Source organism: Pituophis catenifer, unplaced genomic scaffold (assembly GCF_029215685.1).
Source record: "Pituophis catenifer annectens isolate HBS135680 unplaced genomic scaffold, rPitCat1.0.hap2 SCAF_1, whole genome shotgun sequence".
Classification (NCBI taxonomy): domain Eukaryota; kingdom Metazoa; phylum Chordata; class Lepidosauria; order Squamata; family Colubridae; genus Pituophis; species Pituophis catenifer.
The window spans coordinates 136,273,288-136,417,466 of NW_027256881.1; the positions used below are offsets into that span (position 1 = coordinate 136,273,288).

Genomic DNA, 144,179 nt, shown 5'->3' on the forward strand with positions numbered 1-144,179 from the left:
TCATCTGCAAATTTAGTAGTATTACTAGCATGAGTGGTAGTCATGCACATAAAGAGTATAGAGTAAGGGACTCAATACACAACCCTGTGTTGTACCAGTGTTAAGAATAATGGCTGAAGAGATATGATTACTTAATCTGACCCTCTGAGAGCAGCCAGACAGGAAATCCATAATCCAAAGGCAGATTGAACAAGAAATCCCAAAATCCATAAGTTTAGACATTAGTCTATGTGGAATTATTGTGTTAAATGCAGAGCTAAAATCTACAAAAAACATCCTCACATAGCCCCCCCCCCCCCGCCGTTCCAAATGAGTCAGAGCAGTATGAAGAGTGGTGGTTATAGCATCCTCTGTAGATCTATTTCTTCTGTATGCAAACTGGTGTTTATCAAATGTATTAAACTGCTAGATGCAAGTAATCCTCGACCTACAACCACAATTGAACCCAAAATTTCTGTTCCTAAGTGAGATAGTTGTTAGATAAGTTTTGCCCTATTTTACAACTTGTCTTGCCACAACTGTTAAGTGAATCACTGCTGTTGTTAACTTAGTAACATGATTGTTAAGTGAATCTGGTTTCCTCATTGACTTTGCTTGTCAGAAAGTCACAAAAAGATCACACGACCCCAGAACACTGCAATCATCACAAATATGAGTCAGTTGCCTTAGTTAGTGTCTGGTTTTTGATCACATGACCCGGGATGCTGCAATAGTCGTAAGTGTGAAAAATGGTCATAAATTACTTTTTTCAGTGCTGTTGTAACTTCAAATGGTCACTAAACGAACTGTCATAAGTTGTGGACTACCTGTCTATCTATCTATCTATCTATCTATCTATCTATCTATCTATCTATCTATCTATCTATCTATCTATCTATCTATCTATTATTTACTTTCTCTTCCCATGCAATCCAGTGGGATTGGGATTGTGTTTCCAGAGGTCCAGGGAGGAAATATTATCTTGCATGTAACTGGATCTCCCAAACAGACCATCTCATGGTGAGTCCTAGGAACTGCTGTGAATGTGCTGTCACATTGATTTTATGTAGCAGCATTGCCATTACTAAGTGCCTGACAGGCCTGACAACTCGATCGATAAGTGATTCTTCTCTTGCAGACCTGCAGGTGCCTTTTGTGCTTTCCCCCTCTGGAAGATGACAATCAGACTCATTAAAGGCAACACAAAACATTACCAATGACATGTTTCTTGTCAGATAGATACAGATGGGCCCTATTATGATTTTATCGGGCAAGTGACTGATTTAATCAGCTTTGCCAAGACTTAGCCTATTGTTAATAATGCAATTTAAAACCGTTTCTTCCCTGTTTTGCATTGGGCTATCTCAAATGTAAATGGAGAAAAGTGACGCAGATAAGCTCTTAACACCAGTCATATTAAGTTAAAAAAAAAGATGGCTGACTCAGGCCTGCATCTTTGACATTCTCTGTGAGGGAGCATCCCATTCTGGTTTAGAAACTCTTCCATTTAAGGCTAACTGGAAACAAACAAACAAACAAAAAAAAAGATAGATAAATCTTTTAGATAAATAATATTCTTTAAAAAAATCAGGGCCATCATAACAAATTTAGCCATTTTAATTTGTTTTCTTTTGTTTTATTTCAGCACATATCATATTTGAGTACTTTATTTTCTATAGTAAGAGAAACTGAGAACTAGAAATGTTGATTTTTTCCCCCCACCTTCTCTAAGCACTTCAGTTCTTAATGGCCCTGGGAAGACATCTGGAGGAGGATTAATTGTTTAAGGAGGAGGTTTTTATTTTTAAATCTCAGTCTACCTGAAATGACAACAAAGAGCAGAAAATCTGGCTTCCTCTTCTCCCCACAGTATAGCTCTGCAGAATATTCAGACAGAGTCTAAAAAAGTTAACTTCTTAAATAGATGTATTAAAAAGCAAAGGCAAAGAATGCAAGTGAAACAGAAGATTAAGTATCCCAATTAAACCAGATCTTATTCCCAAACTTAATAGCGTCCTGCTCTTCTCTCAATTGGGACAATATGATTGAGATGAGCCAAGCATATGCATAAGCGACTTTGAAGCTACTTTGAAAATAGTCTAGATTCTTCCTCTCAATAGCAGGAATGGGCAACCATTTTATAGCCAGAGAATACGCTTAATAGCTTTTGTGAGTAGGAGAGAGTCACAGAATAATAATGCAAAGAGGGTAAAGTTGTGTCATGCAGACAGGCAGACAGGACTTGAAATATTTTCCTGGAGTTTGAGAAGTTCACTGAGGTTTTTTAAATGCCTATTTTAGGATTTGCATCATTACTACTAGGTGTGTTTTTCAGCTTAAAATGGGATTTTGCCACACATTGCTTTGATCTTTATTGATAGCCTGGATTCTTGGGGAATGCAACAAACAAGACTTGGGTGTGGGGAGCACATATCTTTATGGTTTTAGATTATCCTCTCCTAACATACAGGATGTTTACTAGCTAACCACATATAATGGGCTAGAAGAAATAGACTGACTGGATCCATGGCTGTGTGGGACTTGATGACAGGGTACTTGGCTCTGAAAGCCATCTGCTAGCACTCTAGTGGGTTTCATTGTTCAGTTGGTTGGCCACTTTGAGAATGGACTACAGGACTTGATGGGCCAGAGCAGTGGTGGGTTTCAAATTTTTTTACTACCGGTTCTGTGGGTGTGGCTTGGTGGGCATGGCAGGGGAAGGATACTGTAAAAACTCCATTCCCACCCCGATCCAAAGGAAGGATACTGTAAAATCCCCATTTTCTCCCAATCAGCTGGGACTTGGGAGGCAGAGAATAGATGGGGGAGGAGCCAGTCAGAATTTTTACTACCCGTTCTCTGAACTACTCAAAATTTTTACTATCGATTCTCCAGAACTGGTCAGAATCTGCTGAAACCCACCTCTGGGCCAGAGGTCCCATCCAGCAGGGCATTGCTTATGTTCTTATGTTCACCCAGCTGGATTCTGTGCCTGAGAGAGAACTGGGACTTGGATCTCTGTATTTAAATCTCTACAGCAGGCCTGCACAACATACAGAGGGGAGATATTTACTAAATTAAAAATACTCTCGGGCCTCAATGGAATATCTGGTACACTGATCAGCTGTTTGGTGGCTAATGGAACAGCAGTAGTGCTGGAACTGACAACAGCAGTTAGAATCAGAGCACTTGGGGCAACAGCAAAAGTATTGCTTAAAAAAAAAAAAACACCAGTAGGCTGCACATTGTACAGGCCTTACTGGCTCCAAGAGACACCAGGCACATTGGCATTCTTCTCCTTCCCTTTTTCCTTCCTCTTCCTCCTCTAGAGGGTTCCAAATTTTTCAGTTTGGTGGCTTTCAAGATAACAGAATAACAGAGTTGAAAGAGGATCCTGGAAGACTTCTAGTCCAACCTTTTGCTCAAGTAGGAAACCCTACACGATTTCAGACAAATGGTGGTCCAGTCTCTTCTTAAAAACCTCCAGTATTTATTTATTTATTTATTTTGTCAGATTTATATGCCGCCCTTCTCCTGCAGGACTCGGGGCGGCTCACAACAATAAAACAACCCGACAATAAATAAGAGTTAAAAATACTAAAACCAATTTAAAATCCCCAATCCCCAAATTAAAATCCACAACAGATTAAGGAAGTTGGTGAAAAAGCCATGTCTTTAGGTCGGCGTGGAAGGTGCGGAGGTCAGGGGCCATACGGAGCTCAGTGGGCAACCCATTCCGGAGGGTCGGAGCGACCACAGAGAACGCCCTCACCCTGGGGACTGCCAGCTGACACTGTCTAGCCGAGGGGACCCGGAGGAGGGCAGCCCTATGTGAGCACACTGGGCAGTGGGAGGCTGGTAGGTGGTGATCCTGTAGATACCCCGGGCCCATGCCATGAGTACTGTAGCACCCACAACTTCTGGAAGCAAGTCGTTCCATTGATTAATTATTCTAACTGTCAGGAAATTTCTCCTTAGTTCTAGGTTGATTCTCTCCTTGATTAGTTTCCATCTGTTGTTTCTTGTCCTTTCTTCAGGCGCTTTGGAGAATAGGTCGATCTCCTCTTCTATCCTGTACAGCAGACCTAGGCATTTTACAGTCCCTGGGCTACATCCAGCCCTTTGGCTGCCCTGTCTGGTTCACGTGAGTTCAATTGGAAATTGGAAATCAAAAGTAAATAAGTGTATGCAATGCACACAATATAGCTGCATTGCTTTTATTTTGAAGGTGACTGCTGTATTCCCAGCCACCCCCAATGTATGTACATCCGTGTGTGCCTACGTACCTTCACAGTAATGTGTTGGTCCTATTGGTTCGGCCCTCTATAACAGGAAATTTAGTTGCCCACCACTGCTCTATAGGTATGCTATGCTAAGAGAACTGAAATCTAAATAAGTGGAGGCTGTTTGATTGAAAAATCCCAAGTTCACCCCATGGGGGGTTATGATGGGGCCAGAGTAAACTTTGTAGGGGAGAAGAGAGGAAAGAATAAATCCAGCACTTGGTATTCCTTGTATTCTTTGTGGTGAAATAATACAGTATTATTTCAGCTACAAATAATTAAGTGTCCTAAAGCTATAACACAACATAGATTGTAGGCAGAAAAGCTTCTTTTAAAATTAAATGTGTCATTTCTGCTGACAGCTCCATGATTAGTTAAAAGGTGATGAAGCTAAAGTTTTTCTGTTCCCTGCAGACACTATTTGAAATACTTCTCTCTCCCTAAGAATATTGTGATATATTTGCACGTTTTTGATTACCATGTTTCCTTCCAGGCCACAATGAAACTTGTCAGAATAATATTCAGTTCCTTTAGAAAAAAAATGTCTTAATATCATTAAGAACACTAGAAAATTCATGTTTGTGGAATTTAAACAAGCCCCCCCCTCTCTATTTTTCTTTTTTTAGAAGAAATAGTATCTGATTTCTCCTTTAAAAGTATACTAATAAAGCTTTTGTAACAGAAGTGTGCGATTGTGAATTTACTCAGCTTCTGTTTTTTGACAAAATGCAGCCTGGATCTTCTATATGCAAATGACTAAAACTGTCAGTGATAGATTGGCAATGCAAAGCTTGATTCTCTTACTGTATCAGTTATCCATTCACCCCTCTGTGCAATTGGTAGCAAGCAGAATACGGAAAAGAATGCAGAGTTCAAATCACAGATGACTTTGCTTGTGTTGTGTTATTTTGGGATGGATTAGGACAAATAGCTCTAGATGATGGAAACATCCTTGTTAAAAAAAAACGTTCGCCTTTAAACTGCTTGGAAAATTGTCTACCTGTTATCTAATGCATCTGAAGTCTTACACATATTTATCTGAAAACTTTATTTCTGAGAAGACTTGTGTTAAATTGCATGCAGCTGTTTGTGATAGAAGAAATTTACTAGATAGGAGTTGATATAGCTCTCTGGAAGACACATAATGTAATCCACAATAGACTTTCTCCAAATTCAATTAAACAGGGGATACATAGATCAGACTTGATTCACATAAAATACAACTCCTGCCTTATTTCAGCTCCTTCATCACTACATATGCTGGGATGGCATAGTGGTTTAAGTATGGAGTAGGATTGGAGAATTTCAGGGTGAAATCATGGATGGTTACAAATGATTTCTTCTTCCCATCTCTAAACAAATTGTTAAAACCCTGTCATTTCAGACCTGATCAGCAAAAGTCCAGTCTTCAACAAGCTTCTTCTGTAAATCCAATGTAGAAAATCACTCTCTTGATTTTCTATTTATATATTATATCTCTTTTAATTCTTAAGACATCAACCAGTTTCTTTTGTATGTCCAGCGTATCATCTTTTTCCATATCAGTCTTGTATCATGTCATTTTAAAATCCATTTTCAGATCTATCTCACTCTTGTCTGGTCTAACTTGCTCCTCTTCTATGGCATCTTTTAAACAGTTTATCATCTACCTATAGAGGCAGACACTCTTAAAATTAACTTGAGTCCATTGTTCAAAATATCCTTCAATATGTCCAATATTAAAACATTTTGCTCCATTCTGTATAAGGAAATCAAATTTAGGTAGTCTTCTTTAACTCCAGTCCTAAATTTCTTCTAGTTCCCCCTAATGTTCATTCAAAGTTCCATCCTATCATGTATTTTTTTAAGGATTCAAAACAATTAAAAAAACCCAAAAGTATTTCTCCCAGTAAGAATTCTTATAATTAATTCCAAAACCTTATTTTAAAGAAGGAAGACCTTTAATCCATTTGTAAATTTTCAAAATCAAAGTTCTAATCACCCTTTTGCTGTTTATTAAAAATATTTTCAACATCTTAAACATGTATTTATAGCTTCTTTCACTAAGGATTTTAAGACATTCACCTAGTGTTTCCATCCCAAGCTTCCTAATATATGAAAAACAGTTAACAAGCAATTTCTGAAAGTAATTAAAAGAAGAAAGTATGCAAATCCAGTGTTCTTTTAAAGATCCCAACTGTGGGTTGACCCTTCCCTTGTCTCGCAGATCTCTAAACCCACTGGAAACTGCTGTCCTGTGGTCACCTCATGAGGAACAACTATATGGAGCACTTGTGGGTGATCTCAAGTTCTCCCTTTGCCTGGAGAGAAATTGCAACCGGCCAGTCCACTCATTGGCTCTTCATTCTGCTGAGGTCGTCAGTTCTGCTTTTAGCAGAGCCATCTTCAGTTTGCTATTTCTTCCTCAGAAATCCCCCAAAACAGTGAACTTGTTGAAGATGATTGGAACTGATTGGGAGGGAGAGGCTTTAATCATTCATTCCCCACCAAGCTGCTTAGGATGATGATTGTTTTTCTATTGCTGCTGGCAAAAAAAAGAAACAATTTCTCCACCCACAAAGCAGATAAATGATCGGCAGTGGAAAAATAGGTAGGACTCTGAAAGCATTAAAGTTGTGTGATTAATATCCAGGATATTTTCACTAGTGATTTTTTTTTCCCAGCATACCTAATGAAAACATAATGTTCTTCATTGGATAATGTAGTGTCTACTTCTACAAATGGTAGTGATATATTCTTTTTTTTAGGATGAAACATTTTTTTGCAAGCAACTATAAGACACACTAGGATGTGATTGCCATGCCCCTGAAGGATTCCTTTTCAGAGGAAGAGGAGAAACCAGAGGAATGCTAAGAGCTTGGTAAAAACCTGAACTGAGGCCCATTGTGTTTCCTATAGCTTCAGCTCCTGGTCAGGATACTCCTGAATATTTTCCAAATCTGTGAAAGCAATGGTGATAATGGGTAAAATAACAGTTACAGGGCTGAAAGGTACAGAAACATCAGATTATAGTGAATGATTCTTAGAATTAATGTAACAGTCTACTCAGAAATTGCTAGTATTTTTGAGTAGACCAACATTCTGAACTGATTCCACACTGTTAAATGGTTTTAAGATGGAGGGTTTGTTTATTTTATATGCCACCCATCTTGTTGTCCACAATATTGAAGTCTGGGATATAAAGTTGAGCAGTGGGCACTAATGCAGTGTTGAAAGGAATATATTTATTAGGGCTCTGTTGTTTCAGAATGTGTGGGACTGTAGTATTTCTTTAAAGCAACTGTATTTTATTCCACATGAATTTAAGAAAAAAAAATCAAAGAACATGACAAGTATAGCAGCTACGTCTGTTTTTAGGCTAATGCAAAAATAAAAATCATGGTTTCATTAAAGAGGTGCTATGCTTGAAGTCCATGTTTCCAAAACACTTCTTTTGAATTACTTTTGGAAAATGCACAACGTTAATCTTGTCTGTGATTAGCTACCAGAACCCTTCTCTTTTACACTAGGACTGACTTCTTAAAACCAGATGGAATTTGCATCTGGACTTTCCTGTGTCCTTAGAGATGGAACTCTCTTGCCATTTTGGCTGATCTTGGACTCTTAGGTCTTATGTTTTACTCCTAAACTGGTTATATTTGGAGGAAGGAGATAGGAAAAAAAACACATTTTTTTCTAGAAAATCACAGTGACCCCTTTGGGGTCTAGGGAAATGTTTAAATATATAGAAGGGAAAGGAAGCACTAGAGCTTATTAGGCACTAAATGCAAAAACTGCATAGCGAATTGCTACAGAATTGTGATTACAAAGCTCTGTTAGGTATTAGCTTCAGATCCTTTCCATAGTTCCTGGAATGTTAAAATCCTAATAATTTTAATATAAAACAATTATGAAATGCCTTTGAATATTAGTAGCTCGGATTGGTAGTTATATTGTTGGTCTGAGCTCTGAGTTTGGCGATTTGGTTACAAATGTTTCGTCCCCATTTGAGGAGACATCTTCAGTGCGCTTTGGACTGTGCACAATCCAAAGGGCACAGAAGATGTCTCCTCAAACGGGGACAAAACATTTGCAACCAAATTGCCAAGCCTGGAGTAGTTTATCTGGAACTATTCCTGAAAAAAGATCTTTGAATACCAAAATATAGTTATGGTTCTTCTACCTCTATAATGGTACGAAGGACTTCAAACACACATTTCAGCAGCAATGAACTGTGTAGTACGGGGTCTTGTAAATACACAGGTCTTCAGCATCTCTTGAAATAGAATGGTACTCTACTGCCTTACAAGCCTGGATACCATCTGAAAGGATCCCACTTGTACATGATCTCCTCCAAATTGAGAAGGTCCCTGGCTGGTTTTGCAAGTAAGATAGCAGTGCCAGAAGCCATAAAATTTATTTTTAAAGAAGTTAAATGATTTCTGCACTGTTTGAGGAAATAAATATTAAGTTTTTGTTAATTTCTTATTTAAAGAACAAAGGAAGCCAAACAAAATTTTCAGAAACCATTTCTAATTAAGTAGTTCCCTGCATAGAGAGAACCTCTCTGCTATGAATGCTTTAAAAAGAAGGCAGCTGTGAGATTGGGGTAGTAACCATGTTTTTTACTAATTGCCTTTAGCTTGTACAGGATCAACACCGATGTCTTGCAGGGATCAATGTCAGTTTAGGTATAAATCTCAAAGTGGCATTAAGCAAGCTTCTTCCTTGGCTTGCAAATCATAATATAGTTGGCTTGATTTTAGCTTATTGTGCTGTGTCAACCACTCTACTGTATTGATAAAATATGGTTTATATGTTAATATTATTTTGAAGGCAACCATTATGGCTTATTCAATAAATCAGGATTCAAACCATTTCAAGTCCCTGTCTGATTTTTAAGACATAGCAAACCACACTATGCAATAACTATCTTGTGATTCAGAACATTCAGTGGTGTATTAACCATTAAGCAGATTAAGCAGGTGCTTAGGGAACCAGGCCCAAAGGGGGCACCACAAAGTTGAGAAAAAAAACAACCAATGAAGTTTGTACAGTATGTACAAAGGAGGGGGGCACCAAAATTTGTCAATGCTCAGGGCACCAGTGAGCCTTAATCCACCACTGAGAATATTAGACTGAAAATTGATCTGTACTTTCCAGATATAATTATACATGTTCAGGTTCAAACCTACATTTGTTTCGTAGGGAGTTAAAGCTGAGCAAGAACATTCAAAACATTGATTAATTAGCATACTTTAAAGCATGACATCCCTCAGCTCTCCTTCATTTGAGATCTTAAAGGAAAGATGGCCGTGCAGGGAGGAAGGTGAACTAGATGATCTCAATCTTACTTCTCACTCTATGATTCTAAGTAATGGCTCTGAACTGTACAAAAACAGTTACAAATCTTGTTTGTAAACTAAAACTATGCTTCCCAACCAAAAGTTTAATATACTGAATTAGACAACTTGAGGTGTTACATAACCCAAAATACAGTATTTATGGGTTATGTAACTAAAATCAAGTGGAATGCAATGGACAGAACAATAACATAGGAATGACTTATTTGCCACATTTACTCCTGTAAATAAATGGGGTGAGTATGTTATTAATCAACCAGTCAAGCAAGCAATTATTCCTTGTTATTCTCAAGTATTTTACCATTCTGTTCTACTTCACCATATCTCAAAGAGGGGCAAATTGGGGAGAAGTCAAGGGGGAGGCAAAGTAAAACAATCTAAAAAAAAATTTCCCTGGGGGGGGGGAGAAACCATGTTGTGTAATATTAGTCAAATGGAAGGAAATAGAAGTAGAATAGAAAGAGCTGTTTCTGTACAACAGGCTTTGCAAAGCATCACTTGGAATTTTGAGTAGGATCAGATGTACTGAATTTGCCATCACTCAATAAATGTAAAATGCAGCTTTCTGCTGTAATTTACATTTTTTTTGTGAAGGCAAGCATTAATAAGAGCTGCTTTGAGAACTCTGAGAATAGAACACTATTCCTTGAATGGCATTAATGCCATGTGAGCTGGTTGTCTGGCCTAAGAGACGATTAAAAGCAAAACAAACAGCATCCCAGCAACAACCAAATTGCACTGTGCCTATAATCAAACATGATTATGTAATATTTCAGCAGAACATAAGCTTGTCACAGCTGGAAAAAACATCTCGAACTACCGTTGCTGAGGAAAGGTTTTTTCATTATATAACTTGAGACTGCTTCACATAGATTTTGACAGCTCCAATATAATAGGAAGATTCTTTTTGTGGTAAAAGGGAAAATATATCCATCAACGAGAAAGAAGAGCCTTAGTATATTGCTTTCTAAAATAATGACTGAAAGTAAAAGAAGTTGAAAATACTTATAAAATGAGGGTGGTCAAAATGTGAGGCTTTGCTGGCAAACACTAGAATAGCTTCATGTATTCAGCGTTGGTCTTGAGTGGAGTTTCTTCTATGTATTAGGTCCAATCTGATTCATTGTCACTATAAGTCAGGAAATCAATTTGATTTGATACCCTAACTGGGAAAGCTGAATTAGGTTAAGTTGGTTAAATTCTCTGATTCAGAAGATTGGTCTTCTCCACACACGGTATGCTTTTTATTGTCTGAATCAAATTGGATCATTTAATTAAATTAGATGAATTGATGAATTGATTCATCAAAGTATTGTTTTCTGCATTTTTTTAAAAAAATCCACCTCTATGCCTATTTGCAGTGTACATTTTTTCCATAACTAACATTCAAAACTATTATCAAAGTACGCACAAAAGAGGAAATTGGATCATTATAATTTGATCTAAACGCAGAAACTCAAATGTGCACCTAAGTTTTTCATACACTATTTGGACCACATGTAGGCAGTGTTCCCACAATATGTTGACCATGGCATAATTGTCTTAGTTCTCACAACATCCTGAATTATACAGCAGCCACTTTCCCTGGCTGCACATATCACTCTGATCCAGACTAGAAACATGTATTTTAGCTTAGTGCCTTTGTGCAAACCAGCTCCTCTCACTTCTTAGTCTCTGGGTTGGGTAAAGAACTGATTCTGCCTTTTGTATCCTTTGGGTTGCAATGACCAATGAAAGTTGATGAATCTTTTTTGATGGATTCTTTAACCAGCTGTGAATTTACACAGGATTATGGCTTATTTTGAATATCATCACCACAGAACATTCTAACGTGATTTACTATTGTTGATTTTTTCCCCCCTTTCTGCCATGGAGGGATAGAGGGCTTTCTGAGATTTTCTGAATCAGGTGCCAGCATAACCTTGAGTTTAATACACTTGGATTTCTGGATGTAGGAGAGATGCACGTGGCCCTGTCTGCTTCTGCAATCTAGGGATAATCCCATCTGTTTTGCTTTCTGTAAGATTTGCATTCTCTTTAAGCACCAGGATATTCTGTTTCTGTGGGATTTGCAAAGGATTTGCTTTCTTTTCGAAGGCGTCATGTAAATTTGCATGAAAAGTCGACATGCATGAGGGAAAAGGCTACAAAACTTTCATCGAGGGAGAAAGCTGCAGGCATTAAATGCCTTCATGGGACAGAAGAATGCAGAGACAGAACTGAGGAGAAGAAAGGAAGGTTATCGGATTTGTTTGTGTCAGAAAGCCAACAAAATTGTTTTTTTTAAAGGACTTTAATCTTTTGGGCGATAAACTTTAGATTTTGTCAACAGTACAACTGGATTTTTAGAAACAAGAAGCACCATACAAAACATCCTGCTTCAGCTTACTATAGAAAGTGAATAATTGAGGTCACACCATCCCTCCCAAGCCTCTTTCACTGCATCTGGCATACATTTGTGGATATTTTGGTAATTCTGCTTTAAGAATGATTCAACCTGAAGAGAATTTTCCCTTGGGGGATATCCATAAAAGCCCTGAGAGATTCTGCTTTCCTTTTGAGCTATTATCAAAGGTTGGACAAGCAGTGCTGTACCTCCACACCCACCAAGTAGTGTTATCCCCCATGTTTAATTTCCTGCCCTTGTGGGGGGTACATATTTGGTCATCTTGCTTGTATTATTCTTTATGCTCTATAAGGTACTAGAGTGCGCACTCACAAGGCAGTTAAGAAACTGGGCAGTTAAGGAGAAATTTTCCTCCAATGACATAAATTTGTATTACAATTGCAGTTTAGGCACTGTGGTGTTTGGACCTCAGTACTTGGAGAAATCTTGTGTTTCTTTTCATAAAGCAAGAGTGGTTGACAACTGATCAGAAGAGGGGACAAAAACCTTTCATGGCTTCTTGATTTTGAACCAAGAGAAAAGGAAGCTGGTTTCTCAGTTTAAAAGCTAGTCATGATTCCTGATCTCATCTGTTGGCAAACTGCCTCCCCAAAATGCAGAAGCTAGCTTTGTAAAAAGATGTATGTGTGTGTTTTTAACTACAAGCATTGCTGCATGCTTACTAGCTTTAGGGAGATCTAAAGATTTAATTTCACACATAAGCTAAAGTGTAGTTTGAACTATAGCTTGTTGAGGGCTGGAAAAGATGTTTTTTAGTTAAATTCAACCTCTGCTGGCAGAAGACTGAGGGTTTTGCCCTCCCCACTTTTTTAAGAGGTAAGTTTGGAAATAAAAGTAAAATGATTCCATTAGGACAGGGGTGTCAAACTTGCAGCCGGTGGGCCGGATGCATCATGTGCTGGCTATGTTCACCCCTGGTATAGCAAAGGCAGTGGTGGGAGTCAGCCAGTTCGCACCAACCGGAGAACCGGTTGTGAACTTTCTAAGCAGTTTGGAGAACTGGTTATTGGAAGAAATCTTATTTTGTTTTTTTCCATTTTACAGGGCTAATCCTGTAAGGAAGGCAGGAAGGGAACATTCTGGTGTTGTTTCTAGCCTAATCTTTATTGCCCTGCTTACAGAAACTGCCTCTCTGCTTAACCCTTATTACATTGTAACAGCTAAGGCAAAGTGCCCATCAACGTGAGTGATGTTGAGTTGGCCATGCCCCCACAGTTACATGACCACCAAGCCACGCCTACCCAGCTGGTGATTAGGACAGAAAACCAGTTGTTAAGTTATTTGAATCCCAACACTGAGCAAAGGGGGGAAAAGTTGCCGTACGTCACATGATGACAACGTGTCATCGCGAGTTTGACACCTCTGCATTAGGATGATAAGATTTTAACTATTATGAGGATCACAGGTCTAACCTAGCAGGATAAGAAGGGCCCTGCTGAATCAGGTGAACAGTCCATCTAATCTAGCATTCTGCACTGAATCAGCCAGGTGCCTTCAGGGAGATGACAAACATGACTGTGATGTTGGTGGCCTTTTTAATAGAACAACTATAGCTTTTCTCTTGCAGCTGGTGTTTAAAAAATGCTGCCTGTCATCATAGTGAATCCCACAATTTAACTTTATTTTGCATAAAAAACTCATATTTCTTTTATTGATACCAAATATTTCTGTGTTTAGTTTCAGCTAAAAAACCCATCCCCATTGGGTCACTGTTTGAGAGAGATTTCTTTACCTGAACAGAGAAATAGAATGACCATTAAAAACCCAGTGAGCAAAAAAAACCCAGTGGGAATGGGAGCGACTTCCAACTTTCTGCTAGCTTCCCAATTGAATTTCTTTGTGGGAAACTGGCAGGGAGCATTATAAATCTTCCTCTACCCCACTCTTCCTCACTGTTCCTCCCCCTCCCATCCTCCTCTCCCATCCTTCTTCCTTCCTGTTTCTTTCCGTTCCTCCCCTTGTCCCCTTTTTTTGTCAATTTGCATTTTTTGTTGTTGTGTTACTTTCTGGTATTTGGGAAAGACAATTATTTTTTTTGAAAAAAGTGTTTTTCCTCTGATATTTCTCTGACTTTTGTTCATTAGTAACTGTGGCTTCTCCCTCTTTTTATGGTATGCATTCCTCTAAATATATATTTTCCTAACATCGAATAATCTGCCTCCATCATTCTGTCACATATTGCTGTCTCAAGAAGCTCCACTCTCAAGGCTGTACTTTGCACTTTTTTCTTAATCATTCTTCACTGAATGATTGAAATAATATTTCAAATAATTGTAATAATTGCTGATTGAAATAAATTCAACTGACTCAGATTACATAATATACTGAGCTAGAAATTAAGATTAGAAACAAAACCAAAGTAAAAGAAAAATGCCACAACCCTATCCAAACAGTGTTTATTTTAATGTATACAATATGGGAGTTAAGGTGATGGTGAATGTTTTTTTAAAATGTTTTTTAGCATTCAGTTGTATGCTAAAGTAAACTGTTTAGTTATATTAATTAATAATGTCAAGTTATCCTGGCTGATCAGAAGAAACTTGTGGTACAATTAATGATGTATTATAGAAACTAGGAAGTTTGGACCAATACAGAAAAATAAGAAAAAGAATAGGTAATATGAACAGGGAGATGAAAGAAAGAGGGAAAGAAATAATCAAAGTAGTGTGGTTTTGGAATTTGGGACAATTAGAAACTTCTTACTTGCAAAAAACCAAGAAGTCCATCATAAGTATTTCTCTTCATTAAATTGTGATGACCTTGACTGACGCCTTACTTATCTTTCCTGACCAGTTCCTCCAGATAGGTATTTCACAAGATGTTCCTTCTTCACTCAGCAATAGCAGAAAACTTTCCTATATCAGGTTGTTCTGTTTGTCCACAGAGCATGGAGTGCACAGTTGTTTTGAGCCGGAGGGCACCTTTGGAATTTGGAGCACACTAAGAGCGCTCTCATTAAATGGCTGGCATAGTTTTGGGAAAGGAAATGAAACTAGTGAGATTCCGCTCCTATATCTCCCTCCTGTCTCTCCCCCCCCCCCAATTTTGGCCACTTCTGTTTACTTTTTGTTGGGTAGATGGGCACACTTCCATGCAAAGCAAATAATGGCAATTTCCTGTGATTTTTGTTTTCTAAGAACGCCTCTGTCTTCTATGTGGAACAGAACATGTTAGAATTATTGCTCATGCCTGAATCTGCTGTCTTAACTTCCCATTAATTTGTTCTTAAATTTTTTAAAAAATCTAAATAGATAAGGTTAAATGAAGCTGAGAACTTTATGGGCTGTTAGATAAAGGGTTAGAAAATTGGGCATTGAATGGGAAGAGTGTTTGAAAGGAAGCGTTTCTACATAACAAGCAAATGCAAAGAGAGTTATAATCCGTGATAGCATTTCAGTAGATTAATAAAATATAACATCTCTAAACATCTATACCACTGTTTTCAAATGAAAAATGAAATGAACAATAGTTAACAATATCATTTTGTTTTGTGTAATCATTCACCAGTGTGTGGGGGCCCTTTAATTCTGTTTTAATCATTTGGGAAATATTTCTGTGTTCTTTATTATTTATGGTTTCCTTGATATTGTAATTCAGTTTTGCTGATATCCCACGGGGCTTTAACTTATCTGAATGTGTAAATGCAGTCTATGGTAGTGCTTAAAAATCCACCAACCCTACCGTAAATTTGACTACATTTTTGGTTTTATTATAAATAATCTTTTATTTCTGAGCCAGTTTGCATTTTTTCCAGAGAAATAGTTCTAGTCACGTTTCTATTAAGTTTGATGATATTTTGATCAATGCATCCAAGCATTCAAGCAATCCAATTTTCTGAACCAGACTCTAGGTAATTAAAAAACCTGGATTTTCTCTAATGCAGTTTTAAATGGAACTAGGGTTTTCAGATGCATCCAGACAGAGAAAGCTCTTTGTGGTTATATATAAAAAAAATCTTTCCATAAACTTCAAAAGAAATTTCAATTGGCAGCATATTAGTGCTTTTTCTGGTGTGTGCATATCGCTTTCTATCTTAAATCTGCATAGTGGATATATTAAATTATACATCAAATATTCCAATGAGCAGTAGATTCACCAATGTTGTCCCCTACCATTTCTGTACTCTTCATCGCACTTCCTTTTTTTGACACTTGAAGCAACCGTATAGATATATTTAATATACCATTCGCTCTTTTCTTCATCTCCCACTATTGCTGTACTTAGATTCATTATTTAGTTTTTCTACCAGAAGACAGCATTTGCATATTTCCCTCTTCATTTTTTCCCCTCTGCAAGAACAATCCTGTGAATTAAATTAGGATGAGAGATAATGTCTTGCCCAATTTTCAGTATGGAGCTTCTATGGCTGATGATGGGTTTCAGTCTGAGTTTCCCCAATCCTAATCTCACCCACTGGAACCGTGTAGCTCAGTTGTTCTTTAGAGTGAGTGTGTATGTGTGCTGATGGGATGTGGCTGTTGCACTGATGTTATTCTCCAGCAGATATGATCACATTAGCTGGAATCCAATCTCTACAAAGGAATGCATGTAGGAATTGTGTGAGTATCTCTACTCTTCTTAAGAATTTACTGGATCAGAATTTTCTCAACTTCTCTGCAACCATCATCATGCTATAAACTGGAAGAATGATGTTGGTTGAGCATAAATTTGATTATGCCTTCAATCCTGGATATTTCCTGAATGCCGTCCACAATCCAAGGCTATTATCCTTCTCATCTTTCTCATTTTCTCATCTTTCTCATATTTCCTACTACCTTTTCCTATTGGTATCTTATGATTTATCACATGTGGTTGTATCTTATGATTAATGATTGAAACTATGATCTACGATATATGACCTATCGCTTTGTTGTTTGTATGTACAATGAGAATTTATGCACCAGAGACAAATTCCTTGTGTGTCCAATTATACCTGGCCAATAAAGAATTCTATTCTATTCTATTCTATTCTATTCTATTCTATTCTATTCTATTCTATTCTATTCTATTCTATTCTATTCTATTCTATTCTATTCTATTCTATTCCATTCCATTCCATTCCATTCCATTCCATTCCATTCCATTCCATTCCATTCCATTCTGTGTGATGGTAGGAATGAATTAAGGTTTCACTTAATATTTCTATTATACTGTTGAATAGAGCCCCTTTAGTGTAATCTGACTTTCAAGTCACTCACACAATCTGAAAGTAATAACCTCTCCCCCCGAACTCCAGACCGTTTTGATTTCTCTTGTCACTTTCTTCTGACAGTTCTTTTTGCTCACCTCTGCATGATACCACTTGAATTGGCATCCCTTGTGCTCAGGATGATATTCTTGGAATTATCATTCCATGCGGCAGATTACTAAAAACAAAAACTGTTTGAGTGCTATTTCTGTATGCATATTTATGTCACAGAAACCTGTTTGCACAAGGGTCAGGGTGGCGAGATAAGGAAGAAACAGACAGGAGGAAAAATGTGCAGAATCAGAATGATTTAGCAACACATTTGATAAGTAAAAAAAGAGAGCAGAGCAAAGCTTGGCACACCATGCACTTGTATTCTAAAATCTATGTGGCTTTGTTAGCTGTCCAGGAAATCAACTTGCTAAGATACATAGAACAGTTTTGTATGGTCATGTTTTGTGAGTGTGCATATGTATGTATGTTATGATACAGATACACAGACACACACACAGAGACACGGAATTGATAGTTAACAGAATCAATGCTGTGTTAATTTGAAGGATTTGAAGATGGGAAGTCTGGGCTCAGTTCCTCATTATGAAGGTCACAGGATTTTTGGAAAAATATTTTCAAGTGGGCAATTCTGCATTCACTTACTTGGAGTGAATGTTACTGGATTCAGGTACAGCTTTTGCACACCATACCACTGCATGCTTAATTATGGTAGGTTGAATAAACCACACCAAATAATAAACTCTGGGTTACATACCATAGGTGGCTGACTTCACGGAACCCAGTAAGCCAAATGTAAGCCACTTGGGTTCAGACATAGCTTAGTGTAATGCTCAGTCATGGTTAAGTGTGCTTTAACTCTAAAGCAACCAAGCTGTTGTTGTAAGATTATGAGCTCTCCAAGCTACTGGGAGGAAGGATAGAAGGCAAATAAATCTGTTCTACTCACCTTGCTTTCCTCTTTTTTGAAAAGGAGAAATAATCATTATCCCTTTTGAAATCCATTCTCTTTCAGAAGAGCTATTGCTCTAAAAGCGTTGCTGTCATGCACGCACTCACACACATGCACACGTATGTACTGGTATGTATGTATATACTGCTGACTTTTAACAGTGTTTAAATGAAGGGCTGTATACTTTAACTCTGATTTTAATTTCAATTTTAATTCTGTTTGCATTGGCATACTTTGCAGGGCTGCACAAAAAGCTGGAAGGATTCCTTTACTTTTGTGACACTTCGAGTGCAGCAACCTTTCAAAAATGCTTTGTAAAGAGACAAGACCCCACTTAAACAATGGACTGATCTGAAAGTACCAGAAAGCATTTTGACTATCCTTTGATAATCTACCAGTTTCTCCTATTTTATATCCCATTCCTCCTTTATCACAACCCTGTCTCTACTTCTATTCTATTTTCTGGTTTTTTTGTTTTTATTCTTCTGTTTATATGCATTAGACTCTGCATAGTGATGAATACACTAGTAAAATCATTCCCAGAATCATTATCATGAAGGTCACGGGATTTTTGGAAAAAATATTTTCAAGAGGGCAATTCTGCATCCACTTACTTGGAGTGAATGTTACTGGATTCAGGTACAGCTTTTGCATTAACCATGCCATTGCATGCTTAATTATGGTAGGTTGAATAAACCACACCAAATAATAAACTCTGGATTACATACCATATTTTAAAACAGGGGATTCTCCTTGAGTTTCCATCTCGTTGGAAAATATCGAACAGATAGCAGACCATCAGACCATCTCCAGAAAGATGTTCTCCTTGGATATGTCTATTGTGGCTGTTACTTGATTTTACCCAGGTGTCGAACTAAAGAAAAGGTTTTCAAGAGTTGTTCTGCTTTCATCTCTTGTTTTATCCACCTGTCACTCTTCCCTGAAGTAAACAAAGAAAGGCAATCTTTTCAGGAATGTTAAAATGCCATGAAAGCTGCAGAATGAGGCATGTAAATGGAAAACCAAGTTTCAGAGTGCTCCCAATTAAGATAAGTTATCATACGGTTCAAAGGCAGGTAAGCTTCCCAGTGTTTATTTTTACATGTGATAAGTAACTTAATCTTTTCCCATAACCTGAAACACTTACCGGTGAAAGAGTGTCTGATCAATAGCACTGCATTTATTCAAAACCCAGACCGGCACATTGTTTAGTGTGAGTCAGAGTTCATAGAACCTAGCTGTACTGCGTCATAATTTACTTCAGCTGGCCTTTGGCCCTTTTTTTGTAAGCCAATTTCACCTGCTTGCAGTAACTAACTAACCAACCAACCAACCAACCAACAGATTCATTATTAGCTAGAACCAGTACAGTGAATTCAAACCTGTCAACATTAATACAGCGACAGAAGGATGTTACTCTAGATTCCGATTTAGACATTTCCTATGGAGAGTTGGAAGAAAAATATCCTAGCGGTATGGAACATTTGCCTTCGATGAAATTTGCATAGTGGTTGCAGGAGCGAGAGCAAACTTGTATGGCTACGCTAAAAATCTGGACCTACTCTATCCAAAAATTACTTCAAGGTAGAGGGATAGATCTGATCATTGATCTAATCAGGCTTACCATTGTCTTCTCCCTGTTGCAGTCTTGAATTGCAAACAGTGAATGTTGCAGAAGAAGTAGCTGAATTTGGTTGAATGTAGCTACATCAGAGATCCCTTTTGATCACTAGCTTTCCACGCCTCACAGATTCTGATATTCTTTCTTGGTGGCTAGATAGCACTAGCACTTAGACTTATATACCACTTCACAGTGCTTTAACAGCCGTCTCTAAGTGGTTTACAGAGTCGGCCTATGGTCCCCAACAATCTGGCTTCTCATTTTACGGACCTCAGAAGGATGGAAGGCTGAGTCAACCTTGACCTGGTCCAGTGGTGGGTTTCAAAATTTTTTACTACCGGTTCTGTGGGTGTGGCTTGGTGGATGTGACAGGAGAAGGATACTATAAAATCTCTATTCCTTCCTCCCAATCAGCTGGGACTTGGGAGGCAGAGAATAGATGGGGGTGAGGCCAGTCAGAATTTTTACTACTGGTTCTCCAAACTACTCAAAATTTCCGCTACCGGTTCTCCAGAACTGGTCAGAACCTGCTGAATACCACCTCTGAGCTGGGAAGAGTTAGCCTGCAATACTGTATGCTAGCCACTGTGCCACCAGATAAAAAAAATATAAGGACATTATCCCTGGCCCATCTAGCCCAATGGCCCATTCTCACAGAGGTCAACCAACTTTTTACTAGTCTAAACAGCTGGCCATGTGTGCAATTGAATCAAATGCATAGCCAAATTCACCACCCCCAAGAACATCATCATTTTCAGACAGGGAGCAACTTGTATGGAAAGAAAATCCACAGAAAGTACACACTTTCTATAGTACATTGGTTATACTTCCTATCAAGACCGACTACTGGTTCCTTTAGGATGCAAATACCCAGAACTGGAAAGATCCAGCCTCCGGTCAATTCCAATAGATAGTAACAGGGATGAAATCCAGCAGGTTCTGGAGAACCAGTAGCGGAAATTTTGAGCAGTTTGGCGAACCGGCAAATACCACCTCTGGATGGCCCCAGAGTGGGGTAGGAATGGAGATTTTGCAATATCCTTCCCCTGGAGTTGGGTGGGAATGGAGATTTTGCAGTATCCTTCCCCTGCCATGCCCACCAAGCCACAACATGCCCACTAAGCCACACCCACAGAACCGGTAGTAAAAAAAATTGGATTTCACCACTGGATAGTAAGAATTGTGTGCTGAATCCCAAAAAGAATCTAATATCCTATGTGGTCTCAGCTGCCTTCCCACAAGATCCCACCTTCTAAATAAAACAACAGAAACTCTTAGTCCACGTGAACATAATATAAGACTGGGCAGTCAAAGAGATTGCACTATTGAGAGTGAAGGAAAAGATCAGTGGCTCCATTAGCTCATATTTTGAACTGTTTCAGGTGGACAGACTTCAGATTTAATGTTTCAAATTTTTATTTTAAGAGTTCAAGTGAGTGCCTGACTGGTGCTCTCTTTCTGCTCCTAAGTGTTCTCTTGGAAAGTCAGGACTGAGGAGGAGAGGAAAAAAAAAAACCTAGAAATTAGGAAGATCAAGGCTATTCTCTCAATCCTAGCAGCACATCTCGATAGATCTCCCTCCTTTGCAGGGAGAAATCCAGCAGGGTCTGACAGGTTCTGGAGAACCGGTAGCGGAAATTTTGAGTAGTTTGGAGAACCGGCAAATACCACCTCTGGCTGGTCCCAGAGTGGGGTGGGAATGGAGATTTTGCAATATTCTTCCTACAGGAGTGGGGAGGGAATGGGGATTTTGCAGTATTCTTCCTCTGCCATGCCCACGAAGCCACACCACACCCACGAAGCCACACCCACAGAACCGGTAGTAAAAAAATTTGAATTTCACTACTGCTCCTTTGGTTAAACATTCAAATGCCCCTCAGTTCAACACCAGGAGAATAAACTATGTTTTAGTGTCCAGTGCAGGATCCATGCAGAGGCAGATGAGTTCTGTAATTACTCAGATGATAGTGCCTGCAGCCAGTGCTGGGCAAGAGATTTTAATAATACTCACAATTTTGCACCTTTGTTGCAGCCCGCATACTGATTGCAACTACCTATCTAACCTGATTGTGTGGGAGAGCGGGTGGAAACTTTCAAGATCTGCATCAGTGCTATCGAGCCGACAGCTGTCTGTTTGTCCTTAGCAAAATTATTCTATTGCTAAAGAAGTCCTAATATTAATCAAATGTTGGGCAGCAAAATTCTCATATTGCTGCCACATGACCAAGGTAAACTTTTCTGTGCCACTTGATATAAAATACTAATCAAAACAAACAAGAAAGGGGAGAGCTAAAAAGGAAGTATTGCATGGTGCATCTTTTCCAGAGATAGTATAAAGTTTGCCAGAGTCTAAAATTCAGCTATGCCTGACACTCTTTGGGCCAAATCTTCTCAATAAACCAGGAATAAAAGCCAAGTCAGCTGTATTTAATGTATGTTCTGCCTCCTACTTTTTCCAAGAGGTCAGTCCCTCTTTTGTGTGAGTACAAAGTTGCCTGCCCACATCAGCTGTTAATGTAATCATTTAGTATAGAGATGATTTAACTCGGTTCTCTCAGCAGATGTATAAAAGGGAGGAATAATTAGCGTGTTAGCATGGTAAATCACTCATCCCGCACAAGATGTTCTACCAACAATAATGGCCAGGGGTTGCAGTGACCCAAACCAAAGTGAATTGTGTTGGGACCACATAATTGCTTAATTAAGTTGCTGAACATCAAATGGCCAGGCCAGATGAAAGAAGCCTCTGAGAGCTCCCTTTTAGATCATAGAACCGCATCCACTGCTTGGGTAGAAGTAAGAATAACTTCTAGAATATACTTGTGGCTCAGTACTGTCATTTATGGTGAAGAGACAGAGAACTCCTAATAACTCCTTATTTTGTTTTATTTATTGGCTTTAGATTCTTCTAAATAGGGGGTACAGATTTAATGTTTATGTGAAAAGGGTGGATTATTATCTGTATCCCAAAGCCAGTGTTGTTTTTCTGCAAGGTGGAAGTGTAATAGCTACCCAAACAATGTTGCCTCATCAGTGATGCTGTTATTTTTACTGACAAGACAGTGTTCAAATTAATGTTCTCTCCTAGGCCACTTCCACAACCCACCCTTCCTCCCTCCCTCCCTTCCTTTCTTGTTTAAACCATGTAGCATTCAATATTGCTATCCTGAGCTCCTTTAATCCTCCCTTCCTTTCGACCTATGGATGGAATCAAAATCCTGGTTCACTAAATTAGGTGATATAACGTGGAGGTGACTAGGATGCAGAAAGGTGGAACATGGGCTTTTTGAGTAATTTGTATGTGAAATGTGAAAACAGGCCCACAACTGCAGAGCTGAACCCTATTCTGAATGAAGATGATGCATTTCTAGTATAAAAGGGAGAAGGAGGTCCAGGAAAAGCCAGGTGATGGGCCTCACTTTTGATGAGCTGCGCAGCATTCGTGGATGGGATGCTAGCAGTGCTTTGCTTGATCTCATTGCTTCAAAAGCAGTCATGCTAACAAATAACAGAGCGGTGGCCAGGAATTCTGCTCAAGTCCTTCTTTAGAATTAATATCTCTAGATCAGTGTTTCTCAACCTTGGTAGCTTGAAGATGGGTGGACTTCAACCTCTTCAAGGTTGAGAAACACTGCTCTAGATAGTTACTATGGCTTTCTAGATTGATAACAGACTTCTGCATTTTCTACTTCTTGCTACCAGAGTACTGCTTCAGGTGCTTCCTTTCATTTGTGATTCACAGTTGCACTTTCCACAGCATTTATAGTGCATTGGTTTTATGGTTGGCCTTAATATGGGGATCGTGTGCAAGGCCAAAGGGCAATGCCACAGCAACATGGAAAATGCACCTAGAAGCAGAGAGAGAGAGAGAGAGATGATGCAGCTCTTTGCTTTGGAGTTGGAGGTGATATATATAATTCTTTATAATGAGAATTATAATTCTAATTATATAACTGATGTCCAATTCCTTGCCACCAATAGGGACACATCATAAAGCTGAATGGGGAAGAGGAAGAGGAGGATAAGGCTAGAGTCTGTAATCCAGTTATGATCCAAGGCCATTGCCTGCCTCCATAGGTATTCTTGCTTTGCCTTTCTGACATTTCTGAGGATGCCTTGTGCTGAGCAAGACAACTGATTATAGTTTCCAGCTAGGTCTGGCTTCAGAGGCAGAAGGCTATCGTGGCCATGTTATGTAAACAAGCACTAGGCACAGATCTAACACCATGGATTCATACAACAGCAGAACTTAGGACACCATAAATAACCAGGATAAGATAAGGTAAGATAACCTTTATTGTCACTTTTTTTACTGGCCCACACTAAAAATGACATCCTGTTGCCTGCTCTCAAAAGAAAGTATATATCTACCCATATACATACATAACACACATATGCACATGCTATATACATACCTACCTACCTACCAGTGGTGGGTTTCAATTTTTTTTACTACAAGTTCTGTGGGTGTGGCTTGGTAGGCGTGGCATGGCTTGGTGGGTGTGGCTTGGTGGGCATGGCAGGGGAAGGATACTGCAAAATCTCCATTCCCACCCCACTCCTGGGGGAAGGATATTGCAAAATCTCCATTCCCACCCCACTCTGGGGCCAGCCAGAAGTGGCATTTGCTGGTTCTCCAAACTACTCAAAATTTCCACTGCCAGTTCTCCAGAACCTGTCAGAACCTGCTGGATTTCACCCCTGCTTTTATTTTTAATGTGTCCTTCTCGTTGTTAGAGATGCAAAGAAATTTGACACCCTCTCTTCTTTGTCATTGATATTTTTCTGTCTTTTGGGATATAAGCAGCCTCAGTGTTATGTTTACCCTTGAACTACTTTTTATGCAATGTACAAGTTTCTTGTTACTCTTATAACAGGGATATGCAACATTTTTCAGCGAAGGACCTGCTGCAGCTGTAATCCTCATAATGCTAGGACTAGAGAAAAACTAAATGTGATTCCATTTACATTTCAGTTGAATTACTATTAATTTAATTAATTAATATTAATGTGACTACTCCCACTCATGTGCTTAGTAATTTCCCTTTCGGTTCCATTTTTTTGCTGTTGTGGATCTTCTCAGAGTTTTTCCCACTTAGCTGCAAAGTCCACTTATTTTCGCACTGCGTTCATCTATTTCTCACAGAGAAACTATAAATCCAGTGAGTTCTGGTTTGTCACAGTGTCTGCCGCCGCTTAGGGGCTTAAGTTAGGCATAACCAACTACCTTCCCTGACCAAGATAACTAGAAACTGGGTTTCCTTGTTCATAGTCCAACATCTTAAGCTCTACACTATGTTGGTTCTCTTCCATTATTCTGTCCCATCAAAATTTACACATTGGTAACAACTTCTGGAGGCCCTCTGAGGGTTGCACTCAATATATCTTGGCCATATCCAAACCTGGAGTTCTCTTCCAGTCTGTACAAAAATCTACAATTTGTAAAATATATATTTATTTTTCCCAACCAGAGTTTTCTGTTTTCCACCAATTTTCACATCACTTTAGTTGCAAATGGGGGTTGTTGTTGTTTTTTAAATCTTTCTTGGCTTTCTCTCTGCTCCCTGCTTTTTTTCCCCCTGTTCTTATTATAAAAATATTTCACATTTTTTGCAACCAGAACCCAATATACTTCTGTATCCGCCATGATAATGGAAAGCTAATTGTATTTTCTAGGGGCGTGACATTTACCAACTTAATTAACACCATTATACATTTACTGTTTGTAAGACTTACTATTCTGTTTTCAAACTATAACAAACTTGGGGTGTTATAAGAACAATTTATATCAAAAACTTTACTTCTGCTTTGCCAGATTGTCACTGACAACCTGCCATTTTTGTCATGATAACTTTATAATGCTCCCTTCTGCCTGCCTTCATGCTTTTTGTCTTAGTTTTCTTCTTTATTAAGAGCTTTCTGATTTTCAAACCATTACTTTTTTTCCAGGGCATCTCTCCCTTCTCATTTTTGTTGGCAAAACTTCTGTTTGTCTCATTGTTTCATACATTTCATTTCCCTATGCATACTTGTTTTACAGTATGTTTTCTGTAAATAATTATCAAATGTCCCTGCACTTAGGACCTTAGTAATAGATTTTACAATTAGCAGTAATTTACCTTTTTCTCCCTTTCTTCCTTCTCCAAAAGGACGACCGACCTTTGTTTCTCCAAAAGGACGACCGACCTTGAAAAGAAGCCATATCACATTTTTGAGCACATGCGATCAAATTAAACCCCACCCACAAAATTAGCCCTAATTAAGATCCCGCCTACCCCGGGATGCAGGGGGTGGGGCAAGGCACACAGATAAAAAATAAGGTAGGGTGGGAATGGTGGGGTGGAGCTGCCCTACTTACCAGGCCTCGCACACCCTGACACCTGCCTTGCCTTCTTCTGCGGCCGCTTGCCGCTACTTGCATGCATCACCCCAGCCTCTGTTTTGCCTTCAGATGCCTGCCAGAAGGCATCTGCAGTTGATAACAGAGCTCTGGATCAATCTGAAGGTGAAACAGAGGCCAGGGCGATGCATGCGAGTGGCAGCAAGCGGCTGCAGAAGAAGTGGGCCAGCAGTGGGCTCTGGCTGTCAGTGCCACCGCTGCAAGATGAGACAATAATTAGAACCCTCCAAAAAGAAGGCCTAGCCATTTTTCAGGGGTCAAAAGAAAATAAGACCCAGCCTTCTTTTTGGAGAAACACGGTACCTATATGTTGTCTTTCATAGCTTTGCTTTCTCTGCCATTTCCTTTGCATCAGTTCTGTTATCCTTTGCCCTTGTAAGCATTGGTTGTGCTATCCAATATTTATTTATTTATTTATTTATTTATTTATTTATTTATTTATTTATTTATTTATTTATTTATTTATTTATTTATTTATTTATTTATTTATTTATTTATTTATATTTTTATACTGACCCCTCTCCCGAAGGACTCGGGGCGGTGAATTAAAAAACATACAATATAAATATTAAAATACTATAAAAACAAAATTAAATTTATATTGGCTTCCCCCAATTTAAAACCCCTTACCCATAAAATTCACCAATTAAAAGATTTTTAACCCAGCCTGGCTTGCTGAAATAAAAATGTTTTCAGAGCCCGGCGGAAGGTCCGGAGGTCCGGGATCAGTCGTATCCCTGGGGGTAGCTCATTCCAGAGGGTGGGTGCCCCCAGAGAGAAGGCTCTTCCCCGGGGGGTCGCCAGCCGACATTGCCTGACCGACGGCACCCTGAGGAGGCCCTCTCTGTGGGAGCGTATTGGCTGGTGGGAGGTTATCGGTGGCAGAAGGTGATCTCATAAATAACCGGGTCCTAAGCCATGGAGTGCTTTGAAGATGAGAACCAATACTTTGAAGCACACCCGGAAGACCACTGGAAGCCAATGCAGCTCGTGCAGGAGAGGTGTCACGTGGGAGTGCCATGTCACCCCCATAAGTACCCGCGCGGCTGCATTCTGCACCAGTTGTAGCCTCCGAGTGCTCCTCAAGGGGAGTCCCATGTAGAGAGTGTTGCAGTAGTCCAGGTGGGAAGTGACGAGGGCATGAGTGACTGTGCATAAGGAGTCCCAATCCAGAAAGGGGCGCAACTGGCATATCAGGCAAACCTGATAAAAAGCCACCCTGGCCACGGCTATCATATACTCTTCTAAAGACAGCCGTGCATCCAGGAGGACACCCAAGTTACGCACCCTCTCCGTGGGGGCCAATGTCTCGCCCCCAATAGTCAGCGATGGCACCAGCTGACTATATCAGGATGCCGGCAACCACAGCCACTCAGTCTTGGATGGGTTGAGTCGGAGTCTGTTCCTCCCCATCCAGACCCGGATGGCCTCCAGGTACTGGGACATCACTTCAAGGGCATCGTTGGGGTGGTCTGGAGTGGAGATGTACAGCTGGGTGTTATCAGCGTACAGATGTTACTGCACCCCAAAACCACGGATGATCTCGCCCAGCGGCTTCACATAAATGTTGAACAGAAGGGGCAAGAGGACCAACCCTTGTGGCACCCCACAAACCAGGTGCCTTGAGGTCAACCTCTGCCCCCCAGCCAACACGGACTGTGACCGGTCGGAGAGATAGGAGGAGAACCACTGTAAAACAGTGCCTCCCACTCCCAACCCTTCCAACCGGCGCAGCATGATACCATGGTCGATGGTATCAAAAGCCGCTGAGAGGTCTAATAGGACCACAACAGAGGAGCAACCCCTGTAATTGTATCCATTGCTCCAGTCACAGAAATATGTCTGATTTGGTCAGACTCTTTCTTCTTCTTCTTCCTAGCGTATTCCCACAAGTGCAGTGTCCACTTTTCACATCATTGAATGCCACTTTGCACAGTCACCTGCATCTCCAGGATGCGGCCCATGGCTTGCATATCTTTGTTGATGGTGTCTTGCCATCTCTGTTTTGGGCGCCCATGAGGTCGCTGGCCATTGACTTCTAGTTGGTAGGCAGTCTTGGCAACGGTGGAAGGTGCTCTCAGGACATGTCCATACCAGCGGAGTCGGCCTTCTCTCATCTTCTCTATAATTGGTGCCACACCAAAATGTTGTCAAATGCTGTCATTTGTGATGTGGTCAAGAAGGGAGATGCCCGATATCCAACAGAACATTCGCATTTCCATGGCATGGAGATGGCTTTCGGTCCCTGTTGTTGCTGCCCAGCATTCAGTGCCATTCAGGGCAACAGGGAGGATGGTTTTCTTGTAAATCTTAGATTTAAGATGGGTTGGCATTCGTCTGTCACATAACACACCAGTAAGTTCTCACCAAAAATCCAGGCTGCATTCACCCTTGCTCACACCTCGCCATTGATGTCACCATTGCCTTGGAGGTGGGTTCCCAGATACTGAAAAGTATCCACCTTCTTTAGGTTTTCTCCATTGATTTGAAGCGATCCAGCGGTGGTGACAGTCTCTAAGTACTCATTTGGTCAGACCCCTGCATGTAGGAAATACACTACAAAACAGTTTTGTAACAATTATGTGTGGTGTTCTGCTGTGATTTACCTTTGAGAAGAGAGAAGAGTGACACAGCTATTGGCTTTATACCTGATGCTATGGTCTTGCGGGAAAAGTGGCACATCATGCAGTGTGCAACCAATTACATGGTTGTCTATATCCACTCTACCATGTTGCTGGAGAAGGTGCTAATACCTTCAATTGGCTGGTTTCCTAAAAAGGCTTTACAAAGACCCAGATTTGAAGGGCAAAATATGATCCCCGTATTTTAACCAAGAGTTTCATATGTTCAAAATTGATCAGTTTTCTGGTTTCTTTCTTTCTTACATAGTGTCAACAAGATTTGAAGCTATTTAGCTGCAATTTTTCAGTCTATCATTTTCTGTCCTTTCTGACATTTGGTTTTGTTGGTCTTTCTCTCCCACAGGCCAATTTCCCCCCCCCCATTTATTTTTCCCTTTTGAAACCATATTGTTTGCCCGGAACAGTGGCTATGCTTTCTTAACGTATTGTACTGAACCACAAAACAGCCCATCTCAGTTTAGACACACTTTAGACAAGCCTGTAACAATAAATCACAGTTTTATAAAATCAATTTGGATAGTTATAGTCCTTGTATTTCTATAGTTGTTCCTGTAATTTGGGGAGGATGGGTATTTCTCTCTCTCTCTGTGTATGTACAAGCTTTGGTTTGTTGATTTGCTTGCTTTGGTACTCTTGAGAGTTTGAGAGTTCACCTTCTATTTTTACCATTTTGAAAGATCTTAGCCAAGAAGCCTGAGAATGATTGCAAAACATCAACAATATACAGGAAGTAAACATTGGGGAGATCATGCCCCTTGTCTGAAAAGCAGACATTTATTATGCAACATTTTTGAAAAAGTACATTAAGAAAGCATTTATTTTCAGATTTGCTATGATGATGATGATGATGGTGATGGTGATGATGATGATGATGGCGGCTGGTCAAAGTCAACCAGATGTTTAGACTTGATTTGACATTTTTATCCACCTATCGAGTCCCTTTCAAGGACCAGATGTTGTTCAATGGTGTTAAAGGTATCATTGTAAAATGTAAACTGTTCCAAGTAAAGCTGCCTTCTGTAATTCACTGCTTGTGATTTTGCCACTGATGATCTTGTTTGAGTGATGCTCCAGTTGTATTTTGTGATTTTTCTCCAGGTTTTTTTTTTTTTTTTTTTTGTGGTCTTCTCTTCTGCTATCTCTATATTCGGAAGTTGCTTGCCATTGTCTTCTTCCTAAGGCTGAGATTGAATGACTAATTAGAGTCAACCAGCTAGGTTTCCTGTATAAAGCAGGACTAAATTTTATCCAGTGTATTTTTAAATTTGATTTATATACTGCCTGATTCCTCAATGACTCTAGATCAGAGGTGGGGAACTATGGCCCCTTTATGATTTGTGGACTTCAACTCTCAGAATTCCTGAGCCAGCCATGCTGTCTCAAGAATTCTGGGAGTGGAACTTCACAGATCATAAAAGGGCCATAGTTCCCCAACCTTGCTCTAGAAGGCTTACAACTAGGCAACTAAACAGACAAAAGGGAACTCCACAATTACCTTATCTCCAAGGCCTGGGAAAAACAGATGTTCAGTTTCCTGGAATATATAAGTGAGGGGGCCACATAAATCTTTGTGGGGGAGATCATTCCAGAGGGAAGGAATTCCAACAAGTAAGCATGTTTTCTGAGTCCCACAAGATGACATTCTTTAATTGACAGGTCTTGGAGTGGATCCACCCTCCTGGACCATACCAGATGGACAGAGATAAGTGATTCCTCAAACAGACAACTTCTAAACTTTGAACGACTATACAAATGATAACCAGCACCTTGAATTGTTCCCAGAAGCCAACTGGTAACCAGTGCAGCTTGTGAAGCTCTGGATGATGTGTGCAAAATCTGACCCTCATCACTGACCATGTGATCACATTCTGGACCAGGTGTATTAGGCTTCAAAGTGATTGCAAATGCCAATAAAGGAGAATATATGTGGCTCAAGGTTGAAATTGGGGGTCCTAGGTGCTCTCTGAGCTTGCTTGTTTTATTGCAGAGGTTACATTACCCAAACTAGATAACCTCATCAGTGCCAGTGTAGTAGTGTAGTGTAGTGTTGTGCTAGCACTGGTGATGTTACCTAGTTTGGATAATGAAACCTCTGCAAGAAAACAACCAAGCTCAGAGAGCACCTAGGACCCTGATTGCAAATGTTGGTCAGTCTATACGGCTCAGTGTCTTCTCCATGGACACAGAGCTGAATCTTCTTAGGAGTATTGGAAGTAAGAACTATGCTTTGTTACTCACAGGATACAAAATAGCATTTCTAGCTATACTAACCATGATTTGTTTATCTTGCTGTCATTTTTGCTTGTATTTGTTTTGACACGCTGTCTTTCTCTTTTATATAAAAAAAGTCTTTTTTCTTGTTTAATATAAAACACGAGTGACTGTGTTCCTTCAGCATTCTGAGCATATCCTGATAAGCTTGCTGCAGTATATTTGTCAGGCTTAAAATAGCTCACAGTGAAAATTCATTTGTGCCAGCCGTAATAACTTACAGCTTCAGTGCTCTTCACTTCCCTTGTCAACAGGTCGAAGGGACAAGATTTGGAGCAAGCTAGAGAAAGGTAAGGAGATTAAATCTCCAGACAGGTGTAAATCAAAGAGCCTTCTCAATGTTGTTGCTTTGGGAATTTTGAATATGACAAAAAAAGGGAATGAATAAATCATGGGAGGTATTTACAGTATACTAAGCTGTTAATTTTAATTAAATATATTTTCTTGTCCTAGTCTGACCCTTTTCTTTGCTTTGGCTTTACACACTCATTGAAGAGCTACTGGGATATATATCTTGGCACCAAATCCTCAATTATAGATAGTTAACTTATTATAATTTCACACTGAAGAGCAAGTGGCTGAGTAATTATAGGAATTTATTTTCAGTGAAGTAAAATTCTCATTTTTTATGGGGAAACTTGGTAACAAGTTGATGTATGTAAAAATGGAAGGCATAAACAGATTTCAAGGCTGCATTTTAATGTTTCAGTGAAAGTTTATTTTAAATCCCAGAAAAAATTAGAGATTGGGGTCCTACATTATTTTATGTAATTATAATGCATGTAATTCACATAAAAATATTTTGAACCTTTTCATCTGAATCAAGTGATTGGGCAAAACAGTAATTTGAAATTTGATTCCCAGACCTCACATCAACAGAATATAATATTTGGTACAGAATAGGGAAATGCAAATCAATTTGAATTGATTTCTCCTTTTTCTGATCAAAGTGATTCTGTTTAGTGTCTGTATCAATTTGTAATTGAAAACAAAGATCTAGAAAAAATTTGCATACATTTTAGTGTCACTGCTTAGGAAAGACATGTTTTTTTTTTTTGCTGTGTTGTACTGAAAAAACAGGATTACATTCAAAAGTAATTATGTTTCAGGTAATACAGCATATAGGTTTAGGAATTCTATATTAGGTTATTCCACCACAGAATACTATTTCTGTGGAGATATAGTTCTGTCCAGTAGTGGGATTCAAATAATTTAACAACCGGTTCTCTGCCCTAATGACCAGCTGGGTAGGTGTGGCTTGGTGGTCATGTGATCGGGTGGGCGTGGCCAACTCAACGTCACTCAGGTCGATGGGCGCTTTGCCTTAGCAGTTACAATAAGGGTTAACCAGAGAGGTAGTTTCTGTAAGCAGGGCAATAAAGATTAGGCTAGAAACAACACCAGAATGTTTCCTTCCTGCCTTCCTAACAGGATTAGCCCTGTAAAGTGGAAAAAAAACAAAATAAGATTTTTTATTCTTCCAACAACCAGTTCTCCAAACTGCTTAGAAAGTTAACAACTGGTTCTCCTGAATAGGTGTGAACTGGCTGAATCCTACCACTGGTTCTGTCTAAATAATTTGTCCTGTAAGTCATTCCCATATTGTATTCGTGTCATTTCTGATGCTGTGGTTATCAGTTGTCTGCATCTAGCAACCTGATAACAGAATTACTTTTAGGATTTGAATATATTTTTATAAAGTGTCAATTGTGTTTACCTTGCAACCACAAATTGTTAGTTAGAAGCAGTCTTTGATCTCTGCTGTATTTTAAAAAATCAGATGATTTTTCCTTCCTTCCTTCCTTCCTTCCTTCCTTCCTTCCTTCCTTCCTTCCTTCCTTCCTTCCTTCCTTCCTTCCTCCCTCCCTCCCTCCCTCCCTCCCTCCCTGTTACACAATTGCTTGATCCCTAACTTTAGGATATTATGCCTCTGTGAACACCTAAAATATTTCTTTTCTCCTTGTCTTATGTCTCATTCAAAACTTTTGTCCAAGGGCAAATTCTTCTTCTTTTAATATGAACCAGACTGGCAAGGCCACTGTGTACACAGAAGGATAAAGATATACTCAGATTACTCAATATGTGTTTTGCAAAAGTTGACTTTTAAAGCAAAGTTGCAACATGTCACACAGTTTTGCAACACTGGATGGAAAATGAGCACCTATGTTGAAAAGACATTTCTCCCTTGGGTGGTTGCCTTGGAACTACTTCTAGGGTATTATAAAAGTCCTATTCATGCATTCAGATGAATAATGGGAATTCAAAGTGAGGAAAGCACTGGTGATATACTGATTATGTCCATCTTCTACAGCCTTTTGATTTTGGTTCATTCTGCAAAAAAAATGCAGATTTGAATCCTGTTCAGCTTAACATGCTTAGGGTTTCCAATTGGTTGAAATTGTCAGTTATGAGGCAAATTATAAACATATTCATCTGAGTGTTCTTAGAAACCTCCAGACTACTGCACTAATTGTGACAATTAGTGACAATCAGAAGTAGAGCTGGCATGCATGAATATAAGGAGGGCCAGATTATATTAATAGGACCATAAACAAAATGAAATACCATATTTCTTTTTACTGATCAGCTGTGACTGAATGCAGGCTAGATTCCATCCAAATGATAGTAAGGATTTTTATTGTCCCCCCTCCCTTTTTTTTTTTTGGAGTACTTATGCTGGAACTAGAAGTAATGAAAATGGAAGCTCCCTGAACCTGTAATCAAGAAAAGCAGGATATGATGTGATTTCCTTGTTCCTACCACATAGGGTATTATCTGTCACCGCATGCATATGTTTCTTTTGGCGACATCTTTCCTCAGAAAAAGGATAAGTTGGTCTCTGGACCACCATGAACATTTAGGTTTGGCTCAAAAAAAATATAAGTCTAAGGGCTATTGCTAGTGCTATTAAACTCCAGTTCCATAAACAAGGGAATCTTTCTGGTGATGCAACACCATCTTCCATTTTCTTTAAAGACAATAGGCTACATTAAGAATTTTCAAACTCCCCTCTCTCTAGCTTTCTATGTCTTTTGAAATCATATTTGTTTGTTGAATGGCAGGGAAAGTCCTATGAATAAGACCATATAGTATTATTTGGTAACATTCAACTAAAATCAGTCTTCAGTCCCAGGAAATATGGTTAGACTGTAATATTCTAATCATTTCTTGATAACAGCATTTGTAAAATTATGCACATTAACTTTATATATAGGTAATGTGCTAAACTGTAATATATAACACAAACTAAAGTTCTTTTAATATAGTACAGTTAGTGAAGCATCATATTTTTGTGTTTCCTATGAGTATAAAGTTAAGCTTACTTATGCAGTAATATTAAATAAAAATGAATTATTATTGTTGTTGTTATTTAAATTTAGGAGAAATAAGATTATAATGTAATGGATCAAAATGAATAGAAGAGGGCAAATATTGGCCAATCTGTATAATTGTTTAAGATCTGATCATTGATTTCAAGGAAATGAACTGAAATGTTGATTAACTTTGCAGATTGTGTTTAGAATTTAGAATTTAGCTAATAGATTAATTGCATGCTTGGAGAGCTTGATACTAATGGACAAAATTCTGTATAAATTTAGGATCAGTTCATGAAGGGTGCAGTGTTCTGGCATCCTATAATGATGTATATTTCCAGAATAGAATAGAATTCTTTATTGGCCTTAAGCTCACAGTGTACATATAAACAGCAGGTAATAAGTAGTAGGTCATAATCATAGTTACAATAATTAATCATAAGTTACAAACAAGAATTGATATGCCATAAGAAACCTATAGAAAAACATGGTAGAAAAGATGAGAAGATGAAAAAAGATGAGAAACGAGACAGTGCTGTGGGAATTAAGTGTTCAGCATGAGGGAAAAAACTCTCTTTATGCCTGGTTGTTTTGGCATGCAACCCTATAGCGGTGTCCTGAGGAGAGGAATTGGAATAGATTATGTCCAGGATGCGAAGGGTCTGTAGATATTTTCTCAGCCCTCTTTCTGGTTCGTGCAGTATACAGATCCTCAATGGAAAGCAGGGTGGTCACGATCAGTGGTGGTTTTTTGTTTTGCAGTCCTAACTATCCATTGAAGTCTGTACCTGCCCTGTTTGGTTGCTGTGCCAAACCAGACAGTTATTGAGGTACAAATGACAGACTCAGTAATTCCTTTGTAGAACTGAATCAGCAGATCCTTGGGCTATCTGAGCTTACGCAGGAAGAACATTCTTTATCGTGCCTTTTTAATGATAGTTCTAATGTTAGGTGTCCATTTCAAGTCCTTGGAGATAATAGAACCTAGAAACTTGAAGGTCTCTACCATTGATACTATGTTGCCTAATATTGTAAGAGGTGGTAGAATAAGAGAGCTTCCTCTAAAATCTGTTATCATCTCTACGGTTTTTAAGAATGTCCAGATTGTTCCGGCTGCACCACAGGACCAGTTGATCTACCACCTGTCTATATGCAGACTCATCAACTTCTCAAATGAGACCAATGACTGTGGTATCATCTGCAGACTTCAGTACTTTAACAGAAGGATCCTTCGAGAAGCAGTCATTAGTATATAGAGAGAAGAGCAATGGGGGGCTCCTGTACTAATTGAACGGGCATTGAATGGGATTTTTCCGTAGCTTCACCTGCTGCTTCCTAGTCTTTAGAAAGCTTATGATCCATCTACAAGTGTGGCCAGGCACAGCTAGCTGAGTCAGTTTAGAGAGGAGGATTTCAGGAAGGATGGTGGTGAATGCAGAGCTGAAATCTACAAAAAGGACCCTTACATAGTTCATTTGGGGATTTGAGATGTTGTAAGATGTCTTGAATGCCCAAAGAACTATGCAAGGGTCCTTTTGATTTTGGTTAATAAGTTCAATATTAGGAAGGATGCCTATAGAACATAATACAGAGATATTCAGACATGCAGGCGCATCATTTGATTATCTATAGTTAATATATAATATATAATTGCTAATTCACATGTGAATTTTGAAGAAAAAAACAACAACACTGCATTAGAGAAGATGTCAGGGGATAAGAACATTCACCCAACTACTTATGTATGATAGTTCACCTATTGGCTCACCATTTATCAGGAGATGAAAATGGGTATGTTAACTAGAAAAAAGCATGTGACAATTCTCCCCCCCCTCTCTCTTTCTCTCTCTCTCTTTCTCTCTCTCTCTCTCTCTCTCTCTCACACACACACACACACACACACACACACACACACACACACCCCTAGTCTCCATTTCTGCAGCCCAGAAAGTTTCCACAAAAGATTCCGTGTGGCTGTTTCTCCTAATACTGTTTTATGACAGTATTTAGCAGTTAATTTAGCAACCAATTATGTAACAATGCATTTTACGAACAATACGTTTTATGAATATAATTTTTCATAATGTACATACATAATGTACTACAGAGTACATTCTTATACACATTAGGGATCTGGAGTGCAGAATTCAGAAAAGGACATTTTGACAAATAACTCTGTGTGGTTCATGTTTGAAATTTTGAAATGAGATCATCTTTTATTTTAATATGAACCCGAATTCTTTCCTTCACCCCCATGTCCCTTGTGAATCTTTCAGTAATATGGTGATACGTATACTACTAAGGACTAGTAAGAGAGTGGTAGAGGGAGAGAAACAGGGAGAGAGAGAGGGAGATAGGGAGAGAGCAACAGAGAGAGAGAGAGGGAGAGGGAGAGAAGGAGAGAGAGTGGGGGGAGACAGGGAGAGAGGGTGGGAGGGAGAGAGAAAAAGAGATGGGAGGAAGAGGGAGAAAGAGAGGGAGAAAGAGATGGGGAGAGGGAGAGGGAGGGAAAGAAGAGAGAAAGAGATGAGAGGGAGGGAGGGAGGGAGAGAAGGAGAGAGAGGGAGGGAGGGTGGGAGGGTGGAGAGAGAAAGAGAGAGAAAGAGAGAGAGAGAGAGATGATGGAGGGAGAGGGAGAGAAGGAGAGAGAGTGGGGGAGACAGGAAGAGAGAGGGTGGGAGAGAGTAGGAGAGAGAGAGAAAGAGAGAGAGAGATGAGAGGGAGGGAGGGAGAGGGAGATAGGGAGAAAGAGAGAGATAGGGGGAGAGGGAGGGAGAGAAGAGAGAAAGAGATGAGGGAGGGAGGGAGCAGGAGAGAAGGAGAGAAGTGGGGGGAGACAGAGAGAGAGGAGAGAGAGAGAGAGAGAGATTTATCTTTCAAGAGAATCCTACTTTCTAAGATTCCAAAATATTCAAATGTAGAATTTTCCTATTAGTGGAACTGAATTAATTTAAGGGTGCAGTCAAAGCTTGGTTTCTTTTCCCAATCAGCTTCCTAACTTTTTGATATTGAGAGTAATCAGCTTTACAGGATTTATTTAGAGGTTTTCACAAAATTAAGGAACCTAAGATTTTATGGCCAAGTCTCTGTATTATAATCATGTGTCTTACCGGAATCTACCATGCAGCTCAGACATAGACTCTGAGAAACATTAACTAATTGCACATGGCAGTAATAACAAGAACAAATAATAGCCAGGCCTAGTTGTACAATCCCAGCAGAACACCACTTGCCCTGGGCAGCCTCATGTGAGGTGGCTGCTTATTGCACAAGGGATTCCAATTGTGATAACTGTGTCCTGTGTGCAGTGGACAAAGTTTGCGTTCTGGTTTTGTTGGTTTTGTTTTGTTTTTTTTGCTCAAAAAGCAGACAAATACCCTAAAGCTTGCAGCTGTAATAGTACAGATGATGCAATGGAAACTAGATCTTGTATTACCAAGCAGCAAAAATATGAATTTGTTGTCTTTCAAGCATTCGTGGAATCTCTCAAACAACCACGTAGACATGCCTGACAAGGGGTCAGCTTTTTGCTGTATTAAACAGCGCAGAAGAGATTACAAAACCAAGTTCTAGTCTTTTCTGCTGGGGAGAAAAAGGGTACTGGTCTGTCTTAAGAAGGGATTAATCAGGAGGCAAGGGAATGGTGGGCTCTGGAAAAGCACTGGCCAGAAGAAGGAATAGTAAAACTTTCACTGTGTTCTTATAATTGTGACTGACAGATACAGTACATTGAACAGATACAATAAGTAGTACTCAGGAAAGCAACTCCTGATATTTGGCCATCTCTTTCCTCTTCTGATTTGGGACTGATTTTTCACAGCACCATTTCCCAAGCCAAAATGTTCTGATAAGTGACTAAATTCAGTTTTGAAAGAAAAGCAATGCGATTCAGCTTTAAGAAAAATGGAATTGACTTGGGAATGGAACTCTGGCACTAACACACAAACACACACAAAGTTCTATATTGGAATTAGAAAAACCTGTCTGTAAAAAAAAAAAAAAAATTACTTGAACCATCGCCTATAAACAGGAAACGTATATGATGCTAAAATAATGAATCACTTGCACTGTTTATCAAAGTCAGGAAAAAAGCTGGCTCTTGTAAACTAAACAAACATGGCTTTATGAAAGCAGTCCATGTGTTAGCTTTGCTCACTGTATGATTCATCACGTTCAGCTTGTTTAATGGAAAATACTTGGTACCCATAGGTGATTTGTTTTTAAATTTCAGTATATTTAAGCAAATGGCATCTATGCTTAAGTAATTTACAGTCCATTTTGTTAAAACTTTATTAGCCTCACTCATCCTATTTCATTATGTTAGTGCAACTACGGTATAGAATTGGGGGAAGATTCTTGTCTTGTGACTTTGTCAGGAACACATCATAGGCATGGTGGAACCAAATGCATTTTTTTAAAAAACACTGTCTTAATTTCATTTCTGAGAAAAGTGTTTGCTTATTCATAGATTGCCTCCCATTATGAAATAATAAGGTAGTTTACTACCCTTAGCATGTGTTAGGGTGTGTGTAAAAAGTATTTGTTGCTTGTGCAACGAGCAGAGCAGAAACACACAGGGAAGGAGATAAACGTGCAGCTCGTGTGAGAAAAATACTTTATATACAAGATAATAAGCAGTCTTGGTGTAGGTAAAACAGTCCAAGGTCATAAACAGTAATATCAGTCCAGTAAGTATCTTCCCTTACCAAAGCAAACAGACTTTAGTAACTCTCGGTATACAGTACCATATAACAATCCAGTCTAACACCAATCAGCAGAAAGACGCAGGAAGCAACAGGAACAGGAACAATCAGGAACAAAAAACGCTTCTCTGCGCTGCTTATTTATGCACTGTAGCCTAATTACAGAGTTCAGCAAACCCTGATTACGTGGCTCAGTTGTTTCTTAAAGAAACAGATATATTGCCTGACCAACAAGTTAGGGGTAAGCTACAAGCTGAACCTAACAGCATGTGTATTAATAGTTAGCCGGGGTGGGTTTCACTTACCTTTGCTACCGGTTTGCTCATGCATGCACAGAGCATATTTGATGACATCCAGGCGGATGGGTGGAGCCTCCCGCCACTGCTGGGAAGTCCACTCCCGCCGAACCGGGGCAAAACGGTAGCAACGCACCACTGGAGTTAGCCATATAGTTTTTTTTATTGAATTGTGCCCTGAATTAAGTGGCACTGATGTCCCCAAAATAGTCTCTCTGAAATTTTGTCAGGATTGGAATTTACCAGTGAACCAAGCTGAGCTCAGATGGGTCAAATATTTGCAATGTTAATACATTTAAATATATTCAAGCATTTAAATGTCATAAAAGGACTGCAAAGTACTTCAAGTCTATGGATATGGAGGGAGGTCATAATGTATCTGATCTGGAGGCCTCACACTAAAGCTATTGAACTGAGCCCCAGTATATGGCCCTGGGTCATCCATGCACCTTTAGGCATCTTGAAATACCCACAATGGAGGAATGGTTGTTGAAGGAGACAGAAATGTCAGAGATGGCAAAATTAACTTTTTTGATGTAAGAAAGATCAGAAATAGGGTATCCGTGATTGGAAACCCCTTAAAGACTTTTAGCTGGAAAAAAAAAGAGAAAAATGAACTCTTGAGTTATGGGTTTGAAGATTAGAATGAATAGCTTATGTAAAGAAGGAAATTATGATGTAATCTTGGAGTAAAGTGGGGGGAGTAAAATATAAATGAATTTATAACGGCTGTCAAAAAGATTGGGAGCTGCTTTTTTATAATGTTTTCTTTTTCTTTGTCTTCTGTTTTCTTTCTTACTTATTCACTATTCTTTCTTATTAGTTTCTTTTCTAATATTCATACTGCTTTTAGCTTGTTAAAAATTTCTTCAATTAAATATATATATATATATTAAACACATACACCCTTGGGCCTCTGCACTGATGGCTTCCCAGTTCAATTTCTTTATCTGATTTTTTTTTTTGCTTTGGACTAGCCATGCCTCTATGAGAGGGTTTTGATGAATGGGCAAGCCTTCTGTCCTCCTAAAAAGCAGACATGGCTCTCAGAATTTCAAATTCATCTACCGACCATTAAGCCCATCCACCTTTGGCTGAGGGTTATTATTACACTTTTTTATCTGTCCTATTGTCACCAACCTTTGAAATGTTCCCACATTACTGTGAATCCATTATATGTCTTGGTATCGGTCTTTAGACAGAAAAAGTTCCCTTTGCCCTTCCCAATTCTTCCTTCTTTGGCACAACAGACCCGGGAAGTTGGCATGTGATTGTACTGCCTAAATGCAGAAGTTGATAACAACTATCCCATAGCTTTAATAAAGTCCCTGAGTCATCAATATAATTAATCCAAACCTATCAAATAAATATCTTACTATATTGGAGTTACAATATGTATGTACAGATCAGCGGTGGGTTTCAAATTTTTTAACTACTGTGGGTGTGGCTTGGTGGGCGTGGCATGGCTTGGTGGGCATGGCTTGGTAGGCATGGCAGGGGAAGGATACTGTAAAATCTCCATTCCCTCCCCACTCCAGTGGAAGGTTACTGCAAAATCCCCATTTCCTCCTGATCAGCTGGGACTTGGTAGGCAGAGAATAGATGGGGGTGGGGCCAGTCAGAATTTTTACTACCGGTTCTCTGAACTACTCAAAATTTCCGCTACCGATTCTCCAGAACTGGTCAGAACCTGCTAAAACCCACCTCTGGTACAGGTAGTTCTGAACTTATGACCACAATTGAGCCCCAAATTTCCATTGTTAAGCAAGGCAGCTATTGAGTTACTTATGCTTCATGTTACAACATTTTTGTCACAGTTGTTAAATGATCACTTCAATTGTTAAGTGAATTGTGGTTATTAAGGGAATCTGGTTTCTCCCATTGACTTTGCTTCTCAAAAGCCAGCTAGCAAACCAGAGGAGGCTAACTTTAGTTCTGCTAACAACTGTGTCATCCAGAAAATTTAAGTGGCCGGAGGACAAAGTTTCTTTGAGTTTAAAAGAGTTTACTTGTTAAGCACATTTTGAACATTGCTTTTTTATGTGGAGTAGGACATTTTCTGCATTTTGGTTCGAGCTGATCTTGTCTACAGGCTGTTTGTGACTGTTTGGCCATCTTTGCCTCAGCTGTGCTATTCCTGCCTGAAGACCTGTATATAGGAAATTGGAAAAAAAATATTGCTATTTTGTTGAAGCTCTGTAGAGTTAATGGGCTCTGAAGGCCCATCAAGGCTGCTATGCACTTTCCTTTCTAACAAAAGAATAAAGGGAATGCAGTCATTTGATGCTTCCCCATGGCAACTGAATCTTTGGTCAGATTGGACATTGAATCTCAGATCTCTTGAAATTGAATCCTGTTGATTGAAAAGCTTAAATCTATCGCAGCAAGAATCACATTCGCAAAAAATTGGAAACAAAAAAATATACCCTCAGACAAAACTGTAATTAGGAAAATTCTAGAACGCACAGAGATGGATAAAATGACTATGGAGTTGAAAGAGAGAGGATTCGGAATAAAATGTACAGTTGGCTTGAAAATAGAAATCAGAACAAGAAATGTTTAACTTAATATTGATGAAACTTAAATTAAAGTAACTGAACAACATTAAATAAAGAGTGGTAAATATAAACGAACATAAATGTATAGATAAGAACAAAAGAATATTATAATGTGTATATATATATATGTTGGAGTAATGGTATTATTCTACTATTGAGTAGTAAATAGAAATGATAGAATAGAGAACTACAAAAGCAAAGTACGTATATATGTGTGATTGTCTTTTGTGTTGTTTTTAAAGACAAACTGTTTAACAAAAATTATTTAATAAAAAAATAAAAGCTTAAATCTCCACTTTGAACAGAATCTTCTTTGGAAACCCTTTTAAATTAGGGTTTCCTTGTGCAAATAAATATATGTGCAAATAAAATTGATTTACTTAATAGTGTGCTGTATTATTCACTTCAGGGGTGGGTTCTACTTACCTTTACTACCGGTTCGCATGCGCAGATTGTCCATTATGATGTCCGGGCGGATGGGCGGAGCCTCCCACCGCTTTTACTACTGGTTCACAAGAACTGGACAGAACCGGGAGCAACCCACCACTGATTCACTTCATTTTAATTTCACCCTGAAGTGGGGGTTCGACAAATAAAAGTAGAATGAATATAGAGAGTGGGTGTGAAGTTTCCGAAATATGCCCTAATCTTTCAGATGCTTAAATCTGATTCAAGATATGAAGGTGGGGGAAAGAAAATGGGAAATCTCCTTACATCATTTATCTGTTTTTCCTGTCTTTAAAAAAAACCTCCATTTGACTCCTCCCCCTTTTAATCCTTTAAAAAAAAACATTCCCATGCTTATGGCAGCAGGAAGTATTTCTTCCTGTGGTAGAATGAACACACAACTATGTAAATGCACAATGTTCTGTGCCTAAATAATCATTCAATGAGGAAGTGGAGATATAAGTAACATCCATGCTTTTTTTTTCTTGATTAAAAAAAGATATTAAAAAAGGGGAAAAAACTTTAAGGCAAGGTGATTTTCAACATTATTGTGGGTTTTTGTACACCTTACAAAATAAACAACCTCTCCCCCCCTCCCACAAAAAAAAAAGAAGAAACCCTGCCTCTTTTCCAGAGGGAAAACATTCTGTGATTACCAAAGTATGGCATTTATCTATCCTGTTTCCCCCCAAATAAGTCATCCCCTGATAATAAGCCCAATTGGGCTTTTGAGTGCATGGCAATAAGGCCAAGCGCTTATTTCAGGGTTCAAAAAAATATAAGACAGGGTCTTATTTTCGGGGAAACACGGTGTTTATCCATATTGGGAAACTGGAAAGAGCACAACAGGAGATATTTTGGGAGTTCAGCGGGGATTCAAAGAATTTGGAAAAATCTCTACCTCTCTCTTACATGCTGAAAGGGTGCAAAGAACCGAATTACCCCTCGAGCTATTTTAAACATCCTTCTTTTCCAATTTGAACAATGAGAGAAAACAAAAGGAAGAACAGCAAATACTACTCCTTCCTCACTCCTGTTTTGTCAATCTATAACTAACAGGGCTTTGGGTTCATCAGAGCAATACTAACCCACAAGACCACTGTTATAATCTGGATGATTTTGATTTTCTTGGGTGTACTTAATGTTAATGCCTCTTTTTGGGTTTTTAAAAAACACATTTTAAAATGGCAGAATTACTTTAATGGGTCATTCTTTTAACCTAAAATCATTCTTTTAACCTGGGCTAAAATCATTCTTTTAGTCTAGGCTAGAAACCAGGAGGCCGTGAGTTCTAGTCTTACCTTTGCCACAAAGGCAAGTGTGTCAGCCCTAGGAAACAGGCAAGGGCAAAACAACCTTGCCAAGAAAATTGCAGGGACTAATCCAAGCAGTCTCTAGGAGTAAATATTGACTAGAAGAATTTCTTTCTATCTCTTTATATAAAAGTAAAATTTCCCTTCAATCACGCATAAGTTTGGGTGACTTTGTGAATATTGGTTTAATAGTTTTCTTTGCAACAGTTTAGAAGTATTTGTTAGTCTCTTCTTCTAGGACATTTTCCCCCTTTCTAGTCTAGTTTACAGTCTTGGAATTTCCTGATAGTCTCCCATCCAAGTACAAACCAGGTTACTAAGCAACTGTACTTCGATTTTAACCAATCTGGGCTAGGTGCTAACCACCTACCTGGGAATCAGTTTATATATGTTTCCTTGCATCCTTCTGCCTATATGCTGGGGATAATATTAGAAAACAACATTTTACTTCCAATGTATAAAATGCTCTGAGTAGCAACCTGCTAAACAATGAAAAGCGCAATCCACGAACCATTTACGCAGTGAGTCATTGATTGTAACTTACCCTCAGGTAAGCCTTAACATAAAACGTATGCTTTTATTCTGACGACCATCGTATTTCCTTCACTGCGGTTGTTAGACTTTCCACTGTGATGTCCTTTATTCAGATCATTAAATTGTAGGGGGGAAACCCCCCATTTTTGTTTCTGGCTATTTAAAAGGGCTATGCAGTTGCTTGAAAAGGTAAATTTGCTGCCTAATGATTTTTTTTCTCTTGATGCTGTGCTACATCGCTGCCCTTTGCCTCCCACGCTCTTTTCGTCGATACTTTATATTTAAATTTTTAGGTTACACAAATGCAGCGATGTGAAAATAAAGCAACCTCCCTCCATACAAAAATAACCAAACTGCAACCTTTCAACCAGTGCATACACATCCCTTGAGAGAGTAAAAATGTCTTTGGTTTGGCAGAAAATTGCAAACATCCACTGGCCTGCTCTCCCATCTGCTCAGTCATCTCTCCTGAACTGTAAAAGTGCAATATGTGGGAGCTGCAAAATCTGTATGCAAAGATGTATATTTAATTCAACTGAGATTTGCTGTCAGAGCAACCTTCCAAGCAGTGATGCAAACCATTAAAAAAACAACAACCGAAGGACAGTGGCTCTGCTGTATGGGCAGAAAAATTACAAATGGCTCCGTTTGATTGCCTAGAAATTGATACAAATGCAATACTGAAACAGATTTATCAGTAATATGAACATTCTAAAGAAATAGAATTTCTGTAAGGCAAATATTTTAAGACTGTTATCCCAAGGATTCTGGCATTTCTTAAAGGATTTTTTTAAGCAAAACGTCAATGAGAAGAGCAAATAAAGTTCCCTAAAATTTATTTATCTGTTGTAATTAATTTCTTCATATATTCTACACAAAGTACACAACTATTTTGGATCTGAAATGGGATAACTCTGAGGTCCAGCAAATCTAGCTAATGCCCTGCATGAATAGAACATATAATCTGGAACATACCTCTAAAATCCAAATGTCATAATCTACCAGAAACTCTGAGAATACAGTTGACATAAAATATTGGTTTTCAAACAATCTGAGCTTGCAAACCAAGAGATAACTGGAGTGATTTTTTTCTCTCCTTCCATTCTCCCATTTCTACCATCAATTTCTCTTTTGTCTCCCTTCTCTTTTCCACCTTAGACTCTAGTGTTAATTGTTTTCTGTACAGGAGTGGGTTCTACTTACCTTTACTACCAGTTTGCAACAGGACCGGTCGCTTTGCTCACATGTGTGCATGCACTTCTGGCCACGAGCAGATCACCCATGATGTGGCGGGTGGGCAGAGCCTCCCGCTGGTTTTACTACTGGTTCTATAGAACCATACCAAACCGGGAGCAGCCCACCACTGTTTCTGTAGCTTTGAGAAATATTATAATCTCCTAACCAGATTTGAAGACCCATATAAACACATTTACAAGCCCTAGTAGAGATGAGAACCCTGATTAGCTAAAAGTATCCAAGGTGGCTGCAAGAACAGACTAGCAAAGTTGGCAAAAACCCATTGATCTATTCATCCAAACCAAATAATAATAATACTGGACTGAGATTTTGGAATTTACACAAGCACCTGCCATCCCAGAATTGACAACTGTCAATAAAAAAGACAAGAAAGTCTGATCCTGTGGCTCCCGAGGATGTGGACAGGGTTCTGGGTAGGATTAGTGCCGCCACATGTTTATTGGACCCGTGTCCCTCCTGGTTGGTACTGGCCTCCCGGGAAGTTACACGAGGCTGGCTCCAGGGGATTATAACTGCTTCTCTGAGTGAGGGTGCCTTTCCCACCGCCTTGAAAGAGGCGGTGGTGAGGCCCCTCCTCAAGAAGCCTTCCCTGGACCCGGCTGAATTAGTTAACTATCGTCCGGTCTCCAACCTTCATTTTGTGGCGAAGGTTGTTGAGAGTGTGGTGGCACGACAACTGCCCAGGCACCTGGATGAAGCTATCTATCTAGACCCGTACCAGTCGGGCTTCAGGCAGGGGCACAGCACAGAAACAGCATTGGTCGCATTGGTGGATGATCTCTGGAGGGCCCGGGACAGGGGTTGCTCCTCTGTCCTAGTCCTATTAGATCTCTCAGCAGCTTTTGATACCATCGACCATGGTATCATGCTGCAGCGGTTGAAGGGGTTAGGAGTAGGGGGCACCGTTTTGCGGTGGTTCTCTTCCTTCCTCTCCGGCCGCTCGCAGTTCGTGTTGGCAGGGGGGCAGAGGTCGACCTCGAGGCATCTCGCATGGGGAGTGCCACAAGGGTCGGTCCTCTCGCCTCTTCTGTTCAACATTTATGTGAAGCCGCTGGGTGAGATCATCCGTGGTTTTGGGGTGAAGTGTCACCTGTACGCTGATGATACTCAGCTGTACATCTCCACCCCAGACCACCCCAATGATGCCCTTGATGTGATGTCTCACTGCCTGGAGGCTGTGCGGGTCTGGATGGGGAGGAACAGGCTCAGACTCAACCCTTCCAAGACCGAGTGGCTGTGGCTACCGGCATCCCGATATAGTCAGCAGGTGCCATCGCTGACTATTGGGGGTGAATCTTTGCCCCCCACAGAGAGGGCGCGCAATCTGGGTGTCCTCCTGGATGCACGGCTGTCTTTAGAAGAGCATATGACGGCCGTGGCCAGGGGGGCCTTTTATCAGGTTCCCCTGATCCGCCAGTTGCAGCCCTTTCTGGACCGGGACGCTTTGCGCACGGTCACTCATGCCCTTGTCACTTCCCGGCTGGACTATTGTAATGCTCTCTACATGGGGCTCCCCTTGAAGAGCACTCGGAGGCTCCAGCTGGTCCAGAATGCGGCCGCGTGGGTGGTTATGGGCGCACCTCGTTGTGCCCGCGTGACACCCCTCCTGCGCGAGCTGCACTGGCTCCCAGTGGTCTTCCGGGTGCGATTCAAGGTATTGGTTACCACCTTTAAAGCGCTCCATGGCACAGGACCCGGGTACCTTCAAGACCGTCTTCTGCCACCAATAGCCTCCCACTGACCAGTCCGTTCCCACAGAGAGGGTCTCCTCAGGGTGCCATCAGCCAAGTTATGTCGGCTGGCGACACCCAGGGGGAGGGCCTTCTCTGTGGGAGCCCCAACCCTGTGGAATGAACTGCCCCCGGAAATACGTAAGATCTCCGACCTCCGGGTGTTCCGCTGCGCACTGAAGACCCTGTTGTTCCGCCAGGCAGGGCTGTCAATATAATAATTTTAAATTGGGGTATTTTAATTTTTGGGGTTTTAAATCGGCCAAATCTATTTAATTATTTTAATTTTTAATTATTGTTGTGTCTTGTGTTTTTAAATTGGCTGTACACCACCCTGAGTCCTTCGGGAGAAGGGCGGTATAGAAATAAAATTATTATTATTATTATTATTATTATTATTATTATTATTATTATTATTATTATTATTATTACCTGGAGACAGCAGAAGAGAAGAGAAAAAACAAATTGGAGAAACTCAGAAAACACAACGTCTATGGAGATTCTCAGTCATCCAGGTCATGGCTGTCCCAAAGGTGCTTTTTTGAGAGGCAATTAGACTTTCTTATTTTTCTTAGAAGACATTGCCTCTTGAAAAAGCACCTTTGGGACAACTATGACCTGGATGACTGAGAATCTCCATAGACATTTAGCTGTGCCCTTTGGGATGAACACCCTTCGAATGGTGGGGAGAATGAATGGATTTCCTGAAAAATTGCAGACTACAGGAACCATTTGCGCTTCAGTTTGAGATGCAGACAACACAACACAGACTCATCCAGAGCCTGTGCCTGTGTTCAATAGTGAAGGAACACAGGGCAGAAAACATCCTGCAGAAAGCACAGCTCTACAACACAGTCCTTTCAGCAGTTCCAAGAAGGCTCGATACCCATTTGCACTACTCAGGTGACCCTGAGGACATAAACAAACCTCCAAGTGGCCTCAACGACTGTCTAAAACATGTGTGTCAAACTCACATCGTCATGGCAGCGTCATATTATTTATCAGGACTTTCCCCCCCTTTGCTAAACCGGGCGTGGGCATGGCCAGCGTGTGATCTTAAAGAATGATCTTAAAGAATGATCCCTGGTCTTAAAGGATGCAAATGGTCAGCTGTCTGCAAGGAATATAAATACTTCCATTCCCCACCATCCAGTCAGAGCTGAAGAAGCTTCTTGGATGACAAGTGAAACATCTTCAAAGAAAAACAAGAAAGCTCAATTGCCTCCTGAAAAAGCACCTTTGGGTCACAAAACCCAAAGATCTGCAAACAGAAATAGAACAACTGTGGCAAAACAAAGCAAAGACAATACCAACAGTAATAGGCACCTTTGGTGCAATCCCAAAACATCTGGAACACCATCAGTATTGACAAAATCACCATCAAGTCAATTGAAAAAGGAACAGGTTACATGCAATGGTACCTTTTAACACCACCAAACAGCAATATCTAGCTATCCCAGGTCCTTGAAAAGGATTTGATAGGTAGATAAAAATGCCAAATCCATTCTCAACATTTGGCTGACTGTGCAACCAACCATAATACACAAATGCCATAATAGTAACAAAAATTGTTACATTAAATGTAACAATTTAATGCTAATTCAGATATTCACACTGTGGTAGCTAGCATAAACTCAGATGAAGGGATGTAAAGGGTTAATTTGACAGATTCTTAAAGCCATAGTATTTCTAGGTTCTTGACTTCTATTTATTTCCCAAAGTTCATTTATCACTATGGTTTTTACTTGCAGTATAACATTAGTCAACTAAACACAAAAGCTGCTGTCTATCTTGTAGTATTCTACATGATATAATTCAGGCTGTGATATTATACTGAGAGAACAGATTGCTTAATATATTTTCTGCAGCTGGGGAAATACATCAGAAGACTTACTCCCATTTGAAAAAGTGCTTTCGTCTAGTGAGTGCCCATCCCTCTTTTGCAATAAGCAATAAGGGTGCTGGGAAAATGGCAACTTCCCATAGAGTCCAAGGTTTTCATCTGCCAAAAATGGTCACAATCACCTTATTCAGCCCTACAATAAAAGAACTAGGAAAAGACTCCTGTGAGAAATCAGTTTAAAACTGGATTGCCAAATGGAAATAGTCAAAATGCTCAAGATAATGTGCACTTTAATTATATACATCCATGAAGGTTTCTACATTATCCTACACATGGGAAAAGGTGAACAAAATTGTTCTCAATCAAATTTGCAAAAGTCATACTTTTTCTCATGAACTGACAAATTTTTATACAGCTGCATAATAGATTTAATGCCAGACAGTGGATCCCCACTTTCTCCAAGTGCCTGTGTATTTGTCAGAATTGCAACATAGTAGTAAATTCCACACCAAAGTGATATGTTTAGCAATACCACCTGCCTTCATTTACAGCTACGTCAATAGTTGTTTTGCAATGCCTGCATTGCAAAACACTAGGTCAGGTTTTCGATGAGCCTAAGACTCAACACATACACAATATCATTGACACAACTTTCTGACAGTGATGTAGGTGAGTGCCGAAATAAAAAACAAAACATCCTTCTCCCCTAACTCTCAGTACTCTTGGTGAAGATTTTCCCACGTGGGCATTTGGTTCACACACATCCTTTATGGAGTGAGCAATGTTCTTCCAATAATGAATGCATTACTATTGCCCATGGCATTAGTGACTATGTCAGCAATCCAATAACCGGAAGTGTCATCTTTGTAATAAAATAAAAGGATAGGGATCCTACTGACATTGGCTGGTTCTATTAGCATTTCATAGGCAGAGAATTGTAAATCTTCCTTCAGCATCTTTGAGGCAGGTCCCTATATCTATTTTTGCAGAAGTGTCCAGAGGGATGAGAAATAGTAGATTTCCTAAGATAATGAATAAAACGGAGGAGTAAATTAGCTTAGAGCCAATTTAAATGTGCAATTTGATGAGACAGTTTGATTTGATTCAGTATGGTCTGAATTAATAAAATGAACCATTGAATTAGCTTGATCTGAAGAGTCATTTGGATAACGTATATGTGTGCACTTTAAAAAGTCCACTGAATCGTCAAATCAATTAGAGTCACTTCCCAAAATGAAGTGATCCATTTCAGTGTATCAAATCAATTTATCAATTGAATCTGGAAATTTGATTTCAAGTTTTGAAATGAGGCATTGTAAAGTCCTAATGAATAAAACATACAGCTACAGTAGCAGGATATAAATCTCAGAAATACAGTCTCTATACAAACTATATAATATTGGCAAGATAAAGTTGCTTCAATGACCTTAGAACGACTCTTCAATGGTTTTGTTTCTTCTGTTGCATAGTAATTTCTTTGTTGTATAGAAATACAACAAAGACTATCAAATAAGAACAAAAAGAGTAGCTGAAGACTCCAGTGGCTCTCATGCTAGCCTTAACTTTGTAGCTGATTTTTGCCCCTCTCTTTGGGCCTCTGGATTAGACAAATGACAAGTTCTCGCTATCTGTGCCCTTGTTCATATCTATAATAAGATGCATAATGCAAAATTCTATTATTGTTCAAAGTTTTAATCAACTTAAGAATTTGGGAGAAAATATAGCAAATATTTATCATCACACACAAGCATTCACAGACAGACACACAGACATACAGACACAAACACACACACACACACACACACACACTTTGCCAAGCACGTTTCTCTTTACCTCAGTGGAATGTTTTCACCCAGAAATGTAATTGTCTCCACAAAAGTTCATTGGAATCCTAGCAGATGGCATGGGACCTTTTCCTGATTACTCAGGAACAGAATCCGTCTGTTAAAATGAACTGCCTATCAAAGGAGCATGTATTTTTTATGGTCTGCCAATTCTTATGCACCTTTTATCCTTTTTTTTTAAAGCCTCCACCAAATGGTTGCATAAGAGACATTTCCCAATGTAAAAATAAAATAAAATAAAATCAGAAGGGAGGAAAATAAAATTCATTCCATGAAAGAGAAAACCGGAAGCTAGATTTATTTTTGTCTTCTCCTTTTGAAACATTTTTCAGCAGGCCTGTAGGGGAAGGAGGGGAAGCGTTAAAAATAGTTTCATTGGGTTTTCCAATGGGAATTCCTTTCTCTAATGTGATTACTATACACTAATAGTTGTCTCTTACCCACTTCAGTTTAGCAGAGGATGATTCCACTGGATTATGTACAATCTCCAGAAAAATATATATATAACAAACAAACCAGTAAACAAGTTAGAGAAGCAGGGCCGGATTTTCCTATAGGCTAACTAGGCTTCAGCCTAGGGCCTCAAGATCAAGAGGGGCCTACATTCAAATTGTTAGCAAAATTAAAATTACACTTTCACTAAAGGTGAAAGGGCCTGGTAAGTGGAATAGCCTAGGGCCTCTTTTCATCTAAATCCGGCCCTGTAGAGAAGACTGGCCATTGTCAAAATTCTAAAAATCCAGATTAAGAAAATTCTCTTGTTGGGCCAACTCTATGGTTATCTAGTAGCGTGCGCATAATTTCAGCTTCTCCAGAATATTTCATTAAAACTTATTAAAAAGTACATGGGGGAATATTGAAGCCATGCAGCCATGCAGCCTACCTGTTTTAATTGTCTGCTTCCACATTTCAACCTATCCTTGCAATTAAATGCAAACGTGATTCATCACTAGCATCAATGAATGAAGGTGAATATAAATATCCAAGGATATTGTTGCAGGATCCAATCTGGGTCAGTCACTGGGACCACAGTTTTTGTCTTCCAAGCTTTCAGACTCGTGTTGGAGCCCATCTTCAGGGAACTTCTCTGTAGTATCAACCTTTTGGTTGGCAGAACATCCTGCTGATGGCATAAGATGTTCTTCCCCACTGCTCATCACACACTAACTCAGCGGTCACCAACTGATGGTCCATGGACCACTGGTGGTCCGTAAGGAAATTTTGATGTTCCGCAGAAAAAATATTTGCATTTTTTTATATTGCACTAAATCAGGGGTCCTCAAACTACAGCCCCTGGGACAGATACGTGCAATGAACTTTTGTGTTGCTGCAGAGTGTCTCCCCCTTCGGGGTCTTTTTGTGTGGGTCAGAGGGGGACAGAAATTCATCTTGTGGTCTGCTTCAGCCTCCTGGTTCAGGGCTTTGGGCGAAGGCTGGAGGGAAGTGCCGCTGGTGGCGAAGAGCCAGAGGGTCTTGTTCCAGTGGGACTGCATCATGGCCTGGAACTGGCTGACCATCTCAGCCCGCTGAGCCTCCAGGCGCTTGTACCTAGCTTTGCACTCCCGCAGGTCTTTCCTCTGCTTTGAAAGCCTATGTTCCTAGTCCTCAGTGAGGTGCTTCTACTGAGCCTCCTTCTCGGTCAGATCCAATTTGAACTGAGCTGTTTTGCCAACTCTTTCTCATGGTGGTGGTGGCTTAGCTCCAACAACTGCTTCCTGTTGGGGCCCTAAGGAGCCTGGGTGGGGAGGTGAGGAGTGGCTGGGAGGGGAGGGGTGAGTAGAGGCTGGCAAGGCTCCTCTCGACATGAGTGACATTGAGTTGGCCACACGCACCCAGTCACATGACCACCTAGCTATGCCCACCCAGCTGGTCATTAGGCAGATCATATTAGTGGTCCACAGGATTTAAAATTATGAATTTAGTGGTCCCTGAGATCTGAAAGGTTGGTGACCCCTGCACTAACTAGCAAAGCAATGGAATTCGCAAAGGGGCTGTCCTTATGCACCTATTATGGGCAAAATTAAAGATGAAGGCTTAATTCTTTGTCCCTCCTGCCAGCAGGAAACCATCTACCAGTCTCCATAATGTGGGTGGATCCTTAGAACATGAGTTCAGCTGTCTGTCAAGATGCATGTTTTACACATTGCAGATGCAGCTGCTGGTCAGAACAACTCCTCCTCCATGCTTATGATTTGTCACCTTGGCTATTTCTGAATGTGCCTCTAGCCTGTTTTTTGACAGAATGCTAAACCCTTGTTTAAAAATAGCCTGGTTAAGAGATAACAGGCACAGTGGAGGAGCACAGGATGAAGCAAATAGTAATGACAATCAGCAATCTCTATCCTTGACTGGTGATACCAGCTGGTGCTAAGTAACCAAGGAGCCCAGTTCTGACCTTGAGGTCAACAGCACCAGCACTGGAATGAAGTAGACAGAATGTCACTGCTGCAATGCCAAAGTGAGAAAAAAAGTAAAACATATACAGTAGCCACAAAAGAAATCTCTTGGGAACTGGGACAGTAGAAAATGTATTTGCAATATATCTAGTGGTGACAGAACTAGCCACACAATGCTGGCATAACTGTACTTTTCCCCAGGTTAAATCAATGTGCTGAATAACGTTAAGACCAGCATTCTTACAAGAGCTGAACTATATATAAAAGGAGCCCATGGAAAACCTAAGAAACAAATAGTAAGGGCCAATCAGAGATAGGTCTCCCAATATACATTGGATGCTCAACCTCTCCAATAGCCCAAGTCAAAGTAACCATGAAAGACAATGCTCCATTGCTGGGAGGAAAGGACGGTGTGCCACCTGATCTAATGTAGCCAATAAAAGCTAGACTGATTCCAATTCTTAACCGTAGGAACAATCAAAAGACAAGTGAAGTTGCCACATCATATCCAGATCCACAATTGGGAGAAGAGGGCAACCTCCCATACAAGTAAATAACTAAATAAATAAAAGTAATTTTTTTTTTAGTTATTTAATAAAAGTAAATAAAAATGTGGTACAGACAGCATCACCATCAGATGGATTTGTAACTGGCTTTCAAATGATATTGCAATTTCTGCTGATCTTTGATGTTGTTTGGCTTATGGCATTCTGCTAGCAAACCAACAAACATAAATAAAACTTGCTTGGGTTTGTCACTGATTAACTTGTAGGGAAATTAGATGACTGATGTGATTAGGAACCAATGTGTTAAGTCCGGGCACAAAAAGAGAGGCAGGACGATTGTAGTGAGGTAAAATAACTATTTATTGCAGGCAACAGGGAATAACAACAAGTAACTACGAACTGAGGACTGCCCACGACTGCAGCTCCTTTTACCGGGAGCTGTCCAGCCTGTCAGCCACTGATGCTTGTTCATTTTCCCGCCGGTGGGAAAATGAACCAATGAGTGAAGGCTGATATAAGACTCACTCCTACTTGCATATTCAACACAACGTAAAAGTGACAGGGTAGGGGATGGCTGATTTCATGGTGGGATAGTTTTCTGCCAACTGAAGGATACGTGGATAAGGTTTTAACTCAGCAACAGGGAAAGAATCACTGGTGGAGGTAGAGCTCACGTAATTTTTATTTATTTATTTATTTTATTTATTTAATTTATATACCACCCTACTCCCGAAGGACTCAGGGCGGTGAACAGCCAAACAGTAAAAATACATAGATACAAAATTTAAAAAACAAAGTAAAATCGAATTAAACAAATTTGGCCCAAACATATTAAAACGCCAATCATTTAAAAAACCAATTAAAATTTGCGTAATTTAAAAAGAGGGAAAAGATTAGGCAGGCCCGCCTGGTGAAATAAAAAGGTCTTAAGAGCGCGGCGGAAGGTGCGTAGATCCGGGATCCTCCGTATCTCCGGCGGGAGCTCGTTTCAGATAGTAGGTGCCCCCACAGAGAAGGCTCTCCCCCTAGGGGCCGTCAGTCGACATTGTTTGGCCGACGGCACCCGGAGGAGCCCCTCTCTATGAGAGCGTACCAGACAGTGGGAGGTTATTGGTGGTAGTAGGCGGTCCCGTAGATAACCAGCGCTCTAAAGGTGGTAACCAATGTCCTGTCTCATTGGATGGTTGCCGGTACTATTAGGTACTATTATTATGAGGGATTACTATTCTATTTTTAGCCTCTTTCTCCGCGTTTTGCAATTTGTAAAGTTTCCTTTAACCTTTTTCCTAGTCTAAAAACAATCTAAATACAGATGATTGCAGCTTTTTCTTCCTTTACGTGTTTCTACACTTTTGCTAATGCTTTTTTGTTTGGTTTGTTTTTATGTCTTTGACTTAGTGTTGAATCCTGGCAACTCCCTGGATTTGCCCCTACAGGTTTATTGGAAAGATTTCAGAAGTGGTTTGTCATTGACTTCTTCACAGAGCTGAGGGACAGTGACTGGCCCAAGGTCACACAATTGGCTTTGTGCCTAAGGTGGGACTAGAATTCATGGTCTCCTGGTTCCTAGCTTTATGTCTTAACCACTACACCAGTGTTTCTCAATGTGAGCAGGTTTAAGATGGGTGGACTTCAGCTCTCAGAATTCCCCAGCCAGCATCGCTGGCTGGGGAATTCTGGGAGTTGAAGTCCACCCATTTTAAACTTGTCCAGATTGAGAGACACTACACAACACCAACTTGACTTTCCAAACTTATGTTGTTCCTTCTTGCGCTAAGCAATAGCCTTCATTCTTTTGTATATTTATACAAAGTCAGCTTATTGCCCCCACAAACTGGGTCCTCAATTTACCTACCTTAGAAAGGATGGAAGGCTGAGTCAACCTTGAGCCTTGGTGAGATTCGAACCTGCAGTAATTGCAAGTTGCATGTTAAATGTATCTTTTCCTACTCCATAATACATTTTTCTGGGTTATCCTAAAGTAAGTTTGCAAGTCTCAGCCTGGAGATTATGTCATTTAAAAAAAGCTTCAAGGTAGGGCAAGTTTGAGAAAACTATTCAGCATCCACATACAGTACTGCAATTTCACACAAAAACCTTCTTAATAGTAATTAGTTTCCTCAGCTCTATCAATATGAATGAATGTCTTCTGTATTTGCACAGGCTGGTTTATCTTGCTTCGTTTCCTGGGGAGCTGTGGTAATCAGTGTTTAATTATTGAACTATGATGAGGAGTCTTACACAGTTTTATAGTACCATTTGATGTTCCAAAGTTTCATAGGTAGAAGATATTAAAAATACTTTGGCTATACTTTGTGTTGGATCTTGTGTAGAGAAGAATGGGAGATAAATGCACATATATTTTGCCCTATGATTTTTTTTAACAAAAAACAAAAACCAGCCAGAGGAGAAAGCAATTTTTTATTTCCTCAGCTGCTTCTCACTGCACATTATAGTTTCTTGAAGTTGTTCTTCAAGTTCTTTGCATAATATAATATAGAATTTAGGTGTAAATTAGGTGTTAGGATTGTTACAAGATAAAATATATTCATCTCTGAGAGCAGTATTTTAAAAGGCCTGTTAAATGCAATGGATATATATTATTAAGGATCATTCAATCGCATAAAAAGTTTGCATGTCTGATCTCCAGTCACTTTAGAAGGAAATTATATAAAGCCATGAAAATGTATAATTATGTTTGTGAACAATTGTTTAATGTATTGCTGATTTTTAGAATAAAATTCTTATTTAAAGTAAATACCATTCCATCCTCTTGAAAAGAATATTATAGCATAAAAATAAAAAATATATAACTGTGATCATCATCTATGATCTTGCTAGAGATAAGTATGTGCTTTGTAAATATCCTCAAAATATTTGTTTCCATGACCTCACACATCTGCCTACTCCTGGATTACCAGATAGCACCTCTGCTGTTGGGGGCCTTTAATTGATTATATTTGATGCATTAGCTATGTTCTATCCATTTTCTTAATTATCTTGTAATTTACCAGATTTCAGAGCTATAATGCTACAGAATGTAATATATAACACAAATCTACTTACATTTGTACTGTCCTCTTATGTCTACTAAACTGTTTGTTGCCCAGAGTGCATTCATCTGTATTTCCATTTTTTGGTTTTGAGCCAGGAAATCTGCTCACATCTATAGCAGAAAACAGAATATAAAATAATAAACACAGGAATACAGGCATATATCAGATATGTAAGCATCAGCCAGGCAACAGAACAATTTGGTTGTAATTTTATTTTTTCCATGATGGTAGTTTGGTACTTTTGGACTGTTTTGTAGGGAACTTCTTTTAAGATGCTATTGTGAATAACTTCATTTCAGATTATGGAGGTCAAAATGACCGCTTTTGACATTTGTTTTGAATGTTCTATTAAATTCCTCATGAAAATCTGCAGCAAGTCCCTGTCCTGATTATACCATTTTAAAAACAAACAAACATTTAAATATTTTATTTCATGTTTCAGTATAATCTACTTTAAACAAAATAGTTATTGGAAAAATTTAGAAAGTTATTACTGCAATAGTCTAGCTGGAATGGTAAACAGATGTCATTGTTATAAACGAGCTGAATATTATCACTTGCAAAGATGAAGGCTCATATTAAAAACAAAACAGAAAAACTAAAAATAAATGTAAAGTCCTTGTTTGCCTCATTCAGAGGAAATAGGTAGTTAACTGGAGGTCAGCCTTCTATTATAACTGTCTTAGTAAAAAGGAAGATAAAATCAAATCAATCTGTTGGTTATTTAAGAAAGGAAGTAATGAGAACTATTGCATGAGACATTTAAAACTGCTGAAGAGGATGATTAAAGAACACAACATTCTTGTAAAAAAATAATAACCTACTAACATTTCTGCTTTTTTACTTCTAAGCACTGAGTTTGTTTCTAAATCTTATGAACACTGAAATAATAAACATTGAATTAGGTTTCAGATATGAAGCTCATTATTATTCTTGGGAAAATATTTCTTGTATCAGTATGAATATAGATCCATGTTGAAGTACTGTAGTTAAAATGTTTCAGTTCCCTACATGTATGTGCCACAATCATGCACCACAAATGGGACTGCAAGGTTGGGTCGTTCTTTCTGTCCCTGCTGGCCTTGTTTTGGTGTCCTTGTGGATGGAAAACAATTACACATATAGACCTTTCCTGGTTGTTTCAAGTCTGGAATCCTGAAGAGATTAAATTGGGTAGTAACTTTAAAAGTTATACGATATATGCTATGTATTACTTGTAAATGCAAAGAACCAGATGCCAGGAGAGGTGAATTTGAAATAAAATAAAATAAAATAAATGTATCATATACAATATAAAAGAATAAAAAACAATGTGAACTCTTGTAATTATTCATTTCAAAATCCACTGTTTTCCATAAAAATATCTACTATTTGCACACTACCTATACTGCCTATATATATGCTATAATATATTATATATTAGGTATACATACTAGTATGTTATGTGTGTGTAAATATATCACACACACATTCTCTCTATATATATAGATAGATAGATACTGTAGATGATAGATAGATAGATAGATAGATAGATAGATAGATAGATAGATAGATAGATAGAGTGGTGGGATTCAGCCAGTTCGCACCACTTCGGGAGAACCGGTTGTTAACTTTCTGAGCAGTTTGGCAAACTGGTTGTTGGAAGAAATCATTAGGGCAGAAAACCGGTTGTTAAATTACTTGAATCCCACCACTGGATAGATAGATATAGATAGATAGATATGGATATAGATATATAGATATAGATATAGATACACACACACATACACACAAACATATACATATGCTACGGTCTCTATTGCTAATTAATGCATTTGACGTGGATGTATTGTTATCAAATCAAATACATATCACTATATCCATAAATAATAAACACAATTTTAATAAAAACAAGGAATCAGTTTCTTCATGTATCTTCATATTCTACAAAACCTATAATGGCATTCTTATTTCCCTATATAATTCAGTAAATACTTGCATTTTATAAAGCAAACAAACCATCATTTTCATTCCGATTTCTAATTTCTATTCTCATAACCATTTCATTAGATCATGAGCAAAATTATACTACTTAAGGAATAATGTACATCTACGCCTGAAAAATCTATTAAAACTTTAGGCACTCTTAGAATACAACCTGTAAGCCAATTATAGCAAACATGAGTATATGCATTTTCCCATGACTGCTTTAATTGGCATAAAATCTGCATCCTGAGTCAGAAAGAGTTTATAACATACAGTATGATTTGGAAATAGCAGAATAGCTATGTGGATAGATAGATAAACAAACAAACAAACAGACAGGCATCAGCTAAAAATACTTCTAAATTACTTTTCTATATGCTGGAGACACAGTTTCATCATGCTAAATGAAAGTCTATTTGCTTGATTGTGACTTTGTATGTTCGATAAGCTTCTAAGCCCTAGGAAGGAGACAATGGCAAACCATTTCTGAAAAACCTTGCCAACAAAACTCCAGGGAATTTTCCAGGTGATTCTTGGACATGATTGAACAGGGAAAAAAGATACGGCATAATTTCTCTGGAATGAAGTTTGTGTGATCCACAATGTACAACTGACTCAATTCTAAATGTATCAGTTATTTTGATCAGTGGACTGCATGTCTATCTATATGTAACTTTTTTTTCAACATAATCTTCTTTTAGAATCTTTCTTAATAGTTTACAGATTAGGGCTGCCCAAAGATTTGAGGGACTAATTTAATTTGATAGTAATTTGAATGAATCATCGTGTTACAGCAGATCCCAAAATATGGTAACCCCCTTAAAAAAAAAGTGCTTCCTTGCAAGTTCATTGAAAATTGCATTATTTCTTTGCCACAAATGTTCTTGTTGAAGCAAACCCAAGGTACTTGCATAAACCTACTACAAACCTCACTATATTATTTATAAGATAGTTCTTCCTGTCTGCATTTAGATCTTCTCAGCATTTCTTTTTTAAAAAAATACAAAACCTCTCAGGTTCCTGGCTACAATGGTATGATCTGCATTACATTTTAAATACTTATAAATGACCAAGTTTCACACAGCAGCTTTCGGTCATGCCTCTCACCCAATGTGTTCTAACCTTTGTTCTTTGAAGCTGTTGGAGCCCATTGAATATTTCCTTTGTCCAGAGACAAGTTAACAAAACAAATCTTGCTAGCTGAAAATAACACACAACTGTTTCTAATAGTGATGCCCCTGCACCCATCCCTCTTCTGACCTTGGAGAGCAGTTTAATATAGTCATAACACAAGAACGTGAAACAGGTGTGGCAAAAGCCATCTGATTTGAAAATGGAGTTGGCGTTCTGTATTAAGATGTAACCCTAGAGGATAAATAACAGCTATAAAACTTCTAGACAGCCTGGATATAGACTCCTTGTTTATATTTGGCAGATATTTGGAGACATAGAGAAGATAGACATTGAACCTTTTGTTGGAAAACCAAGTCGGTTAAAGCCTTGCAACCTTTCAAATGCTATCAAATCATAATGAGGTCCAGATGCTCAAATCTATTTTTATATATTAAAAACTAATATTTATGATTGTACTTTTATCAACAGTCATGTGGACATCTGACAAAATTTCCATTTCTTGATGGGCCTCTTTTTACACATGTTATTTTACCAACCACTGGAACTTATGCAAATATCTCAAGCAGTGAGAAAGAAACTCTGACTGTCAATGAACACCAGAACATTAGCTCTCTGCTGGAAAAGACCAAAGGCCCCTCTGCTAGGGACCAATAAAGTAAAGGTAAAGGTTCCTCTCGCACATATATGCTAGTCGTTCCCAACTCTAGAGGGAATCTCCGTTTCAAAGCTGAAGAGCTGAAGAGCTGAAGAGCCAGTGCTGTCCGAAGACGTCTCCATGGTCATGTGGCCTGACTAAACACCAAAGGCGCACGGAACGCTGTTACCTTCCCACCAAAGGTGGTCCCTATTTTTCTACTTGCATTTTTTACATGCTTTCGAACTGCTACGTTGGCAGAAGCTGGGACAGGTAACGGGAGCTCACCCCATTACACTGCACTAGGGATTTGAACCACTGAACTGCCGACCTTTTGATCAACAAGCTCAAATAGTTCCCATGTTTCCAAGCAACTGATGTCCCAAGACTTGATAGCTAGGGACCCTCCACTGGATTAGTAGTTGAGTCGCTCTCTCTTTCTCTTTATGACCTGGATGACTTCTTCATTTTTACTTAAAACCAGGGGTGAAATGTTTCCAGTTTGGGCCGGTTCGCCCAAACCCGTAGTAAAAAATGCTACTTGTTCACTGAACCAGTAGTAAAAAATGTAAAAAAAAAAGTTCTGACGACCAGCTGAACAGTGCGTGATTGTCGGAACTTTAAAAAAAAACTTTTAAAGGATTTTTTTACTACCGGTTCTCTGGAACCGGTAGTTAAAAATGCTTTTAAAAATACAAAAAAAAAAAAAAAAGTTCTGACGATCATGTGTCAGTCAGCTGATCGTCGGAACTTTTTTTAAAAAACTTTTTAGGCATTTTTTTACTACTGACTTGGGTGAATAGATAGTAAAAAAATACTTTAAAAAAGTAAAAAAAGAGACTGACGATTACAGCTATGCCGCGTGATCGTCTGAACCTTTTTTTTACTTTTTAAAAGCATTTTTTACTATCTATTCACCCGAGCCGGTAGTAAAAAATGCTTTTAAAAAGTTTTTTAAAAAGTCCCCACGTGTGCCACAACTGATCACACCCCCTCACACTGTTCTACGCATGCACAGCTCATGTTTGGTGCGCACTGCATGTGTGTGCGTGTGCAGCATGCATTTGGCGCATGGCATGCATGCGCGGCCAGCAAACTGGTAGTAAACCAGTTCAGATTTCATTACTGCTTAAAAGGGTGTGTCTGTTCAGCCGGCTATGCAAAATAATAAATAAAGGCAAAAGCTTATTTCAGACAATGCTACAAGATGAAGTTTGTGCACATAGAGAATGTTGTATTGAAGCATTACGAAAGGATACGTCATGCCATAGGTGTAAAATATATAATAATGTACCAAGAACTAGTAGGAATCCTGTTAGATAATCAGCAAAGTTGGGTTCAGAGTTAGGTCCTGATGATGTCATTGTTAAAGTGAAAGGAACTGAAGAGAGCCAACTCTGCCTGATGGAACTAGCCTGACTGACCATAGGAGATAGACAGTCCTCAAGTAACCAGGGCCTGTGCCATATTGCCCATGCTGAGGTGTTCTAGCCAAAATGCTAATGTGTTCCATTATTAGGATGTTCTGTCATTCCTCCATTGTTCTCGACACTCTTGTAGTTTCTGCTTTCTCCTCACTAACGCTTTCCTGTTACCCTGAAAGGAGCTGAATTTATAGTTCCAATGGTTGCGTTTACTGATTTAGTTTTTCCAGATGGATACTAAAGTTATGAAGGAGGAATACTCCCTTCAAAAAAGTATGGTCTACTCCTAGTGGCATTACAAATTAAACCCCTAGCATCTCCATTTAACCAGGTGTCAAATAATACAAAAAATGCAAAAAATAAAAAATGAAAGAATACATAACAAAATACCTGAAAACCTAAAATGATATTGCCAACAGAAATAGAGAAAACTCAGTTTAGTATTGACTAAAAAAAACTAGCAGGCATTTCTTCAAAGCAGGTTTGTGTTTTATTTTGGTATCCAAATCTAAATAGGTGATCTAACCAGAGGCTTCAAAGAAGCATCCAGTAAGATTCAGAAATGCTCATGGGTTTTGGTATAAGAAGTCTTCCTGCTGCATCATTTTATTCCTCCTACCCTTGCTATAAATGTGAGATATTTTTTTACAAAGATGCATTTAGAAGTCCTGTGAATTTGCCAACTCTGGTGAAAGAAGAAGTAAAATAAGACTGAACACTGACTGTTTCCTTCTCTGTGCATGGAAATATTCTGGTTTAAATAAGAGCTTAGCATGCTAGGGAAAAGATCTCACTTAAGAATCATACTGCAACTAAAAAGAGTCTCTTGGTAATTTATCTTTAAGCCTATCCTAAGCAAAATTCTGAAAACATCTAAGCTTTTGTAACAGTGCAGATGCCATATGCTTCACTATAGTGAGATGTCAAAAACTATAACGGGGGTAAGATCATTTGGTTCATATAAAACAACATTTGAACATCACTCATCATTCCCGTATTGAATAATATATGTCCTGGAGTACTGCTGTGAAGGTTATGCTATATCTCACAAGAACATGTTTACACTATAATGTGGATATGCAACAACAGCAATTAGGAGAGCCTACGCTACACTTTGTATAGTGGTTAAGATGCTGGCCTAGAAACCATTAAGTCTAGGCCTCCATTAGGCATAGAAGCCACTTGGTGACTTTGAGCCAATCACTCTCTCTTTCAGCCCAACCCACTTTAAAGAGTTGTTGTTGTGGGAAAAATGGGAAGTGGTAGTTGAGTTGACCTATGTAGATGCACATGTAAATGTATATAAAAGGCAGGACAAAAGTCTAGTAATAACAAAACCTAGTTAGCTGTTGCAAGAAGATTGCCCAGTCTGACTATAAACAGTGAGATGATAACAGTGAGGTGGTTAAAATTCAGTATTACAGGCTAACTCTGCCTGCAACCTGAAGTTCGATCTTGACCGGGCTCAAAGTTGACTCAGCCTTCCATTCTTCCAAGATCAGTCAAATGAGGACCCAGATTATTGGGAGCAATATGCTGACATTGTAAACTGCCCAGACAGTGATGTCACTATGGGGTGGTATATAAGTCTAAGTGCTATAGTGCTAGTGCTATAAATAATAAAGTAGCAACAATGGTGCATTGGAAGATCTGCAAAAAAACATTAGACTGCAAGCAAGAACTGGTGGAATCACAAAATAGACAAAGAAAGAATAGAAAATGAAGATGCTAAAGTGCTCTAGGACTTTGGAATTGAAACAGACAAGCATCTGCCAGACAACACCCCAGACTTAACAATTGTCAATAAGAAAGACAAAAAAAGTCTGGATAGTACACATTGCAATATCTGGAGACAGTACAACAGTGGGCAAAGAACTGGAGAAAATCAAAATGCAAAGACCTAATAGAACAACTGTTGCAAAAGAAAGCAAAGATAGCACCAATAGCAATAGGTGCCTTGGTGCAATCCTAAAACTGAAGCACCACTCAAACACCATTGACAGTGACAAAATCTCCTTCAGTCAATTGCAAAAGGCAGCTTACATCATGCGACAGTACCTTTAATATTATTAAACAACATCAACTGCCTATGCCGGGTCCTTGGGAAGGACCCAATAGATGGATAAAAATGCTAAACCCAATCTAAACAACTGGCTGACTATGCAACTAACAATAACAATAATTAAAGCTATTTCAGCAGTACCTTTAAGCCAACTTCGTTTCAAACAATAGTTAAGTGTCCTAAACCTAAACACAAACTCCTATTGGGATAAGTCCATTCTGAACTTTTAAAAAAGCCTTGTTATCAATTACCCATTTGGGATGAGCAACGTTGATGAAAATATGGAAGTATGAGCATGGAAGTATATATGCACACTCACAGTTCCCAAACCATTCCCAAACTTAAGAGCTTGCTAATAGAGTCCAGAGGGGTAAACAGAGGTGTAATCTGTGGGGCAGATGTTGTACCAATGTCAGCAGCTAGTCAGAGTCTAGATCAGGAATCTGCAGCAAAGTAAACCTCAGGTCCCCTGTAACAAATGAGATCCTGATACCATGCAAGTGCAGAAAACTCACAGAAGACAGCAGGAAAATTCTGTGTGACGCTAACATCACCCTTTGCCCATGTTTGTATTCTTTATTTCAAATCACTCAGTTCTCCAATTCAGTTAAAACATTCTGCAATATTGCTCTTGATTTATAGCTCCCACTCTTTTGGTGTTGACTACCTCTTCTTCCCAGATCATAGGAAATGCTAGCTTGATCCTTCTGCTTATTGCATGTATCATACCCTTCCTTGCTGTCTCACAGCTGGAGCCTCAAAGCCATTTGCAAAGATGTATCAAATCCGAGGCCACAAGAAGCGCCTGTCACTAGATAAAAACAGAGAAAAGAGATGGCATTCAAGGAATTGAAGGGAGATTTCCTTACAGAGAAATTGGATACTAATGTATACGGACACCGAACAGAGCAACTGGTATAGTGTTTTAAAATAAGGGCAAGACACGTGGTGGGAGAGAGATAGGAGTGTGCTTATCTCATACAACTATTTCTGACAAAATGGTGATAGAATGTGATAGAATTCCTGGGGTATTTTGATCTGAACCATAAAAAACAATGGGCTAGCAAATGTTTATATGATTTAGGCCCATTCCTCTTCAATTACAATATGCTGTCTGTGGCCATAAATAGGAGCAAGAGATTTACAGCAAACAGCAAGAAGAAAACAGGCTGAAAGCTGCAAATTATCTATAGCCCAGTTGATTCCAAATGCATTTGGAGTGTTCAGGACAGCAAAATCAATACGTAAGATATTTCCCTTCTTGCCTTCGAAAATATATGGATGGGGCTTATATTTAGATAGTGGAGTGAGACTTCGGTTGGTTGGTTTTCATCATGGCTGCTCTCTGCCTTTAAAAAACTCTGGATAGCTTGACTGACTGGTTCTCCCCATCCTAGAAAACATATTAAACCGTACTTGTTTAGGAAGACCTTTAGCTTTCCAGGTTGAAATGTCTTTTTAGTCACTTTGATCTATTAGTTAAGGCACCGGGCTAGAAACCAGGAGATTGTGAGTTCTAGTCCTGCCTTAGGCATGAAAGCTGACTGGGTGACTTTGGCCCACTCACTCTCTCACAGGGATGTTCTTGTGGGGAGGAAGGAATATTAGGTATATTCTGTGCCTTGAGTTATTTGTAATGTAATAAAGGCATTATAGAGGATATAAAGGGATATAACTAGCTCATTGATTAACTAAAATATAATTCATGTGTTAGCCCTTGATTTTTGCTTTTGTTTTGGAAAGTGCTATTTCACAGTTGTTTTGAATAGAGTTAAGTCAAACATTTCTCAGAATATTTTTCTGAGAGAATTTTTTTTTCCTTTTTTCTTTTCACCTGAGTGAGGGAGGGAGGGAGAGGGAGAGGGAGAGAATATTTTGCATCTTTTGTTGTTCATGGCAGCAGCCATTTTCTTCCACACAGATTGTGTCAGAACAAAACAAAGTCAGAAGATTGGGAAAGATATAAAATGGTGGCCAAGCCACCCATATATTTTCTTCAGTTGTGGCAACTGGGTTAACTATAACAGGAACAAGTTAATTATAACTATAAGATCCAACTATACTGGATGAGGGGCCTGTTTATGATGAGCCCCAAATTCAAAAAACTTGTAGAACTCCTCTCTTTCATTCATGGATAGACGGCAGATCAGATCAGATCAGATCAGATCAGATCAGATCGATCGATCGATAGACAGACAGACAGACAGAGATACAATATAGATGATAGATAGATAGATAGATAGATAGATAGATAGATAGATAGATAGATAGAGATACAATATAGATAGATTATTGTTAGATGGATGGATGGATGGATGGATAGATATAGATACAATATAGATAGATGATAGAAAATAGAGAGAGAGAGAGAGAGATGGATGGATGGATGGATGGATGGATGGATGGATGGATGGATAGAGATAGATACAATAGAGATAAATGATAGATAGATGGATGGATGGATGGATGGATGGATGGATGGACAGGACTAGACTAGACTAAACTAGACTGACAGAGAAATTAGAACAAGCCCCCTCAATTTCTGTGGGGGAGTCTTAGATGCTATTTGCCTGCTCTAGTAAAAAAAGTGTGACAAAAATACCTTTGTTATTTTAAAAAGATAAATTGTGCAGCTAGGTCATAACATCTTAAACCTGCAATATCTCTAGCTGGTCCCTTTCTATAAATAATAATAAATGAATGAACTGAGCATTGTCATGGTAACTCACAATGCAAAATGTGATATCTGAAGGAAGAGACGGGGGGGGGGGGGAAGTCTCTCTGATTTTGCCTCCCTGGGCACTGCAGCAACTTAGCACCAGGTCAACCATCATGCTAAACTGCTAGTCCAGGTCTTCGTAGGCTCCAACTGTCAGGCGGAAAATTCAAGACAATTTTCCTCGTGAGCAGAGAGCAACTGGCAACGCCATCGACCTCAGGCCAGGAAGAGGGACTGCTGTGCTAAGCCAAGATGCAATTGGTTAACCTCCAGCCTCTTCACTTGCAGTGGGCCACACATTGTTCTCAGATGAGCCTCGATGCTGTGAAAAGGAGTGTCTCAATGGAGGAAAGATGCGGCGGTCAGAAAATGCTGCTTTCCTCCGTGCAGTCCTGGCAGCTGTTGACAAGGTTACACTTGCCTCAGCTAATTGTGGAAACAGCAACAGGCTGCCAAAAGGGGATTTTTCAAAGCCAGCTCTCTGACATCTGTGAACAAAGTGGGTGGAAGAGGAACCCCACATGTATACACACACAATAGCTCTCTCTCTCTCCAAAGCTTTCTTGGCTTGAAAAAGTGCCCTTCACAGGGAGGGTGATATATCGATGGCATTCAGAGCCAAGAACACAAAGGATTGCTCTGCATCCCTTCCCTGATTCACCGAGTGTAGAAGGAGGAGGAGGAGGAAATGATAACAGCAACTAATCTAACAGGGCTGCTGAGGTAAACTTGTCCATTCAACCATTTTTTTAAAAAAAGTAAATCACTATCCTGGTTTATTTTTATTTTATTTTTTTTATTTTATTTGATTTATATGCCACCCTTCTCCGGAGACTCAGGGCAGCTTACAATGTGTTAAGCAATAGCCTTCATACTTTTGTATATTTTATACAAAGTCAGCTTATTGCCCCCACAATCTGGGTCCTATTTCCCCCCCCTCCTCAAGCAGCTACCACTTAAAAAGTGATTTAAAGGTAAGTCCTTGCTTAGCAACTCCAATTGGGACCAGCAACTTTGTCCCTACGCGCTGCAATCGCTAAGTGGAAAATCACATGACCACTTAGGTAGACTAAGGATATCATTCGGTCATTAAGCAAGTCGCTAAGGTCATGAAGTGAAACGTCCTCTGATAGAGACTTACCATTTTACTTCTGCATTCGCCATTAACTCTGCTTGTTGCAAACCGGTTGGAAAGCACACAAATGGCAATCGTGGGATGCTGCAATGGTCGTCAATGCAAGGATCGGTCTAGTGGTTAAGGCAACAGACTAGAAATTGGGAGATTGTGAGTTCTAGTCCTGCTTTAAGCAAGAAAGCAGACTGGGTGATCTTGGGCTGGTCACTCTCTCTCAACCCAACTCACCTCACAGGGTTGTTGTGGAGAAAATGCAGGTAGTCCTTGGTTTACAATAGTTCACTTAGTGAACCTTTGAAATTACAATGGTACTGAAAGAAGTGACTTATGATCATTTTTCACATTTACGATCATTGCCTCACCCCCATGGTCATGTGATCAAAATTCAGACTCTTGGCAATTGACTCATATTTGTGAAAGTTACAATGTCCTGAGGTCATGTGATTTTTTTGAGATCTTGTGACAAAGAAAGTCAACGGGAAGCCAGATTGACTAATTTAACAACTGCAGTGATTCACTTAACAACTGTGGCAAGAAAGTTATCCCAATTAAAATGGGGGGGGGGGAATTTCTTAACTGTCTTGCTTAGCAACAAAAACTTTGTACACAATTAAGTCGAAGACTACCTGTAACAGATCATTATTTTTTGTTTTCAGTCTTTGTCTAGTTGCAATGGGTAAACAACTTTTCTTCCAGTAGTCCTGAAACAGCTGGTTGCTCAGCCAACAGTCCTGAATCCTGTAACCCATTTGTCATCAGATGTCCACGAACTAAAGCACCTAGCATGGTCCTTATTGACCCAGGCAACAGCTGAGCTGATATGGGTTTCTATATGATTTTTCTTCACCATATTATTTATGGGACAGTCACTATTTGTCTGGCTCCTCTGATTAGACCTGTCCAGCATGGTTCAATCTCATCTTCTTTAGAGCATGCAAGCCCAACAACCACCTCAAGGGAGTGCTTCATTTGGGGGGGGGGGGTTATTATTATTAAGAAGTTTTTTTTTTTATTATTCAAATTTCAGTGCAGATGAGGCTCTAAAGCAAACCAAGAGGCAGAAAAAATGAAATGTTACTTCCCTTTTAGCTTTAGCTAGAAGTAGTCTACATCAGTGGTCCCAAACCTTTCTGGCACCAGGGATCAGTTTTGTGGAAGACAATTCTTCCACGGACTGGGGTGATGGTGGTGGTAGATGGGTTCATGTGCAACCTAGATCCTGGGCACACACAGATGAAACTTCACTCACTCACTCACCTGCTGCTTGCTTGGCCTGGTTCCTAACTGCAGTAGCAATAGCATTTAGACTTATATACTGCTTCACCAGGGGTGAAATCTAAGAATTTTCCCTACTGATTCTGTGGGCATGGCTTAATTGGTGGGCGTGGCTTGGTGGTCAGGTGACCCAGTGGGCGTGGCTTGGTGGTCAGGTGACTGGGTGGGTGTGGCCAATAATAATAAATAATAAAAATTATAAACAAAATACACAAAACAATAAGAGGTACCAAAAACCAACTTTCACACTTTTTCCACACAAAATGCCACATACAGTTTTGTGAGATTTTGTGTGTTTGTGTAGTTGGAGTGAAACACTACAGAAATTACTATGTCTAAAAAAAAAAATAAAACTCCTAAAAAAAACCCAATTAACTTTTTTTAAAGCTCCCCCCCCCAAAAAAACACCCCAGTTACTTACCAAATTGAAGGCACAAGGCAGGCAGATTGAGTTGCTCACTGATTGGATTGATTGCAGGCAGGCAGATTGAGTTGCTAGATGATGCAATTGATTCAGCAGCCGAAGCAAGGCAGGAAAAGCGAGCGAGCCCGAAAGAAGCAGCAAGCTACCAAGTGGGCAAGTGAGGATCAGGCGATTGGGTGGGCATGGGTGGGGGGGGGCAGGGAGTTTTGCTACTGGTACTCAGAACTACCCGCCACCATCGCTACCGGATCGCCCAATCCGATCTGAACCAGGAGAATTTCACTCCTGTGCTTCACAGTGCATTACAGCACTCTCTAAGCGGTTTACAGAGTCAGCATATTGCCCTGAACAATCTGGGTCCTCATTATACCCACCTCGGAAGGATGGAAGGCTGAATCAACCTTGAGCAGGTCAGGAGCAAAGGAATCAAACCAGGGGTGGGTTCTACTTACCTTTACTACTGGTTTGCAATGGGAGCGCGTGCGCAGAAGCTTCTGTGCATGCTCAGATCGTCCATTATGATGTCCAGGCGGGTGGGAGGAGCCTCCTGCCGCTTTTACTACTGGTTCGCAAGAACCGGACAGAACCGGGAGCAATCCACCACTGAATCAAACTCCTGGCAGTATACAGAGTTAGCCTGCAGTACTACATTCTAACCTCTGGGCCACCATGTCTCTTACAGACCATGGACCAGTACCGTGGCTCCAAGCCTCCATGGCTTGGGGGTTAGGATCCCAGGTCTACATATCCTGGAGGAGGGGGAGGAAAAGAAAGTTTAAATGCTCTATGAAATGACTTCAAATCTTCACAAGAATCAAAGTAACTCACAATTTCCCTTTTGCACAAAACTGCCATAGGAAGGAGCCAGAACCAGTGATGGGAAGTGCCTAGTGATGCTGTTGATTGATCAGGAGAAGATTAATTTCTTTTCCCGTTGAAACCTGAAAACAAATCTGGCAATGCCCTGAGTTATTTTATCTGAAGGTCACATTGGGGCACATGACACAGAGTACGTTTCAGAAATAAAATGAGGTAATTACACCAGCAGAGCAAAAGTATGCTCCTAATCTAAACTAGCTGACAATGTTGTGTAATGTGTAAAAACCAAGTGCCAAATGCATAGCTCATGCTCCATTCTCTTGAATACCCTGACAGTCTGCTTTAATTAAAGACTTATCTGTGAAAACACTTGCTTGGAACACTTTTTCACCTTCAAGGCATTTTCATTCCTACAGTCTGTTAATATAGTACATACTGGTTTCTTAGAAAAGCAACTTTTTTTAAAGCTGCTTTTTCCAGAGAGTCTTCAAAGATGATTGGGCAGCTTTAAACCTGACAAATATAAATTTATACCAGTGTATCACAGGAAAAGCAGAGGTGTTACTCTATAGTGGAAAACTGATTTCATAGCCTATTTTTTTCTTTGTTATGTCATCTTGGATGGTGTAAATTCTACCATGCGGACCACACAATTTGCATGAAGCTTACAATTGCTGTTTCTCAAGGGATGTGTACACATCACAATGAAGATATGTTCACAGGGTAGGCAAATCCGTTCGAATAGTTGGGAGAACTTAGCTTTATTTAAACATAAAACTTGGATAAGTACATTAACAAAGGAGAGGCGGCATAGCTATGCATGCTGGCCAATTTCAAACAATATTTATTTTAGTTTATTTATACAATGTAGAGGCTTCCTGAAGACTCTGGGCAAATTAGAAGAGTGTAACAAACCTTTTGATTATTGCATGTTGACAAGGGAATTGATAGGGATTGTAGGCATATAAAGAAAAGCCTATGGATAGCAAGTTAAAGGGAATTGGGTGGATTCCATTACCAAAGTTAGGGTATTCCCTTGTGTTAATAATCTGATTTCAACCATCACCATTCATTTTACTCAGCATAATAATATAAACGGTGTTAAACCCTGGATTTTCTTTTTCTCTTCCCTGTTTAAAGAAGGGTAAAGACCATTGAAGTATGAATCCTGTTCTTTAAAATCCTGAGTGTACAGAATGCCTTGGTGTAGGTATATATATATCTATATTTTTCTAATGGCCCAAAGAAATATCTTAGATAGAAATGGCAACTGATAGATCAGGTGATCCATGAGTTCAGCCACAGCCTCTATGGTTTCAGTGCTTATGATTCTAGCAGTGTCTCTTACTACATCAGATATTTTGATATATTTTGGGTTGCCTTAGTAATTCAATATATACATTATGGATGCCTATTTTAGAAGTATATATGTATAAAGTCTGACATAAAGATATTCCAGCCCTCTGCATCCCCGTGTTTATCATTATATTATCTGGAAAAAAGTCTTCTAAATTCTATAAATAAATACATTTGGAGTTGGGATGGAGGTGGGGGGGGGTTCTCCCAACATAACATTTTTTCTGAACCAAATTTTAGCCAACTGAGTTAGAAAACTAAGGAACTGGGCTATCCAGTTTGATATATCTTAAAATGGCACTTAGCTCACACTTGGCTTAAAACATTGCCATTGTCATTAGAAACAAAATCCTGCCTTCAACCACTTCCAGCTTTGTTTGACCCTACTATTTTTCACTGAAATGAGACAAAGCCCATAAATAGGGGCATGACATATTATTTAACTATCACCCACTAGAAACATATAAGGACGGGAAGCTAGGAAATAGCTTTGCTGATATACCTATCAACCTGTTATCTCATAGAAGTGGCTAGGAATGGGGTCAGGCATTAAGAAAAGATAAAATCTTAATTAGAAGTCACTGACAATTCAGGATAGCAGAGTACGGCTGGTGCCAGACTTACTTCAACCAACATGTACATAATGTGGACTCCACACTATAAAACTAGATAGAAAGTAAAGATTAAAACATGACTAATCTATATTTTCAGAGTAGGGACTCTGTTTCTTTTATAGAGTATTATTTCACGAGGATTATTTTCTATTACCAGGTATAAACAAGAGTAACAGAGCAAGGCATAAGTGAATCAAAGAAAGCATTTCAGCTTTTCAGGAGAGAGAATGACTTCCTTAAATCTGTCTTATTCATAGCCAAAGGTGGCTATGCAACTATAGGGAAAAATTATTGACCTTTGAAAAAAGTTCAAGTGACTTTGGAGCATAGTAACCACTGATATTTGCTATCAGAAATGTGGAAGCTTGTATAGATAAAAAGACTGAGCAAATGCAGATAACAATTCTTTTGGCCTTAAATAGAAGAAATACCACACAACGTGTGAAATTATTGCAGAAGCACAAGCAGAGCTGAGGAAGGCAGACCGCTAGTATAGACCCAAGCTTTGCTAACTTTATAAAAAAAAATGCTGTCAGTCTGTGCTACAATGAAACCAGCTAAAGTAATATGCCATTTTCAAAAACAGCCTTTACTCACTTTTAATGTGCCTTCAGTACATAGCTAGCGTGCTCGCTGTTAGATGGGATTATGGGAGCTGGAATCCAACGTATCTGGAGACCATCAAATTGGGGAAGGCAGCCTTACAATAAATGCACATCCCAACTATTTCCACCAAGGTCCTGGATAAATGGTGTTTGAGAAATAACAGAAGAACAAAAGAAGGGAAGACGTTTCTCCAAAAGAAAGCATAACATAAATCTATAATGTCTATGGAGATTCTCAATCATCCAGGTCATGGTTGTCCCAAAGCTGCTTTTTCAAAAAGCAACTGGACTTTCTTCATTTTTCTTTATAGATTTCTTTCTTTCTTTATTTTGCTTCTCATCCAAGAAGCTTCTTCAGTTCTGACTGAATGGTGGAGAATGGAAGGATTTATATTCCTTGCAGTATCTGGTTGTTAGCACTCTCTCTGGGAGCTGTTGAGGTCATTTGGAGGTTTATCTGTACCAGTGGTGGGTTTCAATTTTTTTTACTACCGGTTCTGTGGGTATGTCTTGGTGGGCGTGGCAGGGGAAAGATACTGTACAATTTCCATTCCCACCCCACTCCAGGGGAAGGATACTGCAAAATCTCCATTTCCTCCTGATCAGCTGGGACTCGGGAGGCAGAGAATAGATGGGGGCAGGGCCAGTCAGAATTTTTACTACCAGTTCTCAGAACTACTCAAAATTTCCACTACCGGTTCTCCAGAACTGGTCAGAACCTGCTGAAACCCACCTCTGATCTATACCCTCAGAAAAGTAGAACCTTTTTGGAACACAGAGGTTGCATGCACTGTTCAGGTGAGCCTGAGGGTACAGATAAACCTCCAAATGGCCCCAGTGATTCTCAGAAAGAGTGTTAATGACCAGATGACTGCAAGGAGTATAAATCCTTCCATTTTCCACCATTCAGTCAGAACTGAAAAAGCTTCTTGGGTGAGAAGTGAAACATCTTAAAAAATTTAAAAAAACCAAGGAAAGTCCAGTTGCCTTTTGAAAAAGCACCTCTGGGATACATCTACATATGGAGATGCTACTCCAAATTTCTTCCATTTCTTTCTCTTTTCTCATCCTTCCTGACAAGAAAAAAAACATATTGCTGCCCAGTTCACAAAAGCGAAGGGTTCATTAGAACTGCAGAAAAAGTTCTTCCATAACCAGTATTGAAATAAATATTCTATGCCCGCCCCAAAAAAAAGGAATATTGAAAGAGTTAACAAAGGCTGGGCCAGTGGGAAAGAATGAAGCCTACATAAGGTGCATTTGCAAATAATGCAAGATTTTGTACAGGGGTTTGTTTTTTTTTTGCTTTTGTTTTTGGAAGCATAATTGCTACATGGGAGCAAGCCAGTGAAACAAATAGACTGGTGATCTCATCAAAGTAATAATGGTTCATCACCCATGTGGGCTGCCTGATGTTCCAGTGAGAGGAACAGCCCGTTTGTTTCTGTAAATCTATTTGGATCAATTTAGAAAGCAGTGAACATTTGATGTGTTGTAACGGGAAAGGGGAAAAGAATGAATTTTTGACAAGAGGGAAAAACAGTTTTGCAGCAAGAGGAGGATAGTGAATGGAAATGCATATTTTTGAATGAATATTTTGACAAACACTTGTTTTAATAAAAGAAACATAGGAAACTCAGAAAACACTGATGCTTTCCTACCTATGTTGTTCCCAATAATGAGGAACAAAACAGAAAGATAAAGAATGTGAAGATATTGCTAAAGCTATGATTAGCAATAGGCAAATTCAGCATTCTCTGAAAAATGCTTTTTTAAAATCATATATTATTTTAAGTTTTCTGATTCACACACCAAATGTTTTGTCTGATCAGGAAGTGTTCTTCAAATTAACATTGAATTTTGCTATATTCGGTCACAATCTGATTTTAACTGGAAAGCTGATTTTAGGGTGGTTTCATATCTTGCACTAACCATGGCTTAATAAATAAACCAGAATTGACTTGGTTCATACAACATCTAAGGCATTAAAACATTGTTTCTGATCAGAGGGCCAGGGTCACACAAGTTAGGCAAAAAAATCACATTAAGGTTTAACATAATGTGTGCATCCAGTTATCCATATTTCCTTAGCCCCTTTTATTACCTAGGTCCAATGATTTACCCTCAAGAAAGTGGTTTATTTCTTTATTTAAAACATTTGCATGACTTCCAATTTTAAAATCAAACTCTGAGCAGGTTACAAAAAAAGAATAATACACACACACATACAAAACAGAAAGCAAGAACAGAAAACTGTGGTTCCACAATCACTTCTCTGATGCGGCCTGCCAACTTCCCCCATCTTGCCAACTTCACCCTATCCCAATATTTGGGGAAGGGAAGTCAGCTCTTAAATAACTTCTGGAAGGTTAATGGGATGTGGGGACCTGTCGGATCTTCAGGGGAAAGATGTTCCAGAGAGCAGGTGTTGCAACAGAAAAGGTACGCTCCTGAAGATCTGCAAGATGTGAGTGTTTAAGGGAAGGGACCTGCGGGCACACCTACTGCTGGGATGGGTAGATATTCTCAGGGAGACTTGACATTATCTAAACAGTAATCTATTTTACATATTTGGAAATCATCAGCAAAGCTTGCAGGCAGGTGCCCATACTCTCAGGACCAAAGTATGACACATTTTAGCTAGGAGTGATTTGACAAATGCTCAGAGCTACAGCAGTGAAGGAGAACTTTAGTCTTTTTCTTTCTTAACAGGGACAAATTCCCTGACAAAATTCCTCTTCTGAAAATGTTGATTGCTTTGAGGAATCCTCCCTTGGTTTTTCAGAACCTCTTGAGGCAAATGCCAATTTCCTAACAGAGAAGATTGTCTGGACCACAATCTTCCTGTGTGGCTCTTCATTGCAAGCTTCCCCCATCTTATGCCATCTCTAACATGCTGAATGCTCTACCTGTCCCTCCCTCACCAGACAAGATGAAGGGCCTGTACCAGCACTGCACAGCCTTCCTGGTGGGTAGCATTCAATGGCCTTAAACCTGATAGCTTTCATGATTGTTTCATCTCAAGAAGTGTGAGGGCTTCCTCCAGGAGTTTTGCTTGACCATCAAATCAAGCGGAACAATTCTCAAAGAATCCTTCTGACCCTCTTCAGTAAGGTCCTCTTTAGGGAGGACAGTCCTTCTTTTGTAAGTTCTGTCCTCTTTCTGTCCTCCTACATGTCCTCCTTTTTGATATTTGAAGACTAATCTGTAAATCTCTGTATTCGATCGATACCGAGCTGATCTGTTGCATATGATGTGACGTATTTGTATTTGACATGATGATTTGTCAAGGCTCGGTACAGTGCAGCGAGACGCGATTATGAGACACATGCGCTCTGCACAGGAGAATTGTTTTGAGAGAGTGTGACATGCGCACGAGTGCGTCACGCGCAAGTGGCTTTGTTTACTTCTTATCAAAACACGACACGATATACAGGCGTGCATTAGACTCACTTCTTAGTGAATATTCAATCATACACAGGTGAGCACAATAATTCATGTTTTATTAATTCATTATCTATTTAATAATTTCCAAATATGTATACTTTTATTTACAAGTTTCTTCACTTATGTTATTGTTTCAGTTTTAATAATTAATTTTATTTATTCATAATGAATGTGCTTGGACATATTTTTTTTCTTCAATTTATTTGTGTCCTCCTTCTCATTGTAAAAAGGTTAGTCACCTTACTCTTCAGGCCTTTACGGAGACAGTGTGAGATTAATTAATCTGACTCTCCCTCATTGCCTTTTTGATTATATCTCTCTACAATGCAGATATAACAGAGCAGGCCTTATGATTAAGAGAAGCTATGACATTGCCTTAAGGAGAGGTTTATTTCCTTTTCTTGAAGGAAGCAACAATAAGGCTGGTATTTTTAATAGACAGTAAATAAATCCTGTGACCAAAAACATTTGAGAAATCAGATTGGGCTTCAGCCTGTTTTGGAAGGTGTTATATATGCACATGAAAGTGCTTCATGTCTCTTTGTTCTTCCTTATTTTGCTGTAGTATCAAGGAAGGAATTGGAACAATAGTATTCCTAAAGCCAGCAGTGACTTTTTCTGAGTCACTCTGATCTGGCAGTTATCTTGGTTACACCCTGTTGAGATTATTGCAACATGTTTATGAAACAATCTCTGATGCATCTAGAGCAGTGTCTCTCAACCTTGGTAACTTTAAGAGGGACTTCAATTCCCAGAATTCCACACTAGCTGGCAGTTCCTGGGTTCAGAATGTCTATGAAGATTCTCAGTCATCCAGGTCATGGTTGTCCCAAAGGTGCTTTTTCAAGAGGCAACTGGACCTTCTGGTTTTTCTTTGAAGACGTTTTGCTTCTCATCCAAGAAGCTTCGCAGGAACAGAGCTTGAGAAGCTTCTTGGATGAGAAGCGAAACGTCTTCAAAGAAAAACCAGAAAGTCCAGTTGCCTCTTGATAAAACACCTTTGGGACAACCTGGGTTAAGAACTTAAGGACATCCCCTAGTTATCAATAGGGCTGCCTATTACTAAAAATGGCAGACAGAATTGTGTTTCTTCAAGCTGACAAACCGCTGAAGCTGCACAATATTGTTATAAACTGGTGAAGCTGCTGTCAGGGTTCCAAGTAACGCACCCATAAAAAGTAGAAGTCCGAGGCAGTTTTACTGGATACATCATATCGGCATGACTGGTGAAAACTGACTCTAAAAGTTCCCATGGCTTTCACCTAATTAAAAGTAAAAGTTTCCCCTTTCCCCCAAGTCACTGGTTATGCTGTCCAATCCAGGTGCTAAACGGTTGCTTGGTTACTTCAATCCTCCTCTGGCCAGCCACCTGTGATAATGTCCTTGGTTCCCACAGGAAAGCTTTATGGTTTTGGCTACAAAGCCCCATCTAACTATTTCCCCACCCCCTCCCTCTGTCGTGTGGCAACCCTGAATCCTCCAAGATGGTCTCAGCCATGTTCACTTCAGGGTTGACAGCTGCATGATTTTAATATACAGTTTGTTTTCAGCAGTTCATGTCAACATAACGCAGCTTCAATGGTTTGTCAGCTTGAGAAAGGACAGCACCATTGTTAGTAATAGGCAGCCCGTTCATAAGTACATACAAGCTCTGTCTTACATATAAATTTGAGTTAAAGACAGAGAACGGAACTCGTTCTTAACTTAGGGACTCGTTGTAATTATAAGTAGTCCTCAATTTACGACAATTAAGCACAAAATTTATGTTGTTAAGTGAAAAATGTGTTAAGTGAATTTTGCCCCATTTTACGACTTTCCTTGCCTCATTTGTTAAGTGAGCCACTGCAGTTGTTAAATTAGTAACATGGTTGTTAAATGAATCTGGTTTCCCCATTGACTTTGCTTGTCAGAAGATCATAAATGGTCATCACATGATCCCAGGACTTGTGATGTGACCCCTGCAACCATCATAAATGTGAGTTAGTTGTCAAGCATCCAAATGTAAATCATGTGACCAGGGGGATGCTACAACGGTCATAAGAATAGAAAATGGTCATAAGTCACTTTTTTTCAATGCCGTTATAACTTTGAACAGTCAACTAAACAAACTGTTGTAAATTGAGGACTATCTGTATAACTACGTAAAGTGGGAAAAGAAGAAGGAAGACGTAGTCCAAGAGATGGGAAACCTTTTGGGACACTATAACTGTTTTGCTGATGCTTTTGGTTCTTGCTGTTTCTAACTGCTTGAGCGGGAACCCTCTATCACCTTCAGGAAATTAACCTGGCAAGCAGGTGTCTTCTTCCTCACCTGTGGTTTTCTTGCAACTTTCAAGAATCTGGCCCTGGCCCCTCTTACTATGCGATGGAAAAGTGCTGAAAATGCTCCACTCCTGAAGAGTGTCGCTCAGTGTTACCTTCCTGGTCACATCCACTGAATGTCTCTTTTTCTCCTGAACAGGGTGATGGTGGTGAAATCTGGGGAATGTTACTCCCTGAAAGTATCAAGTTGCTCTTGGTGGGGATAGACAGATCACCTGCAGTAGCAAACCTGATTTTCTGTCGGCTGGCATCTTCAACCCAAATATAGTAACCAGGGCAAAGGTTGAGCGCTTATAGGAACATCTGTTAATGTTATGGCCTAAGTTGCTGAGAATGTAACACATGGCAGGGTTTTATTTAGTCAGGGAAAATGGCCTGCTTGGAGACACAGTGACCATATTTTTTCATCTTGAGGACTAAATCATATTGTACAATCTGACAGCGTGCCTGACAGTCTTTAGGAGCAGCTGTGAAAATTTTTTAAAACTGATCCTGGAAATTGAGAGTATAAAAGTAAGTATAAAAGTAAGTGAAATAAACCTCTTGATAGGATTAAATTCTTGGAGAGGAAGTAAACTGGAAAAGGACTTCATACTTTGAGGAAGATGAAAACGGCATTTTAAGCCTCAAGTATGCAAAATGACAACATTCCATAAGAGATATGTTTCAAAAGGTAATTAACTGGAATACTGGCTATTTTAAGCAACCTACTGTATTTTTATTGCATCTCAATGGCCACCAAATGTTGCTCAAACGCTGATCTTAGGTGAGTGGAAACTGGATGCCATTCCTGATTATTGCACCTTGCATTCCTAAGTGGAACTGCTGGCACGCGTTCAGTTCTATTTTTTGCGTATTTGCATGGCATTCCAGCGTGGAATGATTTATTTATCTGATGTATGAATTTTATGGCTAGCTTTACTTGCTTTACTTAAGGCTTGATTTCTTATTCAATACTCTGCCCTGGGAATTTATCTCCACATACATAAATACAGTCAAATATATAATACTAAAAGATGACTAGCCTACTCCCCAGCAAATTGCCGCAGCTAGTGCAAGATTCGTTCTCTTCTGCATAAGTCTGTAAGGCACTGTGAAAGGAGACACTGTTCCTGTTGCTAAAGATGCAATATATAGAATGAAGACACACAAATATATACTTAAAAAACCCAGGCTCTTGACTTCAAATGACTGGAACGTATGCAATATATAGCATACATTCCAGTCGTTTGAAGTCAAGAGCCTAGGTTTTATAAAAATATATTTTTGTGTCTTTGTCTATTTTTGCTGTTGTACATGGTAAGAAAAACAAAAATGGTCATCTCCTGATTACAATAGCACCATGGCATGCCCAAGGAAACCATTTATTTTGGGAAAGAGGTTACATCCATTCTCTGGATGTAGTGCTTTCGCAGCTGCATGGGCAGAATGTTTTAAACAGCAATTTGTCAAGCCATTTTCCAAAACAAATTGCAGCCAGCAAAATTGTAGTCTCAAAAACTGAATAGTTTGGGTTTCTTTTTCCAAGCATATCTTTCTGCCGCAAATCATCATCTGATTATAGAAAGATGGTCTTCTGTTGAGTGTAACAGCAGGAGATTGACGCCATCCAGTTCTAATTCCACAGTCAGCAAGGCCTTTCCAGTAGGTGCCTACTCCCATGAACACAAGCAATCACCACTAATCACACTTTAATCAGCAAACAACGTGGACATTTCAGATACCATCTTCATCAGCTGTAGCAGGAAAAGCATGAAGCTGCATTATGGCTGATAAATCAACCCAATTCTCGTTCTGACTTAGAAGCTGAGCTTCAGTGAAAGACATTTGGCATTGATAAACTGCAGGTCACATATCTGAGAAAGGGGAGGCAGAATCCTGGTAGATAAAAATAACCCACTCACTGATTCTTGGTTGTACCATGGAACCCAAAAGGCTGGCATTTTTGCCCAGTTTCACATCCTAGACTGTGATTTTTTAAAAAACCTTCTCTTCAGTTGATGGATTGCTAATAACAATACCAAACCATTCCTGGATGAAAGAACTGGAACTCAAGCACACAGGTACTGTATCTGAAGCTTTTGATGCTGCTCAGATCTCCTAAATTCACTCTTTTCTCCGCTCAAATTTTCTTCGTTAGTCACCTTATCCCTCTGTTAGTAGTGATGATGAGTAGCATAGAATTCAGCAAAAACAAAGACTATGGGAAGAATTAGCAATCTTGATTGAATTTAGGACTAGAATTAAGATTAATAGAATTAAGATTCTATTAAGATAGAATTTATCTTAATATGGAGTTAGAATTTAAATCCAACTAAATGTCAACAATGACTGGCAGTGGGAGTCCAGGTTTTCAGATAAGATACTTGCATACCAGGAGTCTCAAAAGTGTTTTTTCAAAAGACAATTGGACTTGTTTTGTTTTTCCTTGAAGAAGCTTCTTGGATGAGAAGTGAAATGCTTTCAAGGAAAACCAAAACAAGTCCAGTTGTCTTTTGAAAAAACACTTTTGAGACTCCTGGTATGAAAACCTTTGGGATAACTATGACCTGGATCAGGAGTGAAATCCAGCAGGTTCTGACAGGTTCTGGAGAACTGGTAGCAGAAATTTTGAGTAGTTCGGAGAACCAGAAAATACCACCTCTGGCTGGCCCCAGAGTGGGATGGGAATGGATATTTTGCAATATCCTTCCCCCAGGAGTGGGAGGGAATGGAGATTTTGCAGTATCTTTCCCCTGGAGTGGGATGGGAATGGAGATTTTGCAGTATCCTTCCCCTGCCATGCCCACCAAGCCATGCCCAAGCCATGCCCACCAAGCCACACCATACCCACCAAGCCACGCCCACAGAACCAGTAGTAAAAAAATTTGGATTTCACCACTGACCTGGATGACTGAGAATCTCCATAGACGGCCATACCAGGAGGTACCACAGACTGAACCAAGGATCCTCTATACCAGCGGTGTCAAATTGGCAGCCCGCAGGTCGAATATATCACACACAGGCCACGCCCACCGCAGCTGCACGAATGGGAAAAACATTGTGAAACGTCACATGATGGCAACATGATGCTGCAAGTTTGACACCCATGCTCTATACAAACTTAAAAGCTACCACCTGGCACCCCAATAATTTCTGGTTTGCATCTGCTTGTTGTAGTTGAGAAATACTTTGTGTTATTGCATTATGTGACCAGTTTCTTTTCGGAAAACTATCCAACAATGGATTTCTTCCTGTTTTTTCATACAAATCATTATAATTAATTAGTAGTAAATTATATTAACCACCAATTTTTATAATTTTACAATTTCTGAACTTTATGTAACTTAACTCTATACTTATATTATAATTTTATTTTTATTTGTGCCCCGTTTTTAACATGTAGCCTCTGTAAATTTCCACAGTCTGACTGGATTTAGATGGTCAAATAAATTTCACAAATAAGTAAATGGATTCCAAACTAAATTACTTGACTTGGGGTTCTATGAAAATCAGTGGGACAAAATTGTTATTTCCTATTTATTTCAACAGAAATTTAGTTCAATTAACCGAAGAATTTACCCAGCTATAGCCGTGTTTAGACAGATCTACTGAAATTGAGGAGAATAAATTAGTTACATAAAATAATCCCCATTAATTTTGATGTATCTAGTGTAAATATGAATAATCTGGAACAAATCATTTATTGTATCCAACTCAAACAGTTTTATCCAGACTGAGTCAGAATGGATCCAGTGAGTTACACTGGATACGTATTAGTCACAACAACAAGCTTAATTTCCATTGTTTTCACCAGATCAACTCTAGATATGACTAATTTGGATCCAGTTTATTTATTTCAAATAGCATCGGCTTTTATATATTTTATTATATCTTTTTTGCAGTCTTCAAGGACTTTTCCCCCTGTAGTCTACTTATAGATTCTACTCCTATAACCCTTTTATGTAATGCTTTTAGTTTAGTGGTTGCTAAAAAGGCAAGTTCTTTTTGAACTGCTGCCTGCATTAGCAGTTATATTTCCTGTTTTATTGGGATTATAGCTGAAAAAATATTTTTAAGGTCATTTGTTCTGTATAGAAGAGCTAATGGATTTTTTTCAAGCTCAGTCACTGCAAAATTGGGACATGGTGAAAAACATTGATGTGGTACCTATATTTAAAAAAGAAGCTACAAGATACATCAAACAACTAGACCTAAAACCAAACTGGAATGTGTTTTATGGTTGAGATAATATAAATAATATTTACCACAAAGATTGTAATTTCCTCATTTACCTATTATCTTTTGTCAAAGTGATTTAGCATGGCAAGAACTGCTATTATTAGCTTATCAGCAAAAAGGGCCGGAGGTTTTGCCCAATGTAGAAATGACTGTACTATTTTTATTCCTCTTTAGCAAATTATCAAACAAAGTTCATTGTGTTTAGGACTTTAATCCAAAGCACTTTTATGATGAATTTAGGGTTAGAATATGTATAGGACATCTGATGGCCTCAGTGATTTAACCTTGCAACCTTTTGGATGGTATTCAGTAGCAGAAGAATAAAACCATTTTTTGTTAGCAATTCTGAGGATTCCTTTGTTTATATAGTATTTATTGTATTTTCATTTACAATTATTTGTAAAGCTTGAGTGCTACTTTGAGAGATTTGTTACTGTGAAAAGCAGAATATTCCAATAAATAAATACACACCTATTTATAATTTCACCCTATTATTTTTAAGCTTTAGTTTCTATTTTTAAAATTGTAATCTTCTTCAACTGCTTTTTCTAAATAGAAAGTCAGCACGTCGATCAAATGTACTTCGTCGTCATCATCATCATCATCATCATCATCATCATCATCATCATCATCCTAGCCATTATCTATCCACCACAAGATGAAGGTCTCTTCCGTATGTTTCCAATCAATACATTCCTGAGCTTTCTTTTGCCAATTGGGCCCACAATACTTGCTGATGCCTTTGATCCATCTTGTTTTAAGTCTCTTCTGTGGATGCTTTTAATCAAGTGGAATCTTCTAGGACTGCCTTGGCCCACCTGCCATCAGTTCTTCTTGCTGTGTGACCAGCCCATTTCCATTTCAATTCTTTTACTCTCTTGATGATATCGTATACTTTCGTTTGTTCTCCAATCCATATTCAGATCTTTCTATCTTGTCTTGTAATGCCACACATGTATCTTTCCATGGCTCTTTGTATTGATTGCCAGATTAGTGTCCAAGTTTCACCGGCATATGTTAAAGCAGATAGCACACACTGATCAAGAGCATTTTTCTTCTTGTTATTGAAAATTATGCTTAGCTTGCCGAATGCCTGAATTTTGCAAATGTAGTTGTAAATAAGTAAATAATTTAGGTATGTAGAAAACACTCCATCTTCATTCTTTCCTTTCTCCAGAAGTCACAGGCCTGCTTCTTGCATTAGAATAGCAGTGGGAAACCAAGCAGTCCATGGCCAACACATAATTTTATAATCCACTGAGTATCTATGGATCACACCAGTGAAATTCAGAAGCAAAACGGTGCCTTTTCAAGTGAGTAATTCTCTGCTCTTTCCCCTCCCCAACCAACATGTAGAGAGTTGGGTTAAAGTTCTACAGATCCTACACTTCAACAATCCCAGCTGCAAAAGCAAAACTAAGCAATAAAACAACCAAAATATGACTCCCTGATAGAAAAGTTGTCCACTCTGCCTTAGAAGAATCTGAAGTAATAAAGCAAGCTCCACACCAATCACCCTGTGCTTGAGAAACCAGCTTGTGAAGATATGTTGGTTGGACTAAGATCAGAGATGGTGTTGTTTTGAGAAGAATTCCAGAAATTCCCTTCCTACCTTTGATCATGTTTTCTAAAGCTTTCATATACATGCACACACAGATTGCTAAGACTGCCCATGTTTTTATACTTAAGAGGGCTGTTATCAAACTTTTCTGAATCACTGGGTACAATACAAATCAAAAAATCCCTCTCTAGCTGACACTGTGCCATGTTTAGATGGTTGGTGGCTACTAATTCCAAGCAATTTGAAGGAGAACTAAAACCATGTTTCTACCTTCCTTCCCATGCTGTACTAAGCCCTTCCACTTTTGCCTTTCTCTTTTTTTCTGCATATGCTACATTCAGAATTCACAATAATGTTCTCTTTTTGGCTTCAGCTTTGCTGATTAAGTGATAGCGTTTTCCTCTTGCTCGAAAAGACATGAAGTTACAAAATATGCAAATGCAATTATTGGAACAAAACTGACTAATGAGTTTTAAAGGCCAATTATTTTTGTATGCCTACTTTTCAAGCAAAAGTCATTGATCATTCTAACTTGCAATTATCCATATTACTTCTGTGCAGTTTTTAAATCTACTGGTTCTATGAGTTTTTTGCTTGTAGAAGATAAAATATAAGACAAGCTGAACCAGTCATTTTCTGACTAAAATATTTCTTGAATGATTTGTGTGTACTTTCTGCATGATGGAATTAAAATGGCAGATAAATAGGAACATTGTTTAAAGAAATTGCTTTATTGTGTCTTATTTACTACTAGCTTATCATTTTGGTATGTTCAAATATCAGTGATTTTTGCATATGCATTCAATCAAAATTAGCATGAGCCCTGACTTTCATTTTTTCTTTTTGAGCATACCAATAATCTTCATTAATACATTCAAAGCTACGATATTCCACAGTTTAAAACAATTGTATACATTCAAAAATAAATTCTACTGATTTCAGTAGCACTTTTTTTTCTGAGTAGTCCCCCTGCACAAAACTATAAACCCTCATCAGTCTGTCCTTGGTTACAGATGTATAATTTGGATGGAATCAATTAAACAACAAAGTGTATTGACAACAATGCTACTAAAGAAGGAAAGGCAGTCACGCAGACAGTAAAAGAACAGGAAGCAGGGAAGGGTGTGGTTAGGATCTCAACTAAGGCATTGCTGAAAAAGAGGAGAAATTATAAGGGAGCCAGGAAATATATTGGATACAGCTATCCAGATCTCTTTGGCAGAATTTAGAATGAAAGATTTTCAGTCTGCCAGATCTCGGGAGTGAATTGCAAAACTCTGACTAGTGTTTGTAACTCACAACAAGTACACACAAAAGATTGCACAGTAAGTTTGATCCAACAACACAGCTGAATAAACACATTTGAAGATTTTAAACAGTATTCTGAGCCTTAGGAATACCAGCATTTTAGTAGCATCTCATACCAGGAAACCAGCGCTGGATTCGTGAGTTTGTGCACTGGCTAACTTTCTCATCTGAGTTAGTTTGTTTAGAATAGATATTGGGTCCCAAGCTGTTTATCTCACAACCCTTTCATGAACTTTCAGATTGTTCATCGACTTCCAAATGTTTATTATATAAAAAATATAATAAATACCACTTTAGCGAATAGTATTACACATAATAATATTTCGGCTGCTCAAGCTATTCGAACTAATGCAAACAAGCATAGAATTGAAAAATCATCAATTGATCAAAGTGCAGATTGTTCAAAGTGCAGAAGAAACAGTAGATCATATATTCAGTTTGTGCAAGATGATCGCACAAACTGATTATAAACAACAACATTACATAATATGCTTTCAAATGTTAGGGATGGAAACAGTGTTGGTGTGGAAGTGTCGGTAGCTTGGGAATAATCAGCCAAAATACCAGAGCCTTCTGCAGAAGATAATGATTCAAAGAATTCACGAAAGAGGAACAGAACTGCAAATCTGTTCTGATCCCACCTCAAATCTTCATCGGCTGGATGGAAGATTGGAGGACACCTATTCACATTCAGCTGAAAGGCATAGGCTCATCTGCATGAACTTAGGTGTGGAGATACAAGTGCATTTACCAACATGCTCTCCTTTGGGTCTTTCACCCAGCACATGAAGATCTGGAAACAGAAGAAAAGTGATGCTGGGGAAGCAGTTAAAATACATAGCCTTTTTGTTCTCTCCCCAAGTATTCTTTCTCTGGAGCTTAATATGGCACTTATCTCTTTCTGAATCATCTGAAATATGATTATGGGATTACATATTGGATTCCTTGTAGGTTTTAGTGATTTACTTCCTCCCCCCATTCCTATTAGGTCTTTGAGTTGGGAGGGAGGCAAAATCACTTTCCCCTTCCACTTAGCAACAGCAGTAGCACTTAGACTTATATACCACTTCATAGTGCTTTTATAATCCTCTTTAAGTGGTTTACAGAGTCAGCCATATTGCCACCAACAATCTGGGTCCTCATTTTACCCACCTCAGAAGGATGGAAGGCTGAGTGAACCTTGAGTCAGTGAGATTTGAACTGCCAAACTGCAGCTAGCAGTCAGCTGAAGTAGTCTGCAGTACTGCACTCTAACCATTGTGCCACCTTGGCTCCACTTACCTATATGAGCACCCCTTAACTTGCAAACTTCATCTGGAATCTCCTAGAAAGTAATGCTTCTTAAGCCCATTTTGGAATGGTTCTGTTACCACCATTTGTTTCCAACACTGCAGAGGGAGAGTCGTTGTGTAATTTGTGCTAATAATGAGGTAATCTGAAATACTGGATTTATCTTTTATCTTTCCCTGCAAATGGCCACATATCACATTTTACTAGCTTCAAAACTCTGCATTTGGAAGTCTTAATGCTGATGGAAGAGATCTGGATCTCTGCCTCAAAATTCCACCTTCCTGAAACTGCTACATCATCCCTAACAATCAACACAATGATTGCAATTCTGGCTTCTTCTTTTTCCCTCCTAATGCCCTCTCTCTTTTTTTCCCCACTTTGCAATGCAACATCAAGAAGGAAGAAAGTCAAATTCCCACCTCCAATTCGTTGCTCGCTTTCTGCCACAATCTGTTAATAGCAGCTTTTCTACAAAAAGATAATGCTGTTACAAATCCAACTGTCCTTTTTTTGTTGTTGTTGTTGCAAAACAAAAGAAAACAAAACAAAAATCACCCCTAGTTGAGCTATAAGCATGACATAGAAACTGTGAAAATTTTTTTTAAAAAAACACCAATGACACAAACTGAAAATGCTTTGGAAAAAAAAAAACCCTGCTTTTGATTCCTTTTGATCTCTCCTCTGAGTCTGCTTTTGTTCTTACATTACAAGCTGCAATATTGGATGATAAATTTAGCAGATTACAGGTGTTGATTTAGAGGGGATTCAGCTAATATAGAGAGAAGGTAGAATGACAAATGTTTGGAAAAGTAAAACATCAGGAATCTGACATAAAGGATGAGGAATATACGCCATTGCAGAGGAAACCTCAAGTTTGTGAGAAATCCAAGAGCATCACCCATTATTCTTCCCGTTCATCAGCACACACATCTTTCATATAGCATTATTGCAGAAATTTGTAGATTGGTCTAAAGTAGTCTGTATGTCTGTGATAGGTGCTAAAATATTCTATCATAATAATAATAATAAAATAATAAAATAATAATAATAATAATAATAATAATAATAATAATAATAATATTAAGCTGGAAATTGTCCTGTGTTGCACTCTGTAATGTATGAAGCTTTTTTTCTAATATACATTTTTATATAGTTTTTTTCCGTCATTATAGCAATAGCGCTTAGCCTTATATACCACTTCACAGTGCTTTACAACCCTCTCTAAGTTGTTTACAGAATGAGCATTTTGCCCCCCTACAATCGGAGTCCTCATTTTACTGAACTCAGAAGGATGGAAGGCTGAGTTAACCTTGAGCCAGTCAGGATCAAACTCCTGACCATGGGCAGAGTTAGCCTGCAATTCTGCATTCTAACCACTGTGCCACTATGACTCTTTATTACTATTACTACTTTTCCAATCAGCATTGTGCAATGAGTGAGGATATCGCAGCAGCAGCAGAGATGCAGTAATGTCATGGGAAGGACCAACTCCTCAGTGCTATTCATACCAATGTTTTTTAAAGATGGCAACTTTAAGATGAACTGCTTGGGGAATTCTGGGAATTGAAGTCCAAACATCTTAAACCTGCCAAGCTTCAGAAACCCTGATCTACACAGATATCAATCTACGTTTTTGACTGCAAGCTGCCTGTGCAGTTACTTTTGAGCTGCACCCTCTTTCCATGTCCACGAAGGCACATGAGGGAGTGAGAAGCAACTGGGGGAAGAGATAGCTGAACTCATTCTTCCTCCTCAGGGGGCTGCACCCAAAATATTAGCAAGATTCCAGCAATCCTTTAATACAGGTCCAATTTACATCGTCCCTTGGTCTGTGCGATTTACCATCTAGTCACCAATGAAATGAAATGTGGCTAGGCTAGGCTAGGTGGCTTAGTGGCTAAGACGATCAGAAAGGTCAGCAGTTTGGCGGTTCGAATCCCTAGTATAGGTCTCCTGCGTGAGCAGTGGGTTGGACTAGATGACCTCCATGGTCCCTTCCAACTCTATTACTGTTACTGAAACTGCAAACCTGCTGGCAAAATGATTTCTTTAAAAAAGAAAAAAAGCATTAATATTTCCCACCCAATAAGCAGCTGCTAACTGGCTCTGTAGAACTGAATTAGAAAAGTGGTCCTTTAATAGAAGCTGGACCCTGAGATGGCCATCCATCTCAAAGGTTAAAGCCATGTTATAAAGCCTTCTGCTAAGTTATTTATACAGTCAGTGAGAAGAGAGAGGTCAGGATATTGATTTCCGCAAAATGCCAGCAGTTCAAGGATAGAGAAAGACTTATTTCTCTTCTTCTGTATTCTACACAATTTATTGAAAATTACCACTAACAGCATTAAACAAAAAAATGGCACATGTCGTATACATATGACACATGTGCTATTTTGCTAGTCCTACGGTTTATGATGAACTTATTCCATACATCACGATTCGTCCCAAAGCATGTGAATTTCAGAAATAGTGCAGAATCTTGGGTGAACACAACAGCTTCCAAATGACAGGACTCTCTGCATCAGAAACAATAGCTGTTGTTTTTGTTGTAGAAAGAGCATCGACAAAAAAATTAACCTTGCAGTCTATGCTATGAATGAAATGATGTGATGAAGCCAATTTATTGAACCTAAACTTCAGCCGTGGTCAATCCCTGAACAAGAGGAATCTCTCGTGCGATGCCAAGTATTTTGCCTTTTTAAGTTCCATGGTAGAAAAGAGAATATACACACATGGCTGTCATGCCTTATTATAAAATGAATACTGTTCTGTCCCCACTACATGTTAGGCTGTGAGCAGTTCAACATGCAGCTAAACCCACCTATCCTCCAATAAAACAGACCGTGTGCTTAGATCTGAATATTTTATTGAAAGAACAGGATATGGTGAAACTGGGGAAACTGGGGATACATACAATGAGAACCAAATACAAAATAGACAGTATTAAGTTACTGCTGAACATAGCAATTAAGTTTAATAGCTTATTGTCACTGTACGTATATACACAGTATACCCATAAAACGAAATTCACATAACACCCAGAGACCAAGCCCAACACACATGACAATCCCCAGACATACAAAATTCCCTCAACCACCTAAGCAGCCACACAGCAGACCAAGTAATGCTGTCCAACAGCTCACTGATGGTGGCCCTTTAGTTCATTTTTGAGTGTAATTATAGCTCTGGGATAAAAACTATTCAGAAAACGTGTGGTCCGAGTTTTAATTGTTCTGTATCTTCTGCCAAAAGGCAACAGTCCAAAAAGATTGTAAACAGGATGGGAAGAGTCTCTGAGAATGTTGTGCAACTTCCTCAAACAATGAGATGCAAAGATGTCATCCAGGGATGGTAGCTGGAGCCCGATGATATTCTGGGCAATTTTAATGATTCTCCGTAGAGCTTTTATGTCCGCTGCAGAGCTGCTCCCATACCATGCAAGAATGCTGTATTTCAGGTCACTGTCAATGATGCTGCGATAGTAGGACAGAAGTAGATGCTGAGATAGATTTATCTTCCTGAGTAAATTAGTAAATACAAGCAAATTTAAATCTCACCAGCGATGCTCTGTGTGTGGGATGTGGGTTTGTCTTTGGATGACCATGTGTTACTGCCTTCTCCAAATGCTAAAGGAAATGGGGTCTGGCTTCCCAGCATGGACTTGGTTTGAGAGTGCGGGTTGATGGGTAAAATGGGTTGGGTCAGCTTCAAACAATATACCTGGTATTTCTCTCTCCGGCCACTAGATGGGGCTAGAGAGCAACAACAGTATAAAAGTTATATGTTGGGGAATGACAGGTACCATAATGTTTTTGGTGCCTCTTTCAGTTATGGAATATTTAAAACTGTGATAAAGAACTGCAGGCTCCATATTCTGAAGGGCAAAAAGACACATGATATATACTAGAGAGTTCTTAGATGTATATCTTCCTGAATTCCCTCCAGAACCAAAAGAAAAGTTTTTACTGGATCTTTCTTCTGTGTGTTTTCCCCACAACAAATATCTGGGAATAAGTTGACTGAGAAAGAGTGATTAGCCTGATATTCACTTACAGGACCTCAATAGCTGATCTGAACTTGGATCTCCTGACAGTTACTCTATCAACAGCAGAAAAAAACCATGGTATTTATAGGCTGTTTGGAGCCATTCCAAGGCATCTCATTCAGTGGTACGATTTTGAACCAGACACATCTTTAGTGCAGGCCATTAAAGCTCCATTAAAGCTTTTTTAACTCCTGTGATCAGACATAACATCAGATTTAACAATAAAAGGATGGAATAACTTTGCATTATACAAGTGGACAATATTTTTAACAGCTAACAGAAATAAATTGACAATGGTTTTTCATCAACAACTTGGTTCACAAGCTCGTTCTGTTTTCATGTCCTGGTTTTATCTAACAGTGGTTTGTACACATGGCAGCCACCTGGGTTTGAATAAAATGAAAATATACAGTTCAGAACAAATTAGGAATAGAAAATTTCCAATGTTAATAATGATGATAATATATATTTTACCTTATCAACAATGGCTCAAGGTAACATACGGTGAATTAAAATTATTAAAAAAGCAAAAAAACCAACACCTTTGAACTCTGATGTTGCAGAAGATTCCTGACAATACCATGGACAATCAAGAAAACAAATTAGGTCAGCAGTGTGCGCAGCAGCTGAAAAAGCTAATACAATCCTTGGTTGTATAAACAGAGGCATAGAATCAAAATCACATAAAGTATTAGTACCATTTTATAAAGCCTTAATAAGGCCACACCTGAAATACTGCATCCAGTTTTGGTCACCACATTACAAAAAAGATGTTGAGACTTTGGAAAAAGTGCCAAGAAGAGCAACTAAGATGATTAAAGGCCTGGAGGCTAAAACATATGAAGAACGGTCGCAGGATTTGGATTTGGCTAGTCTAGAGAAAAGAAGGACAAGGAATGACATGATAGCAGTATTCCAGTATCTGAAATGCTGCCACAAAGAGGAGGGGGGTGGGTCCAATTTATTTTCTAAAGCACCAGAGGGCAGGACAAGAAACAATGGATGGAAATTAATCAAGGAGAGAAGCAACCTGGAATTAAGGAGAAACTGCCTAACAATGAGGACAGTGGAACAGCTTGCCTTCAAAAGTTGTAGGTGCTTCATCACTGGAGATTTTTAAGAAAAGACTGGAAGTCACTTGTCTGAAATGGTATAGGGCAGAGGTGTCAATCTCAAGGCCTGGAGCCCGGCTCCAGCATGTGGGGTGCTTAAATCTGGTCTGTGGGGCCACCCTGGAAACAGCAAAGGACCGGCCCGCAGTGCCTCTGCCAGTGAAAAAGGAACTCACGAGGACCACGTGCAACCCTCCCGAGCTCCATTTTTCACTGGCAAAGGGTTGCGGGACACCATTGCAGCTGAAAACGGAGCTTGAGAGCCTGTTTTTGCTGCCAACACGAGTAACGTTGAGCTGGCCATGCCCATGCCCACTCTGGCCCCCTGAGGTCAAACTCAACCCTGATGCAGCCCTCAATCAAATCGAGTTTGACACCCCTCGAGTTTGACACCCCTGCTCAAGCAGGAGGCTGGACTAGAAGACCTCCAAGGTCTCTTCCAGCTCTATTCTGATTGATTGATTGTAACCATTAGATCATCAAACAAATCAACCCAGAGTTTTCACTTGATGCACAAATGATAAGGCTCAAATTATCCTACCTGGGACACGTTATGCCAAGTCCCATCTCCCTGGAAAAGGCTCCAATGTGGGAAAAGTGGAAGGAAAGAGAAAAGGATAACCAACAGCAAAGTTTTGAACTCAATTACAGCAGTGAGACATGGGAGACATGAAAGAACAGGCTAGAGATACATCATCATGGATTGATGTGGTGGCTACCTGAAAATAGCTTAATGGCATATAATCTGTGTATTGGAAAAACGCACACACACAAACCTAACAATCTTTCAAGCTGAATCACAAACTGCCCTGCCCCAGACCTTCCTTCCTATGCAAAGGGGAAGGGATGGAAGCAGAAGTCTAGGGGTTATGCTAGCTTCTGAAAAGAACTGTGACTTATTTTATCTGAATTGTCTGATATTTGTATCAAACATTGAGACAGCCTTGCAGGATAGGAATATGGCTCTATAAGCCCAGAACATAGATGCTCTAATATCTGCTTAGTTAAGCAGGAATTTCTGGAATTTGACTCCACGTTGAGGAGATACCTTTTCTTATAGCCAATATTTACAACTGCTTAAAAACAGGAGCTTGCATAATCAGTGGGGACCTCAGTAAGGGCTTAATTTATTAGAAAAGAAAAAGGTTAAAGCTGAGAATCTTTAATCTAATACACATAGTTAAATATTCCCACCTGTGCAGAGTCCAACTGAAATTAATGGGTCTAGGCACAGCTGCTGAGATCCACAGATTACATACATTGAAAGTGTGAGGGAAGCTATTTAACTGAAAGCCATATGGAAACTGAATTAAGCTTTCATGACTTAGTAGTATCTTTCTAGGAAGACGTTCTCCCTTTACTTTCTCTCCAAAAGATCTAATTTAACCTTTTTTTTCCCTTTAAAACTGATGGTCATATTTTGGACATCAATCATGATAAAGTATTGTTATTATTATGATAGTTGTCCAAATTAATATCACAATGTCATCAACTGAGGGTTGATTAAAATTATGTGGCTCCTAACTGAGTATACAGGTAGTCCTCAATTTATGACCACAATTGAGCCCAAAATTTATATTGCTAAGTGAAACATTTGTTAAGTGAGTTTTGCCCTATTTTACTACCTTTCTTGCCACAGTTGTTAAGTGAGTCACTGCAGCTGTTAATTTAGTAACACAGTTGTGAAGTGAATCTGGTTTGACTTTGCTTGTCAGGAGGCTGCAAAAGGGGATCACATGCTCTTGGGACATAGCAATGGTCATAAATATGAACCAGTTGCCAAGCATCTGAATTTTGATCACATGATTACAGGGATGCTGCAATGTTGTAAATGTGAAAAAAACGTCGTAAGTCCCTTTTTTTCAGCACCGTTGTAACTTTAGTGAACGGTCACTAAATGAGCTGTTGTAAGTCGAGGACTACATGTATTTTGTTCCAAGTAGGCTAGTGTTATGCAAAGTTAATGATGTTGAGCACAATATGGTTAAAGCTTCTAATTGCTTGGTGAATGCTTTTAGTGTGACAAAGCGATTTTTTCCCCTCTAATCATTCTATTAACATTATCACCTAGTAACTGATAGTCAAATCTTTTTGTTTGGCTTCTAAGTGTAAGACATAAAGGTGAAGGAGTCCTTGTGTATTTTACTCCGCTAGTTGTTGCCGACTGTAGGGGGCGGTGCTTATCTCCATTTCATTGAGCCATCGCTGTCTGAAGATGCTTCTGCAGTCATGTGGCCAGCATGATGTCACGGAGTGCTGTTACCTTCCCACCAAAGTGGTACCTATTTATCTATTTGCATTTACATGCTTTTGAACTGTTAGGAGCTGGGTTAAGGATGTGACCTCATCATGTCACATGGCACTCGGGTCTCGAACCTGAGCTGCTGGCTTTCCAGCTCACAAGCCGAGTATGTTAACCACTGAGCCACCGCGCTGCCCAAGTGTAAGACATATCAGACTAAAAAAAAAATCAGTATCAACAGGCAGGCACACAGAAGCGCTCAGAAACACACACACACACACACACATCTCTATCCCAGATGAGATTCATACTGAGTTTCTCTACAGAATGTTCTCCTTGAATACATTCTTGTCAAACTCTCTCAGTAGTAAAGAGCAAGTCTGACCTTTGCTATTTCCTTTTGCAGGTCTTAGCACGATTTCTTACGCTGTTCTGGAGACTCTCCTGGCCTTTTAGAGCATATTTTAAAGAGGGCACAAGGAGAAGTAATTTCAAGGAAAATTATGTCCTCAATTCAATCAGTGGAGTTTCTTCACTGGATCTAAGTCTTTCTATTCACCAGAGACAAAGTCCTATTGTAGTTAATAAAGTGTAATGTTCAAAGCATAAAAGGATGGAATGGGGGGGGGGATAGAAAGAAAAGCAGAGCTGTAACATTAGATCTAGCAAGCCAGAGTAAGCTATCTAATTTATTTTCTTGTTTCTCAATTATTTCAATTCAACTCTTAGTTTAAAAAACAAACACACAAAAATACTTATTTTGAATCAAACATCCACTAAGATGCAATCCTTAATGCTTAGGACAATATCTCTGGGACTATTGAATAGGGTTTTGTTTTTTTTCCCCCTCATCTCTTCTAGTGCCACTCCCTTGGAGGGGAATATTCATGTTGAAACATCCTTCACTTTTTGAAAACAGTTTTTCCGATCACAGATCTCAAGGGAAGTTATCACAGGGGCTGGGTGAGGCCAAGATGGAAGGTACCGAGAATCTGAATTTTTCTCATTGCTCTGAGACCTTGGCCTGCTTTCCAAAGTGGAACTAAAATTTGTTCTGCAACATTGCTTATGCTGTCAAACTGAGGGCTTTGCTCTGACATTGACACATCTGGCATTCAGATTAGAGATGCTCTGGTTGGCATTCATATTTTCAGAGAAATCGAATAAGAAAATTGTATTTTAAAAATGAGCCGCGGTGGCGCAGTGTTTAGAATGCAGTACTGCAGGCTACTTCTGCTGATCATCGGCTGCCAGTAGTTTGGCAGTTCAGGTCTTACCAGCCTTCCATCCTTCCAAGGTGGGTAAAAGGAGGACCCAGATTGTTGGGGACAATATGCTGACTCTGTAATCCTCTTAGAGAGGGCTGTAAAGCATTGTGAAGCAGTATAGAAGACTAGGTGCGATTGCTATTGCTTTACAGTCCCTATTTATGCATGATTTGTCTACTTTTTTAAAACAAAATTGCTGTTCAGTTAATCAACTGATTTATTTTTTTTTTGTATTTATACATTGTCTGAGGTTGCCCCTATTGAGGTGGCTAACAGCCTACTATTATTTATTTATTTATTTATTTGTTTAAATTTATATGCCGCCCTTCTCCCGAGGGACTCGTGGCAGCTCACAAAAGGTTAAAAACCGAAGAACAATAAAAAAATATAATTAATTTAGCATAATTAAAATCCCACAATTTAAAACCCATATTAAAACCAACTAAAAACACCCTGCAGATCAGATGAGTTGTTTAAAAAGCCACGTCTTTAGGTCCTTGCGGAAGGAGCGGAGGTCAGGAGCTGTTCAGAGCTCAGTGGGTAAGGCATTCCAGAGGGTTGGCGCGCTCACCGAGAACACCCTCATCCTGGGCACCATCAGCCGACATTGCTTGGTCGACGGCACCCCGAGGAGGGCTGCCCTATGTGAGCGCGCTGGTCGGTGAGAGGCAGGCAGTAGGTGCTCCTTCAAGTACCCCGGGCCCATGCCACTATACTAAAAACTATTAAAAACAATAATCTAGAACAGACAAGTACATTTCAAAAAAAAGTTACTGAGACAGCACAGAAAAACAAAGTTAGCAATATAAAGATAAGCCAACCAATAGCAAGTATAACAAATTGTTAGAAAACAGTAAATTGTAAAAGCTAGCTGCAAATTAAATATCAGCATAAATATAAATTAAAACATTTTTTAAAAAATAGATTCCATTCAATAGATATTGGCTGCTCCTTAAAAGCTCTGCCTCTAGCGTCCTTTGATCTAAATAATAAGAATAAGAATAAATAATAAGAGCCATGTTGGCACAGTAGTTAGAATGCAATATTGCAGGTGAACTCTACTCATTGCCAGCAGTTTGATTCTCACCGGCTCAAGGTTGACTCAGCCTTTCATCCTTCCCAGGTCGGTAAAATAAAGACCCAGATTGTTGGGGGCAATATGTTGACTCTGTAAACTGCTGAGAGAGGGCTGTGAAGCACTATAAAGCGGTATGTGAGTCTAAGTGCTATTGCTATCTAATGGTTCTTAAGAATGGGGGCCATAAATAGTGTATCAGTGAGGAAACTTAAGTCTGGAAATGCATTTTCAAGTACAGATATTCCTTCAAACAAAGGAAAAACAAATCAACATGGAAAGAACTTATTAGTAAATGTATGCAAATAGCCTGAAAATATATTTGATTCATCCTTCCTTTCCAGCCTTTGAAAGATGTTAGAAGTGGCTGAGAGATTTGCTCTTTGGTGCATTTGTATGTCAAAGCAGAGAGGCATTCAGCTTCAGACCACTTTCACCCCTCTCAGACATTCTGTCTGTCTTTACCTCTGATTACATATGTTCTGTTGGATACTTGCAATCAAGCACTATTTCCTTCCCATGTTTTTTTTGAAAGTAATTTAATGCAGTTGGATTGTTAATGCTACATTTTAATGCAAATTGGAGAGCTCTTGCATCTTTTGACCCCGCTGTTGGAACTGAGATGTAACTCTAACACTCTGAGACACATTTCAGAACCAGCATTTGCTTCTCCCTATCACTCATTCAGATGCAAGACAGAGCCTTTGGAGAAAAGGATACCCTCCTCCAGTGGTGGGATTCAAATAATTTAACAACCAGTTCTCTGCCCTAATGACCGTCTGGGTGGGCGTGGCCATGATGGCCATGGCCAGGGGGTGTGAGAGGCAGTACTCAGCCTCCTGCACCCACCCTGGGAGCAAAAATGGGCCGTGGGGGGCCACGCCCCCCCGCACCCCATTTTGGGTTAGTAGGCCTCCCTGCACTTACCTGGGAGCGAAAATAGGGCGCATGGGGACTCCTGGAAGGGTTGGGGAGGGGAGGGGCCAGCCAGTAATTTAACAACCGGTTTGCCAGAATTGGCCTGAACTGGCTGAATCCTACCACTGCCCTGCTCCTCTTCTAACCCTTTCTCATGTTTACCAGTTGGTATTTGCTGCCCCAACTAAAAAGGTAAGGGTTATGTGGTATGCCATGAATAGAGTAGTGTGAAAAAAAAGGGGGATATGAAATATTGAGCCAAAGATTTTTAAAGTATTCTTTTGGGCTTTTTTTTCAGAAAGAAGAGATGATATTCACATCATTAAAAATGCAAGTATCGGGGGAAAAACATGATCCGAGAGCTATCATTTTTCAGAAAAAGTAGCAAAGGTTCCATTTTTATTTATTTATTAAACACACTTATATCGCTGCCCAACTCACAATTGGTGACTCCGACTTTAATAAAAGTAAATTCATGTATTAACTTAAATAATAAAAAAGTTGGAAGTGAAGGGATAACTTTTAATTGCAGATTATAAATTAACCAGATTCATGCTATCCAAATGTGTGAATAGCTTTCTTTGCTAGAAGGAAAGATGTATAAATACATATATTATTTTGAAAGAAAGCATGAATTTTCATGTGGACTTGTTTACCTGTTTACAAAAGCTGTGAAAGAGAAGTGAAAGATTTATGAATAAGAATATATGAAATAAAATAAATCAATTGATTCGTTTATCTGGGTGAGGGCCAAATGTAATAATTTCTTCAGGGTGAGGGCCAAATGTAATAATTTCTTCAGGATGTGAACAATCCTTCCAAAGAAGCAAAAAAGTTCAAAGAGGATAGAGAACGATATTATTGGCTAGCTGCGATTACCTAAAAGAGGAGACTCAGTTCCACCTTATTTGAAATAATGCTCAAGCAATATATTATTTTAAAGACAACACAGCAATGCTTTTGTTATAATCAAGAGAAAGCATGGATGAGAACATGGAAAAGGGCATCAGATGGTTTATTTTTTATGGGTGTTTTTACTTTCATTTTGCTTTCAATCCAGGTATAATATGGATCTGTTATTGGAAAAGTCAATTACAGATCCCCACCCCTCAATAAAATCCTTCATGAAAATTATTATCGCCAAGTGGATTGAGATCTTGCACCTATTCTTGAGTAGTAAAGAAGAAAGGGGAAATTTAGCTGCTAGCTGTTTTAAAGTAACACAGCATTGGACCATATATTCAAGGTCTATTTGCTCCCTTTATGCAAATATTTTGGAATTCCACTCCCATAGTTCTTTGCATCTGTTCTTAATGTTGAGGTTTGTTGGGAGCTGAAGAACAAAACTGTTAGAGAGGAAGAAACTGCCAACAATGTCATGTTATCTCTGCTCATCCATCCATTCCTATTAATCCAAAAACTTCAAAGTGGACAGATGCTCTCCATAATGTGGAAGTGCAGCAGAAAAATGTGTTCTTTGAAAATTGTTAGTAAATTAATAGTAGGCCAGTTGTCCATTTCTTCAGTCCAAAAATGGTTGAAGCAACTGGCCAGTGTGAATAAGCACTCTTTTCCCCACCTACTATTCATCCTATAATGTTGGGCAATCTATAAACTAATGTTCCTTTTTGTGCTAGCCCAATATTTAATGAAACAGCTTATAAACTTTAAGAGAATTGCCTTGTATATTTAGGGGGGGAAATGTAATGAATATTAAGGGCATGATATAGTCAAAGCGAAATTTTTCAAATCTTATTCTTCTTGTTGTTAGTTGCGAAGTCATGTCCAACCCATCATGACCTCCAGGCCTTCCTGTCCTCTACCATCCTCTGGAGTCCATTTAAGCTCATGCCTACTGCTTCAGTGACTCCATCCAGCCACCTCGTTCTCTGCCGTCTCCTTCTTCTTTTGCCCTCAATTGTTCCCAGCATTAGGCTCTTCTCTAGTGAGTCCTTCCTTCTCATTAGATGGCCAAAGTATTTGAGTTTCATCTTCAGGATCTGGCCTTCCAAAGAGCAGTCAGGGTTGATCTCCTCTAGGACTGACCGGTTTGATTGCCTTGCAGTCCAAGAGACTCGCAGGAGTCTTCTCCAGCACCATAGTTCAAAAGCCTCAATTCTTTGGCGCTCAGCCTTTCTTATGGTCCAACTTTCAAAGCCATACATCTTATTCTTAAGGGAAGTGAAAGGTGCATTTGCAATCTTCTTGTATCCAAATCAATGGAGTTGCAAAGCCTATTCAGTAGCTCATATCTCTGAAATTATATTAGTTCCCATTTAACATTCAACATTCTTGGAAACATATTTACTTTTGAACTCATGACCTATCAAAACCAGGAGAATAGCAAAAGGTCTGACCTCAAAGTTTCACTAGCTTTGTGAAAGATTATTTAAAACAAGACAGTTGTTTGACCACATCAAAAGACTTCTTTGATCTCATAAAAAGACTGCTTTGAGAGATGACTTGCAATACTACACTGCAATACTACACTGCAAACATCACACATTTATCATGAATATTAATTTGACTTCTCATAATTGCTGGCAAATGGATACTTCAACAGTGTTCACTGAACAGTATTAAATATTGAACAAGACTGAAGTTGTATATATAATAATATGATTTGTGGTGACATACAGTAATGACGTGATAAACACATATGTGTAATCCAGACCATAGTCCATTTTTTTTTTCATTTAAGTGAAGGATATCGACTTGGCATGCTTAAAGTAGAATCTGACTTCCCTCTTGGGAATTGCAGATAGTATTTCCCAGGAAGACATCTGGCATTTGTAAAACCAGGTTGTGACTTTAGTAATCCCACAATGATATTAATGGGCAGAGCAGTTCTGTCACATATCTTCAACTGTGACTGAGTGGACATCTTTATAGTTTGGAACTTGTTCTGAAGGGACATAATCTTTTCTGAAACAGCAGCTAAGAGCTGCCTCATGTTGTTCTACTGTACTAAGATACTGATTGAGAAGAACAAAACAGATCCAATAGTGTAAAAGAAGCAATGAGGTGATTCACATTTTGGGATTTTACCTCTCACACAGCCACAGGAAAACATGACAAACCAGCAAGAAAGCAATCCCTAAATTGCCCAATTTTGCAACCACACAAAAATGCAATTCATTTTCATTTATGTGCTGTATGAATTAAATTTATGATTTCTCTAATTATCAGAGCCCACATGGTGTAATAAGAGAGCCAGTTTGGTTTGGTGGTTAAGAGACCAGGCTAGAAACCAAGAAACTATGAGTTCACTGGGCTTACTTACTGGACTGCTCATTCGCCCTTTGCCCAACTTCCCTCACAGGGTTATTCATGAGGTAAAATGAAAGGGAACCTCAATGTAAGCTTCTATCTTTAATTTTTTCATTGATAGCCTCCTAGAAGGATTCCTGGAAGAACAGACAAAAATGTTCTAGATGCAAAAGACCCTGTTTGTTTCTCCTGGGGGGGTGGGAATCTTTGAAAATAGGGAGGCTCTTTCAAACAAAACTGGTAGTAAAAATAGGGTGATGAAAAATCTAAATTAAAGTATTCCTGTGTGTTTTATGTTCCTAATCTCACATTTCCTCAAGTATTCAGTCAGAAAGAGTCTGTTGTTTAATTCAGTGTTTGGCAAATCTAAGACATGTGGAGTTTAACTTCCAGAATTCCCAAGCCAGCATTGCATTAAAGCATATTGTTTCTAAATGTGAGGATTTGTCAGGGAATGAAATTTAAATATGGGGCATCCCTGTCTGGTTCAGATCTATACTCCCAACACAAAATATATGGTTTGCTCAAGGTAGGGTTAGGTTTCATTATTTTACTAAGCATGTATTTAGTAAAATACAAATGATACTCTTCCTTCACTTTGAAGGAGACTTGACTTAATGTGTGAACAGGCTTTGGTGAACTTGTCCTCTTCAGCACTCATCATAATTTGAGTTTGAGATCTCCCCCTCCAGCTGTGAAAGTTGTATGAACCAAAAAAAATCCCTTCAGCAAAAATGTAATAGGTGGATAAACAACGAAAGATTTGCTACCCCTTCATAGTCCTCAGAATCTGCAGCCTATGCTGTTGACTTCTCTCTCTTGAAAAGTAGAGCTACCCTTTTTATCAGGTCTGACAGTCTGTCAACAAATTTATTTTTTTAAAAAAAAAAACTTTTAATTTCTGCTAAATTGCCTGTCCAACTGTGTATTTTCTTTTTCTTTTTTTTTTTTTTAAAAAGCTGGTATTAAAACATTGATGCAATAGTACTAAAATAAAAAGTGTTCTATAATATGTTGATCAAACAACATGTTGCATTTCCCAAGTTTTCTGCTAAGTGCATTTCAGCAATCTCTTTCTCCTTTAAATCTAATTTTTTATTCTAAAACATGTTCCAATATGTTAAAAGATCATCAAGCAACTGTGCAATACTTACCTATTTTAATATAATAGGTAATAAAGTTTAATACCTACATATGAAAATACCAGTTCAATTCAGTGGATATGTTAATTTTTTTCTGATCAATCATCTAACCCCCAGCCCATATAGCCACATCATGTATGTTGTGGTCTGCCAGCAGCCTGTGGAGCTGGCAGCGGAGTCAAACAGTGAGGAGGCTGGGGAGGAACATGGGCCAGTCCTGGAGTCTGGGGAAGGCCCGGATGGGCTCTGTGTCAGAGGCAGAGATGGGGCCAGGGCCATCTGGGAGTGATGCGCAGACTCCGGAGCCTCCAGAGTTGGACAGCAGAGAGGCAGAGGAACAGGAGGAGCCTGTTCTCAGTGCGCGCATGCGCAGAGCTGCCAGAAGGCACGAACAGTTAAATCAAAAGGGACAACTCGGGAGTAAGGCCTGGAGATGATTGGCCCCACCCATAAGGCTTAAAAGAGGAGCAAAGGCACAGTTAAATTAACAGAATTGTTAATTCTGTTCCCAGTCGGTATCTCTGTTTGATTTTGGAATCCGTGTGGCTTTGCCAAATAGGTCTTTGGCAGAGTATCAAGGGAGATAAAGGTTGGTGATTATCCCGAAGGACTTCTCCCGAAGGATTTTTTGCAACTAATTGGGACTCAGCTGTGAATGAACATAATTGCAATAAAAGAGGTTTTTGGGACTACTTGTGTGTTTTAATGACTCAGGAAGCCTAGGTCACAACAATGTAGCTCGAACATGAATGCTTGTATATAGAGAAGGTTTATTACCATCGCTCCTGTACCAAATATATACAGTCAGTTACTGTATCCAGCATTGTGCAGAAGATATTTAGGGAGATCGTGAGCTACCAGATTGGAGGCATCATCATGCTTCTATGGTCCTAGCCATAGAACATTTAAACTAAAATCCAATAGATTCTCACAGAAGACAGCCTTTGATGTGTCTTCGTTTTTCTTTCAGAGTTGTGAACTGCTTCCCACATGATTTTCTTCACACACACACGGAGCATTGTCCTCACAGACTACCTTCAGCATACCTCAGGGACAGAGATGAGCAGGGAGCTCATTTGCTCTCAATTTTGGGAAGGCAGTTTCAGGACAGTGATTGATGGATGATCTTCTGTCCTCTCTCATGGTAAAGCATTTTCAAAGCTATCAACATTGGAGAGAGTACTTCACAACTATCATTTAACTGCTGCCATACTGAAATCCCAACTGAAAGGAGTTGAGAAAATTTGTGAGGGAGAAGAGTTTGCATCCCACAGTTTGTATCACTCTCCTTAACAGGAAGACCTTGCTGGGATATCTATTTTAAGCCATTACATTTGTGTTTGAATATTTAAGTCTATTTAATTTGAGATACGTCTATCAATCTCTTGATACACAGTCATATCTCAAAAGTAGTGGAATTTAGCCAGAGGTTCATGTTCTCCTCCAACCAAGATGGAAGGACCCTAATTAGCTAGGTATGGACAGGGAGAGGACAGACCAATAAGAGTGGATCAGATCAGAGCCTGACCTCATCATGTCCAATTTCCTTAAATTGTCTACGTAATATGTTTTCTGACAGGAAAAGAAAGAAAAGTTTTCTCAAATTGAACACCTAAAGATGACTTCAGGCTGAGGAGATGAAGCAGAGGAGAAGGTAAGGCGTTTTTCAGCCACAGCAAACAAGATGTAAGGCTGAATGAGCCCAAGAAAGGCAACATATTAAAGAAAGAATGGGAGAGCTCATTTTTGAGGCACTTCCTGGTCAGCTTGTCCATCTTCCATACTTTCTGATTTTGGTGTATTTTATCCTGGAGATTCATGTTTTGCACGTTTTGTCCATTTCCTCCTGTGTATTGTAGCAAGCGGCAACAAAAATAATTGGAGTTAGTTAATAATAGCCTAGTTGTTAGTAAAATCCTCAACTTCTGGCTATTTCTGAGAGAGGGAAATGGGTATTTATTTGACTCCAGAAACAATGTGTGTATATGTTGATATTTTTCACAATTGCAATTCCCCAATTATGACATCATTAGACAGCCAGGGCTTCATTTTATATCTCCTATTTTACAAAAATACCTCAAGAGAGTGAGGATCATTAGCTTTTAATATTTATTCCCTTTCAAATTGTTTCATGGGGCTTTAAAATGTTGCTTACAGATGTAAATAAGTGATTGATGATTTGGTATTTTCAGCTTCTTAAGCACCACACCAAAGTAATGCTGATACAAGAAGTGGGGGGAAAAAACACATTTTCTTCATCCCAGCATATTTTTTTAATTGGCAAAGCACATTAATTGGCAATGTGGAACCACAAATATTTTGAATTTTTCAGGATAACTAAGAAGTCTTTTGGCAGCTTCCTTTAATACAGCACAAGGAAGGTTTACTCTTGATGTGATCAGTTGGCTGTATCATCATCAGTGTAAAAACGACAGTATACCCGTGATCCACAAAATACCCGTGTTGTCTAGAATGATGCGTTGTTGTTTTTCTGCAACAGATGATCACATCTCTCTCTCTCTCCCTCTCTCTCTCTCCCTCCCTCCCTCCTTATCTCTCTTTCTCTTTCAACTGTTGGTCTGAATTGAAAGCCTGAAGCACCGGCTTCAGCTTGAACAAAACTCAGCATCTTCTGTGGTTTATCTTTCCTTTTTTCAGGTCCTCCAGCTTACTGCAACTCTTCCCAAAGTGTTGTCGGAAGGTCATGAATTGCTTATGTCTCTTACACAACTGCAGCAGCAGCAGCAGCAGCAGCATTTCAAACAGCCAATTTCTAAAAGGAGAATGTACTGAAAACAATGTTCAGTGATATTAGTCCTTGGGCTCCACTTACACAATCATCTTTGTCTATAAATTTAGCCACTCTAGAACAGTTAATGATCTACTCCATATAGACCAATTCCAAGGAAATTTAACTAAGAACGGTATTGTCCCTACATGAATTGATTCTGTTAAAGTTGCAATTTCTTCATTCGCTATGCATCATCTCAGATTAGATTTATCAGACATGTGGCTGTTGTGTAATGGTCAGAGTGCAGGAATAATTTGAGCAAATCCAGGTTTGTCTCTTGATTCAATCATGAACCATATGGAGTGATTATCTGTCCATCTTTCCTATTTCACCTGAAGTGACGTCTGCAGGGGAAAGAGGTCAACACAGAGGTGGAAGCAGCATTCAAATGCAACCAAATGCCCTTGGTGAGTGCAACATCAAAGGGGTACAACTTTGGCCACCTTGCCTTTTTTTGAGCCCTTGAACTTGTGGATGCTGATATTCACATAGTTGGTGTCATGCTGAGCAGGAGAGGAATAAACATTGCTGTATCTCATCTTATATGCCTATTAAAAAGATGAAATTAAAAATATAACAGAAAACCACTTCTATGACACAGACATCTTGCCAAGAACTGAGTTCAGATTGAAGAGGTTATATGTATATTGTATATGTTATGTGTGTTTATAGTATATGTTACATGTATATCAGTGTGTGTGTGTATACATACATACATACATATATATATATATATATATATATATATATGTGTGTGTGTGTGTGTGTGTGTGTGTGTGTGTGTGTGTGTGTGTGTTTACCGGGACACCTGGTCTACCCCAACATGTGGGAGGGGGCATTCTGCTCTCTTTTGCCTTTCAGCTCCAATCCAAGAGCCGTCAAGCAGTCACATTCACGACAAACCACTTTATACCAAATTTATATTTTGCTGATAAAGAAATAAAGGGAGACTAGTATAGATCTATTTCAAGCTGTTTAGCTTTCATCAGCTAGCCATACCCTTACTCGGATTTGAACTTGGGCTTCCTGCATGTTAGGCAGTTGAATTAACCTTCTGAGCCACAAGTTCTCCTCCCTTCATCAGCTTGAGCCAGGGGAAATACACACACACACACACACACACACACACACACACACACACACACACGGGGTGAAATCCAGTAGGTTCTGGAGAACCAATAGCAGAAATTTTGAGCAGTTCGGAGAACTGGCAAATACTACCTCTGGCTGGCCCCAGAGTGGGGAGGGAATGGAGATTTTGCAGTATCTTTCCCCTGCCACACTCACCAAGCCACACCACACCTACCAAGCCACGCCCACATACACACACACACACACACAGAGAGAGAATATATGTATATTGGGGACGCTATGGGGAGTTCAGGAATAATTATTCCACTAAGTATAATTTTTCTTTTACAAAAAATTGATGTAGTCTGAATTTTTGTAGCAGTCATAAATGTTCTTATTATTTATGTATATGTGTATTAAAGTTGAATTTCCTTCCATTTTATTCCTACAAAAATTCTAAGAGGTAGATTATATTTAGAGTAGGTGTCATTCCAGCTAGAGGTAACCAGAGATTCCTGGACCTACTCCAGTTTCTTAGGGAATATCAACAGGGTCTCGGGGGAAAGTCTCCGGGAGTCAGAAGTAACACAGGGGCAATGAGACCACCAGCAAAATTTTCCTCCAGGTTGCTCTTGGGGGTAAGAGTAAAGTTCATTATCTTTCCTAGCTGTGCATAGTAGCCTGGTAAGAGAACTTGTTATTGACCAAGAATGCAATCCAAGCCAAGGCCATTCATCTATTGGAAGTCCTGAAATTAATCAGTGTACCATAGTATACAACTTGCCCTGGTACAGGTAGTCGTTGACTTACAACAGTTCATTTACGGACCGTTCGAAGTTACAATGGTACTGAAAAAAAATGACTTATGACCATTTTTCACACTTATGACCACCGTAGCATCCCCATGGTCATGTGATTTACATTCAGATGCTTGACAACTGACTCACATTTATGACGGTTGCAGTGTCCTGGAATCATGTGATCCCCCCTTTTGCAAACTTCTGACAAGCAAAGTCAATAGGGAAACCAGATTCACTTAACAACCGTGTTGCTAATTTAACAACTGCAGTGATTCACTTAACAAATGTGGTGAGAAAAGTTGTAAAATGGGGCGAAACCAGTGGTGATATGTAAAATTTGTTACTACTGGTTCTGTGGGCGTGGCTTGGTGGTGGGGGTGTAATATGACTGAGCGGGCGTGGCCAACTTTTTTTTTTTTTTTTTTTACTTTTAAAACCATTTTTTCTTCGGCTGAAGAGGTTGTAAAAAAAATGCTTTTAAAGCCTCTGATGATCCCAGCTGACTTGCCTGATCGGCAGAGGCTTTTTTTTTTTTTTTTACTTTTAAAAGCATTTTTTTCGGCCAAAGAGGTTGTAGAAAAAATGCTTTTAAAAATAAAAAAAAAGCCTCTGATGATTGCGGGGCTCAGCTGAGCAATGGGGGGGGCAGGGATTTTTGCTACTGGTTCTCCAAACCACCTGCCTCCATCGCTACCGGATCAGGCGATCCGGTCTGAACTGGGAGCATTTCACCCCTGGGCGAAACCCATTTAACAACATAAATTTTTGGCTGAATTGTGGTCGTAAGTTGAGGACTACCTGTACAAGAACCCTGCAAAGGAGCAGGAACTAAAAGATCAGGGATGTAAGATGGACTGGTTTTCATATATGCAAATATTTTCTAGATATCGAGAAGATCTCAAACAAGAGAGTTATTATAATGTTTTGACTAATTTAGATAAGATTTTAATGGGTTCTGATGACCATGTAATTAAAAAGTTATACAGATATTTGCTAGAGGTAAAATTGGAAGAAGAACAAGTTAAAGAATCAATGATAGCGTGGGGAAAAAAATTTGGTTATGGTATTGACTTAGAGAAATAGCAAAAATTGTGGTCACATAATTATAAAATGACAATGTCTACAGCATATAAGGAGAATTTGTATTAGATGTTTCACAGGTGGCACATACCCCTGGCGAGGATAGACAGAATGTTTAAGAATAAATCGGAGAAGTGTTGGAAATGTCATCAGACCCCAGGATCATATTACCATATGTGATGGACATGCGTAGAAGCAAAGAGATATTGGACTAAGATATACACATGGTTGGAAAAAATGACAAAGAGACATATTGACTTTAAACCAGAGACATTTTTATTAGGGATCTTACCAGAGACATTTAATAAAGAATTGCAATATTTAATTGTGAATGTTTTAACAGCAGCTAGAATTGTATTTGCCAAAAATTGGAAAGGAGAGAAGATACCTATTGATGAAGAAATTATTAAGAAAATGTTGGATTGTGCTGAAATGAGTAAATTGACATTTGAAATAAGAGAACAGGAAGATAAACAATATTATTTGATATGGGGTTTATTTTATCAATGGATAGATAATAAAACATGGAGATAAAATATGATATATGAAATGAAATTAAGATAAAATGTGTAAAAATTTGGTTTTTTCTTAGTGGAAAAGAAACATGTGTCATATATTGATATCTTGAAGAGTTTGTGAGCACGAAAAGATTTTAACCAACCAAAACACTGTCTGTAATTGTTTGAAAAGATGATGCTTTTATGTTGTTTTTTTGTTTGAAAAATAAATAAATAAATAAAAGAACCCTGCAAAGGATGCCTGTTGAAGAAAAACCTGTGTTTTTCATCCCAATCACCCTCAGCGGTGCTGTAGGATCATTTGTCTTGACAACAGAACTAACCACCTGCTAAAGCACATCTCCAACATTCTTAGATCTGCTTTTCATCTTTCTCACCAAAATTGTAAATTCAAAAACCCACCCTGGAAAGCAGAGATGGTGGAGAAAAATAACAGACTATTCCAGCTGCATATGCCCCTGGCTGTGGGTGTCTTTTTCTGATAATCTTTTTGTTGCTTAAAAGTTAAGTAAAAGCCCATTAACTCTGGGAGAGTTCTGCAGATGCTATTTGTCTTGCTGTTTCCACTAAATCCTTTTCTGCATTAGACATTCTTTTCTTTCCCCACCTTTATTTCTTTGTTTCTCAGGCAACATCACGAGGTGGAGAAGAAAGGGACAAGGCAATCACTTGGTTCAACAAGGAACACTTTGACTTTTGTTAAATGTCTTTAAATGGATTACAGACAGGTTCACAGGCAATGCTTGCCTGCTCTGGCATTAAACTTGTTCCTAACCCTGCCTCCCTGATAGATAGGATTGTTCTTAAACTGAATCCCTCCGAGACTGGACTTCCACCTCCATCTTCATCTCCTCAGCTCTTCCTCTGCTGGATCTCTTCTTCTTCTGGAAAATACACTGGGAAGCATTGCCCCTGCATTGGCCTGTTCGGATTGGCAAATCACCACAGGCCCAACATCACTTTGTTTCAGGGCTGGACTACATCCAAAACATTGCATATAATTTCCTGTTTTGGAATTTTTTTTTCCAGGAATGGAAGAACCATTCCTAAAACACCCACTCAAGCAAGAATAAAAGAAGATACTTTCCAGGAACCAGAATCCACTCTTTTACACATTCTAACTCACTACTGAATGCTATAGGATGAAATCAAAACCATGCAGAGTTTTAATCTAATCTTTCCTTTGGAGGCTCATTTGTGTTATGGTACAGCTCAGGCAACTATAACTTTAGACTCTGGCTATTGCATTCTACCAACACTCCTGTGATGTGGGCTGTGAAAATATTTATAGACCCCTCGCATCCTGGACATAAATTGTTTCAACTCCTACCCTCAAAACGATGCTATAGAGCACTGCACACCAAGACAACTAGACAAAAGAACAGTTTTTTCCCGAATGCCATCACTCTGCTAAACAAATAATTCCCTCAACACTGTCAAACTATTTACTAAGTCTGCATTACTATTACTATTAATCCTCTCATCATTCCTATCACCCATCTCCTCCCACTTATGACTGCATGATACAAGTCATGCATGATACAAGTAACTTTGTTACTTGTATCCTTATGATTTATATAGATAGTGATTGTTTCCTTATTGCTTATTTGTACCCTATGATTATCATTAAATATTGTACCTTATGATTCTTGACAAATGTATCTTGTCTTTTTATGTACACTGAGGGCATATGCACCAAAGACAAATTCTTTGTGTGTCCAATTCACACTTGGCCAATAAAGAAGAAAGAAAGAAAGAAAGAAAGAAAGAAAGAAAGAAGGAAGGAAGGAAGGAAGGAAGGAAGGAAGGAAGGAAGGAAGGAAGGAAGGAAGGAAGGAAGGAAGGAAAGAATTATACATTTCCCCTCTCACAGTGCAGCCATATAAAAAATATTTTAAAAGGTTGGCCTATACACAACAATATCCCTAACTGTATGGTTTTAAGCTCAGGGGAAGCACACAGTTTTAACTCATATAAAATTGATATCTATTCATAAAATTACCCAAAAAGATTGAAAGTGTATGTTTATATCTGGGGGGAAAGAGGTATACACACACAAACACACACAGAGAGAGACTTATGGTATATATAGTATTTATTCCATGAGCAACCCTATCACCTGCAAGAAGGCTTTGAATTCGGAGAGGCCATGAGTTGTTATTTTTCATTACTTATGATTGGCAAACAGGCTGTACATTGATCTGGGACTCTGCGCAAATACAACTTGATTCTTTTTTTTTTCGAAATCTCATTTCCACATGGTGATTCATTCCAATTATGGAATCCTGCCTACACAGAAAAACACAGAGTACTGTTCCCTTCCAAAATTACTTATTCAGACTGTGCCAGAAACACAATCTCCTCCTGAGAAGCAGAAAAATAAGGATGAGAGAATATCTTAAAAGTATCTTATGTGCATATGATAGACATTTCCCAGTCTAGAAATTGCCTTGAGGTAGATGATAAATATCCACAGAGGAGCTATAACCATTGCTCTTGTTCCTAAGGTTATCACACATCCTTTGCCCCATCTCCAGGTCTCTAAGAGTCCAGACAAGGGATGGGCAACTATGGCCCCTTTATGACCTATGGACTTCAACTCCCAAAATCCCATATAAAGCATGGCTGGCTCAGGAATTCAGGGAGTTGAAGTCAACAGGTCATAAAAATGGCCATAGTTGCCCACCCCTGGTCCAGACTATAGCATATGATATGTCAACCCACATACTATGAGCACCTGATTACGACTTACCAGCAAATGCATAGAGATCTATGCATTTGAGTTTGGTTGTTTGAGGGTAGGATCAGAGTCCAGTCCCATTTTCCCCTCCACTCATTCATTGCACAGGTAAAGGAATCATTTGAAAAAACAAATCTGCAGTCTTTTCATGCCAAAAAAGTCTCCCATGACTGATCCACCATTTCCAAACCTTTTTTGGAGGATGAATATGATGCTTTGAAGGCCAGTTATCATTTGCCATTGCATTTCAACATTGATATGCATCCTTGGATTTCTTTTGGTGATAGAGGACAGTGTGTTTTTTTTTTATTAATACTAATCAGTTTACCTTGGGAATATTCTATTGAAAGTTAGATTATAATGTTCTCACAAAATAGATAAACAATGCAAATTTTGTTTGATACCAATGCAAACCTTGGATATGCTTCCAGATTGTGTGTTAGCTCTGAAGAATGCCTGAGGGAAAGTATTAATCAGCTCTGACTGCAGAAAGCCTTCATGCGCACCAATTATTTGGTAGCAGGAACATTTTTTTTAAATGCATTTGTAGATTTCACTCAATATTTATTTATTTTGAATACATTGTAAATAAACTATTTGAATTATTGGCCTATGGAATTAATCCGCAAATGTTCAGATTCAAATTTCTGCATGAATGTTTGATGCAGAAACAAAACCCATGTTTCTGGGGGAAGAGTATGTCCACATTCATTTCAAAAAATGGACGTTGCATGAACTGCCCAGAGCTACCTGACAGTGAGATGGATCAAGGGTGAAATCCAACAGGTTCTGACAGGTTCTGGAGAACCAGTAGCGGAAATTTTGAGCAGTTCGGAGGACTGGCAGCAGAAATTTTGAGTAGTTTGGAGAACTGGCAAATACCACCTCTGGCTGGCCCCAGAGTGGGGTGGAAATGGAGATTTTAAAATATCCTTCCCCCAAGAGTGGGGAGGGAATGGAGATTTTGCAGTATCCTTCCCCTGCCATGCCCACCAAGTCACCCACCAAGCCACACCACGTCCACCAAGCCACGCCCACAGAACCGGTAGTTCAAGAATTTGGATTTCACCACTGAGATGGATGGCATATAAATTTAATAAATAGTAAATAATAAAGCCCTAACACTGCTCACCACAGCTGATGGCTGTCCTGCCTGCAGCATTAGCATCTGGAGCCTTCCTGACATTACTGCAATTCCCAGGTCCCTTCCTCCCATCCCAGCAGTCAGTATACACAATTGTCTTCCTACTCGGGGTTTGCTTAGCCCCTGACAGTTTTTACATTTTAGAACCAGTAGGAAATCATTCAGCTTCTAACACTACTGAGCAACCATCAATATTTTTTTCTCTTCAAGGCAGACTTGACTCCTAATGATTACTTAGATAAGCCCATGCAGTTATCTAAGATAGCCTCTTCTTAGGCTGAGAATGACTGGCCCAAAGTCACCCAGTTGGCTTTCATGCCTAAGGCAAAACTGGGACTTGGATTCTTTATCTGAATTGTACCAACTTTAGTCTAAATTCTAATTTTTAGACTAAAGTTGGTACAATTCAGATAAAGAATTTTTAACTTTTTTGTGAAGGTTGTAGGTGAATACAACCTACAGAATTAGAAGAAAAAGGATGGATGCATATTAAATAAATAATAACAACAAACAACAATTGTTCATCAGGACGTGCCAGCTTCTGGCGAAACCAGTCAACCCTCAGCAAAAAAGCCAAGTCTGGATGAGAGATCACTAGGAACTGTCAGAGCTGTAGGCTAGAGTAGGAAGTTGAGAAAGCATCCTGGAAGAAGACAATGACAAACCAGTTCCATATTGTTGTTGCCAAGAACACAATGTAGACATGTCCATCTGTTCACCAGGAGCTCAACTCAATATGAGGCTGTCTTTACTTTTAATGAACCTGAGGTATGAATTGGGGGTTGAATGCAATTACATTTTAGCTCTGTGTTAACACTGATAATGTCTTGTACTCAAGAATGTTTTTGTTGCCAAGTGCTAACTGTGAGAGGTTGCTATACATATTCTACATTTATATGGGAGTGTATATATGAGTAAATAAATAAGTGTTGTATGTATGTGCAACTGAGGTAAGCAAATGGTTCTTATATAAACTTGTTTGTATGTGTAAATGAGTGTGTGCCCATTAAGATGCAAGTAGAATGGCTATTGAGTAGTCCTCAGATCTAAAAAGATTGCCACATGTTTATTCCTTTATTAATACAGATTCTGAGATTTTTCTGGGCTTGACTAATGGAAGGGATTTGTATTTGTAAATGACTTTATATGTGTTTTAATCCTTGATTGGGAATCACCCAGAGTTGACTGAAAGATGGGCAGCTATATAAATGTTTTAAATAAAATAAAACAAACAAACAAACAAACAAACTGAACCTTTTCAGGTTATCTACAGCAGGTAAATTATTGGAGTAGAATTAGGAGATAACAGGGATAGCTCCATGTGCCATGAAACAAAATATTTGAATAAAGGCAAGATGGGTTGCATATAATTTGATTACCTGCCCCCCCCCACAAGTCCTTATTAACTTCTACAGTAGAATTGTGTCATAAAAAAAAACATGATCCAAAATTTTGTTAGTTTCAGGGGCCTGCCATAAAGTGAGAACCACAAAGGAAGATTGACAGAAGTTTTAGCAGATTACACTTTTTTTTAATCATTTCCACCTGTTTTTACAAGTGAGATTGTGGCAACAGCAAATTGTAAAAGTACAGTCTAAGTTGGTGCTTTCCTTGTAGCCTTCAGCTGTGCATCTTCTATTTATGTAGTGATACATTCAGTGGCCTGCTTCATACTGAAATTGTTTCCAAATATTCCTGCAAAGCTTCCTCTTCACCCCCTCCCACCAGATTCAGCACAAAATGTGAGTAGAAATAAGAGTTGTTTAATCAGAGAGTTGTGGTTTTAAATAAGTTGAACAGCGGTCAAAGGACAAAAAAAATGCATTATGCATGATTTCATACTGTTTCTAAAGCTTAATAAAGAATTTGATTAATTATCTCAGCATATGTCCCACATATTTTTACTCTGGTATGCGTACAGATGCAATGCGTAAGATTAGATACAACTTCTAATCTCCTCTTGTCATTTATGCTTTCTCCAGCATTTGTGATATGGAAGAGTCAAATAAGATGGAAAAGCTGAGCTAAATAAAACTGAATATGATGAAGGGGGGGGGTCAACTCCACATAGCACCCTTTGGCACTTAACACAGAATTTGATATATTGGAAAGGAAAAACCAGTGTCCAATGAATCAAGAAAGAATTCAAAATATCAGGATGTAAGAGAAGCAGAAAAGACATCCTTTGTATTCAATAAAATGGATAACAACGAGCTACAAAAATGGGTCAATAGTATTAAAGTAAGTTTATTGGCTTCTATAGGCCCCTCATAATAAATGCAGGATTTTTTTTTTCTCTAAGGTGTTTTTTCTAAATCACAAAATACCGATTTGTTCAGTAGCCAGAGACTGAATTTTACAGGCCACAGTGGGTAGGACTACATCACACATACTATTCTTCCCCAACATTTTGAGGAAAATGTTTTTGTTTTTTATCACAATAAAGTAACTTTTAGGACTTATATTACAGTGTTGATAGATATCCTACCTACAAATATTAGGAAACTGTGCTGCCAATTTTCAGAGACCAGACATTATATGGGGCCCTCAAGTTGGAAGTTGTTCTAAATGATTACCTAAGATAATCAGAAATTATTTCAATATCGGCCTTCATTAGTACTATGCAGTAGGCCAGACAAGAAACACCAATCGTGAGTACTAACACTACCTGTAGGGTTATAGTAACACAATCTTGCAAGTCTGAAAGGATTTTCCTCTCCCTTGCTTTTATTCTCTCGAAAATTGAGGTTCAAGTCCCTTCTGAGGTACTTACTTTATTCCCATGAATTCATTTACCAGATCATTGTTTAGATTACAACTTTTCCTCCTCTCTTCCAATTTTATTTCCACATACCATTCCAGCCTAAGAGGCAGAGTAGTTTAAAAGATGCTGGAGAAAGTCTGTGCGAGACTTTTTAGTTCAAGTCCTAGCATCACATGGCCAGTTTGGACAGGGGTGAACTCCTGTCACTTCCCTTGACTTTTGCCAACCTAACAATTCACAAGCATGGTACATGCGAGTAAATAATTAGGTATCACTTCGGTGGGAAAAATATTGGCGCTTTGTGCAGAAGTACGAACCCAGCCAGTATCAGATCTGCACGGATGTGATATGAACATGATGCAACATTGGTGGAGAGAAAAACCCCAGATGATTCTGCAGAATGGCATTAGCCATTTGTGAGTGTGGAGCTAATTCACGTCCTGTGGAGCATTTCTGGTAGCAAGCAAGCATGAACCAAACTGACTAGTACAACTACTCTGTATTAAAACTGTAGTCTCCTGGTTAATGTACTATCACCATACACTAAATAAATAAATACATCCTTTTAATGCAAAATATGTGTTAGGCCAGTTTGGATGTCTCCATTGCCTAGAAGAAACATGTTACTTCCTTCAAATTTTTCTGGAGATTTAATCTAAAGTAAGTAGAACATTTGACTTAGTCCGTGGACTTAGTCAAACACAAATAAACTCAAATACAAACACCCATTTTGAAGAGCTATTGGGCTTCTTTTTGATTTCCCAAGAAGTGCTTCTAAGTGTTATCCAAGAAGAAAAGCAAAGGAATATTTCTCTGGACAACATTCAAAGGAGATTTCTAATGAGTCTACTGCTGAGTTTTATAATTGCGTTATTTATCTTCCATTCAGAGGCCCTCCCCCTTCAAATCAGGGATTGTGACTCTTTCATTACATTTCAACATTCATCCCTGAATTTTGGTCTGATTTCAAGACACCCCCCCCTACCAAAGACATCCCTGTCACTTAAGAAGACAATGAAGAAAGAAGTTAATGGTCAACTGGGAGAGACCATCCAATGTTGAAACTGGACCAACTTCTTTTAATTACTCTTCTATTTTTTTTAAAGATGACATTCATTCTCTTCTCTCCCCTCATCTCCATCTGCATTGTGAAGACTGTCCACCAACCAGGTTCTTTTCCTATAATTAAAACTGCAGCAGAATTACATTGATGTGCTGCTGCCATGTTCCAATTTCCAGCATGTCTCAGTATTTTTAATTATAAGGGCAAGAGGGGAAGGTGATAGCACTTCACAGACACACAATAGGCTGAGAAAAATATCAGATTCCCAAGAAGAATAGACTACTAAAAGTGTGGTTCAAGATAATCAGCAGTGAGGATTAACAGGTCCAGGAATAACAGCAAAGAAGGCTCTAGGTTGGCTCTGCAAGTATTAACCTACTGGCACTGTTATTTTAATTATAACAACTCTGGGGCCATTGCTTGTGATGTTCCTGGAAAGGTGATATGGACTGAGCGTAGGGAAAACTCATTCTAATAATGAATAAAGCTCCTGGTTAGTTTCATCAACTTAATTATGCTTCCCGTGAGCATCACCATAATTGATATGGGTAAAGTCAATAGTGCCTAAAACTGGATCTGGGCTTGGAAACTAAAACCAGAACTGCTGTTGATTCTACTACTTTGATCAAATAAAGAGGAACAAAAAGAAAGGAGAAGAAATCCACTTTCTGAATGTTAATTTTCTAGGTAGACAACTGTGTTTGCTGAGATAGACTAGATAACTTGGTTTTAAGCTGTTGTAACATCAATGGTTTTTAAAGGATGAAAGGAATGAGTCCTCTAATGACAGACATATCATTCTGTTAGCTGTCACTAGTAAACTTTGTGCCAAAATTTTAATTCTTAGATTGAAAGTCTGAAGTGATAAACCAATAGGAATTAAGAAGAGGTTGGCTCAGTGGTGGGTTGCCCCCGATTCGTACTGGTTCTATAGAACCGGTAGTAAAACCAGCGGGAGGCTCCGCCCACTGACCTTGACGTCATCAAAATGCTTCTGCGCATGCGCAGAAGCTTCTTCGCTTGCGCAGCCCCGTTGTGAACTGATCATAAAGGTAAGTAGAACCCACCCCTGGGTTGGCTGTTGTCTAATTCTAATCATTAAGCTGAAAAACACACAGAGTCTGTTGGTAACTCTGGTTTTGTCACCTTTGTTGATTTAAAATCTGGTTGTTGTTGTTGTCCCAAAGAGAGATTATGGACAAGCCTCTCTTTGGCTAAAATTAACAAAATTTTAATCAGAATATGCAGGTCAGGTGAGGTTTATATTTATTGTTGGAAAATTACTGCCAGTAATTTCCAATTTAGTGTTTTTTTTTTTTTATTTGATTTATATGCCGCCCTTCTCCGGAGACTCAGGGCGGCTTACAATGTGCTCAGCAATAGCCTTCATCCTTTTGTATATTTATACAAAGTCAGCTTATTGCCCCCACAAACTGGGTCCTCAATTTACCTACCTTAGAAAGGATGGAAGGCTGAGTCAACCTTGAGCCTTGGTGAGATTCGAACCTGCAGTAATTGCAGGCAGCTGGTCTTAATAATCAGCTTAATAACAGGGTGCCTTAGACCACTGTACTACCAAGGCTCTTTTTAGTTGACACACTCCTAGTCAAATACTTTTAGATGTAACAGATGGGTTTGATCCCATTCTATTCTCATACGGAGTTTTAACTGCAGTTTTTATTGATAAACAATTTTGTAGATAAATAGTTATATTAAGTCCTTATCACATACAAAAAATATTGATTAGTAGCCTTGTATCAATCATGCTTTGCAGCCCATTGATTCTTTCATTCTGCAACACTCTTGTTCAGGGCTATGTTTTTTATATTTTATATTTTATGTCATCATGGTTCCAGTATTTTTCAAATTCCTAATTGAGGTATCATTTCCCATCCCCCATTATCAGATCCTAAGCTCTTTATTTTTCAGTTGAATGTACTTTTTATATAAGTACAGAACAGCTTGAATTTCTCAAAGACTTCGTTCTTATTGGTTAAGAGTTAGATGCAGGTACACTTTCAAAGTAGTTTTTCCTGTCTTTTGCTTTGATTGGCATGGGACCATGAATGTCTAAAAAAAAAGTTTCAGTGGCTGACTGACTTGTTTGAATTCAACCCTGGGAAAAATGTTCCTTTTTCGTTTTGCTTTGACATCACTATTAAGCTCATTAGAGCTTTTTTTTTTTCTTTATCCATTAGTATAACACAAAGCCATATACTGTATATCCCATTAGCAATACTAAGGAGTGTTTAGGCTGAGTAATAGTGAATACAACATTATCAGCCTATACAATAGCTTCAATTTTACGTTCTGACATTGCTAATTTAACTCCTATTCTTTCAATGTATTTCCAGTGCCAAAAATGCTGGTGCCAATAAAAATAAAGATGGGAAAGGAGACAATCTTGGCTTGTATTGGCAATCTTGGCAGTGTTATGATCAATTACCACTTATGTTTATCTTACTCCAACATAACATGAAAGACCACTCCAAGCTGTCAAAAGCTTTTTCTGCATTTAAAAGGAAGACAGAGCTTTTTTTATTTTTGCTTCATTTCATTAATAATTTTCAGACTATGTCTAATATAATTTCTCACTATTCTCTTTGGAACAAATCTAGATTTATCAGAATGTATAATTCTGGTATATGTTTGTATGTGTGTGCCTTTCAAGAATTGCCATAAAATGCTTGCAAACTACATTCAGTAAGAAAATAGGTCTGTATGATTCTCAATGTCTCACGCATCTCTTTCCTGGTGATTCCCACATTTTCCATCTGCCTTTTCCCCCCCTCCTACCTCCCCCCCTGAAATACCTGTGCATGGAACATAATATGTTCTGAGTTCATGCTTTGATCAAATGTCTATGGTCTGGAATGGATGGATCTGATGGAACACGAGTCTAAACATGTGACTGGACTGGGATTTTACAACCATTTTTATGATGGTTACTAAGCAAATCATGTCATAAATCTGTATTCAGCTTATCCAATAGGCATTTTTGTAAATTAATTTATTAGGTTTTTTTTTATCCCACCTTTATTACTTTATAAATAACTCAAAGTAGTGGACATACCTTCCTTTTCCTATTTTTCCTACAACAACAACAACCCTGCGATGTCTATTGCGCTGAGTGAGAGTGACTGGCCCAAAGTCACCAGCTGATTTTTCCTACTTTAGGTGGGACTAGAATTCAGTCTTTTGATTCTAGACTAGCACCTTTACCACTATACCAAACTTTCAGCAAAAAAAAAAAGGGGGGGAACCCCCACAAAATCATGTGACCACAGAATCTTGCAACCAGTTTTAAATGTGAGATAGTTGTCCTGAAATGCAATTATATGACTGTGGGTATAGTGTGGCAGTTGTAACTTCAAGCATAGGCTGTATGTAAGTTTTTTCAAATTTGTCATAACTTTGACTAGTCATTAAGCAACTGGTCATAAGCCAAGGACGTATGATGTTCCAACTGGACTGCGTGCTTTCAAATTTTTCTGATTTCTTCTTCTTTATCTTATTGTATGCCATTGGCTATTCTATGCTTTGAGATTGGTTCTCCTGTAGAAAATAGATTCAGTTTTAAACATTTGGGCTTTGACTAAAAATCATCTATGCAATTATACATTTAGGCTCCAATAAAGGAGAATATTTGTAGCTCAGGGTTGAAATGAGGGGTCCTTGGTGCTCTCTGAGCTTGATTGTTTTCTTACAGATGTTTCATTACCCAAACTAGGTAAGATCATCAGCACTAGTTTGGGTAATGAGTAATGGAACGTCTGGTAATGGGTACCCAGTTTGGGTAATGGAACATCTGCAAGAAAACAACCAAGCTCAGAGAGCACCAAGGACCCCGCATACATTTAGGCTATTTATTATTTCAGAAAGAGATTCACATTAATTTCTCGTTACTTTTCTTTCTAATGACATTTACTAGATTTTTCCATAAAGGAAAAGTAGAAAACATATTTGTAATGTTTATAATATGCACACCGATAGTATAGTTGCTGACTGTAAAATTGCTTTGTAGCATGGCTGCTGTTTAATTTTACTCCAGCCCAGTGGTGAAATCCAAATTTTTTTACTACCAGTTCTATGGGCATGGCTTGGCGAGTGTGGTGTGGCAGGGAAAGGATACTGCAATATCTCCATTTTCACCCCACTCCTGGGGGAAGGATGTTGCAAAATCTCCATTCCCACCTCACTCTGGGGCCAGCCAGAGGTGGTATTTGCTGGTTCTCCGAACTGCTCAAAATTTCCGCTACCGGTTTTCCAGAACCTGTCAGAACCTGCTGGATTTCACCCCTGCTCCAGCCCATTTAATCAGTTTGTATATTTTCATTACTTCCAGAAAGCAGATACATTTTCTGAGGCTAAATTCAATTGTTTGATTTCTGTTTTACTAGATGGACATTTTCTGATTATCCGTTAAAATGGGCAGTTCTGTCCATGGAGGGATGGGCAGAGAGAAACCTTAGCAAATGCTTTCTTTGTATGCAAATTTTACAGTGAGAAGTGAGACTGTTCGTTTAAGCCAAGCCTTTTAAAATAACCAGGAGGAATCTTTGATAGCCCCAGATCCTTTTATTGGCAGATCTTAAGAAAAACTATTGCAATTATCATATTTCCTATGCCGGCATAATGTATATTCTGTTGCATTTAATCCATTGTCTATTTTAATTTCAACAATTGCCATTTCTTCAGTTCAATATGTATGCAAATGCAGATTTATCTTATACATGCTGATTTTGGATGTCTGTAGGACCATTTCCTCCAGGAAGAAGTTGTCTGTTTGGTAGGAGCTAACAGGGAAGACTTGCTCTTTGTTTTAACCCAAAGGAATGTCAATACCAGAAAATCAACAGCCCCCATCCTCGGAAGGAGGGTGGTCCTCTTCTATATTGTTCTGAGGCCCACGAAGATCAGCTTTGCCAAAGGGCTTTTGGGCATGACGTGATTATTGTTTGGGGATTCAGAGAGTTTTGCAGCAACCATTATGATGGAATTTGCATTGCTTTCAATTTAGCTTCCGAGATTGGGGAGGATTTGTTGCTTGGAGTTGTTACTGGGGAGAGTGCATATAAGCCCCCCAAAATAAGTAAGTAAATGTCTTATTTTGAGTATAATAAAAGAACTGAATTGAACTCCTGCCATTGTCACAGGTAGTGACATTTAAATGCTTCAACTACAAAGGCCCAATCCACCCTTTTACTGATTCATGTCAAGTGAGTCTCTCTCCAATTGGATAAATTGATTTTTCCAAAAGAAATCAAAATGACTGTTCTCACTCGCCACTATTGAATGGGGGCAGCAAATTGAGGTAGCTGTTTCATTTCATTCTATTTTGGCCTCAGGTGGATTGCCTTCTCTTAATTTCAGCAATAATCTCTTGACATTTGAAATCAGGCTACCCCAAACCTTCCACGTTTAGATTTTTAGTCTCGAAGCAGGTTTTCAAAACTCTTGACTTAATTATCAAGTGCTTCAGGTTTAGAGAGTCCTTCATAACTATTGTTTTTTTCCCCTTTGCTAGTCCTATATAGACAGTTTTAAAGCTTCTTTCATCATTTAAGCCTGATTTTAATCTACCAAGGGACACATCTGAGATACGCTAAACATCATACCACTCCAGAGGTGGGTTCCAGCAGGTTCTGACCAGTTCTGGAGAACCGGTACAGAAATTTTGAGTAGTTCAGAGAACCGGTAAATACCATCTCTGACTGGCCCCGTCCCCATCTATTCTCTGCCTCTGGAGTCCCAGCTGATCGGGAGGAAATAGGGATTTTGCAGTAATCTTCCCCTGGAGTGGGGAGGGAATGGAGATTTTACAGTATCCTTCCCATGCCACGCCCACCAAGCCACACCCACAGAACCGGTAGTAAAAAAATTTGAAACCCACCACTGTACCAGTCTATAGACAATCAAACTGAGCAGCAGATTATTATAATCTTGTTATACAATTATAACAAGAGTTCTGTCTCTTTGATTATTTTTATCCCACTTATTTAAGAAAAAGAAAAAAAAAACTTTTGAAATCAGACTCGATGAAAGCATTAGCAAAATAAACCTTCTGCATTTGGCTCAGCCCGATTTGATATTTACTGGCCTGTCAATGAATAGCTGGAGAAAGCAGACACACACATTCTTTGTTTACCAGAAATTATGATAATTATGAGATGACATCTCCTCCATGCCAAATCATTAAAGGAGGGTAGGAAATTAAAAAAAAAATCAAGTGCTAAAGAAGACAGCAATGTGATACAGGACAAATCAGTTGAAATACCTAAGAAAAACAAAGTTTTCCAACAATAGGAAGGGCCAAATGGGTATCTACGATCCAGATACTCCCTGGAAGTAATTTTGTCTGTCCCTGTTTCACCCAGTGGCCTTGAAGAAAGGCATAATAATCCTCTGCCCACCAAACAGGCCAGGAATTTCATTTTCAGAGGCCTGTATGAAGCAACAAAGTCAGTGCTCTTCTCCAAAAGTTGGCTTGCATTTTCTAAAGCACTGGGGTGGGGGGTGGGGGGAGGAAATCTCAAAATGCTTTAGGCAAGACATTTGAATTGTGCTTTAATTTAAATATTAAACTGCAGATTGGACCGAAGACAGAACAGCTGAATGCATTTGAAAATGACACGGGCCAGAAGTTATGACTCTTCCAGACGTCTAGTGGCATACTGTACTTTGTTCTGCTTGCATTGCCTCTCCCTATTTGGCCACCCTAACAAAGCCTGGCAATTGTGCTGGCCTTGCTGTTTTCATGTGGATCAAATTCATGACAGAGACTTGTAGATTCTCTTCCACAATGTATCATCTGCCAATGGAAAAGCAGCCATTAATTGCTCACCCTCACACATCCTGGGGTGCGAGCATAGGTAGCAGCTGCCTAGAATGCCTGGCTTAGCCACTTATCAAGTTTCTCCACTAACAAGCGACAGGTGCAGGGAAGGGACATAAGGGGAAGCCAGAGAGAGGTCTATTAACAGCCAACCTCATCTTAAACCAGTGCTGCAAAAGAATGATGTTGCTGAAATGAGTAGCCATGGCCACCAACTTCAAGAAATAATTGATGTAGAAATTAAACAAACAAACAAATGAATAACCCACAGAATAGGCAAGATGGCAAAGAAACATGGTGTCCCTTCAACCTAACAAAAATAATACAAATACATGTTACCCCTTGTCAGGAGAAAATGTTCTCATTACACAGCTAGCAAAACTCAGCTATCTTTCCTGAGTGCAATTGATCTGTACAGCAAAAAGCACTAAACCCATATTTAATAAACAGTGCTGGCACTTTTTTTTTGAAACGGCACTAAACCCATGTAACCAAGGAACCCATATAAGACTTGACAAGCATTTTAGAAAATGCTGGCTAGGTATCATGCAGGTAGATGCTCTGTGGAAACCAATTTCTCTTTTAGCCTGGACCTAAATGGTCATGGATCCAAAAGATCAAGAGGGCCATGACCATGAAATTTAATAATCATCCTGTTGTTTTTTTTACCCAAATTGCAAATACATATAAAAATTGGGGCACGGCTTTGAATGCACGGTTGTAAATGCCATCTTGACTGTTTTGATCCTCGCTGCATAGGCCATAGAGACCAGTGCCCAGGGACAGGAATAGATTTGGCTGAAGCAACCTAAAGTGTTCAGTAGAAGTTGAGGAGATCTCAGTTACTGTCTATGTCATTAACCCTTTGACAATGAAGCACTCTAGATATCATCCATGTCAAAAATAATGTCAGAAGAAGAAGGAAAAGATACAGTTTTAAAGTTACAACTGGTAGAATGACCAGTTCTACTTTTGCTATGGCCTTGGGATAAGATGAGGCTATCGTGATGAGGACATATGATCAAGAGGACAGGAGCAGGAGACCATAGACTGATTTGTCCATCCTTTATGGATTCATTTTTTGAGGACCACTTTGGTGTCCGTTCACTGTCAACGCGTAGGAGGTTTAGCCACAAAGACAGGTATTTCTGTAGATCAGCCTTCCTCAGTTTGATATGTTGAATCACAACTCTGAAAATCTTCATGCAGCAAAACCAGGTAGAGTAGTGTTTGGGAATTGTAGTCCAAGACATTGGAAGAGGTCTGATTGGAATTGCTGTTTCTCATAAAGCTTCAGGAAACATCAGAACTCTTGGGTCCCCATTAAATTCAAATAAGCTTGGCAGCAAAACAAGATCTTTGCAATCTAAAATGAATCACAGGTTTGATATCTGAAATTATCAAAGTTTACTTCTACAAGTAAACAAGAAAGATTTTTTTTTTAAAAAAAAAACTCAAAATGCAATCCAACAAAATAATTTTGCTGCATGAAGATTTTTGGAGTTGCAAAAATGAAACCCTCTGATTCTTTGTTAATTGATTTGGAATTCACAAGATCTTTAGGATCAATAGAGCAAAGACCAGGATTAAATCCTTGTGGATTGGAGGCCCTGCAAATTCCTGTCAGACAGAAGTGTTGTGTGTAGATTAAGCCTGATCATGTCTGAGGTAAAAGCAGGAAGGAATCCACTCAAATCCTGTGCCCATGCCTATCCTCTTCCTATGTTGACAGTGAAGACAGTTTCTGTTCAGAATCAAATTGAGAACAATGGAAGGCCCTGTGCAATTTGGAACCTTTCTTTCTAAAGGTCCTAACGGCAAAATTCACTTGAGTCTCCAGACTGTCCAGAAGAAAGAATTGCTTAAATGCTCATTACTCCCCTTCTCCATTCTCCTCCCAATACCCCCAGGATAGGAAGAGGTTGAAAGCCTGAATAGGGATATAGATGGATGGAAGGTAATACTGCAGATATTTTAGAGATGGATCTGCTGTGCAGTCTTTATGCTTTTTGCTATGGCCTGTTAGGTAGCTGTTGTTGTTTGGTCAACGTTCCTCTTTGGGGTGTGGGATTCATTCTTTCATATATTAAAATTGTGTCCCATTGCGTAACTGTTCCCTTTGGTATGTAAACATAAAGGTCAATATAGCGTAATTTCAAAAGAAGCATTACATCATGAGAAAAAAAGTTAGAATAACAAAGCCAGTTAATCCACGCATTGTTCTCCCATCCTTCTCTCCCTCCCTCCCTCTCTCCCTCCTTCCTGCTTTTCCTTTAGGCCCAAAGGTTTGGTAATTCTTAGTCTTCTTACAGTTCAGGCTCTCACAATACAAGCTGTATCTTCTTATTCAAAAGGACCTTTATAAATGATAACAGGAGAGGTGGCTGTATCATTATAAAGATACTGGGGGTTGTTTTGTCTTTCATTGTTTTTGTTCAAGTGCCATAAAATATTATTTTTTTTCTCTGAGTTAAAATGAAGGGGGGAAATTGTGGAGCAGATGCAGATTGTTATACAAGGTCAAGTTTAATCTCTCCTCTCTCTCTCTCATTCTCTTTCTCTCTCACACACAATTCCCTCAGAGGGCATGAGTGCCCCTAATAATAGAAACCTCTTCTAAAATCTACATGCTTGATGTGATGTCTAGAGCAGGAAACCTGGAGAGTTGCAAAGCTAGGTTTCCCGCCTTCGGGCATCAGTGTTCAGGCACAGTCACTGCAGCTGGAAAAGCGGCATCCGTGATGGCAGCACAATTCCTATTAATTGTGCATAGCAGAAGTTCTTTAATGTTGTAAAGCCCTCCAGATGAACTAGGCCTGCAGTTCTCAGGATTTGCAGCCAGCAAGTCTTTCAGCATTTTAACATATCCTAAGCAGAAAGGTCTAAATTGTACGTATTTTAAAATTGTTCCTATCGGTAAGTGTCATATCTGAGCACTTTATATTCCAGGATTGTTAAAAGACTGACACTAAGAGACATATTTTTAAACAACATTCGTGTAAAATTGTGGATCTTTATTTCAGTTCCTTCTCTGAGGAAAAATGCACAGTTGTCAGTGAAACAATCACTGAGCATAGGTTTCCCCCTTTATTATTATTTTTATTTATCCATGAAGGTAAATTCTAGAGACTGATGGATTAATAAGCATCCTGGAGCATATAAAAATGGGTGATTCAGTAGGCTGTCTCTAAAACCATAATTAGAAAGTGGGCAGGCAGGCAAGCAAGCAAGCAAGCTGGCATGCATTCACCATTGTGTGAAGTGAATAGTAAATGGTTGGGTGGCATTTTTTTTTCTTTCCCCTCCAAAATGGAGTGTTATTGTTTAATCTATGAAGCCATCTCTCTCTTCCATTGTATGCCATCCATGGATATATACACATTTCTTTTTGCACTGCCAAGTTCATTTTTGCATGTGAATTCTTTTATATATGTGTTGGTTTCCCAGTGACTTGCAGATGACACAATGGAAAACAGGTGGTCCTTGTTATCTATAGACTTGTGGTTGGGTTTTTTTTTTTTTTTTGCAGTGATTTTGTATATTCACAACTGATCATCAGAGACCAGACCTTGATACATGTCTAAAGGGTCTTGTGTATGTGCACTTTTAGTTTTGGTTTTGATTACATTGAGAGCATGTAAAATGGGAGGTAGACTTTGGTGAATGTATACTGTACCCTTTTTAAAGGATTAGGGTTAGGTTGTCTATAAAATGTAACTGTATTTGCTCATTCTCATTGATGATAGACCTGTAATGTGGAAGTTTGAAACTTGGATGGCCCCATGAGATCTCCCGTGGCTGTGTGAGAAGAAAGAGAAGAAATTTGGGCACACTGCATCAGCGGTATCCACAAGAGCTCATTGTGGTGACAAAAGCAGCATTGCAGTGTTATGGGTGCTTTTTTTGGGTCCTGTGTATAATTGTGTGTCTTATGCAGAAAATGAGTGAGGTTTGCACTGTACATTGCAATATTGTTTGATCAGTCTGATTCTCGTATGTGGACACCCCTGCATGGCATTTAGAAAGTGGAAAAATGGGCTTGTGGGAAGAAGCACCCACATACCCAAATTCCATGTTATTCATCACGGTTTGCTTATCTGAATTTTTATGCTGGAACGGACCACCCAGAGAATAATTAGGACTATCTGCATTCAAAAACTGAATCTCAAACAGGCTTTACACAGACTACAAACAATGGCATGACAAAATAGTAACAATGCTTGACTAGAATACATGCAGGAAATAAAGCAAGGACTGTTGGGACTCCCAAATAGAGAAAGCAAGAGAAAATGAAGAAACTAAAGTGCTTGGGACTTTAGAAATCAAACAGACAAGCACTTGCCAGGTAATACCCCAGAATTGTCAATAAGAAAGACAAAAAAGTCTGGATCACGGAAATTACTGTTTCTGGATGAGCAGAATGGAAGAGAAAAACCTGGAGAAAAATCACAAAATGCAAAGAACTGCAAATAGAAGTAGAGCAACTGTTGTAAAAGAGAGCAAAGACAGTGCCAATAGTGATAGGAATCTTGTGTACAATCCCAAAACATTCAAGTACCTGTTGAACATTATCAGCATTGACAAAATCACAAAAGGCAGCTTTACTTGGAATAGTAAAGTTTACATCCTGTGACAACACCATCATCAAACATCCACATCTGCCTATCTCACGTCCTTGGAAAGGACTAGATAGGTGGACATAAATGCCAAATCCAGTCTAAACATCTGGCTGACTATGCGACCAGCCATAATAATATATTGAATGTGTATGCTGCCCAATTTTCAGTGACTCTGGGTGTTGAGTACTTACAATAAAATCAATCAAAATTACAAATAAAATCAATAAAACATAAAAAAAATAATGGTAAGCAGATTTTAGACCTCAGAGGCTGAAGATTTCAGACTAAGAGGAGGGGAGAACAAGGATTTGAGAGATATAGTTGGGGCAAAAAAAACCCCAGATCTGTTCACATGGCATTTGAAGAAGGGGATGTCTTCATGCAATTTTCTTTCCTGACACTCCTCCTGACCCTTTTATCTCCAGGGCAGACAATTTACAACCATTAGGGAGATTTGTAGGGTTTTGAAGTTATTCAGGAGGGGGATTTCTCTGCTTGAGGTGTCTTTTTTTCCTTCTTCAAATGCAACTGCTTAGGTACCTAAGCAATGCACTTTCATTTTAGTCCTGAAACAGCGATGATTGACATCAACTCCTTATCCACACCAACTTGCCCTGGAAGCCACACTGTTAAATACCTTTTGATGAAAGAGCAAGCAATATTGTGCTTAATGTTTACTGTTTTGAAGGAAGAGACAAGTCACCCTGCTGTTTGGGCAAATGTTGAAAATGTCAAGATTTCTCAACAGTCTAGTAAATTGCTTCCACTCTGGAAGTCTTTGATTTAAAGCCTCCCCCACCCCCACCTCCACCCCCCATTGGAAAAAGCTAACAAAATAAATCTAAACTCATGCTTGTTACCAGAAGTTATTTTCTCTTGTGATCCTCTCTGATTGACTGAAATGTGGAGCCGTGTGGAAAATGTTAGCAGGTGAATGTCCTTTCCTCTTGTTTTTTATTTAATTCTGAGCTAGCGTAACATTTGAAAAAGTCAGCAGGCAGAGTCCATCAACATTCAACTTTGGTTCAGCAGAAAACAATAATCAAATGGTTCCATGGCCAGGCTGGGGAAAGATCTCATTTCTCTCTACCCTGCCAAGCCCAGATGCTCCAGAATTAGGACCTCTAACAGCACAAGGACAACATAGCTATACTCAGCCCTTGATTTTGACATTGTTTGGGTATTCAATATGTGCATCAGTGGTAGGATTCAATTTTTTTTACTCCCGATTCAGTGGACATGGCTTGATGGGCGTGGCATGGCTTGGTGGGCATGGCATGGTGGGCATGGCTTGGTGGGCATGACAGGGGAAGGATACTGTAAAATCTCCATTTCCTCCCAATCAGCTGGGACTCAGGAGGCAGAGAATAGATGGGGAGGGGCCAGTCAGAGGTGGTATTTACCGGTTCTCCGAACTACTCAAAATGTCCGCTACTGGTTCTCCAGAACTGGTCAGAACCTGCTGAATACCACCTTGATGTGCATGCAGAAACACACAGTTTTTAAAAATCAGAAAGGGAAAGAAAGGGAAGTCCTCAACTTACAACAGTTCATTTAGTGACCGTTTGAAGTTACAACATCACTGAAAAAAAGTGACCATTGGTCATCTGATCAAAATTTGGATGCTTGGCAACTGGTTCATATTTATGACGGTTGCAGTATCCTGAGGTCATGCGATCACCTTTTGTGACCTTCTGACAAGCAAAGTCAACGGCGAAGCCAAATTCATTGAACAACCATATTACTGACTTCACTGCCGGTGATTCTGTGGTAAGAATCGTATCTTTTCTTTTATGTACATCGAGAGCGTATGCACCAAGACAAATTCCTTGTATGTCCAATCACTCTTGGCCAATAAAAATTCTATTCTATTCTATTCTATTCTATTCTATTCTATTCTATTCTATTCTATTCTATTCTATTCTATTCTATTCTATTCTAATGGTTGGGGAACCAACAATCCAGAAGGTTATTGAAGTATTAACGTGTTATAAAATGTATAATCCAAAATTATAGATCGTCTTGGCTGGCTGCATTCATTGCTAATGTCAAACGTGTGAATGGAAATGGATGCTAAATCAAATGGATGGTGGCTATTATTATATTTTACATTTTGTTTTTTAGTGGGAGTTTAATGGAAAGAAAGTCTGGGTCTTTTTTTTATAGCCAAAAATAGTGGGAATATAATAACCGGTTTTACATTTTCTCTCTGAGAGTTTCTTGGAATCCTACCTAAAAAGCCCAGCCAAGGGATTGGAGAAACAATACATCTGGAGAACATTTACTAGGATTTATCAATCTGGAAGAAATCACAAGTATACAGATGCCTCTTTCAACACTATTACTGATTGAATTGCATTTGGCAAGAGAGTAAAGAATTAGACTGGCTTTACAGCTCAGCTTTTGATCCAAATCTCCATAGTAAATATAATAAATCCAGCTGCCTGTTCTGCCCCTGTGCACCCAAAATATTTGTAAATACAAACACAATATACATAAATTTACATGCCCTATATATCTACTGGACTTGCTTCCTTGCTCTTATGACCTCCAAGGTGAGTTGTTATTTTCCTCTCCTTTGTCACAATTTTATTATTTGAGAAGTAGTGTAGTTGGAAAGTTCCAGTGAATGGAATCCTCAGAGTACTACAAGCCGGGGTGAATTCCAGAAGCTTCTGACAGTTCTGGAGAACCGGTAGCGGAAATTTTGAGTAGTTCAGAAAACCGGCAAATACCACCTCTGGCTGGCCCCAAAGTGGGGTGGGAATGGAGATTTTGCAATATCCTTCCCCCAGGAGTGGGGAAGGAATGGGGATTTTGCAGTATCCTTCCCCAGGAGTGGGCTGGGAATGGAGATTTTACAGTATCCTTCCCCTGCCCCGCTCACCAAACCACACCACGCCCACCAAGCCACGCCGGTAGTAAAAAAAATTGAATTTCACCACTGCTACAAGCTCAGAAGAATGAAGCTTGCATGCGGTCCTCCATCTGTAAACTAAGCCTTTTCTGAATCGCCATGTCATTCTGAGGTATTTCTCGTTCTATAACACTGTTGTTCAAATTCCTCACTGGGAAATTCTGGAAGTTGAAGTCCACACATCTTAAAAGTTGCCAAGTCTGAAATACACTGAAGTAGATAGTTGTTGCTTGATTTGCTTTACTGTCCTGATGTTTTGGAGGCAGATGAAAGGCCACCTCACATAGCAGCTGCAGCATCAATAGCAGTCCCAGAAGAAGGCTTCTCGTGTTTGGCAGGGGAGTTTCATTCTTGTGCTGCTGGAAGCACCCAAAGGAAGGAACACATGGTGAAACTAAGGAAAATGAAGCTGTGGATGAATTTAAAGCTTATTGGATTAAAATATGACGTGAGCTCCAAGATGCTTTTGGCATTTTGGGGTTCATTGGCATAAATAAAGTTTCTGAGGAAAGGAATATGACTGGAAATAAGGAACACGAGTCAGAAGTTCACTTGTGCTGCTTACGGGTGCCTACCCACAGTTTGAGAAACTTGGCTATGGAATATGTAGCTAGGAAACATACTGCATGTCTTTGCAATGCTTATCACTCAACAGAAAGTATGCTGGGCTATTCAGATCAATCATTCTCACCTGGATCATTCTACTAATCAGATCACAAAGCCTTAGTTCAGGGGTCCCCAACCCCCGGGCTTTGGCCCACTACTCAGCCGTGGAAATGATGGGCAAGCACATCCATGTACACATCCCCTCATGCGCATCCCCACTTGTGCAAGTAGCAGGGACAATGTGTGCTTCACTTGTGCACGTGTATTCCACTTGTGTGAGCTGCAAGCATGCGTGCCTGCAGCTCACGCAAAGGGAGCTGTGCATGTGTGCTTGCCCACCACACCAGGGGTGGGTTCTACTTACCTTTAATACCGGTTTGCAATGGGGCCGCGTGCGCAGAAGCTTCCTGATGACATTGGGGTCAGTGGGCGGAGCCTCCCACCGGTTTTACTACCGATTCTATAGAACCAGTCCGAACCGGGGGCAACCCTCCACTGCACCACATATGTGGGACCATCCTCTCCCCCCACCCCAGGACTGCAAAGCCAAAAAGGTTTGAGAATTCTGCTTTAGTTCATGGCCTGTTTATCATGCAAACAGGGGAGCCTGGCTTATTCTTCTTAAGCCACAATTTGAAGGCAAAAGGAAGTTTTGCTTCCTAATTTGCTTGTAGAAGACACATTAAAAACCCTGCTTTACATATCAAGCTGAGATAGCGAAGGGGAACATTTGGCTCTGCAGTTGAAGTACAACTTCCAACATTTCTTGCCAAGGTCAGGAGGGGCAGTTGGGAGTTGTAGTTCAACAACAAATACCAGAAAGAAGAGTCCCATGCGGACTATCAAGAACAGAGCATCAGCGGACTTCCGGTTGGCTCCGCGAGCTTCGCTGACGCTCCTTTGTGGGCGCCCGATCCTCGGCACCGTAAAAGCCCCAGAACAGCCGAAAAACAGCTGTCTGGGGCTTGGAAACCCTCTCCCCGGGCAAAGGGGAGAGAGAAGAGTGGACAGACGGAGGTAGAGGCTCCCAAGCGCCCTAGGAGAAATCTTGGGGCGTGAAGGGTGAGAGCTCCCTAGAAGCCGGTCAAACTGCTCCGGACCTTGGGACGACTCCGCTAAAGCGGAACTAGAAGCCGTGACCATTCCAGCAACACAATTTTAAATTTGGGCTTAGAGTGCTGGCAGAGCAAATCAGGAGAAAAAAAAATGCAAGTAACACTTTAACTCCGTTTAAAAATGCAGAAAATGGCGCCTAAGGGCGTAAGTAAAAGCTATTAGTGAAAGTGCTTGTTAATGCTTGTTAACGCTTGTAACATCGATACAGCTACTGGGTTACATCCTAAGAAAAAGATTTAAAGTGGAAGCGGCATGGAAAAGAATTTGGTATTGACTTCAATTAACTTGATTTCAACTTGCCATCCGTCGGTGAAACGTCTGAGGTGGCTCGGGAGTTCATGGCTTCCATGACGGCCATGGACCTGACCCAGTTAGTTCATGGCCCTACTCACAGGGGAGGTCACACTCTGGATCTGATTTTTGTCTCTGGCCAGTGGTTGAGTGGTCTTGTTATAGGGGATATAGACATGGAACCCTTGTCATGGTCTGACCACTCACTCCTTCGCCTAGATCTTCGAACCGCGACCCCTCGCCGCAGGGAGGCGGATCCAATTAGATGGATCCGCCCCAGGCGCCTGATGGATCCTGATAGGTTCCAGATGGAGCTTGGGCCATTTCCTGAGGAGCTAGCACATGACTCGGCCGAGGACCTGGTAGCCGCCTGGGATCGGGCGGCTGGTGGGGCCTTGGACCGAGTTGTGCCTTTGCGGCCTCTGACCCGATGCCGATCCCGTGCGGCTCCTTGGTTTACTGAGGAGCTGAGGGAAATGAAGCGCCGGAAAAGACGCCTGGAGAGCGGTTGGAGGGCCAGTCTCGCTGAATCTGATCGAACACTGGTAAGGTCGCATATTAAGGCCTACCTAGTGGCGATAGAGACGGCAAAGTCTAACTACTTTTCCGCCTCTATTGCGTCATCAGGGAATCGTCCGGCCGCCCTGTTTAGGGTGACCCGCGCCCTGCTCCATCCGGGAGTGCGGGAGGATCCCTTAGAAGGCAGGGCGGAGGATTTCGGACAATACCTGTATGACAAAATCGCCCAGATCCGGGGGGATTTGGACTCTGACTGGGTAGATCAGGGCAGGGTGACGAGGAATAGTCTTGAGAATGTTATCTGGGAGGAGTTTGATGCTGTGACTCCTGATGATGTGGACAGGATTTTGGGGAGACTTAGTGCGGCCACATGTTTACTGGACCCGTGTCCCTCCTGGTTGGTACTGGCTTCCCGGGAGGTTACACGAGGCTGGCTTCAGGGTGTTATCAACGCTTCGTTGAGTGAGGGTTACTTCCCCACCGCCTTGAAAGAGGCGGTGGTGAGGCCTCTCCTCAAGAAGCCGTCCCTGGATCCGGCAATATTGGCCAACTATCGTCCTGTCTCCAACCTTCGCTTTATGGCGAAGGTTGTTGAGAGTGTGGTCGCACGACAGTTTCCGCAATTCCTGGAGGAAACATCTTATCTAGATCCGTTCCAGTCGGGTTTCAGGTCTGGGCACAGCACAGAAACGGCATTGGTCGCGTTGGTTGATGATCTCTGGAGGGCTCGGGACAGGGGTTGTTCCTCTGTTCTGGTCCTGTTAGACCTCTCAGCGGCTTTTGATACCATCGACCATGGTATCATGCTGCACCGGCTGGAAGAGTTGGGGGTGGGAGGCACCGTGTTGCGGTGGTTCTCCTCCTTTCTCTCCGACCGGTCGCAGTTTGTGTTGGCAGGGGGGCAGAGGTCGACCTCGAGGCCTCTCATTTGTGGAGTGCCGCAGGGATCGGTCCTCTCGCCTCTCCTGTTCAACATTTATGTGAAGCCGCTGGGTGAGATCATCCGTGGCTTTGGGGTGAGATACCACCAGTACGCTGATGACACCCAGCTGTACATCTCCACCCCAGGCCACCCCAATGATGCCCTTGAAGTGATGTCCCAGTGCCTGGAGGCTGTACGGATCTGGATGGGGAGGAACAGGCTCAAGCTCAACCCTTCCAAGACTGAGTGGCTGTGGCTCCCGGCATCCCGATATAGTCAGTTGACTCCATCACTGACTATTGGGGGCGAGTCATTGGCCCCCACAGAGAGGGCTCGCAATCTGGGAGTCCTCCTGGATATGCAGCTGTCCTTGGAGGAACACCTGACGGCTGTAACCAGGGGGACCTTTTGTCAGGTTCACCTGATCCGCCAGTTGCGGCCCTTTCTTGATCGGGATTCCCTGTGCACAGTCACTCACGCCCTCGTCACCTCTCGCCTTGACTATTGCAACGCTCTCTACATGGGGCTCCCCTTGAGGAGCACCCGGAGGCTCCAGCTGGTCCAGAACGCAGCAGCGCGGGTAGTGACGGGAGCAGCATGGCGCTCCCATGTAACACCGCTCCTGCGCGAGCTGCACTGGCTCCCAGTTGTCTTCCGGGTGCGCTTCAAGGTGTTGGTTATCACCTTTAAAGCGCTCCATGGCATAGGGCCTAGCTATCTTCGAGACCGCCTGCTGCTACCAACGACCTCCCATCGACCCGTGCGCTCCCACAGAGAGGGCCTCCTCGGGGTGCCATCAGCCAGACAATGTAGGCTGGTGACCCCCAGGGGGAGAGCCTTCTCTGTGGGGGCACCTACCCTCTGGAATCAGCTCCCCCCAGAGATACGGAGAATCCAAGACCTCAGTGCCTTCCGTCGCGCCCTTAAAACCCATCTATTTAAACAAGCCGGGCTGGCTTAAGATGAAATTTTTAACTGTTTTTTAAATGTTTTAAACGTTTTTAATTGGTAATGAGTTTTAATTGGGCCAAATTTATATATCTTTTAATTGTTTTTAATATTTGTTCTGCATGTTTTTTTAATCTGGCTGTACACCGCCCTGAGTCCTCAGGGAGAAGGGCGGTATAGAAATCCAATATAAAATAAATAAAATAAATAAAATAAACTTATATCTTCATACTGTGTGAAAAATAGTTGGATTTGTCGACCTGATAGCTGGATAAATATAAAGTGAAGACTGAAACATGGCTGACATCTGGGCTGGAGAGACACTGTTTGGTGAATCAGCAAATTCTCAAGTTCTGACTGTAAAGATTTTTCAAGAACAATTAGACTCTTTTAATTCTGCTCTTTTGGAAACAATTGAAAGAACTTTTCAAAAATGTAGCTTGGAGAATTGTAATGATTTGCTGGCTGAGAAACAGGAGGAAATTAAACAAAGGATTTTGATTCCGGAGGACAAAGACGCTGTCAGGCTGGAAATGGAGGTTGAAACAGACGCTTCCACTCAATTAAAAGAAAAACAACAAGTAGACTCTTTATTGCAAGTTGACAAATTTTATGGCAACAACTCTTGGCTTTACAGACAAAGGAATGAAATGATTGACTATACAAGCAGGAAGAGTCGAAATGGGGATTTTAAACCAGAGAAAATGATTTTAAGAAGAGAGCGAGCTTTCAAGATACATCAACCTCAGATCAACATTCAAAAATTTTCAAAGAGAAGATTAGGGGAAGGAGCAATGCTAAAAGAATTATTGAAGAAGAAAGATTGGAAAAAATATAGAAAGAAGGGAAGAACAGAAGATTAATTCTTTTTGGGGGGAGGATTTTAGTAATAAATTCAAAATTTTAATTAACTGGTATCTTTAAAGGTTATTCTAATTATTCTAAGACAATGATATACAGGAAGTGTTTTCTTACAATTAGTTTTGGATATAAAAACGATCGCTTTTTAAAAGTTATGGAAGCATTAAAATGGTTAATTGAAAATTTGAAGGATATCTTCCTGCAGGTTCTGAAATTTAATTGTGAAATGAATTAAGAATGTTTTATTGATGTATTAAGAGATTTTTAAAATGTTTAATATAAGGTTATAGTATCTTAAAAGGTATATGAGAGAAAATGTCTAAGGTTTGAAAATGTTCAATTTTATGAAGGATTAAAGAGATAAATGTTAAATTTAGAATTTTATTAGGGAGTAATGCTGAAAAGGAATGGTGTTTGAGGGTGGGGAAATGAAACTTATCTATGATCTTTAATGTTGGTAATATTGTAAAATTATTGGATTATACATCAAGAAAATGTCTTTATATTTAGGAAGATATAAAAGGGAAGTTGATGAATTTGTAAAAGAGGAGTTAAAGAGCGTGAGGGTATTTTGAACTTTGTAGTTAGTTAGTATATTTTAGCTTATGCTTGTTAAATGTAATACCCTGTTTTTGCCCTGGGAAGTCGGGGGTGGGGGGGGTGGGGAGGGAGGGACAAAGGTTGGGTTGGGATGAAAGTGTTGAATAGATAAATGTTTTAATAGAAAAGTAAATGTGGGGGAAATGTAATAATAAATGAAATGATAATATTAAGTTGCGCTAGTTAGAAGACTATAAGAATAAATGTACAATTATGATGATAATGCAGATAGATAGAATAAATCTGAAAAGAAACTGAAAGAAAGTATCTACGATTAGAATACAGGAGTTGCTCAGATACCAAAGGAGGAGAATATTCCACAGCAAAGAAGATAGAAAGGAGAGAGGAGGAGAGGGTAGGAAGAGGAGAGGGAGGGAGAGGAATGGAAGATAGGAGAGGAGGAAGGGGAGGGGACAAGAGTAGGAGAGAAGGTGAGAAGGGGGAAAAGAAGAGAGAAGTGGGGGAAAGGAAAAGGAAGTAGGATGAGGTAGGAGAGGAGGAAGGAGAAAGTAGGAGAGGAGAGGGGGGAGGGAACGGAAAGAAAGGAGGAGAAGAAGAAGGTTAGTTGTGGAATGAGGGAAGAAAGAGAAGAAGAGCAACTCCGAATGTAATTAAAATGCTTTATTTTAATGCTTTCTTTAAGGAAAACATGTAAATGTAGGATTTATTATGTATAAGAAAATGTACATTTTCTATTATGTGGGGAGGGGGAAAGGGTGGGGGAGAAAATTGTTTGTATTTCTTATAAAACTTTTCAATAATAATAAAAAAATAGAACATCAGCAAACTCCTGGTGAATAATAATTATTCCTTATAAACTCAATCTTTACTCAACATTGAAAAATCATAGAATGTTTCTGTTCATGGGTAAACTAGTCCAAGGTTTATTGTTGTTAGTAGATTTGCTTCAATAGAGAAATTGGAAAGATCCAGTCCTGAAATGTAGGCCTTGCTATATAGCCAGGATAAGATAGCCAGAAAAAGATTCTGAAAGAGTTTATCCACCAGTAAGAACAAGTACGGTAACTAAAACATTTTATGCCCCCATCCAGGTTGGTTCAAGCATAAACCTTTAAAACCCAGCAATTATTAGAAAAACCTCTATGAAAAAAAAAGTAATTTGATTCCCTAAAATTAAAACATATCTATTTATTTTTTTAAAAAAACAGGGGGAAAAAAGCCATATTACTACTTTTGGTAGAAGCAGCCAGCCTAAGCGATCAACACATTCAGCTCTGAAGGTTAAACCACTTGGAAAATCTTATTGTATTCTTGCATATAGTTTCAGCTGCTGGGGGAAAAATGGACTAGACACTAAATTCTCCAAGACACAAGAAATTTAAGGATGTGCTTAATTACATGCAACCAAAGTTACTCTGACCTTTCAACTGACCCCTCTGATCCCCAGGAGGTGTAAATCAACATAGCTGCACTGAGGTCAAGGGGGTTCTGCTGATTTAGACAACTGGAGGGTCTGCCCCATGGAGGATAATACAAGACTAATGACTCCAGCAATCACTTCAGCCCTTGGCAGCTCCAGCAAGTGCTGTTTCATGTTAGTTATGTATCCTGCATGCACACTGAGCTCCAACTTACTGTAAATAGAATGGTGAGCGCCTACTTACTGAATAATTTATGGCACATTAAAAAATGGCCCAAGGCAGTAGACTTTTCAGGTTCCACAAAGGCCTTGTGTACTTCCTCTTGGTGCAATTACATAAAGGAAATGCTGACTTTCTGAGTTATGAAATATAGATTAGCCATTCAAGGAGAGATCAAAAAATCCCCTTACAACAGGGTTTCAGATCTACAGCTATTGCCTTTTGAGCGATTGCCAAGTTTTATTCAGTTCAGTCTGACAGAGAGCAATAGGGAAGATGCCTGAACACAATCTTGGATCAGATCAATGGGGGAAAAAAAAACCATCTACAGTATGACAGGAATAGATATGAGTATTGAAATCCTTGATGATTCTATCGCATCAGTGTAAAAGCCGAAGGTCCAGAAGCAGATTTTGCAAATGTGAAGATGACGAAATTCTCAATGGTTTGGAGGATGAATTAGATACAGACTTCTTGGGTTTTTTGTTTCTTTGTGTTTAGTACCATACCTTATCATGTCTCTAGGAAGGGCAGACTTCACCAAGGACAGACTTTCAATTGCATTGATTCTATCCCTCCAAAGCCAGCATTGTATAAAGATAAGAAAGAATTATGGATCTCATATTTCTTGAATTGTCAGATTCCCATTACTCATGGAGATTTCCGTTAATAAGCTTTTCAAAATTTGACTTTCCATCCAAAGAGTGTACAGACTGCTGCAGGTTAACTTAATCCTTTATTATAGTGTTATACGGGCATATAAATATACAGACCCACCCGTATATTTATTTTACATATATTTATTTTATGTACAATATACAGAAACACTGTTATGAGGTATGCTTTCTCAAAATACGATACAAGCATTATTTTTTTTTTTGAGGTACTGTATGTGTTACTACGAATTCCTCTGAAACCCAAAACTGGTCACAGACAAAATCTGTGGGTGTGAATCAAAGCAACTCCCTGCACAGTGCTTAAATGTGGCTATGCATCTCTTTCCAAACATGTTGGAAAAAGCCAGCAGCATTAAGCATGCTCATGCTCTCAGAAAATAATAGGCTTAAGTTGAATGTGTGCTACTGAACATATTCTAGTGAAAGGTGCATCCAAGCTGTAGAGAAAAGAATAATTAAATGCCCAGCTAAGTGGCAGTGCCTCACTGACTCTAGCTGCCCTTGGAAGAAGGTCAGACCCTACTAGTGATTAGATGGGGAACCTATAGAAAAACCCAGAGCTTTGGGTTAAAGTGAAAAGTTGAAAACTCTTTCCAATGGCAACTTACTTTTACATTATTATAAAAAAAAAACATAATGGGCCAGTTTGTCTGGTCATCAGAGGTTACACTCATCTTAAAGAAGGATTGGCTTGAATAACCAAGAACTCAACTTTCATATCAATTTATTGTTATAGCAGGATGCGTGATGATGATGATGATGATGATGATGATGATGATGTTATCCATTCAGCTGTGTCTTTCTATGGGCCAGGTCTCTCCATGTCTTCCAATCGTGCACTATTTGAGGGATGAGTAAAACTCTCTAAACCTCAACCCAAATCCCTCGAATGCTCCCTTCAGTGGTGAGAGAGCTCAGGTGCTAAACCCCTCTAGGCTATAATAGCTAGCCTTGGCCATGTCTTCTTCACCATCTCTACTGGGGGGTCTAAGACAACTCGCCACGGCCAACTTGCCATGGCCAGCTCACTGCAGCCAACTCACTGTGGGACACCTCACCATGGCCAACTCACTGCTAAACAAGAGTTACAGTAATATTGGAGAAATGGTAGAATAGAATCATTAAAGAAAGGATGCAAAACGAGGGATAAAATGAAATGTGAACGACAACAATTAAACTCATTTTTAAATTATTTTAAATAATTAAATTGAATTGTTGAATTGTCCCATGGCACGTTGTCCCATGGTGTTTCCCATGGCATGTTGCCCATGGTGAATTGTCTTGTGCTGAGTTGGGGAGTTGGCTGCAGTGAGTTGTCTGTGGCAAGCTGGCCATGGCAAATTGTCCCATTCTGCTCTACTGGGCTTCTGAGTGCCTCTCAGGAGCCCAGTAGAGTTTCCTCTTTTATATCAGCCAGCAGCAAATGCTGGGAAGCAACTGGGTCTCCCATAGGATGGTCTGGACTCAACTAATGCTGCTTTTGGATATCCAACTAATGCAGGAGAAAAAGGAGGGTGGTAGTGGCTGCACCACTGTTGCTGAGGAAACAGGAGTAGTAGCAAAGGAGGAAGTGTTGTGTCAGTGATGGCAGCAATACTTCATGCCTGCCTGCTCCACTTAAGACCTCACAGGTCTTAAGGTTAACAAACCTCACAGTTTGTTGAAGGTATAGGGCAGGGGGAAACCAGTAGCCCTCTGTGCCTTTGGGTCATAAAGGAGCCCCCCCCATTCTTTCGGTGTTTGTACAACCTTCCTCAGCTATTCCTTGGTTTATCAAACCATAGGATTAACCAACACATAATAGCTTAAACATAGTAGGCAATGAAGTTTTATTTTGTTCCCCTTTGCTATTTTTAAGGGAAACATTTATTTTCTCATTTAAAAAAAAAAAAAGGTGTGGCAGAGTATACATTAACTAAGAGGAGTCTAGTGCTTTACATATGTTGACAGAAATAGAATAAACCATCCACAGCAAAAGAACATAATAATCAACAACAAATAATCATGTAATAATCAGTTATGTGGCATAAATTCATCTCCCCAAAAGGTGTCTGAAGTTATTCAATTTTTAATAGCTTGTAGAAAGTCAAGAGAGTGGGAGCAGAGGGGGGGAGACTCTTCTAAAGTATGGGCTCATCCATGAAAAAGGGTTGGTTATAATAGATCCTCTATTCCTCTTATCTTACAAGGGAGGGGCATCCTGTTTCTCACAATAGTCCAAACTAGTGTTGATGAGGGCATGAGTTACAGTTGCATTTGAGGGGTAAATACATTCATTTTGTGTGTTCATCTGTTCATTATATATGCCTGTTTTCACTGTTGAGTTTAGGGCTCCATGCAGTAGAATCAGCAGAATTTTCCTCTAATTTCATCATGTTATTTATCCACTGGCTCCAAGTCAACAATTGAGGCATTATCTTATGTCATCTTAAGCCATGCAATCTAGCATGTGTAATGCCCTTCATTTGTAAACACCCCCTCCAATTGGCTGCTAGGTCTGTGACAGCAATGCCCATGCCCTACTCTCATTGGTCCACATACAGTGGGCCATACAGTATGGTCAACCTTTGGGTTCCAACTCCCTTGCCGTATGGGAGGGGCCTTTACAAGAATATTTTTCAGTCTTTCTGGCTTTGATGAAGTTTTTAAAATTATGTTTTATTAAAGAATTTTACACAATAGCAAAAACAGTACATTTTTTAAAAAAAATAGTGAACAGATAAAAGAGAAAAAAGGGGGCTTCTGATCTTCTCTATAGCAGTTAGAAATAAATGTATCATCCATCCTTCTTCTTAACGTTACATCATAATTCTCTTCTTCCCATATTTACCCTTTTTAATCTTCCAATCCATATCACCAGTCCATTTTTTTCCAATTTTCAGCAAAATGAAAGAATTTCCTAATTCACTAATAAATGTACTTGTTTGATCAGTCAATAAGTCAATTTTGCCATCTCTGCAAATTCTGTCATCTTCCTCAGCCATAATTTGATGCAGATTTCAATGAATCAATGTTCTGGGATAACAGGTTCTGTGATAATGAGTCTGCTTGTTCCCTTCTGTTCTACAATAGTACCATGCAATTCTTCAGTTTACTGGTACTATTTCTTTCATTAATATCATTAAACATGACTGCTATTTATTAAACATTAAGTAGAGAATGCAGCATTTGCAATTCTGGAGATGGGCCATTGTTGCTTTGAGTAAGATGCTCCAGGAACACCCAACAACTTGGAATTGTGTTTTCCTACATGTGTGCCTTTGGGGAATGGGACATTACAGAGTTTATGCCTGAATGCCTCATCAAAGGCAGTGCACGATAGTGATGACACAGGGATGGGAGGGCACATCAGCAGTGGGATTGTTCAATTGGTGCCCATGATAACCCTCAGTTTGAGGTTCAGCACGTAGCTAGATTCATTGCCCAAGTGTAGTAAGCTAGATAACATTTTCTTCAACCAGTTTACAGCCTAGCCAGGAACAATACGGAACAGGGAGGTTGTTAAGGCTATTGTTCTGGATTGCCCCTAGATAGTTTTTTTAAAATTATTTTTATTTATCACATTTTTAAACTGCCCATCTCCCTCACAGATAGCAATAGCAATAGCACTTAGACTTATATACTGTATAGTTCTTTACAGCCCTCTCTAAGTGGTTTACAGAGTCAGCATGTTGCCCCCAACAATCTGGCTCCTCATTTTACCCACCTCGGAAGGATGGAAGGCTGAGTCAACCTTGAGCCTGGTGAGATTCGATCTCCCAAACTGTTGGCAGCCGATGATCAGCAGAAGTAGCCTGCAGTACTGCACTCTAACCACTGCACCACTGCGGCTCAGATGGACTCCAGACAGTGTACAAATTAAAATATTAATACATAAAACATATATGTTTTAAAATAATGAACTCTATGGTCAGGAAGAGAGCAATGGGAACCACCCATGGATTTCTTTTATCAGAGATAAATATGCCTTTTACCTATCCCAAATGGATGAATGGCTAGAAAAGAGACCACAGAATGAGACCCCAATTCACACTTTAAATAATATAATAAATAATTATAATCTTATTTAGATTACAAAACATAAAATATAATCTTATTTAGATTTTGAAATTACTTCTAAAAGTATTTTTAAATATCTTTGAGTGAATGTTCAACATTTCCACTTCCATTGTTGCTGACTTAATATTCTTAGACAGGAAACAATAATCTATCAATATGGCCAGGCACTCATATTTGTTCTTTGGTAACTCTTGTTAAGCATCCAACACAGAGTTGCATATCCACCAGGATTAGGATCTATCCCCACTTATGTTTTAAAAAGCAACTTGATGGGCAAAAATCAGCAGCTGAAGTTTTTCTCACCAGCAAAAAACTGTTGATGGCATCTGCAAATCAGGATTGTGCTAAACTATGCTCAAAGCTAAGTATAACCACTTTTTATATCTTTTTTAGTTCGACATATGAGCACTGCTATCAACTAGGAAAAGTTTTAATTTAGAAGATACTTAATAAGAGGAAAAATTTGCAACTGCAACCCTAGAACCATTTAGGCTCCAATTAAATCCTCAGTTTTGAGTTGATATGTATAGGATTGTACCATTAGCATATTTGGATAATTATGTTCTTTTATTGTTTGTTTGTTTTATTCTTATTATTTATTTTATTCTTATTATTTATTAAACAAATTAATATAGCCACCCAACTCACTCATAGGTGACTCTGAGCAGTTTACAACATTTAAATTTTTTAAAAAATCTATCAAATATTAAAACCATTAAAAAAAAACCTCTACCCCACCCCTCATGACAGCAACAATCCAATCAGAAACCTAGGATCAGTTAATGCTCCTCTTTGGATTCTTAATCTTCTACAGTTTCCTCCTCATTGATTCCAGTGATATACATAGCTCCATGTATACCATAAATATTCCCTACCTGAAGTCAGACCAGTTCCTCCCCCTTTGAAGGGAAGAGATTAAAAAAATTCCCAAAATTTATATTTGCATGCTGTCCACTCACAAATTGTGGTGCTTAAAGGTTATACAGAAAATATCCATCTTCACCAGGCAGAACCTACAAAAAATAAATATTACTAAATTTTTCACTTTAAGAAAATTGGACTCCAGAGGATGGTAGAGGACAGGAAGGCCTGGAGGAACGTTGTCCATGGGGTCGCGATGGGTCGGACACGACTTCGCAACTAACAACATCAAACATTTGATACAGTCTAGTGGAAGATTTGTTTGAAGTGAAATGAGGAAAGTTTTCTATATTGCATATTGCAAGTTAATATCTTAAATCAAAGTCATTATTCTATACTTCTGTTCAAATCATAGTGAACAGATAATTGGACTGAGATGTTGGACTAGGCAAAAATAATCCCTCTCTCCTGCAATTGGGGCTGGGCAAGAAGAAC

At 39.4% G+C, this 144,179-nt stretch overlaps 1 long non-coding RNA gene across 4 annotated transcripts; it reads left to right on the forward strand.

Moving 5' to 3' along the window:
* Nucleotides 1–31,309: 31,309 nt before the first annotated feature.
* LOC139325594 (uncharacterized) lies at nt 31,310–110,148 on the forward strand. Of its 4 annotated transcripts, none has more exons than XR_011601103.1 (5): nt 31,314–31,387; nt 98,168–98,199; nt 103,861–103,935; nt 104,940–105,479; nt 109,170–110,148. It is a non-coding gene; the product is annotated as an uncharacterized lncRNA (long non-coding RNA). The 4 variants fall into 4 exon arrangements; XR_011601107.1 differs by having other exon boundaries at nt 105,411–105,479; XR_011601104.1 differs by lacking the exon at nt 98,168–98,199 and having other exon boundaries at nt 31,310–31,387.
* Nucleotides 110,149–144,179: the final 34,031 nt, after the last annotated feature.